This window comes from Mauremys reevesii, linkage group 8, assembly GCF_016161935.1.
Source record: "Mauremys reevesii isolate NIE-2019 linkage group 8, ASM1616193v1, whole genome shotgun sequence".
Lineage (NCBI taxonomy): Eukaryota > Metazoa > Chordata > Testudines > Geoemydidae > Mauremys > Mauremys reevesii.
The window spans coordinates 35,832,065-35,952,120 of NC_052630.1; the positions used below are offsets into that span (position 1 = coordinate 35,832,065).

The 120,056-nt window shown below is 47.5% G+C and overlaps 2 protein-coding genes across 5 annotated transcripts; both read right to left on the reverse strand.

The window, feature by feature from the left end:
• Window positions 1-6,257: 6,257 nt before the first annotated feature.
• Window positions 6,258-76,368, reverse strand: PFDN1 (prefoldin subunit 1). 4 transcript variants are annotated; one of them, XM_039486775.1, is made up of 5 exons: window positions 76,324-76,368; window positions 75,558-75,652; window positions 70,222-70,266; window positions 35,118-35,202; window positions 6,258-6,549 (listed from the first exon to the last, which is right to left on the reverse strand). In XM_039486775.1, exons 1-5 carry the CDS (start codon window positions 76,351-76,353, stop codon window positions 6,466-6,468), a joined length of 339 nt encoding a protein of 112 aa, XP_039342709.1. In that variant the 5' UTR covers window positions 76,354-76,368; the 3' UTR covers window positions 6,258-6,465. The 4 variants fall into 4 exon arrangements, with proteins under 4 accessions (XP_039342709.1, XP_039342707.1, XP_039342706.1 ...); XM_039486773.1 differs by lacking the exon at window positions 76,324-76,368 and adding an exon at window positions 76,279-76,308; XM_039486772.1 differs by lacking the exon at window positions 76,324-76,368 and adding an exon at window positions 76,272-76,308 and having other exon boundaries at window positions 70,100-70,266.
• A 9,608-nt stretch (window positions 76,369-85,976) lies between these two features.
• Window positions 85,977-100,670, reverse strand: HBEGF (heparin binding EGF like growth factor). The gene is made up of 6 exons (XM_039486776.1): window positions 100,360-100,670; window positions 99,717-99,890; window positions 94,039-94,216; window positions 88,762-88,917; window positions 88,048-88,142; window positions 85,977-87,230 (listed from the first exon to the last, which is right to left on the reverse strand). Exons 1-5 carry the CDS (start codon window positions 100,400-100,402, stop codon window positions 88,070-88,072), a joined length of 624 nt encoding a protein of 207 aa, XP_039342710.1. The 5' UTR covers window positions 100,403-100,670; the 3' UTR covers window positions 85,977-87,230; window positions 88,048-88,069.
• Between the last annotated feature and the right edge of the window lie 19,386 nt (window positions 100,671-120,056).

Here is a 120,056-nt window from a genome sequence, read left to right on the forward strand (position 1 = left end):
GGCAGCCAACCTTGTAAGCTGATCACCCCTGGGCTTTGCAAGGGACTGAATAGTTTCAGAGCAGCCCTGAGGCTGGAGGGGGAGATCCCAAAACATGCATCAGAAAAGCTACGGCAGCAGGGAATGCTGGGGGCCCAGCCAGAGCACCCACCGAATGGAGCTCATGCACAGCCTGCCCAGGGCATGTCAGGGAGCCCCTGGCTCCTGGCACAATGCTCAGAGAGAAGCCACATGGTGCTGCCAGTAGCACGAAGCCCCAGGGAGCTGCAGCTTCTATTTAGCAGGGAACACGCTGGAGCCAGGCAAATATGACAAAACAGCATCCCACCAAGTCCGGCCTCATTTCCGAATGACTCTGCCCCAGGCCCATTCCTGCCCTGGGAGGGAGCGAGTTTCACTGCACAGAAAGTAAATGTCAGAGTCCACCCCCAGCCGCTCAGCCCAGCAGTGGCCTGAGACAATCCCATGTGACTTCTCAGCCCGTCCCAGGCCCATGTGGGGGGACGGGGGTGTAATGGCCCCGTAGTGGAAAATGCTCTAGAAGATTCCTGTTGAGTGAATGTGAGGGAAGCCCGCTTGCCCAATGACCTTGACACCAGGAGAAGAGACAATGTACGTGTTCACAGTGAATTCAACCAGCGCCTGCCTTACCCTCCCTGCCCTGCCCTAAAGCTCGGCGCGTGGCGATGGCCATTCAGGAGGCAGCCAGCGCGCTCCTTCATTAAAATAAGCACCTTGCTCACCTGGCCCGCCTCTGTGCCCTGCCAGTCTCCTGCACAGCTAATGTGCATTCGATCCCCAGCGCAGGGACAGCAGAGTCTCTAGTCTCACGCTACGAAGAGCTCCAGGCTTTTCATAATCTTGGCAGGAAGCCAGGGGGTGTCTCAACAGACGGGACAGAATTCAGTAAACAGCCAAGGGGCTATTGAGGCCCTAGGAGCTGCCCTTTGTGACAGTCACAGCTGCCATGGCACCTGGGGCGGGCAGCACAGGGTGGCACTGGAGAGAGGTAGACGCTCCCTGATTTGCTGCAGTGTAACGCCAGGGACTTCCATGGAGTCATAGCTGATTGATAGTGGCAGTGCCCAGGAGGGGGCCTCTGACAAGGCCTTGTTAAGCTTGCAGAGCTAAGCACTGACATAACGGCAGAGGAATTTCCCACTCTCCCTACCCCTGGCTTTAGCTTGGCCTCCTGGAGTTCATTTCTTGCCCTCCGCCCCCGCCTTCCCCAGCCCTCCTGGCTCCAGTCCAGCACCGTTCCTCATGCTGGTTTATGTGCATCTCTTGCTGCTTTTTGCAGCACTCAGCAACACCCGATCTTGTCCCGAGATGAAGAAATAAGGGACGCTCCAAATATGAGGGACTATTGGCAACCGTACGGCCACCTCACCCTGCCCACCAGCCTTAACTCTGAGCCACAGCCTCAGTGGGGTGTAGGCAGGGACCACCTCCATGGGCCAATCATGCTTGGCTGCTCTGCTGAGCTGGCCAATAGGGGCCCAGAAAGGGCCAACGGGTTGGTGCTTGTGTTCACATGGGCATTCCCACTGCAGCTGAGCACCTGGCCGTGGGTGCTGCACTGAGACAAGTTACAGCCTTGGCCCACAGCCCAAGTACCAGAGCCCACCCCTAGCTGAAACGCTCACTCTCAGATGCTGAGCTAGCCCCATGCTGCCCAGCCTGGCAGGGAACAAGGGGTTCCTGGCTAACGTTCAAAGCTGCCGTGGCGAGTCCACTCGGCTCTGGCAGACAGAAAGGGCCCAGCACCTGGCCCCGGCGCCCCTACCAAGCAATTGTTCCACTTCCCCGGGGGGCTGGACAGCCTGAAACGACTCAGAGCCAACGCCTGAGGCCATTGAGTGTGACCAACGCTGCACTGCAAAGCCAAGGAGCAGAGGGGCTCAGTGTCCCTCGTGCCCAACAGGATGGCTGTGTGTCTGCCCCGGCACCACGCTGGCTGCCCAGGGGCTCCAGGGAGCGCCAGCCACGTCCAGCAGCTGGGGTAGAAACACCTGACTGCCCCGAGGTCGGACGAAGGACCCACAGCCGGCACTGGGAACCCTGCTTTTTTACTGCTGGGAAGTGCAGCCTGCCTCATACTGTGGGCCTAGGCTTAGAGGTGGCAGCCGCTGGGCTCTCAGGAAGCAGGGCCAGGCCAGAACAAGCTGCAGATTTCGGCCCTAGCGCTGGCATTTGCCTGCAGGTCGTCGGGGACACAGTTCACAGCTCTCCTAGCGCTGGGCAGAGCAGACGGCCCCTGCTCCCACTGGGCTCAGGCACAGAGTGCAGCGACACTCTCCTTCTCCCAGGGCCCGGGCCCGAGGAGCCGAGCAGGGAGCCCCAGAGCTCTCCCTGCACCCAGGCAGAAGCCACATGATCCATAGGGACCTGGGAGGAGGAGGACTGCATTTTCCCCAACACCCCACCCCAGAGAGGAGGGCAGGAGAGGCCTCAGTCCCATTCGCCAGAGATAAGCATCTACACCACAAAAATCACCCCAACTGGTGCCATCCACCCTCCTCACTGGCAGCCCCAGCAGAGGCCACAGCAACTAATGCTCCTCCCAGAGCCGGTGGAGGCCCCACCCCAATGCCTGGCAGCAGGGGGAGCTGCCTGGCCCCTGCCCGGGCAGACCTTGCTCTGGGTCAGACCAACAGTGTTTTAGGAAAGAGCCAACCAAGGGGGTATGGAAGAGAGGAGCCACTCCAGCCTCATCTCAGAGTTGAGTGCTGAGCTCTGACACCTGCCAATCGATCCTCACAGCCTGTTGCCCAGTTCAGCCTGTCGTCCAGCCGCTGGCTTCCTGCTTCCCGGCCTGCACCCCAGCACTCGGGAGCCTCGCTGAAGGCGGGATGGCGCTGTGCTATGGGGAAGCAGTGCCGGAGACTGGGTCCCCCCAACGCAGAATCCTGGCAAGGTTACTGACTGATTCCCCATTCCCCCGGCCCACTTCTCTGAGGGGGGTGGGAGCATTTGGGGCTGCAGCGCAGGGAAGCTGGGTTTGCTGGCTCACCTCCCAGCTGGGCCTGCACTGCAGGGTCAGGTAAATCCTGAGATGGGGCTTGCACACAGCCCTCTCTGCCCCAGTGCTGAGGGCATCACCCCAGACTTTAACCCTGGGCTCCATTCCCCTCAAATATCCTCCTTCGGAATGAGCTGCTTGCTCTGTGCTAACCTCCCTGCCGGTTCCAGGCCCAAGGGGGAGCATGGGAACCAGCAGCAGGATGCGGCCAGAGGAGCCCTTCCTGGCAGCGAAGACTCTCAGTGGCCACCTTGTAACCCTGGTAGCTGCTCCAGGCCCTGGGGAGAGTCAGTTCCTGGCATGGGACACAGTGAGTGGATCGTTATTTATTACTGAGCTGGCAGAGGCTCTGCCACGTACTGCCCCAGCGGGAGCAGCTACTGCTGAGCACAGCCGGCAACTCAGACGGGAGTTTCAGGAGTGGCAGGTGGCTTTGGGTGCCCAGTTTGAGACCCAGTGCTGAGCACCAACAACTGCTGTTGGAGTCAATGGGAGCGGTAGGTGCCCTGCATAAAGCCTGTAGCCACGGCTCAGCTACCCAGCAATGGGGTGTGCCAGGGTCCAGCAGAGGGCAGCACTACACACACTAAGCCTGGCAAACTCTCAGCCTTTTCCTGCTTATTCACATGCCTGCAGAAGTAAATGAACGGCAAACAGATCTGTCACCCAAAACACAGGCTGGAATTTTTGGCGTAACTGTCAAACCCCCCACGCCACCCCCAAGGCACAGGCCCTGTTCTGCTCCACCCTGGCTTTGGGCTGTGGCTTAGTCCCTCAGAGATGGGGTTTATCGCATGAAGGAAACTCCCTGTATGTCACTAGCTACTGGTGCTGAGAAGTCCCCACTCCAGCTTTCTTTGGCCAGCAACGCGGTGGGGAAGTTTTACCTGGCTCCCCCCACTGTACTACCCAAGCACCTCACAATCGTAAGGTATTTATCCTCACAGCGCCCAGGGAGGTGGGGCAGGGCTGGCACACAAGACACTACCAGACTAAGTACCCCAAGGGGTAACAGTGAGTCCAGGAGAGCATGGGATTGAACCCTTCTCTCCCAAGTGTCAGGCTAGTGCGCTACCCACTGGGCCATCCGCCCCTGCCGGTTCCAAGGGAACCTTTTTGGAGGGTTGGCACAAAGTGATTGACAGCCCTGGGTAACAAAAGCCTCCTGATCCTCCAAACTGGTAAAGGTTTGGCAGCAGCAATGCCAGCTTCTGCCTCACACAAGCATGTGTGCCTCCCTCTGGTTCTCAAGTGACCGACCATCTCTACGTACCTGCAGTTCAGTCTCCTTAGTGCTTCAGCCTCGAAGGTGCCAGCTACAGCCAGCCGTGACGATGGATCTAACAGCGCTCACTGGGCATTGAACTAATTTCATTTCCCTGCCATTGCAGGGCCTCCAGCCCTGGTGTGCCTTGGTCCCGCCTATTCTCTGCCTGTGGCACTAATAGCTAGTTCCCTAGGGGCTGTGATACTTTGGACTCATTGCAGTGGCTGAGTTTAGTGTGCGGGTGCTGGGGGTGGCCTGGGGTACACAGGGGGTCAGATGAGACCATCTGAGGTCCCTATGGCCTTGGACTCTATGACTATCACTAACTCGGCTTGACTTGTCACAGGCCAACGGTTCAGTCATTGCAAGATAAGCGATTAAAATAAGTCTGGCCTCCTCCTAGCCCTGGGATTATGGCCACGCTGGGGCCACTGTACTGGACAGAGGGTGATGCTGCTGGAGAGCAACAGGGGAGCACTCAGAGGACGGCATCCTTGTGTCTCTTCAGTTTGCCAGTTTCACAGGGCTGCTACGATCCAGGCCTTGGGGACACAATTAACCCTTTGTTGTGGTTCTTCATAGAGAGCTACTAGAGGGGATATCCTCACACAGGCCATTCATGGAAGGATGGCACCAGCATGTTTAGTGAATTAACCCTCTCTGCGCACCCGGGATGTAGGCCTTAGCGTCACATTAGTGAGGGGAAAGCTGAGACACTGACAGCTCAGGTGTCTTATCGAAGGCTACCCAGGAGTCAGTAACAGAGCAGTGGCATTTAAAGACATGGAAATATTGCCCTGAAATAAATTAGTGCCAATAACAAACCTGTACCTTGTATTTTGTTTTTTGCAGAATGGGGAGCATTCATTACACACGTTATCCACAAGGGGGCACCAGCACAACACAGTAACTCTTAGTGATTATGAGAACTCAGAGAGCTCAGTTGTTTCAGAGCAGTAGCTAACCAGGTGCTTTCTAGTGGTAAAGTTTAGTCTTGCAGGTGAATACTGGCCCATTGACAATGTCCCGCCCTGGCATGCCTTGCTGTGCCGGCTGCCACAGCCCTGGCATCTAGATTTGTTTGTAAGCTCTTTGGGGAGAGGACCATCTTTTACTCCATTGCTAAAGCGAAATGGGGCCCTGATTGGGGCTCCTAGACACGGCTGGAATCCAAACAACCACCCCAGCAAAGATTCTTACTGACATCCCAGGCAGTGACCATTTTCCTAACAGCTACATACACAACAGAAACAGGCAAGTGACTTTACAAGCAGTGAGGTTTAGAGAGAGATTAAAGTTCAATCCATGCTCCCAACTCCTTTCCCCCTCCTCCAGTTCAGGAACGGAAAAGCCATGCTGCATGCGTCTGTGTATTTTCCTGCACATACTCTGCCCTCGAGCCAGCCACTTTTTTGCTGCCGTTTGCTTCTGCTTTAGTTTTGCCAAAGGAAACTCCAAGAGCTCTTTCAAAGCAGCATTAAAAAGAAAAACAGAAAGTCCTTTGTTGCCCTGCTGCTCCTTAGGAGACAGTGTGATGCTTTTACCACAGCAACCAGCAACCCACCAGCTTTTGAGAGAAGACATGCCTTCCCCTTGAGCACTCTGACTGCGTGCCAGGTCCTTCTGATGGCAGTCGCCCTGTTCATGGGAGTAAGCAGTAGGCTTGGGAGTAACCATTTGCTACACTGGGCCTTAAATCAGGTCTATGGCCAGATTTTCCAGTGAGCTCAGCATGCTGGGTGCACACTGGTGGTGCTGAACTCTCGAACATCCAGCCCGAAGTATCATAACAGGAACTGCTGGGTGCTTTGGGAAATCTGGGCCTGATAGGGTTCTGGACTATTCAAATCTGGCCCACTCTGAGCAAAAGTACGATATCTGAAGCAGCATAGGGTTTCCTCCACTGAAAAGCCACTGGTATAAAATCCAAGCTAGTCTGCTAGACACAGGAGCTGGTTAACACAGCAGTCTTTTCAAGAAGAGTTTATTACAACATCCAAATACAGAAAGGGTGAGACACAACATCCAACACATTCAAACACAACTCCTCCCACCAGCAGGTGGCAGCAAACAGAGCGGAAGGTCATCACGTCTAGAAAACATCCTGGTTCTAGCTAGTCGGTGTGGGCACCAGTGAAATGGAGCGACTCGGCTGAGGCATATGGGAGCCACGCCCCTACTGTGCTCTTCGGGCCATCAACATTTCTCGGATGTTATCTTCAGCGTCCTTTACACTTCGCTCCAGGTACGACTTCCTCTGCTGCAAGGTACAAAACCAGAACAGACTCAGTCATATCACCCCCACCCGATGCTCTGTTTCAGAGCAGTAGCTGAATCTGTGCTTTCCTATGGTAAGTTATAGTGCTAGGAGTGAACCCTACAGAATGGAATCAACATTCATATCACCATAGACAACGCGTGTGGGGGTGGGAGTCATTTGGGCTCCATGCAAATCACGAGTGATTTTTAGTGAATAAAGGTCCCAGCATACACTGGTTCATACACTGGGGCTGTTGAGGGTTATTTTTGAATAGTTTTAATCTTTATTAGATATATTTTTGGCACTGTCATATTTACATGGAAAATGTATATTTCATTCCTTTACAGACATCATAGTCACAATGTCATTACATCCGTAACAAAGCATTGAGAAGAGATTGACAAGCTAACTGCAATGAAGTTAAACAGATACATAAACTTAACATCCTGAGCATGAAACAAAGGAAAATAACAAGGAAAAGAAATACCACCTCTGTATCAGGTTATAAAGTACCTCTGTATTTATGTACTCACATCTAAAGAATCAACTGACAAAAAACCCACAAGGCCCATAAAATAATCTATTCACACTCAGGTAATACTGGAACATCTATAAAATCCTCTTTTGGCCCCGTCAAATTTTCACAAATTGGATCACCTTTTATCCCCTTTCTTTGAGATGCATGTTCTAAAACTCCCTAGCAATCAGAAAAGAGACTTCTTAAAAAAATCCTCTTGAATTAGGCTAAACTTGGCAGGGAAATGTATCCCAGAAAAAGGAATTCAGCCAGTAGCATTTTTTCCTCCTCGTCTGGGTAACCCTAGAGGACTGGAATCACTTCTTTTGACTATTCTCTCTGAGTTTCCAACCAGAAGACACCACTGGCACATCTCCAGCGGACTCCAGAGCCACAGAAAGCATTCTTGTCAGAGTGGACCAAGATCTAAGTACTAGAGGCAGAACTCCAGATCCAAATTCTCTTCATTAACCGGTACAAGGACACTTCAGGGAGGCTCCCAAGGACCTTGACTTCCAGAGGAATGAACTATGATCTCTGAGGACACTGGTCAGTATAATAACACTTTGGTAATTGTAAATTCTGTTTTAAAACCCAACAGTGACAGGCGTCAATAGCTGTCTTGGTCTCTGTTCAGAGCTGCCTGCCAGGCTCTACCCATTCAGAATTAGGGGTCCACCCTAGATGACAGGCAAAAAAAAGTGGTCTGTGAGCACCTTCAGTTCACTATATTGCCTCCGAAACAGATTGTAAGCTCTGCAGGGCAGAGGCTGCACCTACCTTTGTGTCTGTACAGAACCTAGCACACCAGGGCCCTGATCCTGATTATGGCCCCTCAGGACTACATTAAGAACATCTATATTGCAGGGGCAGCCCATGGACAGAGCTGACTGATAAGCCAGAGATTCCTCCATAATGGTCTGCGGAGCTCCAAGTCTAGTCGGTTTCCAAGGAAGACCTCAATACCAGCACTTCGGTGCTGTATGCATTTGCATTTATTATTACATGTAAATTCTAACAGCCAGGCCTCACCTCAGGAGTCTTTACTCAGTCAAGGAGCCCGATGCAGCCACCTGAGTAAGGGCTTGCAGGGTCAGCTCCACTAAATACAAGTGAAAGGCCCAGTTCTATAAGATGCCAAATCCCACTTCAGCCAATGGGAGTTGGAGCTCAGCACCTCATAGAATCAAGCCCAAGGGACAACCCACAGCGTTGCAAAGTTTGGGGCTCCTGGCTAAAAGGAAAACCAAACCCCACTAAGCAGCAGGTCAATGGAGTGTATGCCTACGCTGCAATGTAAACCTGTGCTTGAGCTGGGGCTCATGCCTAGCCCCCCTTGCGTCTACACTGCAACTGCACCACCCCAGGGTTCCAGGGCTGGAGAGTCTGAGCTCAAGTTAAGCTGTGAGCTGTGGTCCAAGCCCCATTGCTCTGTGGAGAAGTCAAGCAGGACAGCGTCTAAGGTCCTAGTAGTCAGCCAACAGTATCCCACAGTTCCATGAGACAACTTCCTCAGTCCTCTCTAGCCCATCAATCTGAAATCCACTCTCTTGAAAATGAAAACCACTCCCCTATTGCAAACAGCAGCAGCTCATGTCAGTATTAACCCAGTCTCTTCTGATCACCAATCTGCAAGCCCACTAGCAGAGAGCCTCCTGGGTTTGCAACGGAAAGCAAACCCATCAAACCTTTTGCAAAGCGAGCGGCTTCCTGCTAACGTGCAGGCAGGCAGTAAAGTTATCCCACAGTGCACCACAGTCCTAGGGCTAGAGAAGTCATATTCGGGGGGCGAGGGGGAGCACGCCACTAGGGACTCTGGGATAAGGTTATTCTGACACGGCTCTGCACAGTGCAGTGTGGACACCACAGCCGTAGGTTCAAGCACAGATTAGAAAAGTCTTAGCACAGAGTTAAAATACAATATAGGAGACTCAAGTCCAGGGTTCCCTAACACAGGTCAGCTGACTCAAGTCCCACTCACCCTGGGCTTACACTGCAATGGAGACATACCCTAAGTGCTTTCTGGAACAGGTTTCGAAGTGAACTCCCCCCAGAGGAAACACAGAGGGCTCACACACACAAAGGCTGGGACAAGCCGACAAAAGGCAGGAAATTCCAGGTTAAAGCTCCAGACCAGACAGTCTCCTGTCAGACTTTGCCAAGACACGGGGGGACTGGGTGCTCTAGTGCAGCCGGGAAAGTCATTAGAACGTGGTACTGTGATACAATCCTGCCAACACCACCTTGTGTCTGCACTCTTCCAGCCAGACTCCATCTAAGGCATGTTCGACTGAAACGCCTACCACTAACTACAGCTGGAGTTTGGGTTTAACTAAACTGTTCAGTACAGTTACAAGTCTGCAAACTACTCAGGACAGTTGGCAGTAGTCAGACGATCTGGATGGAGAACAAGTGCCCAGTCCTCTCTCCCAAGTCAATCCCAGCAATGACATCAGAAGTGTCTGGCTTTCTCTCTGCCCACAGCAGCAGCTTTTCAGTTTAATGAGGGAACCCAATAAATAGCTATACTAATACTTCACACTTGTGTAGCACTGAGGTCTGTAGAGCACAGCACGCCATTCTCATAACCCTTGGAGGTATTTGTATGAATGTGGAAACTGAAGCAGAAGGGTTACGTGATCAGCCCATGGTCACAGAAGCAGTGTGTGTAAGAGCTGTGATTAGAACTCTGGCATCTCCTGCAGTCACGCTGCCAAACAGAGGTGGATGTGGCTGGCTTTAACTCTAACACTATCCACCCCTAGGAAGTTACTTGCTAATCAAATGTTTTGTTAGCTGGTAGCTTATGAAATCCCCGACTGTTTGTCCTCAAGGCAAATTTCATATGACAAAATTTCGTTTTAAAAACCTGCCCTCGACAGATGCAAAGCGAGGAAACAGAGGGGTTGTATCATATCTATTGCTGTCATGAAAGAACTGATTTAATTACGATGACACATAACTGATCGTTACCACCATCAGTCTGTCTTTATACACTCAGTGGGATTCCAAACTTCCATTGGAAGGAAACCTAGCTAAAAAACCTTTAGGCCTTGCTTCCGATGAGTAAAAGTACTAGGCACACTAATCCTGCCTGACCCATCACTGAAGCATTCATACTCTGGGTGTTGATGGTAAGACACATTTCTTCAAATAACCCTCTAAACTCCCCAGTCAGGGCCTCTTCTCCACTGGCGGAGTGTGGTCTCCTGCTGGCGTATGGCAGAGCACTGGAGGTGGAGCTGAATGCCAAACAGCCACCCCTTGCTCAGATCAAATCAACTTTAAGGTCCTGGGAGCTCAGGATTCAGGCAAGAGCTGCTTTGGGAGGGCTGAACGCCCTTTAGCTGTGTTCCCACCGCATTAGGTGGGTCACAGGATCCAGCTTAGAGGGTCTGCCACCCATCCCTACTCAGTCCCAAAGTGCCTTTGTTTCTCCCCAACACAAGGATGTCCTAGCACGGGTCAGTCTTCTGCACGAGGTCTGTGCTCTCACAGAGAGGGCGACACTGGGCACCCAATGGGCTCCAAGAAGCCTTCAAGTTGGCAATGCCAGCAGTGGAGCAGCAGAGGCAGCCTAGGACTCAGCAAAGAAGGCCAGGTGAAGGCCTCTGCTGCAGGTAAAGGGAGAGGGACAAGGCTGGGGAAAAGAGGGAGCCAAATATGTCCCGAAACAGCTCTACAATGTGCTATCACCAGCAGAGGAAGAAGTGAAGCACTAAAAGCTCAACCCAGAGAAGGTAACCTCACAGATACCACCACTGGTGGGCAGCCCGAAGAGCCAGGGCTACAGCTGGCTCGTTACATTCTGACCAAGGGCCAAGCTCTAGGGACGGGTGTGAAATAGACTATTGCTACATTTTCATTGCAAAGGGAAATCGAGGTGTCCTTTCCCCTCAGAACTGCAGGCTGGTTTCTGTTTAGGTAATCCAGGAGCAGTATCAGGAACTTCTGTGTAAACCCCTCCTCATCCCCCAATTACTGGGGCCTAGACGGGAACTCGATGTGACTCTCTGGTCTTGTCTTCGCTGGGGTCAGCAGCAGAGTGTTACACGAGCTGATCTGAAAAACAGTTTGACTGGTCAGATCAGTTTTAAAAACCCACCTGGTGAGTTTTGAATACAGTTTTAAGTCATGTTTAAGGCCTACTCTGCTGACATGGCCACATCTGATTGGACCTAATTGGTAGCAATAAGTGAATCATTAACTGTTAGCGTTATCAGAAATTCTACCGACCTCTTGCGACAACACATCCATTATTACATGCTCCAGTCATATTTCATTTGCATGCTGATGTGCTTTTCATTGCCCTTGTTAACTGAGCACCAACTGATTTTTCTGTAGGTTGTACCAGAATGTGGTTGCAAGGGTTTAAAATTCATAGTCCGGTTCTGCACTTGAGTTTCCTGCTACCTGCTGCCACCAGTTAAAGTGACATATTCCATTTGTAAATGTTTTTCTTCGCTGCTCTTTAAAAGGCCAGCAAAGTTAACGAAAACCTCTAATATGGGGAGTTCCAGCAGTATTCCACCTCACGTGCACACACACACACACAGTCTATTTATGCATTTGTATTCATAAGAAAATCAGACAGACTCTTTGCCAAAGTCTCCTCCCCAACTGAGCATTTACTTTAGTTCCATAATGTTTTTAACCTCAACACAGCTCCCTGGCGCCAATCCTGGCACTGACAGTACGCTGGCACACCAGCATGCTCCCACGGAGCCTCACTGACTTCAGAGCAATCTGGGGAAGCGCAGTAGGGCACTTATGTGATACCAATTGTAGGACGAGGGCCTACACTTGGTAACCAAGTTCTCAGTACTGGAAATACAGCTGCTGTGTTCTGTCTCAGAGATGGCTGCACAACATGGCTCAGTCATATTACCTAGCACAGCAGCAAAGGGAAAATACCCTATCCAACTGAAACTGCCAGTGGCTTTAGCATCAGCAGAAGAGAATTTCCCAAAGTGGAAGGACAGTAAAATTGTCCCTTTTCTAAAGAGCCAAGAGGTCATGGGCTGGGATTCTACAGAAGGCTGAAGGGGGTGGAGCCCCATTCCTGCTGAATTTCCATGGTCTAACTCCCTTAAACCCTTTTGAAAATCACAACCCTGATTAGCACAACTGATCAAGGCCTCAGTTTTACATCGCATGCAGAAGACAATGCATTACCAGCATCAGTTGCATCAGAATGCAGGTACAAACAGTTATGGGCATGTCTGCACTACACTGGCACAGTTTCAGCTACGCCACCATAGCACCATAGCGTAGATGCTTCCTGCATCAATGGAAGGGGTTTTTCCATCCATCCACCTCCCCGACCAGCAGTAGCTAGGTCGACAGTAGAATTATCCTGTGTACCTAGCTGCCTCCATACTGAGGGCGAGTTCGGCTTTACTAGGTTGATCTAAATGTTAAGTGTAGAGCAGGGCTCAGTTGCTGCTGTGGCAAGCAGGAGCGGGGAGAATAAGGGATTAAGTAGCATGAAAAGGTTGTGTTGCCAGCTGATGTCTATGTCTGGAACAGAGAGATGGTCCCTTTCGGAAAGGCTCTCCCCTGCCCCAGTCAGTGAGTGCAAATGACTTCTCATTTAGTGTACTATGTATAGATTTATCAGTCGGGACTCTGCTACCAACATAGATCTTTGTAGTTTTACTGACGCTTATTCAGCACAGGCTACTGCAGGTAGTTTCTTAACTGCTCACTGCCAAACTGCAACACTCAGCAATACCAGTAAATAAGCTTAAATTGTTTGTCACATAAGTGAATCATCCAGCACTCAAAATTACCAGGGATACCAGTGCATCTCAGTTACCAGCGCTTACTGGGCTGAGTTTGCAAGGAAATGGTTTTCAGCAGTTTCAGAAATGAGTTTGGTTTTTATGGCACTGATATTTACAGGACTTCCAAATATGGAGAAGTGACCTGATGTTACACTCCTCCGGCATGTGGTGTAGTCTGTTAATTATTGTCCAGCTGAGGAGCTGGAAGCAGAAGGCTGCCTTGAAGGCAGCTGAATACACATGTGAATAATTTAATGAGATCTGTAGTTCTAAGTCTTTGGGCAAAGGGCACATTTAATGTTTGATTTAAACAAAAAAAACCAAAAAACAAAAAAACCCAACTTGCTGATTCAGAGAGCAGGGCCAGAAGAGATGCCTATGAGGAGCCAATCTGAATGTGGCATTTTCAAGTATTGCTCACTATGCCACTCACACAGATTTTATCTAATCTGCTCCAGGTTTACAGACCAGGAACTTTGATCACCACCCTAGTCATCTACTCTCTTGTTCAACTGCTCCCACTTCATCAATCCATTTCCCCTACACTAGCATTTGGTGGGAATCTTCCACCATGGCACTATCACCAGTGCTATTTAGAGCAGGTCTAGACCAAATGGTGGTAGAAACATCTTGTCTATACTAGAGCTCTCATCATGGCTACCACCAGTGGGAAATTCCCCAAGATGCCAATGTTTATTATTTTACCTTCAGAGATTGAATAACTACAGCACCTTCCTCCATTTATAGTGCTACCTGGAAGGTATTTATGGACTGATCATGTCCACCCATTTGCACACACTCATTTCCCTACTACATACTGTTACAGATTGGGTTAAAACCTCTTACACTGATTAATTAGCAGACATCTTTCTTTCGGTTTAAATGTAAGAAACAACTGCAGTCTCCCAGACAAACCAAGTTCGCTCAGGAATTCTAACTACCCAGAAGAAGAGGTTTTCATTGGGTATTGTCTTGGGGGAAGGGACAGACACAGCACAACAAGGAGGGAGACATGACAGAGATACCGACAGAGCAGGAAAGAAAGCCACATGGACACCACCTGGAAGCAAGGTGTGTAGCCCTGGAAGCAGCCTAGTGAGAAGTTTTGGGGTCAGAGTACTGGCTGAAAGAGTTTGGGGCTGGAAGCAAGGAAGCTGTCGCCTGTTTGGGAGTCCTCCTGTGTTTGGAGAAGCAGGACTTTGTACATTCCTTGTAAATTAACAAGACTGCATCAAAGAAAATACCTGACTCCAATGTCAATTTCTCCTCCCCACAGTAACAGTAGGGAAATAAGGGAGTCTGCCACAGGGCCCTGAACTTTGACTTGCTGCCCTTTAGTTGACATTTTGCCCTATAGTTGCTCCTCCAGTGCCATACCCTTCAGTCCTTGTTCTAAGTGACCTGTCTTTGCCTTTTCCTCCTAATTCTTCTACTGCCGGTCATAACCTGGGTGGGATTTCACTAGGGCTCTGTCGAGTAGAACTGGTACCTCCCACGTGATCAGAGATGCAGCCAAAAATAGTACTGGCAGTTTACGCATCCTTGTCATACAGAGAGTTCACATTAACTTCTCTGGCATCAAGATCTGGCTTCCCTTCTAAAGTAGACAGGCCACAAATTGAATGCACATTGGACACTGAGCAGCCATCAGATGGTAAAAGCCACAATTTACCTAGGCCACATTTAAACCAGTGATTTAGTGGAAGAAGAGGAATTAGTCAGTCTTCCTCCATGCCTTTCCCTGATAGGAGGGGGTAACAGTCCTGAGCTTCAGTTATTGGGAACATGAACTTGACTCTTCCTCCTTGTTTTGAGGTTATGCAAGTCAGGCTGTGTCCCACGAACGCTAACTCTCTCCTGGTACTTACTATTACAGTTCATTTAAGAGGCTGCTTTGGTGCTCTGGTTTGTGTCTTGTCAACAGTACAATAAGAAGGATGTTTTAAATACCATCACCCCCTAACCTCATGTGTCTACTCCTCAGAGGTGACCTTGTGTTTCAAACCCCTATTCGGGTAGCATGCTGCCACCTTGTTTTCTGAGCTAAGCAATCCTATTTGGTTCATCATCAGCTGCGGAACTGTATTCTATTTAATACAGAAGTTGCTACAGCTGATACTCCCTCAAGAGGGCAAGAGCTGTGATTAGCACAGACTCTCTCTTTGGCAATCCAGGAATGAGTTTCCTGTGTGGTTCAGGTAAATTGGAGTTCAGTGCACTGGATACTCCTACCTTAAGTTTTTATGACACCATCTCCTAATAAGAATCATTGAACTGGTGCCATTCTGAAACAGATATGCAGCATGACACATCAAAGCCATACATTCCTAATAGGTTAAAGAGGTAGCATGCAAGCATTCCACACAGAGGGAAAAAAACTATGACTCAGAGCCCTCACTGACTAGTTTTAGAAGACTAAAGCAATATATTTCCTACAGCCTTGTGGCTTAGATACTGGCCCTACATTGAGAGAAACTAGGATGGTTTTTGGTTGGATTTTGCATAACTATGGAGAATCCCAATTTCTGTTCTCAGGAGAGGATGTGCTACTGACATGTCTGCTGGGCACCCAGCGATTGTGGCACTATTCTTCTTACATTAAAAAGCCAGTATTACACTCTGCTCTCCATGATGAATCATGCTGTGAAAGGCAGAACTCTACATTATGCATTTGATTTAAAGATAGTCTTTTATCAAATAATTGTTTATAATTTATTTTTCACCATTTTTGATGTTTCCATTGTGCTTCTCTCTCTGTTTGGACAATGGAAACCCAGAGTAGCCAGCTTCAACCTCTGGTTCTCATGCCTTAGCACAATATTTCAATCTGTGGGCCGCAAATACTGAAAGGGAACGTTTAAATCCAAACAAAAAGCTCTTCATGGAAATTTAAAAGTCAGTCATGGAAACTTTCTGCCTAATGTTAGGCTTTGTAAACCCTTGTCCATACAAACCCTAAATGATGGGTCTGAAGCAAGCTGGCAGCTTCCTTTCCTGAGGATGCTCTTCCCCCAATGCCTTTTCCCAAGCATTATATCACATTCAGGAGTGTCAGCCTGCCGGTTGCCAGTATTTTATTCTCACAATCAGAAGCCTTTCCTTGAGGAAGTCTCTGAAGTCTTTGGACATGACACAATGCCTCAAATAGCACCCCTGATGTAACTCATCTTGTGACATGGTCTCTATAAACTTTTTGGCCAAGAGTTTCTGTCTCTCTAAAGTTAACGTGTCATTTTTTACATTCCTCGGGGTCTGTGTGGGAACACTCTTTGGGAAAGTGATCAGATCCCGAGATATAGTTGGGTATACACACTCATCTGGAGAAACATTTTCCCCAACCCTACAGGGCTTCAGCCAACTTCAGGATGGTTGAAATTGTCCACAAAGCGCAGGCTGGAGGGAAGGAGATTTTGCTGTCTTCAAAAAGATCAGTAACAAAGTCTAAAATTTTTGTCTACCCATGGTCTTTGAAAAGGACATAAGAATGGCCCTACTAGGTCAGACCAAAGGTCCATCTAGCCCAGTATCCTATCTTCTGACAGTGGCCAGTGCCAGGTGCCCCAGAGGGAATGAACAGAACAGGTAATCATCAAGTGACCCATCCCATCACTCATTCCCCTTCTGGCAAATAGAGGCTAGAGACGCCATTCCTGCCCATTCTGACTGATAGCCATTGATGGACCTATCCTCCATGTATTTATCTAGTTCTTTTTTTAACCCTGTTATGGTCTTGGCCTTCACAACACTCTCTGTCAAGGAGTTCCACAGGTTGACTGTGCGTTGTGTGAAGAAATACTTCCTGTTATTTATTTGTTTTAAACCTGCTGCCTATTAATTTTATTTGGTGACCCCTAGTTCTTGTGTTATGGGAAGTAGTAAACACTTCCTTATCGATTTTCTCTACACCAGTCATGATTTTATAGACCTCAATCATATCTCCCCTTAGCCATTTCTTTTCCAGGTTTGAAGTGCTCTGTCATTTTGTCACTTATTTGGCCAGAGTGAAATCTAATTACCCAAACAGATTAGCCCATCTAATGCTAGATTGGGCATTTGCTGCTACAGGTATGTCTTGGGGAAATTCAGAACATAGCAATCAGTGGACTTTTTTCTGAACAGCTGCATGGGCATACACCAGTTCCCGCAGTTTAATGAGCCCTGGGCCATCTCATGTTGACTAGAACCTCAGGGATACTCTAAGATTTATACCTTAGTGCAACTGATGAACAGTCTGACTTGTTCACAATGAGTCTTCCCAAGCAGGAGATTAATTTCAGGAAATTCCGCTAGAGTCTGCTTAAGGCAGAACACCAAACAGGAGAATCCAACTGGATCTGCCCACTTTGCAGGAAAGTATCAGACACCGTCCATGGCTAGACAGTGGCAACACACAATACCAGTACCATAAGAGGAATTACTATGAAACATAAATCATGCCTGTCGATGGGCACTGCCCCTATATTTGGAAACCTACTGCACACATCATTTCATCTGAACTACAAAATTTAATTAGAGGTGTTTGAGGGTGTAGATGAAGCCTTCCTCAGCTGTATGACAACTATTCCACTGAACTTCTGCACCAAAACCTGACATGAATGACAACCTGAGAAAACTGACCTGTGCAGTGTCAATGTGTGGCTGCAGAAATGTACTCACTCTGGACTCAGCAGATCGATTACTGGCTAAACTAAACCTCTTAGCAAAACTCAACCTGTAGGCTGGGATTTTCAAAAGCCCTCAACATTGACCTAGATCTGCTCCTGTTAACTACTGAGCAGAGAGTTAGGTCAAATGCTGAGTGCTTCTGAAATTCTCACCTTGTCATCTGAATTTTTGCTTGAATATTTTCTATGCAAAAGTCCTTTACAAAACAGAGTCCTGAAAAATGTAGTAAGTTCCTCAGTTCCACACTTTGGATCCTAATATATTATTACTGTTAAAGCCAGTAATGCAATCAAAACACTTCCTGTCAGAAAGACCTTTTTAGAGAAAAGTTTTTTTGCAAAGATTTGTATTGTACTTTTTCTGCTTTTCAGCTCTGCCTTCACATTCAGTGTCAAATGAAACCTTTTTTTAATAATTATTTTCTAAGATTTCAAAGCCCAAATGTTTTTAAAAAATCAGAGGCCAATAAGAAATATCCATTCTTCCTAATTCAGACCCAGCTGAACTTCTGTTTGCCTTACAGATATATAAAGAGAAGTGGCCAGACAGTCACACTGTTACTTAGGGCTGATCTACCATAAAATGTTACTTCGGCATAACTACGTCTCTAAGGGGTGTGACAAATCCATACCACCGAAAGATGTAGCTATGCTGACCTGACCCCTGGTACAGACTGTGGTAGGTCGATGGCCAGACTTCTTCCACTTAGTTACCACATCTTGGGGAAGTGGATTAACTACAGTGACAGAAGAACCCTTCTTCTCACTGCAGTGAGTGTCTACAGTGAAGCACTACAGCAGCACTACTGTAGCATTTTAAGTGTAGACTAACAATTCATTCATAACTTCAGGCATAGTAAAGAGTGAGAGAGGGAAGGCATGTGCCAAGAGGCAGTTATGGCAACACCCTCAAATTCCTGAAAACTGAGGTGTGGTTTAACAATGCTGACTCAAAGCTTGGTCAGTTCTGGGCACAGGTAAGTGTTCTAAGACAATATAAACAATTATTTCCTGTTCCCACCTGGGGCGTGGGTGGTGGTAGAGGAAACAGATTAGCCCTGCAATAAACTGCATAGAGTAAGGGGCAATGAGGAGCGGCTGGATGGGCCACAGTGACTAAGAGGTGAGTGCAGAGATATTAGTCCCATGAGTAAGGATTACCTATGTGAGTAATGCTATGCCAGCGAGAGCCCTGAGGAAGTTCTAGCCATTCCCTTGGATAGCGTTTCACTATAAATTCCAAGCTCTCCTTTTAATGTGTTAATACTCTGTTTCCAAATTACAAGAATGATTTTGTAACTCAATTTATTCATAAAAACAGGTCCAGTCCTATCAGAGGAAATGGTAGTTGCTCCTCAGGTACTACCATTTCCTCTAAGGAGATCCTGCGAAGCTAACAATCATATTTAAAAAAAAAGTGACCAACATTTTCAAACCTGGGTACCTAAAGTTAGGCTCCTAACTCCATACATAGATATCCAATTAGAAGCAGACTTTTTTGTTTCTAGCCTATTTCACATTCTAGTTCTTCGCTAGAACTGAAGGCTGGTAGGTGATAGCTTTTAAAAGCTTTTTCCAATGCAATTTTTAAAGAATGATAGAAACATTTCAATTATAAAGTATATTTTTCACAAAAATCTAAATTCTGGGACAAATTTGACCAGAGACCATCCCTTCAATAAGCTATCAGAATATTTTTAAATTAATTTATTGACACGGATGTCAACCATTTTCCTAGTTTCAAATCTACTACATGTTTATACACCTAAAAAAATAACAACAGGAAAAACATCAAAGGTCCTAAAAACAAAACACAACAGTGAAATACGAAATGAGGTGGAATTTCAAACTTCTGACTGCATGAAATTTTAGCCTCTGCTGGCCAACCTATATGTTTATTTTGTACCATTTACAGCTCAACTGAAGGCCGGCTGAATTAGTAATATGATAATAATCAAGTAGCTATCTGCACAACTTGCAGGCCTTACAAAAATCACTATTATGAAGGTTTATTCCAAATTAAAGGCCTAACCCTGCAAAGACATACACACAAGTCATTGTATACGTATTGGTTGTCCCATTGAATTCACAATGGCCAAAAACATTTAAAATGTATAAAATAGCTGAAATTTTAAATCTAGATCTCATGACCTCCCAGGGCTAAGCCAGTGCCAGATCCTGTTAGAAAGCTAGAAATCTCCTCTTTTTAATGATCTAATTCTCCTTTTTCTATTCCCTAGGTTTAAGGTCTAATACCTTGCAGCCTGTTACTTGCATACGACTTACTATAAGCCATACTTTGCTGGCAATTTTAAAAGCCTAGACACACTTTTCACCTGTGATCTGTGTTGCAGGCCAGAAGTGATCTAATGCATCAGCCCCATCACAGCAGGGCATAGAAACTGACCTCCTGGCTGCATCATAATTACTGTAGAGCAGCTGACTCCCTTTCAATTGCAAGGCTGTGATCATACAGTAAAACTGCTCATCATTACATGGATCACAGGTAAAGCCACCTCTACCTCGCTTGTCGTGCTTCTGCTGTTACCTGGACAGAGTCAAAAACTGGAGTACATACGCAGTAAAGAAATTAGTGCAGTATACCTCTACCCTGATATAACGTGACCCGATATAACACAAATTCGGATATAACGCGGTAAAGCAGCGCTCTGGGGGGGCGGGGGGGGGCTGCACGCTCCGGCGGATCAAAGCAAGTTCGACATAACGCGGTTTCACCTATAATGCGGTAAGATATTTTGGCTCCCAAGGACTGTGTTATATCGGGGTAGAGGTGTATTAACTTTGTCCCGTCTCTCACAGCACTAACTGACATTAATCCAAATTTGTAAAGCAGCAACCAAATGACAGAAATGCTCTGTAAAAAGGATGATTTTGTTCTCTCTTTGTTCTTTTGATCATTCTAGTTTCAGGGTACTCCATATCCTCCAGCTGGCTACAAAAAGGTTTTTTTAACCAAAAAAGCAGCGAGGAGCAGCGGGTGTGGGGTTGTTGTGGCTATGGTTTTTTGTTCTGCTTGGAGGTTTTTTTTGAGATGGTCTGAGTATTTTTCATTTTTAAATGGAAGACTAGAATGTGGATGCCCTCTCCCCACTTTAAAGATCCTAATCTATGTGCTAGACTAAACTTCAGCTACTTTCTTCCTGAAAACCAGCAACTATATACAGGGTAGATTCACGCCAGCAGCTCTCCCTACATGTCCAATGGGCTGCCCTTCCATAGGAGATCCTGCAGCGATGGAGGCTTAGCAGGTGGCACCAGGGAGTAGTGGGTGAACAGCTGCAGGTTGTTACCACTGGGGAAAAGCTTCTTTATATAACTGCACCCATCCCCAAAGGAAGCAGAGAAATGAGAGAACAGGTTGTAGGACTTTCACTCCCCATATGCACAGAACTGCGAATAAAGTAGGGCTGTTGATTAATCGCAGTTAACTCATGCGATTAACACAAAAAAATTAATTGTGATTAATCACACTGTTAAACAATAGAATGAATACCAATTGAAATTTATTAAATATTTTGGATTTTTTCTACATTTTCAAATATACGGATTTCAATTACAACACAGAATGAAGTGTACAGTGCTCACTTATTTTTTATTACAAATATTTGCACTGTAAAAATGATAAAAGAAACAGTGTTTTTCAATTCCTCATACAAGTACTGTAGTGCAATCGCTATCCTGAAAGTGCAACTTACAAATGCAGTTTTTTTGTTATGTAACTACACTGGAAAACATAGAATATCAGGGTTGGAAGGGACCTCAGGAGGTCATCTAGTCCAACCCCCTGCTCAAAGCAGGACCAATTCCCAACTAAATCATCCCATCCAGGGCTTTGTCAAGCCTGACCTTAAAAACATCTAAGGAAGGAGATTCCACCACCTCCCTAGGTAACCCATTCCAGTGTTTCACCACCCTCCTAGTGAAAAAGGTTTTCCTAAGACCCAACCTAAACCTCCCCCACTACAACTAGAGACCATTACTCCTTGTTCTGTCATCTGCTACCACTGAGAACAGTCTAGATCCATCCTCTTTGGAACTCCCTTTCAGGTAGTTGAAAGCAGCTATCAAATCCCCCCTCATTCTTCTCTTCTGCAGACTAAACAATCTCATTTCCCTCAGCCTCTCCTCATAAGTCGTGTGTTCCAGCCCCCTAATCATTTTTGTTGCCCTCCACTGGATTCTTTCCAATTTTTCCACATCCTTCTTGTAGTGTGGGGCTCAAAACTGGACACAGTACTCCAGATGAGGCCTCATCAATGTCAAATAGAGAGGGGAATGATCTCGTCCCTCGATATGCTGGCAGTACCCCTACTTATACAGCCCAAAATGCCATTAGCTTTCTTGGCAACAAGGGCACACTGTTGACTCATATCCAGCTTCTTGTCCACTGTAACCCCTAGATCCTTTCTGCAGAACTGGTGCCTAGCCATTCAGTCCCTAGTCTGTAGCACTGCAGGGGATTCTTCCGTCCTAAGTGCAGGACTCTGCACTTGTCCTTGTTGAACCTCATCAGGTTTCTTTTGGCCCAATCCTCTAATTTGTCTAGGTCCCTCTGTATCCTATCCCTACCCTCCAGTGTATCTACCACTCCTCCCAGTTTAGTGTCATCTGCAAACTTGCTGAGAGTGCAGTCCACACCATCCTCCAGATCGTTAATGAAGATATTGAACAAATCCGGCCCCAGAACCGACCCTGGGGGCACTCCGCTTGATACCGGCTGCCAACTAGACATGGACATTGTAAAACTTTAGCGCCTACAACTCCACTCAGTCCTACTTCTTGTTCAGCCAATCACTAAGAGAAACAAGTTTGTTTACATTTACAGGAGATAATGCTGCCTGCTTCTTCATTACAACGTCAACTAAAAGTGAGAACAGGTGTTGACATGGCATTGCTATAGCCAGCATTGCAAGATATTTACATGCCAGATGCGCTAAAGATTGATATGCCTCTTCATGCTTCGACCATCGTTCCAGAGGACATGCTTCCATGCTGATGACACTCGTTAAAAAAATAATGCGTTAATTAAATTTGTGACTGAACTCCTCGGGGGAGAACTGTATGTCTCCTGCTCTGTTCTACCTGCATTCTGCCATATATTTCATGTTATAGCAGGCTCGGATAATGACCCAGCATGTTGTTCCTTTTAAGAACACTTTCACTGCAAATTTGACAAAATGCAAAGAAGATACCAATGTGAGATTTCTAAAGATAGCTATAGCACTCGACCCAAGATTTTAAGAATGTGAAATGCCTTCCAAAATCTGAGGGATGAGATGGGAAGCATGCTTTCAGAAGTCTTAAAAGAGCAACACTCTGATGTGGAAACTACAGAACCCAAACACCAAAAAAGAAAATCAACATGCTGGTGGCATCTGACTCAGATGATGAAAATGAACATGCATCAGTCCACACAGCTTTGGATTGTTATCGAGAAGAACCCGTTATCAGCATGAACGCATGTCCTCTGGAATGGTGGTTGAAGCATCAAGGAACATATGGATCTTTAGCGCATGGGGCATGTAGGTATCTTGTGACGTCGGCTACAACAGTGCCATGCAAATGCCTGTTCTCACTTTCAGGTGACATCATAAACAAGAAGCAGGCAGCATTATCTGCTACAGGAATGTAAACAAACTTGTTTGTCTGAGCGATTGAACAAGAAGTAGGACTGATTGGACTTGAAGGCTCTAAAGTTTTACATTATTTTGTTTTTGAATACAGCACTCCACCTAATTTTTTTGTACCTAATCCTACATTTGTAAGTTTAACTTTCATGATAAAGAGATTGCATTACAGTACTTGTATTAGGTGAACTGAAAAAAACTATTTCTATTGGTTTTTACAGTGCAAATATTTGTAATAAAAAATAAATATAAAGTGAGCACTGTACACTTTGTATTCTGTGTTGTAACTGAAATTATATTTGAATATATAGAAAACATCGAAAAATATTTCAATAAATGGTATTCTATTATTGTTTAACATGGCAATAAATATTTTTTTATCACTTGACAGCCCTAGAATAAAGCAATGAAAGGGAAAGGAGCCAGTGTGGTGCAATCCTCTTCCCATCCATGCAGCAGATGACTGATGGGTTTTGGCTCTTCCCTCCAGTAGCTGTCATGCACAATATGAACAGATGTAGGGAGTAAACCCTAAAAGGGGTGAGCAGAGATTAGATAAAAAGACAGGGAGATCATATCTGTGCATTCGGCAATCTTTCTGTTGATGCCCAGCAGTGCCTCAGATGTACTTCAAGACACTTTCCTATGGAAGAATTTTAAAAGGTCTCATGGGTGGACAGAATTCTGTTACCAATTTTTCTAATAAACTTCAAAGTGGAGCCTCCACAGGATAGAAGCCTGCATCCATGTTAGTAACAGCAACTGAGAGTTAGCAACGTGTGTTGATGTAAAGAGCTCAGAGCAAGCCCCATTGCCAAACACATACCCTGTTGGCTGGATGAACTCTGTGCCGAGAGCACTGGAACTGCCATCACAGGCATATGGAACAAGTTACACAGAGCTTTCACCATCTCCAACTTCCTGAACCCTCCAGGCGTTTGATCATTCAGATACAATGCAGATAACTCCAAATATCACACAAGGCCATTAAAGCCAAAGTAACACAGCCTTGACTGCCAAGCCTAGTACTGCTAGGAGAGAATACCTCCCCTAAGGGCCAAACAAGTCCAGGCTTCATCAAGCCATGGAGAGGCTCAGCTGAGAATCTTAACAACTTGGGGGGCCAGAATTCTGTCCTGGAGCCTTCCACACCGCCATCATAAATAGCAGACTTTGGGAAAGTCTAGAAACAATACAAGATTCTCCCAAAGAGTTCAAACAGCCAAATCTTGTATGCAGCAATGCCATAAACCGGTACAGCCAGTGATGAGCTGCCAAAATATTAACAACAGGTTCCCTCCTCCTCACCTCATGAGGGGGTCGTGCCCCATTCAACCCCCCATGTTCCTTGACACCCCCTCCCGGGACCCCTGACCCATCCCCCCCCTTCCCTGTCCTCTGACTGCCCCTTGCCGCCCCATCCAACCCCTCCTCTCATTCTTGATGGCCCCCCAGGACCCCTGCCCCATCCAACCACCCCTTCTCTCTGTCCCTGACTGCCCCCACCACCTCATCCAACCCCTGCTCCTTCCTGACTGCCCCCCGGGACCCTTGCCCCCATTCAATCCCTCTGTTCCCTGCCCTCTGACCACCCTGACCCCTACCCACCCCCCCACAACCCACCAAACACCCCCTCACTGTCCCCTTACCACACTGCCTGGGGCCGGGACCCGGTCCGCTCCGCCGGCATCGGGGGCCAGAGCCGCGGGGCCCGACTCCCCGGGCCAGAGCCGCTCGGCCAGGACCAGCCCGAGCCGGGGGCGCTCGGCCGGGGCCAGGGGGAGCCGCTCAAGTGGAGCCAGACTGGGCCGCGTGCGCCATCCCTCCCGCCCGGCTTACCTGCCTGCTCCTTGTTTCAGGCTTCCCACGAACATTTGATTCGCGGGAAGCAGGGGAGGGGGAGGAGAAGGAGAGCGGAGCGTTCGGGGGAGAGGGGGAGGTGAGCTGGGGCCGGGTGGACAGCTGCCCGAGCCTTTGTTAAATTTAAAAGCTTTTTAGAACCGGTTGTCCTGGAACAACCAGTTCTAAAAAGGCTTCTAAATTTAACAACCGGTTCATGCGAACCGGTTGAAGCTCACCGCTAGGTACAGCCCTGTCTACATGATGGACATATTACAAACTGATGGCAGCACTAGTTCTGCTCCATTAGCATTAACAACCCTGGAGGCCATGGTGCTCAAAATACCAGCAGCTCCACTACACCAGGGCTCCCAATGTTGCTCAAACTATAACTGAACTGGTGTTAGTAATGGTGGGAAACATTTGCAAGATGTCCATAGTGCAGCTGGGGCCATAAGGTCAAGATGACAGAGCTTAAGCAGACCAGCACTTACGGGCACACTTGGAGCAGTTCTTAAAAATGACAGTTTGCTTCTATGCTAAAAGAGAAAAACCACACAACCAAAATAAGATCCATCTAGATTAAAAGAGGATTCCCCTGACAGAAGAATAAACAGGGGCACTCATTCTCTCCCATTTATTTAAAAAGCCCACACACTCCAGACCACTGGCCTGCTCCATGAATCCACACTGGGATAAGCAGCTTGTCAGTGGTAATTCATGGGATTAAGTGTGGTCCAGCTCAGTAATAACATAACACTTACCTTCTGGTGGCTGTTTAGTGGCCTGTGAAATGAACCAAGGGTTCACACTAGTTTCTAGGCTTTTGACATAATTAAACTACACTCACATTGGCACCCATGTTGACAGTCTCAGTATAAAATCAAGGGACTGCCTAAAGCATGGAGACTGGGCTCCCTTCTCACTTCTGGAGGTGGTCCCTCAAGAGCAAAGTGGAGGTATATTGCCTTTCCTTTTATTCTACCATAAAGGAGCCTTGCAAAGTTCAACTCGCCCTCTTACTCAAGGAGACTAATGGTATTTGATGGACAGGTAAAATATTAGTTTCTACATCATCATGGTAAAGGGTGGGTGAACAGATCTTGAGCATGGGGTGGGACAATTTTACATGGCTTCTCAGAAGCCACATGGCCAAGCTATTGAATTAGAATGCAACCACTTATTTTCCAGTGGTTTTCCAGGATCATAGTTTTTGCTGTAGACAGACACTGAAGATTTAGCCCTACAGGAGCAGTCGGCTTTCATCCTCTTGTACATGTGCATGAAGTATTAATGTTTGGGAAATGTGAGACACACAACAATTTTCTTGTCAGCACTTTAAAAAAAGAAATCCCATTCAACAAGAATGGAAGCTGGTTGCTTTTGCCCTTTCTATGAAGGAACTAAATTCAACAAGTGGCACACAGTGAAGAAAGCTGCCACAGAGCAGCCTCCCCCGTATTTGTTATTTTTAGCAATTTAGTCTGACAACGCCTGACAACTAAACATGCCGAGAATAGCAGGAGGGAGGGGGATTATCAGATACTACCAGTGAAAAAACACAGCAATAATCACTTCCTCCACGCTGAAGGAAGAATTATTTTCCATGTCTTTATAACATCACAGAGTTTGGTCTTTTTAAAATGCCACATTTAAAAACAGAATCCATCTAGCCCTACAATGGAAATGGATAACATTTCCTGAACAAAGCATTGTTCCACCCCAGCATATCATGTTTCCTTAAAAACAAGGGAAGAAAAACATTACTAGGTTTTTCTCCTAATACTGCACAAACATTGCTGAGCTAAAAAGGGCCTGTGCTCATCCTTTTAGAATGCTTTCAAAATAGATTTCACATACACAACTAATATAGTTAAACATAACAAGAGAATTGATATTATCAAGGCTGGAAAAATCCAATTGCTGCTAGTGAGTTGGAAGCTCCTCTTGTAAGTATGTGAGCACAGGGGATTAATCTTTGCAGAATTTAAGAGGCTGCGTTCTTTTGATTTTTTCATTGCCTTATGGTCCCAACCTTGCAAGCACGTACACACAAGAAGTCCCATTGACTTCAGTGGGACTATGCACAAGTGTAAAGTTAAGCACCTTAAGTGTTTGCAGGATTGGCCCCTGCAATGGCAAAGATCATTTTCAAATGTCCATTGAATGTAAAGTGCCATTTTTGGGTTTGCACACAGAGGTCTAATTCCTCCGCCACTGCTCACAGCTTTGCCATGCAATAGAGACACCTGAAATTCAATGGTTAAAAAGAATCACAGCAATTTCATGGTACTGCTACGCAGAAAGCTAGGAGCAACATCAGGCGCAGGCACTGGAACTATTCACAGGGAAGCAGGACCTACCATAACAAGGAGAGAAAAGTAGAATAGCAGAGACCTTTCTTCCTCTCCCTCAATCCTCCCAGCAGTAGGGAGGCTTTAGAGACGGGAGGAAAGGCAAAAAATCTCTTCTTCCTTTCCTGCAGGTCAAGGAGTGACCTTCAAGTTTAATCAGATATATCTACTACCCAGGGGCAAATGGGTAGTAGATATGCGTCTAGAAACCACAGTTCAAGAAGAGAACCCTGGTAGAAATCCCAGCACCTTTGCTCACACCAATTCTTGTTGTTTGTATCTAACCCTGACTAATGGGTGTTTGTGAATCTTTTTGAGCTCTAGGTATTATTCCACCATTTTTCAGCACCTTAAGACCTGCATAATTTTTCTTTATACAAGTGAATTTCAAGAGGCTGCCTGCAGTGCCCCTAAAGGTGGCTTCCAATGCAGCTAAGTCTCAAAGCCATTTGCATGGCCAGCCTTGTTATTAATTCCATTTAGACTGAAGTTGGTATAAAAGGAGATAGTTTTATTTTTGATTCAAAGACTGGCCAAAAACCCTTCAAAGTAACCTGCAATTTATTATTTTTTAACTGGGTTTGTATCCATTGCTAATAAAAGCAAAAACAGGGCAAACAAGCCCTGAAAGAGAAAGTTAAGTTTTATATTGCAGGCTCAGTGTACAGTAGTTCACTATAGCAGTGCTGTAAATGTAAAAACATGCAGCTCAAGCCTCTGAAGAACACCGAGAGAGTGATTCTCAGAAGTACTCGGCACCCAGCAGCTCCCATTGAGACACCTATGGCCAGATTTTCAAAAGAACTCAGTAACCAATGAGCTCCCAGTGTACTGAAGACCTGGCCCGGCTTCCCAGGACTGAACACTTAGAAAAATTCTGCCCTGTGTCAGCAGCATACATCTCATGCAGGCCTGATAATAGCTCGGCAATACTAATGTCTCACACTACAAACTCCCAACAATGCACTGGATCAGCCCCCTTGAAGGTGGGATTTCCCAAAGCACTTACAGGAACTAGGCACCCAACTCCCAGACTGTCAATGGTAGTTGGGCACGTGCTTTCAAAAAGCACACTCAAAATGGGCACTATTTTTAGCATGCTACCAAAAAGAGAAACACTTCCAGGATTTTATAATTAATTATTAAGTGAAGCTAGGAGCACTGCCTAGTACTAAGGTATAGCCCAACACTCAGTCTTCACAAGACCCTGTTTTCAGTTGCTTAAAAAACGTTGCAAACTTTGGACTGAAATTTTCCATGCCACGGCCCAGGCTTACTTTTTTTTTTTTTTTTTTTGTGTGTGTGTTAAACCAAACTAATTCAGCTATTTCCAATGTTGTTGGAAATGGGTTGAGCTGGGTATCATTCCAAGCCCTTTCTCCCACAAACACAATCAAACATGGCAAACCTAGAACAATGATGTAACTATATATTTGAGAAAAAGTGTTAAAGTATAATTTTTTTAAATGATTTTAAATACGTGGCCCTCACAAAGTTAAATTGTGGACCTCAAATGTGGGAGGGCATAGGCAGTTGAGTGCGAAGACAGCGTCTTCACTGAAGCACTGGAGCTGTGCCACTGTAGTTAGGATGGGAAGGCAGTAAAGAAAGCAGCAGACATGGTGGAAGGTAAATCCAACCTTCAAAACCTATCCACATTTAATAATCTGAAGGTGGGGATTTTTAATCTCATCATGTTTCTCTCAGTCTGATATTTTCTTTAGGATGACCTAGTGGAATCACTAAGATCACGTAAGTTTCACATTCTTTCCTCCCTACCATCACTGGTTGGTTTCAGGACCAGAGAAATTCTCTCCCAGCTACTCCTGTGATAAGTGATGTAACTTGGATTCAGGTGTTCCCCTGGAAATCCTCAGCTCACAGGAAGCATCAATGTAAGACTTCAACCTTTCTCATAAGGAATCCCATGGCTCTCCTGGAACAGCCAGCTTGAAAAGTAGTTAATAGTGGATATAAATCTTCATTTTAAACAAATTGTAGAAGCTTTAGGGAACCTGGCCCCCATATCAATGGTTAAAAAGGAGAGTGCAATCCAACTGGCAGCCACTTTCCCTCTCCCACCAGTTACTGAGATCAGTCACTGCTTTTGTTATAGTCAATTCAGTGCCAATAACGGTTGGCCAAAGGCAGCTGTAAGCTTCAAAGGAGAGAAAACAACGATGAAGTGGACAGCTTTGAAGCTCTGCCTAAGAAGTAGAAGGTTATAATTTACAGGGAACTCCACCCATTCTGCTTAACCCAGCAATCAAAGTTCAGAAGGTTAAGAACCATTTCCCACCAGGAACAGGAACAGATGGAGACATGTAGCTAAAGGTTATAGTTGCTGAAAACTGACCACAGTCTGGCAAGACTAGCAGCCTGGGAGCCCAACACTCCGTAAACTAAAGCCTATCAACCAGATTCCATTTGGCTTTAACACTGGGGCTGCATCTAATCAGGATGTTTACAGCTGCCTTTTCAGTCCCAGTACAGCTCCACCTGTGCGATCAATGGTGAAATGTTTAGTGTGTGGTAAAAATGCCTGTGTCCTGTCTCCACTAGAGCTTACTCATCTTAAAGCACTACTATTACTAATGATGTTAGTCTGAGAGCATGTGTAAATTTGTGGACAAGATAATGAGAAAGTTAAAGGAGGTGTCATTTGATTCATAGAAATGTACAGAATCATAATTTCAATGCGCCCCCCTCTGCAGCGTGGCGGGAGGACTCGCTGCCCCCAGATCCCCACTCCAGGTTCTACAGTTGGCAGAAATTTTCATAATACATCACTGGAAATGGGTTGAGTTGGGTAACATTCCAAAGCCCTTTCTCCCACAACCCTAAAACAATGATGTAGATATATATTTGAGAAAGTGTTATGGTTTTAAAAAATGATTTTTGAACACAGGCATGTCAAACACGCAGCCCTCGCAAAGTTAAACTGTGGCCCTCAACTGACAGCACTGTCTTATCAGTTCATGCCAAGAACATATCTGATTAATTTATTTTAATGTTACAAATTACTGGATGTGACGAACTGGGACTGTTCTTAATGTGGTCTTTGAATGCTGAGTGGGGAGTGTTGGCCTGGGAGGATGGTCTGCACTGGGGGATGGGAGACTGGCCTTGAGGGAGGATACCTGAGCATGTAATGTGAGAACCCAGGAAGGGGTTAGAGGCCAGGTGACACCTTTGCCCAGGAGCCTGAACAAAGGCGGGGAGAGGAGACACTGGGGGATGAGAGAGTTTCAGGAGCTGGCTGGGGAATGGAGGGGAGCCCAGACAGGGCTCTGACCCCCCAATGGGGTTGTGGTGCCCCTGAGGCCTCAAGATGGACCTAACTGGGGGGGATCCTGTTGTCTGTGCCTGCAAGACCTGTCTTGGACTGTGTTCCTGTCATCTAAATAAACCTGCTTTACTGGCTGGCTGAGAGTCATGGTGAATCGCAGGAAGCCGGGGGTGTAGGGCCTTGTGTCCCCCCACACTCCGTGACAACGTAATGGAAGGAGTGCTTCAAATTGATTTGTCATCATCGGCAAAAAAGAAAAGGTTCAGTAGTACTGATTATTAGTTTGGTTTATTATGACAAAAGAGTTGTAATGAGGCACTGGTTAAGACATCAGCATGCAGCCAGAAATTACTGGAATCCATCCACAAACAGTAGGTAATGATGTTATATCATGTATGTTAATTACAATCCCAAAGTAATTTATTACAAAATCCTTCTTTTTACTTTGGTTTTGATCATATTTAGAAGTCTATGGGGAGATGAAGAATACCAACCAGTAGCTGAATCTTTAGAGAATACCCCTGCAGAGTACCTGGTTAAATAGTGGCAACTTGCATGCTATAAGAAGCACAGCCAAAAAACGAATTTGGCAAGGTTGGAGGGGAAGTACATGGAGCATTTAAAAAAAGTCAAAGATTTTGGGACAGGTGCCAACTGTGGGTGAGACTTGCCCTATACTAGTTCCCATGGCATGAATTTAGAGAAGAACACCTGCTTCTTCTGCGGTAAGCTGGAAGCCTGAAGGCATCCATTATGTAGAGTTTCAACACAAGAAAAAATGTATGAAGCAGTCACTCTTAGTAAGAATGCTGCTCTTTCCTTGACAACCCCAGAACTCTAGCAAATTTCAAATGAAACATTAAATGTGCTTAGAATGATTTTCCCAGAAGTAACCAAGCACCATTTAAACTCATTAGGTGCTGTTAAATACCAAGAAAGAACTATTTTAAAGCTACAGGTGAGCTTACTCGCACTGGCTACCCATTCGTGCATCAGAACTCATTAATATGAGGGGGTTGGACTAGATGACCTCCTGAGGTCCCTTCCAACCCTGAGATTCTATGATTCTATATTATGATAAAAGCAGTCTTCAGTGATGAGATAGCTAAAGATGTCACTCAAATGAATACACTGGGTCATGATTTGTATGAGGCCTTCAAAACCCAAAGAATTATCCAAGGCTCTGTCAATCTTTGGGATCCCATTAAGAAAAACAGACTAATGGTGTGCTTGAATACAAAGAGGAAAGTCAGAGTGAAGGTGGCAGAGACGATTACAAAGCTAACTGCAGACAGGTTGTTGCTCATCTACTGGTCAAGTCCAGACCTCAGCATCATGATGATCTACATGAGACTTTGGGTCTACATGAGTTCTCCACGATCAATGTTCGCATATGATGGAACAACCCATATATGCCAGGCAAAAAACAAACTAATGTACATCTTCCATGGTCTTCCTAAGCCAGCACCTACTGACAACATGACCAGTACCTTATGCCAGCAGAGGCCTTTCAGGATACCAATCATAGATGGTATGGCTAAGGTACAAGCTGTGGACAAAGTAGAAACTATTAACACCTGCCAAGATTTGGCTGAACACTTCATCATTAGGATACAGAGAAAATACTGGATCTATGACGGAATCCATCTCATGCTTGACAAGTATTATGGGGGAATCAATTAAAAATATTACCAGAAAGAAGAGACTCCATTGTACTGCACTTGTGAAATATAAAATCACTGACTCCATGAACATCCCCAATGCTACAGTGAAGAAGTTACTGTCTCATATTCACATGAAGGATGAGTTAACCGCATACCTTGCAGGAAAAACACTCCAGCATGTGAAGAATTACTCGAAGAATTTCATTGGTGTATGACATAATGAAGCTGCTGCCTCACAGTGGTCAGTGGAGTTTCTTCATAGTTCCCAGGAGGAAGCTGACTCTAAAATTATCTTGCATGCCATCAACGTCACAGAGAGAGGTGCTACCAAATTCCAGATTTTTGCACAAGATATGGCTGTTCTAGTGCTCTCTGTGAGACGCTACCCAAGACTTCTACCAGATGTTGGTTTTGTGCCTGCTGCTGGGGTACAGAATCACTGTAATACCTCAGAGATGTGTTCCTATCACTTGGACCATTAAAAACCACACAAAGCCAGCTGGAAAGACCAAATTATATTACTGGAAGACATTTGATTCAGCCTCCAAAGAGCATGAACTTGCCCTGAAGGTGCTCAGAACAGCTGAGACAGTCACTGAGGAAGTCGTAAATGCACTGGAGATGCTCCTATGCCCAGTTTACCATTTGAAGATCAACATTACAACACTTGCAGAGGTATGCAGGTGCGTGTTTTCCAAGATGCAAATGGAGAAAAATTTCCACCATCAAGGGATGCATTTTTACCTGCTATCAAGAGGAAAAATTTTCAAGCAATGGAATGGCTTCAGGTTCAGAAAGTGTATTCAAAACAACCCTTTAATAACTGTTGAGGCAGCATGGGGACTTGTGAACATCACTGACATTGGGTTTCATCAGTGACTGTCCCAGCCATGAGGTCAACCCAAGCACCTCAGCTCCGAAATAACAGCTGTAATTTGCAAGTGCATCTTTCACATTATTCATGGAGAGAGAATTTTCTATAAATACAGCATTAATGTTTTTCTCCAGAGCATAGGACAGCACTATCCAGCTAGACTGCCCTGGACTTCACAACCAAATAGGCACAGTCCCAGATTGATCAGACCTGACAACGCACACTTGCTAATGTCCAAAATGTAGTTAAAATGTGATCTTGCCTCATCTCATTAGCACAGCTGCCCCCCTAGACATATCTGTTCTCTCCTTTCCAATGAAAGCTGAGACAGTTAAAAACAGATTTTCAAAGGTTAGGATATCTCCCTCACTGTGGATCCTATTTTTATTAGGATACTACTATAACAAAAACATATCCCCACATTAAAGAGTTTTTCATGGTGCCGTTATGGTTGCAGACACACTCCAACTACAGATATGTGCATTACTTTTCAAAAATATTATAGTTAAAACACCACAAATGTGAATGGTAGATACCAAGGAAACGCAAGCTTAAGGTTGTCCTATTCAAACAACACCCAAAACTACTTTAAATCTGCCCCATCCTATCATCTGTTCTTTGAATAAAAAGACTTTTCACCACATTAAATCCACAGTCTTTAAAATGAAAAACACCTAAAAATGGCACACTCTTATCTGCTCCCTATATCTATTCAGAATCATATCGAAGTACTTTATTGAACAAAATACAAGAACCTGATTTTCAAAAGTAATGAACACAAACCACATTCGTTGTGTTTAATGGGAGTTGGGGTTGCTCAACATCTCTGAAAATCAGGCCATGCATTTAAGACTTTTTTTTTTTTAACACCTTTTAGTGCTATGTAAGGCAGACTAGAATCTAACACATGCATCATATCTATCTCCCACTTTATCAGCAGAACTGTTAACTAAGTTCTGCCTGCAGATTATTTACTGATAGAGATGCAAAAGACAGAAGCCATCTTGTCTTTCTTACTGTAGGTTGTCCTTTCAGAGCAAACAGAAGAAAAGCACCTTTCTATTTACCAACTGAGCAGATTTGCTCTGGAGTAACTGAGTAAATGTAGAACTCCACAGTGCCACTTTTCAGAGTAAAACTGCACTTTAAGCACTTCACATCAGTATTCTTTGTGCACGCGCGCGCGCACACACACAAACTTACTTGCCTGCTCTGCCTTCCCTATTGTTAATTCCATCTTCAAAGCTCACATTATCATATCAGACTGTTTGGTCAACTCATCATTTGCTTCCCCCAAATATATTCCTAGAGAGTATTTTTGTTGTGGGGTTTTTTTTGTTTGTTTGTTTGTTTTTAAGTTCTTTGCTCAAGATACTAAGGGGCAGGGTTTCATATTATTCACGTATTAGGGACATTTTAAAAAAAGACATAATGATAGCACTTTTGGAGCATTTCTATTTGTGTCCCTCTGAAGAATTAAATGTAATGAGCAGAGCAAGTGAACCTGGCTTGTATCCCCTGGACATTGGTCAAGATTAAATGGATCCAAAGCCCCATTTCAGCAGTTTGGGCTTGCAAAAGGGCATTAACAGAAATTACTGTGCATTTCCTATATATTTCTGTATCTCTCAAATACTCAAATTAGGTAATATATCCAAATCACATTAATTACTTCTAGACTAGATAGGTATTTTCCTATCAGGGGGGTCGGCAGGATATGCACTGCTAATATTACTACCATGTCAGTGCTGCATTCTACCCAAGAGATAGCAATGTTTCAGCAGTGGATAGGAATTCTAGTGTTTTAAGATACTTTAAGATGAAAAGCGCTATATAAATATACTATATATGTAAGGGATGCAACAAAGACTAGCATGTTGATTTTTTTTTAAGGTCCTACTTTCAATATCACCTTCATTCACCTAAAACTTACCTCAAGTTCTTTAATTTTCTCTTCTGCTATTTTCTGTTTTTCTAAGAGTTGGTTGTGAATTACTCCCTTGGACTGAAGGATAAACCTACAAGTGACAAAGAAAAGAGAAGTCAGGCACATTTACTATGGTTGCAGAGAGCTAAACTACATCAACCAAATGTTACTCACTCTCATCCTGTGCTCTGTAAGAAGAGACTGCAGAGAGATTCATTTATAGCACAATAAAAGATAATGGAATTGATCAGTCAATTGGCTGAAAAAAACTCAGCTGCATAATGGAGGTGATCATCTAGTGAAAGTCGCCCAGACTTCACTCAATTCAAGACAAACTAAACACTTAAAATGGAGTAAAGGTGGACGCCAATCTTTTCTGCCCCACGCATGTTACCAGCCTTCTGGATGGTCTTAACATTTAGAGAAGACACTGTACTTGCACAGCTTGCAGATGAAATACTGAAGATTTGAACCACGGAACATGTTACATAACTGTTCATGCATATTAACGGCTTATACTTTGGCACCGCGCTAACCTTTAGGTTTCCATGCAAGTCCTATAATTTCATTATCTCAGTTTAAGAGTTTGGATACAGAGATACACTAGATCTGTATTTCATGGCACATGGAATCTTTGCGAGTAAAGAGAAAAGACTATCTTCAGTAGGCTATGTATCTAATCAAGAATCATTAAAGGATGACTTCTTTCATGGATTGTTTATGTCTAGAGTCTGACTGACCTCTATGGTTAAGATTAGATCTGGCAAAAACTCAGAATTTCCATTTTGTGTGAAATTCTGCCATTTCAAAAAAGTTTTCATTCCGATACAGAACAAAAACTTGAAATTTCAGTTTCCCACAGAAAAGAAATTCTGAAATTTTCCATTAAAAAAAACCAAACACATTTCAGTTCCATTTTTCTAAATGAAATGGAGCACCTGGCTGCCCCCACCTCCCAGGCTGCCTTCCATTCCTGGGGATGCCCTGGGATTCAGGTGAGCTCCCCACCACAGATCAGGGATCCTAAAACCCTGAGAGCCACGGCTCCAGCCACAGCCTGATCTCAGGGCAGTCCACATGGCAAGGTTGCCCATGAGCCATAGACCCTGGAAGCCCTGAAGTCCCTGGCCTCATGACAGTTGTCATAGAGGGGCTGCCCCGGAGCCAGAGGAACCCTGCCTGTGCTTTGTCAGAAGTTCACTGAACCCAAGACATTTCTGAAAAATATTTCAGGTTCAATGAATTGGCATATTCCAATTAACCTTGTCCCCGACCAGCTCTAGTTAATATTAATTAATATTTTGCATAGTCACAGAAGACATGAACCTGCGTAATGGCTGGGATAAGGCAAACCCTGGTTGTTCTCACTGTGGAGACAGATTTATGCTTGTTTGGGTGCCCTTAACTGTGCTTTAACAGTTTCCATTGTTTAAGGTTTGTTTATTTGTTTAAAGCGAACTTTGAATTCAAAGGCTTTCTAAAGTTCCATTTTGTTGCATTCATATTTTTTTAAACTGAAGCTGCAGTCACGAGTGTCTATTTCTTCCTTTTTTCCATTTGCAATCAAATTATGAAAATAAGTTTCTTATGAATTACAGATGAAAGTAACAGCAAGCTTGTACAGCCATCATAAGAAAGCTGCCCCCAAACTGCTCAGAGCAGTGTTTGAGTAATCACATGGCTCAAGGCTACTCTCAGAATATGACAGACAGCTTGCAAAGAGGTAAAGGCTAACTGAGTTCAAGTAAATTTTAGGAACCTTACATAGCTTTCTTCATCCCCTCCTCTCACACACAAGGAATGCACAAGCAACGGATTAGCCTCATCCCTACTTAGAAAGTCACCCAGAAGGATTAAAAGGAGCCTGCATAGCTCATACCATTGTGTTCAAGGTCTCTCACAGGGCTAACTAGTGTCTGGGACCGTGTCTTCATGCCAGGTGACAAGAGATCATGTTGAACAGCTAAAAGGAATAGCTTTAGACTGGGCAGTGCCAGACTACATGCCTCTTCTGCACAAAAGTTTGAATTCAATGTGTGGCATAATCTCCCATGACAAATGGATATTATTAACACCTTTATTTAGGGCCTGGAAGATGAACAGAACTGAAACAAACAGAAATGAGGATCCTCCTGCACAGCTTGAAAAAACTTACCCAACACTAGCTGCCTGAGGATTAAGCCTGGGTGAACAATACCTGGTGCCATCACAGCCCTTCAATTTATAGCAACAGAAGAGTTGGGTATTGCATTTAATTTTAACAATCATGCTCTCCTTAATGTGTTTTCAATCACACTTTACAGTGCTTTCCTTGATTTTGTTACACCTTTTTCCTTCCTGGCTTCACTCCACTTTCTCCCTTTTATAATTCACTTGGTAGCTCTGCTTATGTAGTTTTCAACATCTCTCCTCACTTTGTCCCTTTTCTCTCCACTCATTTTGTGCGATGCTTCCCCCTGGTATCATCTTCGCTCCCCCAAAATTCCTCTTTTTACTATCATATTTCTCTTTTTATCTAATGCATCCCCTCAATTTCTCCCTTGCTTCACCTACCAGCCTCAACCCCTCCACCACCTTGTTCAGACACTGGTAACATTTTCAGGCCCTAACACTCAATAGCCAAGTGACTAAACTAAAAGGAGGGTTCTGTCTCTCTAGGTTCAGTGTCCCTTTGAGAAGCCACAGCCACCTGTGCACCCTCAGGGAAAGGGAAGGTCACTGCATTTGCATCAGGTGCAGTCCTGGATCTTAAGAAGGGACTCCATTTCTCACAGCCTCCAGCTATCAGGTTTTGATCAATCTGAAGCTCTCACACACATCTTTTGGACAGCTGGAAGAGTGAGGGAGCATTCCCCCTGCTTCTTTCCTATACTAAGCTCTTTGAGGCAGGGATTCTTTTTGTTCTGTGTTAGTACAGCACCTAACACAGCAAGATCTTTGTCCATGCAGCTCCTAGGCACTACTGCAATACATATCAATCATTCCTCTCTCACACCCAAGATAATCGTGGCTACTGTTAGAATGATGGTGGTGGTGTGTTAGGGGGGAGAGGTGGCTCCACTTCCCTAATTTTTTTTTGGAGGGGGGGGATGACACGGGGACAGACCATAACTGTGAACAGCTCCAGTAACTGCTCATTTGCTGTACATAGCTTTCCAAAGTTGGAGTAGTTCAAGATGACCATCTTCTCTGTTTCACTGCTGCCCACTGTGTTCTAAATATGGAACAGTGAAAACTGACAAGATTCTAGTCAATTTTCACTGCGCTGCAACTTGGGAAACTCTGAAGTTGTCCCTGCAGACTTAGGAAAACTACACAGCGTTAGTTTACACTTGGTTCACTCTGGAAGATCTTTGCAACTCTAAGGACTAGAGGATTTTTGTTTGTTTTTAAACGAAAGCTTAGATTCTGCAGCTGTCAACACCATTCAACGGAGAAAATAACCTCCCTGGTACCTTTCCTCAAACAAAAGCTTAAGAATGTACATTGATTACTAGTATTTCATTGATAGCAGCCAAAGACCAAAATTTTCAAACTGAAATCTTAAAGCTAGAAAGTCACATCCACAGGTATCTACCTAAGTGTCCTGACTTTCAGAGGTACCAAACCCTCAAGCAACTGGGTTACTGATGATGTAGGTGCCTAACTTGGGGCATTCAACTTCAAAAATGTTGGCCAAAGTTTTCACCCAATTGAGGAAAAATGTACCATTGATCAGAGCCACCAGAGAAAACAGGGAGGCCTACTCCATGAAGCTATAGAAGGAGCATTAGAGTAATTTGGCAATTAGTAAATTAGTAATTTTGGCTCAGATTTTGAAATTTCAATTAATCCAGCTAAACGCTTATCTAGAATGTTCATTGTTGAGTAGGAGAGAAATCAGGCACTAATGTTTTTGTGCAGTACCTACAGTAGCAGGTTACACTGAATTGTATTGCTGAGATAATATAGGTATTACATTTCTTGACATTCTAAGCAATGTCAAAGAAACCTAGAAAGTACGGACAGATGCTTTCTTTAGTGTGTATATACAAGAAATATTCTAAACATGTTTATTCAGTGCAGAGTATATGAAGAAACTGGTGATAGCTGGTGACACTGCAGGGACTAGAATATTTAGAGTGTTTCATTTTCACCTAGCATACAATATAATGCTTTAGGGTGTTTAAAAAGCCTGGGGCAGATTCTCAGCTGATGTAATTTAAATTAATGGACCTATGACAGTATATAAATGACAGAAAAACAAAGCCAGCAGAGCTCAGTTGCCTCCTTCGGAAGTGTGAAGTTGAACTTGTGAGATTAACCTGACTGATATGAGCTAGATAGGGTAAGACGGCACTGAGCAAAATTCCACCACACCCACCTCTAGTTTCCTCAAGTGAAGTTCCGCCACTCAAGAGTTATTAATTTTAATTGTGATGACTGGTTTGTGCCAATATGTGCATGTTGTTGAACAAGACAAACACCCTGGCAACCCCTGCTCCAGGAAGCTTTTTACTGAGACATGGATCCGTTAGGAACTGGGATGAGGCCAAAGTCACTTCACGTGCTTCTTTCTTCAGAAGCAAAGCTTTCTGCTCCTGATTACTCATAGAGCCTTCAGAGCAAAAACCAATACACTCTGCAGCCAAACAGCATGAAACAACCACCCAGAAAGAGTTGCGAATTTCCCCTTTTCAGCTTAATTAGCTGTTAACTTTAAAGCCTAATGACTTTCACAACTACTCCTCATACAGGAAATATCCATCTCTCATGTAGTAGGATAGAGTCATCAAGTACTGATGTTCCATTCATTTGAAAGGACAGTCCATTAAAAATAAGGTTGTAAGTTTTTCATAGAAAAACAGCTAAATGTTCTTTTGATGATTTGCATACATAAGACTTCCCAAGGTCCTTAAAAATGGGTAAAAATGAGAAGTAAGGAGTCAGCTAGAATATATTAGGCTCTTCTGGTGCCATGTGAGAGATTCTGTGGATTGTTCAACACAAGCAGCTCTTTATTACGGTGAGTATTTCTGAGAGAGCATGTGGGAGAGAGAGAATGAGTCTGAGACTCCTCATGACTGCTGACTCTAAAGGCATAAAATGTATTGGAGGAGCAAAAAAGTAACAGTATTATCAAGCACAATCAGAAAGAAAAAACACCCCAAAAAATCTTTCAAAAATTCCCCCACTGATTTATATTTTCCTCCCAATAACCCTCTGCTAATCCCAAAGCAAGATTTTTGTTTCTTTAAAACAGGGTGGAGGCTATACATTCCCCTTAGGAACCCAGCTGTTTGTTTCCTTCAGAGAGTTTCCCCCATTTCCAGATGTGAGATTTCTAGCATGTCTTTCCATTATTTAAATCTGTACAGATCATTTTATGCCCCTACCACTCCAACATGGTCTTCAGGATCCAGCTACTCATCAGTAATGCTATAAACTCTGCAGGCCCCTTTGTGTCACGCTCACATACTGGCAAACATACCCACATACTGATGTTCACACTGAATATTTAATTCCATAACCCACAGTTTGTTTGTGACAGGATCTACTATTTGACTTACCAAACAGTATTATATTTTAAAATATTTAAACTGTTGCTGGATGAGTTTATGGGGACACTTGTTCACAAATCAATGCAGAGTGTACATTTTATGGCACACAAGTTATGCTGGACTGTGGTGACACCTGTAAGTTTGCCTAACACTTTCCATTAGGAGACCCTGATTTCAGTTGTTTATAATTTTGCCAATCTTTAACCATTCAGGCTGAAATTTTTCATGCCTGAGGCAGAATTTTACATTCAGTAGAAACGATTCAAGCTATTTCTGGGAATGAGATAAGGGAGGAATTAAGTAGTTTTGCCAATGTTAAAAGTATTTTCTACCAGCTCTGGCGTGCCTCCCAGGTTTGGAGTAGGAACATGAAAATTGGCAGATGGATTATCCTGGTGTCAGAGAGATGCCTTTTGCTGTCCAAATGAGAACCCATGCATATTTGGCCAAATTATAAACCTCTAAAAATTACCATTTGTACATGTCCAGTAGAACTTCTTAGAGGTTTGTGGCTACAATCTCTGAACATTCTATCCACACTGAGCATAACTCCAGCCCTGCATAACTTCCTACATCCCAACCACACGGCGCATGCTCCTGGGCTAGGGACAGTACTGCAGCTGCCACCCCTTTGGCCTAGGAGAATGCAGACGTTAAAGTAAGCAGAGGTGAGGGGGGCATACAGATCTGCTTCCTGGTTTGGGAAAGCTCCTCTTTCTGCTTCAATTTGCTTTAATCACAGGGGCACTGGGCACCAGGAGGAGACAAATCCTAGTTTCACTCTTCCACTGACTGTAAAGTGTTAATAATTCTTTACACTTCACAGCCCTTATTGTTGAGCAAAGCCTCATACCGCTAACTTAAGAGGTGACCAGATTTCACTGTCCCATTTTACATATGAGGTAATGGCACAAAGTCACCTCTGCCAGAACTATGAATACAACCAAGAGGCTGCTCTAATTTACTGCACCCTTACCTGCCTGCCTATGAGCCTCTCCCAAGCCCCCAATTGCTGTAGAGTTCCACAAATCAGCCACTTCCTTTTCTTTCCCTTGCATGTCCCTACATCAGCGGCTATGAGAGGTACAAAATGGGGCTGATTACACTGGAGCACGGTAAAGGGGCCATAGCAAGGACTAGACTATAGCCCCAGGTCTCTAGTATGGTAGACCTAAGTCTCATGCACTTGGGCTCACTGCCCTTCAGAATCAATGTGCCAAATTTGTATTTGGCTGTGCTGTCTAACCACTAGGTCACACGCTACCTTCCAGAGACAGGGACAGAACACAAGATTCTCTACATTCCTTTGCTGTCTAGCAAAGTTTTGTAAGTCACTGGCAAAGTGTATGTCACATGCCTGTAGTGGGTGGTCTACAGACAGGATAATAGCCTAATGCGTCTACTAGTTACTCATTAAACTGAAGTAGCAAAGGTCTGTGTTATGGATCTAAGGTCTTGGATTCCAGCCAGACCAATGATTCATGCAGGAAGTCAATATGGTTCCATAAAATGGGAGTTTGGGTTATTCAATTCACTTTAAAAAAAATATCTAAAAAGTCACAAGTAAAAAACGTTAAAAGAATGTTAAGACTGCAAAAGAAAAGTTGGGAAATGTCAGAATTAACAACTTTAATTCAGTTCTCTTGTGCTCTTAATGTTCTTTTAACACAGCTTTCTGCATATAATATATATAAATATATAATGCAGTAAATATCACGGTATGCCATGTAAATATATGTAATGTTCTGGCTAAAATGCTTTGCCTCACACATGTAATGCTGTAGGCCAAGGCTTTTTTCAATCAGACCAAGCAATGCGAAAAGTTAGGCTAAGCCCAGTCATGCCCTCGTCTATTTAAAGATGCGTTTTAATGCTGAACTCGTGCTGCCATTCAAGCTTTCAGAGTAACCCAGTATGGGATTAGTGCATTTTAAGTACTGTTCAAAGCCAATGGAAAAGAGGCTTCCAAAGGAGCTGATCTTGTTCCCAAACAATCCATCTTGACTGGAACAGAAGTTGGCTGCTCAAGTTCACAACCACTCAGGACAGATCCCTCTCCCTTCTCTACATATGTCCATTTAAATTCTAATAATAATTTGCCTGTGTACTTCATAACATAGATACTAGTTATACACTCAGCAAGCTTCAGTTTTAATTACTTTATCTAACTGAGAAACATCTACTAGCCATAAATTCCAGTACAAGATTAAAAATAATATAGTACTGTAATTCATCAGTGTACATGTTTTAAACACTATTTTATACACACTCCCTCTTCATATCTAGATCTTTCATATTTTGTCAGTCTGTTTTTTAACATCTCATTAAGCAGCTTATGTTCTTTGGCTGATGTATTTGAGTCAACTCATCTCAAGCAGATTAGATGGCAATTTGTTCCTGTTTGCTGCTATGAGATAACAGGCAGCTAAAAATCAGAAAATTCTCAATACAGCTAGACTCGACTCCATTTGTCTCCAATTAGCAAGTATTTTGGAGAAAAAATTCATATAGTACATAAATCTCCCATTACAGGCTAACATACTAAAGCCAAAAAAGTTTCTTAGCAAATCTCTGCATTTGTAGAGGCAAATCAAATTTTTAATTTTACTACTGTATCTATATACAGGTAATTAGATTCTTATATGCATCAGGTTTAATGAGCCATTTGGCAGTTTTAACTTAAGAAGTGTAGGTGCAATAATGTACACATTGTACAGTAATATCTGTGCCCCTGATGTTGGATGGAAAAAAAGGATTAACTATACTGCAAGTGTTCCAGTTTTAGTCTTATAGGGACAACAATGATATTGCATAGATTAACATTTGTAAGTTATATACCTATTGACCTTAAAGGACTGAAAGTGAGGAACAGAAAATGATGAACTACTTACATTTTCAAAACTGTATGTGGTATGTCAGGAACAAGCACACCTGCCCTATCAGATGAGGAAATGTTATTTGTCTTACACCTGTACCATGTTTACTTTAGCTTTCACTTTATTTTGGATCTATCAACAGCTCCAGCATATTACATTACTTCATACAGAAATAGTATCACAGCTTCTAAACAGCAGTTTCTGCATTGCTAGACACTTAACTAGATGGTAGATTTATACCATTGTTCATACTTAGTTTCTTTAAAAAAGCAAGTAGTGGTTCACCTCTAAATTGGTGATAAACATAGTATGACCAAAAATAATGCTACAGTAGTGAGGGTCAGCTTTTTAAAGGGCACCATTCTTTTCAAAGGCTAAAGATTTACTGAAATTCCGACTAATGTGTGTCTTCCTGTGATGGGGTATGCCAACCCCACACTGAACAGGCCAGGGTTAACGAACTGCTGTGGGCCCACTCAGCCAAATCCCACTACACCTGCACTCACTGCCAGTACCAAAGGGTCAGTTAAAACGAGAGAAAGAGAGTACAGTTACTGGCTAACCAGCAAGGAAAGCAGACCTTGCATGTCCTTCACGCCTGGAGGAAAGGACCAGCCCTGCACTCCTGCAGGGACAGTGAACTGTCAGAGCCCTCAGGAGAATGGGAGGCCTGGCACAGGACTAGTGAGTTTGTTTTGCGCTATTCTTCTGTTTTTGATTATAAAAGGCTATTCTCCCAGGCTGGGCTACCTGGCAGATACCTAAGACTGTTACAGGGACTGCTGCCCAGAAGAAGTATGGGGAAACTGCTTCAACAATCTCTTTCACCCTGTAGTTTTTCTTGAATCCTCAAGCGCATGGTCACATTTCCTTTTTGTAGTAAGTTATTTGAGCAAACATTCACAAGCAACATCCAAAGATAAATCTGTGTCAGAAGAGGAATAAGAATTTCAAATATGATTGGCTATATTTCCGTTTTTAACAAATCAGAGTCGGGAATCACCCCACCCTAAGCAGTCCCCTAATCATTCTCTTATCTAATTTCCTGTTTAACAAACAATATGAACAATAAACAATTTTTAGCTAGTTAAGCAGAGAAAACGCAACAGACTGTAGTGTCTAACAATATGCCAGCGACATACTTCAGGTAGGTTTATGCAATATGGTTTGGTACAAATTTTCAAAACTGTATGCTACAGAGGCTGGAAAGATGCCCTCTTCTCCATCACCACAGGATAGATTTGACAATATAAAAAAGGAATTCACAGTGAACAGTCAGACAGTCAGCGCTGCACCTGATTTGGACAGTGGGGGCTGAGATTACTAGCTTTTCCCACCATCATTTTTAAGGTGCTGCTGTCATGTATCCTTTCTAATAACAGTAGGATCCATTTCATAAAAGTTTGCACAATTTTCCACAAACAGAAGTAAAACAACATCAATTAGTATAGCAGAAGAGCCTCTTGAAATTAAAAGGCTAACAGCCGGGAGAAAGAAAGATAGCAAAGACTAAGATGAATGCCCCCTCATCAGCACATAAAGAGTTTTCTCTTGAACACTGTTTCCCATGAAATAATATATAATAAATACTCATGTGATGGAAAGAGAGAATGAATTTGAGAGAATAAACTATTTCCATTCTAATGCCACATGTCCCCCTCTCCATTTAGGAAGTCCAACACCTACCCAGGCCTTCAAAAAAAACATAATGTACCTCTTTTGAAAGGTGAGCCTGTTCCTTATGCCTATAAAAACAAGTTGATGTTTCATTTGTTGTGCATCTTCTGCAGAACTACACAGAGTTGAAACTGAAAATGTGAGGCATAAGGACAACTATGCAAAAGACCACAAGTGAATAAAACCCCCGGCTTTTTATTTGCAGATTTTGGAATGCCCCTATGTTGCATAGGTTTTGCTCTTATGTACCATAGAAATTGCTTTCATGATACGAACAGAAAATCAATGTCAAGTAAAGCATGGGAGGAAGTAGTACTGCACAACTTATCACACATGTAGAGGTAAATATAATTAAATGTTCTTTTGACTCTAGAATGCTAACCAACATAACTGATACATAAGATGTGTTTAATTAAAAACTATAGAGCACTAAAACAATCACAGTCTAGGTACCTAGTAACTAAAAACCAAACCTTCTAGGGCGAGAATTTGTTCATGAACATCTAAAAAACAAGACTAAACACTTCCTCCATAGTCAACAATCAAGCTATATCCCAGGGAATAATCATGCAGGTGAAAACTGAGGAAGAAGAAACTGATTCACAAACAAGGATACAGAGTAAAGAAATAGCTATTTATGACAAGGTGACATTCCCTGGGCAGCTGGCAAATCTGCATCCCCCAGGAACTCTGCGATGCTCAGAAAAAAAGCCTTTGGAGCTTTGGCATTCTGTCTAGTACATGTGTGTGTTCCAACAGAAGTGATATTTTCAGCTCAGAACTAAAAATCCAGTCAGGAAGAGACATGCACATTGATACTGTTGCATGTTCTCCATGTTGCCAAATGGCCAAAAATGGACAATGATGTCCAGTCACTTGACAGATCTATTTCTGGACACACCTGAATCTTTGATTGTGTTTAATTCCTTTAATGGAGAGTTCAGCTTTGTGACCAGGAAAAGAATCAACTCGAGAACAGTTTGTATAAAAAACATTGGTGAAGTGCTCTTTATTCTAGAAAATGTGAAGGCTTCCCTGGTCTTCAGGCCTTTTGTGCAAAAGACAAGGGTGGGAAATCTATTCAGCTGGATAAATGTTTTTAGTTATGGAATATTAAAGTGATGGTTTAGATGCTTCCAAGACTAAGGAGCTAAGCAAAAACATTCCCCATGCTCTTGTTTTAAATACCCTGAGAAACCTTCTATGACATACCACAGCAAAGACAGTAAAAGACCTGAAACAGGAACACTGCAAAGTCAGAAGTTTAGAAGAGAAGCTCACCCAGCACTTCGTGTTTAACCACATATCTTAAAGATCTCTCTGTGCACAACTGCTACAGCTCACATCAGATGAGCTACATTTGATGACAGCCTGCAGATGATGAGCATAACTGGGGACTAGCTATAAGATGAGGGATCCAATACTATGGAACTTGCTTCCTGAAGTAGTCTACCACTGGATTGCTAACCTTCAAAGTATAAGACAAGACATCTTTTACGTTCAAGCATTTACATGATAATACACTGTCACTGGACTACAGATGATCAGGCTGTTTACTGAACACAGCTTATGCCACAATGGTAGAGTCATAGTGTGTCAATAAATTACCTTGGAGAGCTACACATGTGGTGTAAAAAGCATATCAGTTAGCTTGACTCAACTTCTCTCACTGCAAGCATAGATGAGAGAACCTGGAAGACAAGCTTATTTTTGATAGGACTGGTAGAAATGCCTATTATTAAGATTACCTGACACTTGGAAGGACCAATATGTGGACATAAAGAATCACATTACAGCCAGCCTCAACGTGTACTCTAAAATTTACCTATGTATATTTTGTGCATGAAATCCACACATTGCAGTTCCATACAGGTATTTGGGCATGCAAGCATTGGCCTGCTAAAAAAACGGTTACTTACCTTTGTAACTGTTGTTCTTCGAGATGTGTTGCTCATATCCATTCCAATTAGGTGTGCGCGCGCCGCGTGCACGTTCGTCGGAAGACTTTTACCCTAGCAACCCCAGTGGGTCGGCTGAGCACCCCCTGGAGTGGCGCCATAATGGCACCGGATATATACCTCAGCCGACCCACCTGACCCTCAGTTCCTTCTTGCCAGCTACTCCGACAGTGGGGAAGGAGGGTGGGTGTGGAATGGATATGAGCAACACATCTCGAAGAACAACAGTTACAAAGGTAAGTAACTTTTTTCTTCGGTCCGATTGAAAGTGAGATCCAAGCCTAGGTGGGTGGGAGTGAGATGATGGGATGGCGGTGTGGAGTGAGATGATGCGGAGGTGAGGACCACACCGAGCCAAGGCCGCGGTATCTCTCGACTGTCGATGAGAGAGTCAGTCGCTGGTATTTCCTGGGCATGACCAGGTCCAGATATTTGGGAGGATGCCCAGCTCTGGGTGAGGGGGAGGTGGATGCCTGGAGGCCTGGGCAAGGGACATTGGCTGTGCAGGGGACAGCATGAGGAGATTGAGAGGAGAGGAGGAGGAATGAGTGAGTGAGGGTCCGCTCGAGAGAAGAAGACATGTCAGCCGGCGCACAGAACAGAACGGCGGGATCAGTGGGACGGCCTTGTCCGATCAACATAGAAAGCCAATGCCCTTGAAATGTCAAGGAATGAAAGCCGTCAGTGGAAGGAAAAGGCGAAGGAAAAAGGGAAGAAGGGAAGGAAGCTGGTTGGAAGGAACTGGGTGAACGATCGGAGAAATGGGACGGAATAGCCCTTGTAACTTGTAAAGCGAAAAAACGGGCTGTGCCACCACCGGTCCACCAGCGAGTGGCATGAGCGGCCACCTGTGATAGCCACTAGAAAACAAAGCTCTTTGAAACACACAGTAGTGAAGAACAGGTGGCCAAAGTGGTGGGTGACATGATGACATGGTGGAGGACAGAGGTGGGAAGGGGGAGGTCGGGTGTGGGAATCGGGGCTGGAGGAGAGAGAGATGATCAAGGCGAGCGAGCAGTCAGCGGGTAAGAGAACAACCATACACCTCCCACCGGGAGGAAGACCGGGAGAAGGGTATAGATGTGCACCTTGATGGAGAGGAGTGTGTTGCTGTTTGCTGTTTTTGCGAGAAGGACCATTGAGGCGGAGCGAGAGCTGCTGAAAGGAATAGCTAGCGTTGCTTAGCAGCAAGGCCGCAGCTCCACTTAGGCACGTGGGTAGGCGAGCCCGGCGGAGGCTGCTCAATAAAACGTGCTGCAACGGAGCAGAGCAGGCACTGCAGCGATCTAGCAGGTGAGGAGCCTGATCGTGAGCCAGAGGAGGCCCGCGGAGCGGAGGCCAGAGTGGGAGATCCGGGTTGGCCGGATCCGTGAGGCCCAAGATGGCCAGACCGAGACAGGGAGCAGTGTGGTGAGGAGGTGGGCTTGCGGGTGCTGCTGAGACGTGCCGGCGGCGCAAAGTTGGGCGGGCTGCTGGCGGCGCGGCGCTCAGCAGGGAAAGGAGGTGCGGCGAGGGGGGGAGGAAAGGAAGAGGAAGGAGAGGAGAGTCGAGTCCGAGAGAAACGAAGTCGCGAGAGGAAGAGCCGGTGCCCCGGGCATTTGGAGCAAAACAAACAGGGGGGTGGTTCGATTGGGATGCAAACAAAAAAACATGAATGGCTGGGGAATTGGAAAATGCAACTCATGTGGCAGAGAAAGGACTCACAGAAGTGGCAGAGCGATGGTGTTCTTGGGAGGGCGGGAAGCGACGACGCCATGGGATGGCTGGGCGAACGCAGCCACTAGATGGATCGAGCATCGCCTGCAGCACAGGGGCGGGCGCACAGCAGAGGCAGAGATATAGTACCTTGCTTGTTGTGTGTGTTGTAAGTATAGAGTGAGTGTGTGGTGCGACACAACGTGGAGACACGGGGCGTGCAGGCGCGCCCTGGCAGCGCACTGCAGGCGCCTTTCCTTGCTGCACTGTCCATATTCAATTCCTGCACGCACCGACGGCGCTAGGGCCGAAGGCGAAGAGCGTGGATGGGGGCTCATCCAAGGTGGAGGGCCTGGATTGTCAGGAAAGGGAAGGGTGGAGCCTGGAATGGTACCCCGGGTCAGCCGGAAGAGGGGTCAGCCACCAATCCAGGGATGAATGGTGACCGCTGATGGGGAGAGTAGGGTATCCAGAGGGTCCCAAAGGGGCGGTATCTGAGTGAGCCACAGGGAAGCGGGGCCTGGGCGGAGTGGCAAACGGAGGACCGACGCGCCATGACCGAAGTCAGAGAGACAAGAGAGGGAGAGAGAGCCGAGGTCATAGCGAGGGGGCTGGGAGAAGGGGATTGGCCTGGTGGAGAGGGGCTGGAAGGGTAGGCTGGAGTCCAGAGAGTCAGCCAGTGGCGTACAACCTCCAAACTCCTCTGAGTTGGTACTAAGGTGACTGGACTTGCCAGGAGAAGGAGTGAGGCGCGTGTCGATCTCTTGCGACATGATGATGATGCATGGACCCCCTGATGTGATTCCCCCCAGTAGTCCAGGTAAGAGAAAAAAAAGAGAGAGATGCGGGACGCGGGCGGCAGCGACAACAGCCATGCACGCGCACTTCACACCTTGGGGTGGAGGCCGAAGGGAGGGGGACAACTGGAAGAACAGGTGGTGAGTCGTGAAGAGAGGGGAGCGGTCTGGTGCGGTGGAAGATGGAAGATATGAAAAATAGTCCTTCTCATATCGAGGGCAGCATACCAGTCTCCCGGATCCAAAGTAGGGATAATCGTCCCCAGGGATACCATGCGGAACTTCAACTTTAGCATATATGTGTTGAGGTCTCGCAGGTCGAGGATGGGTCGGAGCCCCCCTTTGGACTTGGGGATCAAAAAATAACGGGAATAAAACCCCTTGCCCCTCTCCGGAACGTTCTCGACCACTCCGATGGCTAGGAGCGAATGCACCTCTTGTAAGAGGAGTTGCTCGTGAGAGGGGTCCCTGAAGAGGGGGTGGGAAGGAGGGGGTGAAACAAACTGCAGTTGGTAACCGTGTTCCACGGTGCGTAGGACCCAGGCATCGGTGGTCAGCCGGGACCACGCCGGGAGGAAATAGGAAAGGCGGTTGGAAAAAGGCAGGGAGGGAGCTGAAGAGAGCTCTGGTATGCCGTCCCCGGGCGCATCTTCAAAAGGATGGCTTAGGCCCTGGCAGTTTAGAGGGGGTTCTGCCCTGGGACGATTGGTTGCCAGGCTGCCGCCTACATCCACCGCAACCTCGTCGCCGACCAGAGTCCTGCCTGTAGCGAGGCATATAGTAGGGCCGGTTAAACTGGGGGCGGAACGGACACCTCTGGGTAGCAGGGGTATGCATCCCCAGAGTACGGATGATGACCCTGTTGTCTTTTAGGTTTTGGAGTCGGGAGTCCGTCTTTTCGGAGAAGAGGTCCTTGGAATCAAAGGGAAGGTCCTGAATGGTGTACTGCACTTCAGGTGGGAGCGTTGAACTCTGCAGCCAAGATATCCGGCGCATGGTAACGCCCGAGGCTATAGTACGCGCCCCCAAGTCAGCTGCGTCCAAGGAGGCTTGCAATGAGGTGCGCGCAACCTTTTTACCCTCCTCTACGAACGCCGCAAACTCCTGACGGGAATCTTGAGGTAGGAGCTCTTTGTACTTTTCCACCTCAGCCCAAGTGTCATGTGCGTAGCGGCTTAGCAAGGCCTGTTGGTTAGCCACTCGGATCTGCAAGGCACCAGCGGAGTAGACCTTGCGGCCAAGCAAGTCCATTCGTCTAGCGTCCTTTGATTTAGGAGCGGGGCCTTGCTGGCCGTGACGCTCCTTATCGTTCACCGACTGCACCACCAACGACGATGGGGTCGGATGCACATACAAATATTCATATCCCTTGGAAGGGACCATGTACTTGCGCTCCACGCCCCTCGCTGTGGGCGCAGTAGAGGACGGAGTCTGCCATAGGGTATCCGCAGTGGCTTGGATAGTCTTAATGAAGGGCAAGGCTATGCGGGTAGGGGCATCCGCCGATAAGATGGTTACTATCGGATCGTCCACTTCCGATACCTCCTCCGCCTGTAAGTCCATTCGCAGAGCTACCCTGCGAAGGAGCTCTTGGTGTGCCCGCAAATCAATAGGTGGGGGACCTGCGGACGACGACCCCGCCACCGCCTCGTCCGGAGAAGAGGAGGAGGAAGAAATCCCGGGCAGGATGGTGTCCCGGTCCGCGTCTGGGGCCTGGGAAGGCTCCTGCTCTAGGGGTTCTTGGGCTGGCTGATTGCCTTGCTCCGCACACGATGGCATCTCCGTGTCATCCGGTGGACGGGTTATTGTGGCCTCCGGGCCGCGTGCCTCATTTGTCACGGTGCACACGGTAGGCAGAGGAGCGCCTTGGGCTTGGTGGTAGGCCCAAGGGGTCCAGTAACCCCAGTGATGAGGGTCCTGGTCCGCTTGATGGGACTGGTGAAAAATGCCCGCCGGGACCTGAGGGTCATACTCGTCAACTTAATAACTCTCAGCGTGCGAAGAGGCCGAGGCGTGTCGAGAGGGCCAGGGTGGAGCAGATAACTCTTGCGCCAAAGTGCCCACGGATCGCATTTCCCGCCTCTGCGGCGACCGGTGCCGGGAGGCATCCCGATAGCGAGAGCGGGAGCGAGAATGGGACCTCCGACTGGCGCAGTGCCGGGAGGTCGACCGGGATCTCCATGTTCGGTGCCGGGAGCGACTCCGCGAGTAGCGGCGGCCATAGCGGTACCGAGATCCTGAACGGTGCCGGGAATGACAAGTCGGAGAGCGGGAGAATGACCAGTGCCGCGAGTCTGACCGGTGCCGCGTAGTTGAGCGGTGCCGGGACTGCGAGCGGCGTTGCGATCGGCGCCCAGATCGAGATCGGCGTCGAGAGCGTGATCGGTGGCGAGAGCGGGAACGGGATCGGTGCCGGTCAGAGTCGGTGCCGGCTGGCGGCTTAAGCATTGATGGTTTGCCCATGGAACGGGGCGCCCGCACCGGCGGCGCCGGGGGCGGTGGCACAGCCGGGTCTGTCAATGCGATGAGGTCCCGCGCTGCCTCGAAGGTCTCCGGAGTCGACGGCTGTGGCATCTCTACCGCGGCCGGAGCCGGGGAGGTCACAGGTGCCGGGCTCCACGGCCTCTGAGGGGCCGGAGTCGCCGGTGCTGGCAGAAGCGTCTGCGGCAGAGGAACCGGTGCCGCGGCAGGTTTCGGTGCCGGGCGGTCCGGACGGGGCGCACTCTGGTGCTTCGGAGCAGGCGGTGCCGAAGAGGCAGCGGCCTTTCCCTTCTTCGCCTTTGGCGAGAGCGAGCGTCTTTGGGACGGCTTCGGTGCCGATGGCGCTTTCGGTGGTACAGCAGAGTGGCCCGGCGCCGTGGCGGCGCTGCGAGAGTCTAGAGGGACAGCGGGCAGTGCCGCGGCCGGAGGGTTTAAGGCTGCTTCCATTAGGAACTGTTTAAGCCTAATGTCTCTTTCCCTCTTTGTGCGAGGCTTGAAAGCCTTGCAAATTGGGCACTTAGTAGATAAGTGCGACTCTCCTAAGCACTTCAAACAGGAGCTATGAGGATCTCCTGTCGGCATAGGCCTGCAGCAGGCCGAGCACGGCTTGAAACCCGGGGAGCCGGGCATACGCTCTGGTCCCGGGCGCAGGTGGGGCTAATCCCCGAACCCGCTAACTATCTAACACTAAACTGATTTAAACTATCAAAACAAGAAAACCTAAGCTAAGATATGAACTATGTACAAATTTTACAGAGAAGAACTATGAGGAAGCTAGGGAAGCGGAGGACAGGCAAGCTGCACTCCACTGTTCCAACGACCGACACGGGCGGTAAGAAGGAACTGAGGGTCGGGTGGGTCGGCTGAGGTATATATGCGGTGCCGTTACGGCGCCACTCCAGGGGGCGCTCAGCCGGCCCACTGGGGTTGCTAGGGTAAAAGTCTTCCGACGAACGTGCACACGGCGCGCGCACCTAACTGGAATGGATATGAGCAATCACTCGAAGAACCCAGGGTTGTGAGTTCAATCCTTGAGGGGGCCACTTAGGGATTTGGGGATTGGTCCTGCTTTGAGAAAGGGTTTGAACTAGATGATCTCTTGAGGTCCCTTCCAACCCTAATAATCTATGATTTTACTTACTTATAACTTTGCCAAACTAACCTTTTGGGCTGAAAATTTCCATGCCACATGTCTGCCTCAGGCTGATTTTTTTTTTTTTTTAAACTTTCAGTCAAAATGGTAGAGCCCTTTCTGAGAACAAGGATAGAAGAAAATACTCTGTTTTCCCCATGTTAACAAATGCTGGTGATCTTTTATTTAATGTTCTAGTACCACCACGTTTTGGATCTGGGACTCAATTTGGTAGAGGGTCTATGCCCATCAAAATCTGCCTAAATTTTGCAAAGTTATACACCTTCGAAAAATCTCCGTTTCCACATACTCAAGAGAGGCTTGCTAGAGCTGAACAACTAAGACCCTGAAAAGGGGTTGGCTCCTAATGCCGACCACACTGTGCATACACCATCCCCACAGAGTGACTGAGCATACCCCAGGCCACGGCCACATGAGTTTAGAGATGCTCTCTCTGTAATGGCTGCTCCAGGCTGAGGTAGGCAGGCCACTCATCTGGTATTAAACAGGACAGTCAGACTTTTCTAGGGTTTGTCCCCCATTCAGTACTCTGACAAAACCAAACATGGTTTTGTCTGGTATCAGGTGGGGGACGCCCTTTTGAAGAGCATGTCACTTTGCCCCCACCAGCATGACCTCTCACACAAGGTCCTGGAGGTGGAGTGGCACACTCTTAAAGTGACACCCCCTCATCTGGTGTGACCTTGCATGCACCGTGCATGTGAGGTCAGACTGGGGGGGCTCTTAAAAATAGCACCTCCCCATGCATCAGGACTTCACCCACACCATGCATCCAAGGTCATGCCAACAGGAGCAGGTCCATGCTATTTCCAGAAGTACTGGAATGTCCGGTATTCTGGGAAGAGGTGAGTGGCCACCCTAAACCGGGATCAGGCCAGGCACTGGGAATGAGAGCAGGGAGCCTGTCTCCAGTGCTCTCACTGATCACCCTGCTGGCATCCAGGCAGTGCAAAGGAGGAAGCAGCCTCATTCAAATACAGAAGGGCAAAAAATGGACTGGGGAAAGGGAAAGGAGGAGACTGGGACAAGTAGTCTGGTGAGACTGGGTTGTGAGGGCAAGAGAAGCTGGGAACTGGAGTGGGGATGGGATGCTGGGACTGGTGAGGCAAGGAGACTGGGCCAAGAAGCCTGAGGAGTGCAGACTGGGACTGCGTAGGCAAGGAGAATGAGAATGGGGTAGGGAAAGTTTGTGGAAATGGGGCAGGAGGGGCTCAAGCCTGGGGGAAAGGACAGAAGAATCTGTACACAATTGAGCCCACGCCCCTCCAGAGGCTGGAAAGGATTCCTCAGCCTCACCATTCTTCTGCTGTCAGTAAATATCCATGGACCTTACATCCTCCTGTGGTGCTGGACCACACAGAGGATGAATACTGCTATCAGTTTATAGCGGGGCTGGGGCTGGGGCAAGAAGCCTGGACTGATTGGGGAAAGTAGGCTCAGCTGTGGCCATGCCCCAGTCAAGCCCAGCTGGCCCCTATAAGGGGCCGTGAGCCAGAAGCCCAGTAATTCTCCCTCTGCTTGTAGAGGGAGAAGGGCCTGGCTGCAGGGACCTAAGCAAGACACCTAGATTGGGAGCAGGGCTGGGGAAGGGCCAGAGGAGCTGGGAGCTCCAGCCTGGAAAGCCCCAGGCTGTAGGCCTGACTATAGGCCTAATAGGTGCAAGATTGCAACGGGGCAGCCGGTGGGGAGGTAGAGGCAGCAGGTCTGAACCCCTTTTCCTGTGATGAGCAGCTTATACTGCAGTCTGCCCCAGTGAACAGGGGCTAGATGGAGACTGGGCAGTAGCCAAGACTGAGGCAAAGTGGGGATAGTGGGTAGGGGTTCCCCTGGGAGGGGGAGACCTAGAACTGTAGGGGTACTGCCAGGGGGCAACACCCAGTTAAAGGGGAACCAGGGTTCTGGGAGGGACACGGGCGCCAGCAGTGGTGGCGAGGCACTGGCCTGAAGAGGGCGCTCCAAAGGTTGGATGCTAATTCCCGAGGACAACCAGCAGGAGGCACTGCTGGGTGAGTCTGCGCACGCTTACACAGTTACACTATTAGTTCAAGGGGCAGAGGGCTGTACAGTAAATATAAATATTCCAACCCTCCCGATCAGCCGCAGAGGTGTTAATATGCTGCCACACAACAGAATTGTTTTTCAGTTTGCTTTTTTAAAATCCTAGTAAATTACACACACACAAACCTATGTTAAAACTGCAAAGTCAAGCACTCAGAAGTTAGGACAGGCCAGAATTAAAGTTGCCGTTGCAAACTTTATTTGGCCCCTCTGTGTGAATGCTTTCCGATACAATCTTTAATTACAGGATCACACACTTTTTTCAACAGAACCCAGGCCTTGTTCAGTGCACAGGATGGATGGTGCTCACTAAATGAAGAGTTATTCAACAGTTTGTTTTCTCCTCATTGTTTAATGTGTGGCCCTAGGCTTTATTTACAGTATACTGTTCAGACCCTGCTCTGAAGACAGAATTATGAATTTCCTCAGGCATTTCTGTGGCGCTCATCACTATGATACCCATCTGCTCCAGAAACATGAATTTATCGTCATAAAATCCCTGTGAGATGAAGGGGTGGTATTATCCCCATTTTACAAAGAGGAAGCTCAGGCACATCAAGATTCTGGTAAAAAGTATCAACTAATTTTGGGTGCCCAACCTGATTTTTAAGTGCTTAGAATTATATAGCACACACTTCAAGCCACAGCCCCCACTATGCAGTTGTGAGCACTCAGCACTTCTACAAATCAAACCCCAGGGTCTCAAGTTGGGCACCCAGAAATTGAGGAACACGCAGTTAGTGACCACCTGTGAAAAGTTTGGTTTAAGCGACTTGTCTATCATTATACAGGAACTTTGTGGCAGAGGAAGGAATGGACTCTACTTCCTCAGGAGGGCATTCAACTGTCTTAACCATGAGACCCTCCTTTCTGTTCCTGCAGTCCGCTGACTCAAACACAATACACCTTCCAACTTCTGCAAAAAATGAAGCAGAGGTCTTACTCACTACAGTCTGCCTTACCACACAACCCTGATACATCCCCAGAGCAGGTCTGCCCTTTGCATGGATTGCACCAGAGTGTTATGGGAAAAATAGGATGTAATCATGTTATTAAAGACTGTATCATGCCAACTGTGCACAAGGGGTTCCAAATTAAGGTTACCCAGGCAACCTTAATGCTGATATTTCCCAGCTTTTTGGTGCCTGACTTTACAACCTTCACATTCTTTGAATGCAAGGGATTTTTTGTGTCGTGTTCATAAACTCCTGACACCTCCTGCATCCAGAGTATGAAAAACCTACTTACCAATAGCAAGCAGAAGTAGCTTGCCCTGGCAAGCACAAGAACCTTCAGCATAATTTTTTGCTGAAATTAAGCTTTTTTTATATAGTGTGTGTGTGTGTGCGCACGCACACACACACACACACACACACTACACAGACACTTTGGCATTAAATGGCAAGATGCCATGAGGCTGGGATATTTTCTAAGCAGCAGAAACTTACAGTATACAGCATTCATCACCTCCTTCTATATGGCACTGACTTTCCTTGTGTGACATAAAAATAGCTATATTAGAAGTAAATCTAGCACTACTAAGCTCCCTATGCTGAAGAGAGGTGGGGTTGCATGCTACACATAAATTGCAATGAAGAAAAGTGAGGTTTGTGAATGACAAATTGATTTTCACATTATGATGATGCAGAGAAGGCACCTCAGAGAGACAATGTGCTCATGTTCAAAGCAGGGAAGAGTAAAGACCTCAATACTCATTCATGCAGTGCTGGTGAAGAAGTGAAAGATTAAATTACTTGCCTCTGGGGCAGCATGTATTTCACACAGGTATAGCCATATGTAAATGGTTTTTAAAAGTTGTGGTTGCAGAGTGAACTGACACAGGGCTACCCTCCTAACTACAGTTCTCTTCCAATGCCCCTACTGCTGCTCATAGCTTATCCAAGCAGAAGAGTTAAATTAATAAGATTCAGATCAGTTCAGAAATCTGTGGGCAGCAGTGTTATTGATAAAAATCATGTCCATTACACCCTGCATCTTGGGAAAGCTACCAGCAATAGAAGCAGTAGGCACTGAAGTAGTTCCAAAAAGCTGAGGGAGTAGAGACGAGTAACAGACACAAAAACCTCCATGACAGCAGCCAGGAGACTCAGCGGCAAAGGGCAGGGCGGGGGGTGCTGCACTCTTCCAGCAGTGAAATGGGAGAATTTCAAAAGCAGCAGGTCCTACTGATCAGAGGCTTGATACTAAGGTGCTTGTCCTGGTTTACTCTTGTAAACATCCCAACACTTGCCCCCTTCCCAGCATGTGGCATTCAGTGCTGAACTTCTCACCAGAGTACTGCCCCAGAGCTTGATGATAGATACTCCACTCACATTTACTACATTGACCTATATGTAGTAGGAGAATGGTAAATTGACCCCTGCATGTCCCTGAGCAATTTGTGAAATGTGAATATACAGGTCAGCGAGAAGAGCCAGATTTTGCTACTGTCTGTGTTGGCAAAAAATATGATTGTTGCTGCATGCAAGAGTATTTCTGTATGAGAGAGCAACATATGATAGTGAGGAGACAGAGACTTGTCTTCGCAGTTGCTGAAAATAGGGATCCTGCTAATTTATGACTTTTGACTCTTACCAAGAACAGCACTGAAAGTAGCAACATGGTCAAACCTCCAGTGAAATGGATTAGATTATCTTGGTCTTTTGCACCTCTTGATTCTAACATCAGTTTTCATTTGTGTGGTTAAAAAAACAAACCACCCACACTTCAAAAATCATGATCAAAATCAGATTATTATTAGTTTCCATGCAGACAGAACATTTCTTGGGCACAATCTTGACAATGAAGTTGTACAAGGTTATTAAATTTGTTTCATTTTTATAATCAGACTGTTCCTTGGGGCATACAACTTCTAAAAAAGTGTAAGAGGAATAAAACTGGAGACAAACTAAATAACTAAATATCAATACATAATAAAAAAAATCAGTTTTGGCATCCCACAGCAACAAGAACTGCAGTGAACCCTATAGCGTGTCTGGTGTAAATAAATGTTTTCCCTTACAACTCTGACTGGATCTATTAATTATCTGAATGTTAGAAGTATGTAAAGGGAAAGGTCTCAAATATTCAGACAGCGAATTCTGCAGTTTAAACTTTCATCCTAGTTCTCAAAGCAATAGGATGATGTCAGTTCACAAATAGCTTAAGCAGCAAAACTAGAAGTTGGTGGTAGTTGTATCAGGCTACATAACAAGCCTTTCAAAAGAATATGAAGTAACAGAACTAAAATGTGGTTGGCAAGATGCCACGAGGCTGAGATATCTTCTGAGCAACGGAAACTTACAGTATACAGCAATTCATCACCTCCTACTATGTGGCACTGCCTTTCCTTGTATTAAATCAAAAATAGCTATAGTAGAAGTAAATCTAGCACTACTAAGCTCCCTATGTTGAAGAGAGGTGGGGTTGCACGCTACACACAAATTGCAACGAAGAAACCCGGGTTTGGGAATGACAAACTGGCTTTCACATTACGATGATACAGAGAAGGAAAGACAATGTGCTCAAGTTCAGAGCAGAGGAGAGTAAAGACCATAGTACTTATTCATGTAGTGCTCGTGAAGAAGTGAAAGATTAAATCGATTGCCTTCTGGGGTACCATGCATTTCACACAGGTATAACTAAGATCTTCCACGGTGGTGCCATCTAGAGTAATATGTTTTTTAAATCTCTAAGTTACAAACGTACACTGTGCAAACATTGAAAGATTTTTCTAGACAATGTCAAAATACTGTTTTGGGACTGAGCTAGGTTTTTAATTTAATAAAGCTAAGCATAGGAACAGAAACATCAGCCTACTTCCAATAATTTGGCCATTCACACAATTAGTCACGGGTGCACTGATGACACTGAAGTCCAAAACTGACTCTGAACCTTCCCCTCCCCCACCCTTTCTGGGGGATGAGAGTAAAGGACACCCAGGACCTTGACTTAGAGATTGTCCATACCTCTTTGATAAAAAATTATTATTAAAGTGACCTACCACCCACCTTAAGACATGCAATATTCTAACTAGTGCTGAAGAAATCATAATGTGAAACTACAGAGCTCCCAATGTCTAAACTCCTTCACTAGCTTGCTTAGAAAAGGAATCTAGCAAAAAAAAAACACCTCTAATGCTACCTGACATTTCCTAGATTACAAAGCCAGAAGTGACTATTGTGATAATCTCTCCAGCATAACACCTCTAATGCTACCTGACATTTCCTAGATTACAAAGCCAGAAGTGACTATTGTGATAATCTCTCCAGCATAACATAGGCTATTGGATTTCCCTGAATTAATTCCTGTTGCAATTAAAACACACATTTTAGAAAGACATCCAATCTTTATGTAAAAATTCCTGTGATGGAGAATCCACTACAAACCTAGTACAGTGTTCAGTGTTTAATGACCCTAACTGTTAAAAATTTGCAACTTATTCCTAGACTAAACTTATCTAGCTTCAATTTCCAATTCCCAGTATCCTGCATCCCTTCCAGACAGGCTTCAGGCCAGAGACATCACTTGTTACTCTGGCATGTAACTTCATCTGTCCGTAAACAAGGAAAGTACACCCATAACCCTCCTGCTGAACCTCTCTGTAGCACTCCCTATAGATGTTCACCAGACATTGGTGGCTAACCTCCAAGAAGACGCAGAGGTGAAATGTAATGCCCTGAAATGGCTCTATCCAAACCCAGACAATTATAATGGGCAACTGTTTCTCAACTTCCAAAACCTTCACCAGTGTGTTCATGCAAGATTCAATCATCTTCATGTTATTCCACATCTACATGAGCTTGGTGAGACAATACAGGCTGAACTGCCAACAGCATAAAGATAATACCCAGCTCTATGTCTAATATAACTTTTACATCTAACAAACAGCACCATCTAGGCAACTAGAAAGCAGCACCTGAGCAAACAATGTTTGGCTAAAGCTGAAAGCAAGCTAGGCTCCAGTGATACTAGTAGGAAGAAGGAACCACTCAGAAAAATCTGCCCCCTCTGTAATATCCTCACCTACGGAGGATATTTGTCCTCACGCTGAGGCCTTGGCTTCACTTGCGCGTTATAGTGCAATAAAGCCGCCAAGAGCACTCTATCTCACTCCCCGTCCACACTGGCAAGCCACGTAGAGCGCTCTGACTCCACGGCTGGAGCGCTCCTGATACTTCACCTCCCTGAGAGGAATAACATTTGTTGCGGTCTTGCTGGAGTGCCGCGGCGTCAGTGTGGACGCCTAATGCACTCTGATTGGCTCTGATTGGCCTCCAAAAGTGTCCTACAATGCCTGTTCTAGCCACTCTGGTCATCACTTTTGACCCGCCCTTTAAATTCCAAGGGAATTTTGAAAATCCCCTTCCTGTTTGCTCAGCCAGGCATGGAGTGCTCTCAGCGCATCTTTCCAGGTGGCCATTCCTCCACACACCGGGCGATCCCCAGTATGGAGCAATGGCAGGGTGCTGGATCTCATCAGTGTTTGGGGGGAGGAAGCTGTGCAGTCCCAGCTGCGCTCTAGCCGTAGAAATTACGATACCTTCAGGCACATATCGAGGGCCATGACCGGGATGTGGTGCAATGTTGGGTTAAAGTAAAGGAGCTGCGGAATGCCTACCACAAAGCCCGCGAGGCTCCAGTGCTGCCCCCGCAACCAGCAAATTCTACAAAGAGCTGGACGCGATACTTGGGGGTGATCCCACCTCCACTGCAACGACCACCATGGACACTTCTGAGCCCAGCACAGTGGAGGGGGGGGAAGCGCGAGTGATGGTGCTGAGGCTGGGGGAGAAATTCTGGAATCCCTAGATGCATGCAGCCAGGAGCTCTTCTCGAGCCAGGAGGAAGGCAGCCAGTCAAAGCATCCAGTGCTTGGGGAAGGACAAACAACAGAGGAGGTTCCTGGTAAGTGACTGTCTTTTCGGGAAGGAAGTTTTTAGGTATGGGCTCTTTGGGTGAGGAATGGGGACCATTGCTGCACACAGGCAAGCTGTGTATGGGCCAGGGCGGAAGCCGCATTGTAGGAGAAGACCCTCCCTTGCTTCCCTGGTCTCCCTCAGCAGTGAGATATCTTCCAGGACGAACTCCTGTGGAGAATCATAGAATATCAGGGTTGGAAGGGACCTCAGGAGGTCTAATCCAACCCCCTGCTCAAAGCAGGACCAATTCCCAACTAAATCCTCCCAGACAGGGCTTTGTCAAGCCTGACCTTAAAAACCTCTAAGGAAGGAGATTCCACCACCTCCCTAGGTAACCCATTCCAGTGCTTCACCACCCTCCTAGTGAGAAAGTTTTTCCTAATATCCAACCTAAACCTCCCCCACTGCAACTTGAGACCATTACTCCTTGTTCTGTTGGACAGTGTTCAGTGTAAGTGCCCCCTGTAGCTGTTGGCTCTTCCCAAGACACAGAAACCCAGAGGACAGTACAGCCGTGAAACAATCAGTCCCATGGACCCTGTACTTACCATTTCTGGGGCTCCCATGGGTTGTGCGCGCTCGCTTTGGGACAGGCAAAGTATGGTTTTTGTGATTGCGCTCCTTAAGTGCAGGGGAATCATTGCTCTGTCTGGTGCGTACAATGCTGCCTCTGTTAAGTGTTGCATTTTGCCTGTATAGGTGCAACCTTGAGATCTCAGCTGTCATTCTTATCACTGGCCGACAGACTGAGAAGACTCAGGACAAGGCCGCGTAAAAGCAAAGAAGTCATGCAGCAGTTTGTAAACAAGAATCGAAAGGCACAGAAGTGGAGGGAGAGCAAAAGGAGGACCCACCAGGAAAACGCGACACACTGGCCACAAAGCACGGACCGGCTGATTAGCATAATGGAGCACCAAGCAGACTCTATCCAGGTGCTCGTCGCCACGCAGGCAGAACACTACCGCGCTCACTCCCGCCCTGCAGCTCGTCCCAAAACACTTCCCCTTGTGCCCCCATGTACCCTCCAACCCACTTTCCCCAACATCCGGGTTCTTACCATCTCCAGCTGCCTCCTACACCCGTAGCTTCACCACCCACCCACGAAAACTACGACCCTTATCCACTGCACTCAACCCCCCTCAACATGCCGTATAGCTATCCTGAATGCAGCACTCAGTGCACAGCACTCCAGACAGGATTCGAGAATATAAAATCAGGACATACTCAAGCCTATGAGTGAACCGTTCCCCACCCCACCCTCTTACCCTTTTGAGGTTTCTGTGTTACTTTGTTTTTTTTCAATAAATGAATTTTCTTTTCAATAAACAGAGTTTTTTACTTTGAAAACATACTTTATTAGTGCATAAAGCAAAATATACCTTAGCCCAGGAAAGCAACAAGCACTGCAAGTCAGTGTACCAAACACAGCCACTGCACTTAACTCCTGTGCAGAGCACCAGACATTACTGGTGGCTTTCAGCCTCAAATTGCTCCCTCAAGGCATCCCTAATCCTTGCAGCCCCACACTGGGCCCCTCTAATAGCCCTGCTCTCTGGTTGTGCAAATTCAGCCTCCAGGTGTTGAACCTCTGAGGCCCATGCCTGAGTGACACTTTCACTCTTCCCTTCACAAATATTATGAAGGGTACAGCACACAGATATAACCGCGGGGATGCTGTCTTCAGCCAAGTCCAGCTTCCTATAAAGAGTGCACCAGCGGCCCTTCAAACGGCCAAAAGCACACTCCACAGTCATTCGGCACCAGCTCAGTCTGTAGTTGAACCATTCCTGGCTGCTGTCCAGGCTCCCTGTTTAGGGTTTCATGAGCCACAGCATTAAAGGGTAAGCGGGGTCTCCAAGGATCACAATGAGCATTTCGACTTCCCCAACGGTGATCCTCTGGTCTGGGGGAAAAGTCCTGGCCTGCAGCTTCTTGAACAGGCCAGTGTTCCGAAAGATGTGTGCGTCATGCATCCTTCCGGGCCAGTCTGCGTTAATGTCAATTAAATGACCACGGTGATCCACAAGCGCCTGGAGAACCATGGAGAAATATCCCTTTCGGTTAATGTACTCAGAGGCTAGGTGGGCTGGTGCCAGAATAGGAATATGCGTCCCATCTATCTCCCCTCTGCAGTTAGGGAAACTCATTTGTTCAAAGCCATCCACAATGTCATGCATGTTACCCAGAGTCACGGTTCTTCTAAGCAGGATGCAATTAATGGCCCTGCAAACTTGCATCAACACAAATCCAAGCGTCAACTTTCCCATTCCAAACTGGTTAGCGACCAATCGGTAGCTGTGTGGAGCTGCCAGCTTCCAGACTGCAATAGCCACCCACTTTTCCACCAGCAGGTCAGTTCTCAATCTCATGTCCTTGCGCCGCGCGGGGGGGGTGGGGGGGAGGAGCTCAGCACACAGTCCCATGAAAGTGGCTTTTCTCATCCGAAAGTTCCGCAGCCACTGCTCGTCATCCCAGACCATGTGATCCCACCACTCAGTGCTTGTTTCCCAAGCCCAAAAGTGGCGTTCCACAGTGGAGAGCATGTCCATGAATGAGACAAGCAATTTCGTGTTGTATGCGTTACACGACTTGATGATATCGTCGGACTCCTCACTGTCACTTTGGATCTTAAGCAGTAATTCCACTGCCAAACGAGACATGCTGGCAAGACTCGTCAGCATGTTCCACAGCAGTTCGGGCTCCATTCCCACAGACCGAAAGGGAAGACAAAGCGCACTCTGCACAGAAACCATTGAAAGATGGCTCCAAATGTGGATGGAAACACAGGGATTGCTGGGATGCAAAGCAATGCATCACGGGGCATTGGGACAGGATCCAGAATGCCCCACACCCCACGCCCCCTTCCCACAGGCCACAGCGCCAGAATGGGAAGAGGTGCTCTGTGGGATAGCTGCCCATAATGCACCACTCCAAAAGCCGCTTCAAGTGCCGCAAATGTGGCCACACCAGTGCGCTTGCAGCTGTCAGTGTGGACAGACTGAAGCGATTTCCCTGGTGCACTCTCCGAAGGCTGGTTTAACCCAATGCGCTCTACATCTGCAAGTATAGCCATGGCCTGAGACAGTTAAGTTAGTGCACAGCCTGGAGTCTGTTTGTATCCCTCGATCCTATTGGATGCCAAACCAAATATACTTCCTAATGCAACTAGCCAGAAGATCGTGCTCCTTTCTATCAGACACAGACCCGGCCACAGCATGAGCCTCACGACCTCCACGCTTGATTACTGCAATTCATATCTAGGAATGAAGCAGACCAAAGCTCCAACTAGTACAGAACACAGTAGCAGTGCTAAGCTCATCTGGTTAGCAGCACAGGTCACAGTGAACAACATCCCTTGACTGATAGGCAGCAGCAGGAAGCCACAAATCGTCATGAGGCCTCGCTCCCTCTTAACATCCAATAATTAAACAAATGGAACAAATACAACTATTTACAGTAGAAGCAGGTGCCAAGCAGAATAAAACCTCAGGTCTTGATCCCAACTCACAAGAACAGAGATTCGGTCCAGAACTGGAGGCGTTCCTCACATGCGTAACACAAGATTTTTGTGGGGGGAGGGAGAGGTTAAATCCCACTATAGCAGTCTCAGATTTTACCATTTCAGAACAGATTTTTTTTTTTTTTAAATAATAGCTCCTCCTGGCAAAAGTAATAAGGAAAATAAAGACATCCACCCTAAGGAGTCTGAGCATTAGAACTGCCTGGGTGTTTGGTGATAATGTTATCTAGCCTAGAGCTATTGGAAAAGACAACCAGATTACCACTTTGCAAACCACTTCTGCTGAAGTCTTCCTCCTTGTAGTGCATGAGTGTAAAGATACCCACGGTCAAGTAATCTGTAAGAACTGAACCAGGATGTCTGTATGTAAAAGCATGAGTCTCTACTGCTTGAGCTAAAGGAGCAGGCCCCACTATCTCTGAGACAGCAGATGACAAACATCCATACAACGTACAGCAGCTAGAGGAGACAACAAACCACTAGCATGAGGGTTACTAAAGTGTTAGCAGGTTATAAGAGGATGCTAGTGGTTCCTAGTGGAATGAGCTATAAATTATCATCCAACCCAAACTAAAATTACCTTCCATTTTAAAAGCCACTACAATATAGTGTCAAAACTCCTATAACTAATGCAGCATAAGAGAGGTTGAGATCCTATTTAAGAATGAAGACAGGATCACACTAGAGCAGAGGTGGGCAAACTATGTGGCCCGCGGTACACTCCTGCCTGGTCCCTGAGCTCCTGCCCCAGGAGGCTCACCCCCGACCCCTCCACGCTGTTCCCTCTCTCCCACAGCCTCAGCTCGCCACGCTGCCGGCACAATGCTCTGGGCAGCGGGGCTGCAAGCTCCTGGGTCAGCACAGCTGCAGAGCCCAGCCTGAGCTGGTGCTCTGTGCTGTGCAGTGGCATGGCTGGCTCCAGCCGGCACCTGTCCTGGTGCTCTGGGAAGTGCGGCTGTAGCCCCCCCAGCCACCAGTGCTCCAGGCTGCAGGGTAAGGGGGCGGGGAATGGGGGGGGGGAATAGAGGGCAGGGGAGTTTGGGGTGGTGGTCAGGGCAGTCAGAGGGCGGGGAACAGGGGGGTTGAATGGCGGCAGGGGTCCGGGGGGGGGCAGTCAGGAAGGAGAGGGGGTTTGGATGGAGCGGCAGGGGGCAATCAGGGGCAGAGGTTCCAGGGGCGGTCAGGGGACAGGGAGAAGGGGTGACTGGATGGGGCAGGGGTCCCAGAGGGGCAGTCTGGAATGAGAGGAGGGGTTGGATGGGTGATGGGGAGCAGTCAGGGTGGGGGTTCCGGGGGTGGTCAGGGGACAGGGAATGGGGAGGTTGGATGGGGCAGGGGTCCTGGGGAGGATAGGAGGTGGGAAGCAGGGGGAGGATAGGGGGTGGGGGCCAGGCCACGCGTGGCTGTTTGGGGAGGCACAGCCTCCCCTAACCAGCCCTCCATACAATTTCCAAAACCCAATGCGGCCCTCAGGCCAAAAAGTTTGCCCACCCCTGCACTAGAGCAAAAACCAACTACCAGACTTCTGATTTAAAGGGACTCCCCATCATTCCTAAAAAAAAAATTGTCACTCTGAAAAATGTTTGCCTATTATTGTTACAAGTAAATCTAAGTGTGTTATAAGAGATTAGAAATAAAATTTCTCTTTCCATTGTCTTTTCTTTGTGCATTTGACAGTGCTTGTCTATGGACAGTCTGTGTTGCTATTTCCCCTGTCGCCCCCTTATTTGCATGGGTTTTTCACACAACAGCAAAGGAAAAAATATTGTGAAGATATAGAAAATGCAACTGTGAAACCATAAAAACTAAGTGGGACTCAGGGCCCGGTGCAATACCTGCAACTATTTAACTCCCTCCTCCCCCACCCCACCCTTTTTTTTTTTTTTAATATGGTTAGATTTCAAGTTGATGATACCCCTTCTCATAAAACTAGGTGAGAAGGAAAGAATCATCCTCAGGACCACTCTCTCCCTTCACAGCAGGGAGGAAGTGCAGAACAAAGTTGCTAGTTCCTCTACGATAAAACTCTAGTATAGGATATTCCCAGGCGAACAACACAGTTCACATTATACTGCCCTTTAAAACAACAACAGACATATAATTTACAAAATGCTGCAGGATCAAAATTCTGATAAAACACAACCTTAGCTGTGCTCCTTATCTTCACTCACCTCTACACAGGCCCTGGAGACCACCAGCTACCACAAGTCTATCCTCAATTCCAACAGCAGGCTCTTTAGTTATGAGGCTATAACCCATGCCAACCTTTCCAGCCCACACCGGGAACATGAAGTCTCCATCACACATCAACAAGTGACCAATGTGGACTAACGGAAGATCTTTGTGTTGTTGGGGTGTAATCCCCATATTGGAAAGGGATCCAAACTTTTTCAGCATGAAAAGCAAATTTCAGAGATAGCAGGTAGTTGGCCATCAGCAACATAGCAGAACAGGTGATATTGGTTCAACTAAATTCCCTGAGGATACATGAAACTGAACTCAGGGAATTAAGGGTAGGTGGAAGCCATTTAGATTGTAAACTCTTCAGGGAAGGAACTGTCTCTTATTCTATGTTTATACAGTGGCTTATACAGGGGCACCGATCTTGGTTAGGGTATCTAGACGCTACCATAATACAGATGATGATAATATAAATAAGATGGCACATGCATATTCTATGGTACAAACAGGCAGTCCAGCAAGGGCCAAACAGCCCTCTCTTGGTCAGAGGTAGAGAAGCAGAAGTAAAGCTCATAGAAAGATGGTTACTCTAGTGCCTGCTTCCCACAGAGTAACTGAGGGTGCGCAGAGAGAAAGGGGTCTCTAGACTACAAGTGGAAGATGGGCAGAGAAAGGAGGCAGAGGAATTGATATGGATACTGGGACCTTAACTGCTATTTACATTTTTGTTTTTTTTCCCTTTAGACAAACACTTCAGGTATTGTTTTAAAAGGCAATACATTCTCCATCTTATCTTTGTTTTAGAATTACTTTAGGAGTTTTTTCAAAATGGAAAAAGCACCTTGTGCTCTTAAGTAAAAAATCGCTTAAAGAAATTTGCTGGGGACTTTTTGAAGGTGCTTTTTACTCTTAGTTTGTCTCTGCTGTGCCTACTTTTCTCACTGCCCTGAAGAAGAAACCCTTCTCTTGCTTAAACGCTCAGGGTCTAACTGATCATCATATGTGATGTCAGGAACTCGGCAGTGAACTAGGGGGTGGGGGTTGCCTTCCCCTGCAGCAGGGAGTGTGGGTCACATGCCAAGATTATCTGGGTATATCTTACTTAATTCCTTGGCATTCCTTGGCACTCTGACATTGCTGCATCTTGGTCCTGCCTATTCTCTGCCTGTGGCCTATTAGTCTTCTGTGGCTGTAATATTTTGGTCTAATTCTGATTGTTGGGTTTAGTTTTTGGGTGTTGGGTGTGTTGCTGGCCTGTGATATGCAGGAGGTCAGACAAGATGATCTGGTAGTTTGTTCTGGCCTTAAACTCTACGGCTTTGATCTGCCAACAGGCTGTATCATTCACTTCTCTGCCTCACTGCAGGAGACTGAAATCAATTTCCTTTGAAGGTGCCAGTCAATAATACCCTCATGTAACACCTCAAAATTAAATTCAGCTGCATGAACAAAATAATTATTGGTCGTTTACAGAAAACAAATGAGACAGTATGTACAGTATACTGGACCCCTGGAAATGAGATATAGAACATCCCTTCAAGTGGGCCCAGACAATTTGTCAGTACTACCTAATACACTACATGAAAGAAAAACCTTAGTACGCCCAAACCTTTGTCTGTCTTTTCCTTTCAGAGCATTAAGCACAACACTTATCCAGTAAGAATGCACTATTAGCTTAAAGACTAGTTCATGTAGCCTTTTACAAGAGGGTAGCATAATTACAATAGGAAGGTATCATTAGCGTGCCATCAAAATACATATTAGGTTCAGTTTAAGCCAGCGTTTATCAGCCTGGGCTCTGCTGATCAACTCAACTCCTCTCCCTGACTCCCAGCACCTCCTGCATGCCAGGGAACAACTGTTCCGCTGTGTGCGGAAGGCGCTGGGAGGGAGTGGGTTCAGGGCAGGGGCAGAAAGAGACAGGGAAGAGGAGGGGCAGGGGGGAGCAGGGGCAGGAAGAGATGGGATGGGGGTGGGGTCTGGAGCAAAGCAGAGGACTTGGGGATCTGCAGCAAAATTTTAAATCAAAATGGGGGTCCTCAGGTTGCTAAAAAGTTTGAGAACCACTGGTTTAAGCTGTTTCTTTTGAAGACAGTCTAACGCACAAAGGTTACATTTTCCTCCTTTCCTATTATTGTTTTAGAATTAACATATGCCAATGTGCACCTGGACAAACAACTTTCTGGCATTCATTTCACTTCATTTGGTTCTCTAAAGATTCTAGGGAACATCTTTCACAGAACTTAATTAATATGCTAATGAACAGATCACCATTTCAGTTCCATTGGACAACCATAGCCCCTGAATTAGTGCAATAAATTAGGAGACGTACAATTTTTAGAGTCAAATACATATTTCATCAGGCAGTTAAAGTTGGACAGGTTTATTATAACTTCTCACAAATCTACATTTTGTCATCAGCATTCATGAGGAATACAAGCTCTGCTGGTGGAGTCTATAAACTTTCATGAAACCCCGAATGTGATTGTAATCCACATGAGCAAAGCCAAACAAAAATATGTAAACACTCATTGAAATAAATTATTATGCCAGAAGACTGGTGGGTAGCAAACCTTGTAACTAGAAGGTTGATCCTGGGAATTACTGTGCAGTAAGTCCCTCTTACTGAAGAGCCATTGAAATGATAATTAAAAATAGGATTATAAAACACCTAAACACAATATGATACGAAAAAGCCAGAATGTTTTTCATACAAATAAGTGACAATAAGAGAGCATCTGTCCTCTGCTGGAGACCCTGTGCTGCTCCAACTGCTTATAGGAGATACAAAAGTCCTGCAGACGGCCAAGGTAGAATTTCCCCTGTGCAGAGCCAACACAGCTCTAACTGCCATCGTTGGACACTACACTCACACCTACACACAGAATTAAGGAAGGGGAAATTAAACTTTATGGCCCTGAAAGAAGATATGTTTTGAAGGAGGAGAGTAGAGGAATGGCAGATCAGAGGTATGCAAAAGGCAGCTAATATTTACAAACCTGATACTTAATCATTGACTACAGAAAAATGTTTCTAAAAGTAGTATAATTTATATGCAATTACAGCAAGTTTTATTGGCAATTTGGAAGAATGTGGCCATAATCTCTTCCATCGGTAAAAAAGTTACTCACATTCTCCCTACACCTTCATACATGCGTGTCTCATCCACCAAAGTCATAATCTCCGTATCAGTGAGGTGTGCATGCTTTTTCGTCCTGTTTAGTTGTTCAATTTGTATATCTGCCAGCTTCACCTTTTGCTGTGTGTCGATAACCTTGGCCTGCAGTTCAGTAAAAGCCTAACAAAAAAAGTAAGCAAGTTACAGTTATTAAATTTTGACCTTGAATGTCATAACTTTTGCACAGGAAATTTAAGTTTTACTGGTCCAGGAGCATCAAATAGCACTTTTGGACATGGTGCAGCTGTTTTCATTTTGGACTCAGAAAACTCAGCAACAGCTAACTTATGTGCAGGACTTTATAGGCAAACTGCCTCTTTCAGCTATAATGACACCAGGGATTCCAAACACAGACATGCTTCTGGACAGAGACTGCCAGCTCCAGGATCTGCCCTCCTATGTGGCGCACATATATGTTTTTAAGTTGTCTAGCAAGACTCATTCTTAGTGATTTGCCTCCCTTCTGGGGCACTGGACTGCTCCTCTTCACTGGAGATGCCTGGCCTGACTCACTTCTATCTGCTCTCCAAGCTTTCCCCTGGCCACCTACCAGTGCCCACTCCCTTCCCTGACAGCTCTGGTTCCTTCCAGGTCAGGGCTGGGGAAGCTCGCCCTGCCCTGCCCAGCACCAGTGGGAGGGAGGGGCACAGCTCTACTCTCTGCTGGGGAGGGGATCAGCCGTGCGGCCGGACAGTGAGGGAGCTTTGCAGGGAGTGAGGTCGAGTGTCTGTCTCGGGGCTCCTGTGTGTGTGTGTGTGTGTGTGTGTGTGTCTGTCTGTCGGGGGAGGGGAGTCTCTCAGATGCCCACACTCCCACCCCTCCCCCGGCTCCGTGCTCTCCGCTGCGCGGCAGGTCTCACACGCGGGGCCCGGCTCCTGCCAGCCCCGGGACACCCAGCAGGGCTGCAACACAGCCGAGCCCGCGCGGCCTCTGAACCCGGGGAGCAGGACCCTGTTGCGGCCTCCCTCCTGCAGCCACCCAGGCTACAGGGAAGGAGGCTCCCCGCACCCGCGCACGCGACGCTACGAAGCGGGCCCGGCCGGTACCTTCTTCAGCTCCAGGTCCACGGGCGCCGCCATTTTGCCGACCTCTGCGCGTGCGCATTCAAGGCTGCGGGTCCTAATCCAGTGCGCGTGCGCAGTGGGCCTCTGCGCCCCCCATCACACACTGAACCGCAACCCGCGGGGACTCCAAGACAGTCCTGGAGGGTTACCGGGAAGCCCGCGTCCCTCTTGGAGTACTGACAACCAGAATTGCAGTGCAGCAGGGGACCACCCAGATCCACCACCTGCAGCCATCTGAGCTACAGGAGAATCACCCGTAGCTGTCTGCAGTATGGGGCCTCTGACACATAGTTGAGCAGTTCTTCTAACTCTAGCCCATAGAAAGTGGTGCCCGTATATGCTAGCCAGGCTATTGCAGAATTGTATTTGTGGTAGATCCAAGCTTTGCTCACTGAGATGAATGGCTGAAATTGCAAATTACCAACTGTGCAGACTATCAAGAGACCAAATAAAACATAAAGGATATCTCATCACATTATGTGTATGTTCATGTAGCCTGTAGTTGTAGGTCAACCAACCAGGGACCAGAAACAATATCATGTGACTGTACACATAGTTATTAATAAACATTATTACACAACAGGTGTGTTTTGCATTTCACCACCTAATAGGAAGATAAGGTCCTTGCCTGAGGAGCTGAGCATTCAAGGGATTACTCCTGTGAAAGTCAACAGGAGTGTTGCCACTGACATCGGTGGGTAGGATCTGGCTTAAATAAACTGGAAAACTTCCCAAGGAATGACAAGAGGGGTGAAACAAAGAGAAGCTGCTCATGAGAGAGCCTTATTGACAAGGAATTCAGATCAGTTCACTAGTGCCTGTTGTGTGTTAATTCTCATTGGAGGTTATAATGCAGTTTTATTTGTCCATAATCTGAGCTACAAGTGAGGGAGCATACAGTACTAGAGCATACATAGCGATCAGATGCAACCTGAGCGGTAGAACTTAATTTGAACGGTTTGTGACACTACTTCCAGTATTCAGAGTAGCAGCCGTGTTAGTCTGTATCCGCAAAAAGAACAGGAGTACTTGTGGCACCTTAGAGACTAACAAATTTATTTGAGCATAAGCTTTCGTGGGCTACAGCCCACTTCATCAGATGCACAGAATGGAACATATAGTTAGGAGATAGATATACACATACAGAGAACATGAAAAGGTGGGAGTTGCCCTACCAACTGTAAGAGGCTAATTAAGAGAAAAAACTTTTGTAGTGATAATCAAGATAACCCATTACAGACAGTTTGACAAGAGGTGTGAGGATACTTAACATGGGGAAATAGATTCAATGTGTGTAATGGCTCAGCCATTCCCAGTCTCTATTCAAGCCTAAATTGATGGTATCTAATTTGCATCTTAATTCAAATTCAGCAGTTTCTCCTTGGAGTCTGGTTTTGAAGCTTTTCTGTTGCAAAATTGCTACATTTAAGTTGTTACTGAGTGACCAGAGAGGTTGAAGTGTCCTCCTACTAGTTTTTGAATGTTATGATTCCTGATGTCAGTTTTGTGTCCATTTATTCTTTTGTGTACATTGGCCAAACCAGAGACTGTCTGGTTTGGCCAATGTACATGACAAAGGGGCATTGCTGGCACATGATGGCATATATCACAGTAGTTACCGGTACTTAATGTTGGTGCAGTGCTTTCAGGAGTCTGATTTGTCTTGCATATCCCCAAGTTTCCCCTCACTGAAAAGCTATTTCCTTACAAAATCAGACATAAGAATACAAAAGCGTCACAGCTCACTGTTACTGAAAAATAGCTTACTTTCTCATTTTTACCATATAATTATAATCAATTGGAATATAAATATTGTACTTACATTTCACTGTATAGTATATAGAACAGTATAAACAAGTAATTGTATGAAATTTTAGTTTGTACTGACTTTGTAGTGCTTTTTATGTAGCCTGTTGTAAAACTAGGCAGACATCTAGATGAGCTGATGTACTCCTTGGAAGACCTCTGTGTATTCCCAGGGGTACACGTACCCCTGGTTGAGAACCACTGATGTAAAGCATCATGTGCTAAAATCCTGTGACTTCCATTGATTTTAATGGAAGCATTGGTCAATGCCTGATCCATCTAGGTTCTTATACCCCAAGCAAGAGAAGATATAAACCTCCCATAATGCACTTGGTAATTTGTGCAATACTACGCCACTCAGAGAAATTTATTCCTGACCAGGCAGTGATTAGCTTACATCCTGAAACATGAGGATTCACAGCTCCTCTAATTTACTGTAATTGCAAGTGTCATTCATAGAAATGGCTGTTCTTTTTACAAAGTGTCTCCCAGCCTTTTTGGAAACTTACCTAACTACATGCACCAGTTTAATGGGACATCATATTAAAGTGTATTTGCCTTCTTTGTCCATTTAAAATTTGCTGCTTTCCAATTTTGTTGAAAGGATCTCTGCCTTGCTGTTGCAGGCAACTAGCAACTGTTTCTTAATTTAAAGAAATAGGGAGGTCTTAATCCAGTTCCCTGTGGACAGGTGTCCACATCACAGAAACCACTGCTACGGTAGGGACAAATTGCCATTCCTAGTGGTAGACTCAGCTGAGAGCCAAGAATTGAAAGAGTCACAGGTATACTACCTAAAGGAGTCCTTCCAGGTCAGGGTCAAGGCTCCTGGCATGACAGGACTGGAGAGCTTGCCCGCTGCTGCCCACACTATTCAGGTCCTATGCAGAGTTCTCAGCCCAGCACCTTTCACCAGCAGTATAGCTGCATACAAGTGGGATTTAAAAAAACTGAAAAGCCTCCCAATGAAGTACAACCTCAGAACTAGTCACTGAACACTCCCCTCCCTTCTATCAATGAACTACAGAATTGCTCATTGCTGGGCCAAAGCACATCTTGTCCAGCAGGGCTACTGCAATGTGTGTGGTGATTACTGGAGAACAATGGAATACTTTTTTATAAGGGTTGCTCCTTGCCTTCTCAGGGGGGTTGACATACTGAGCTGAAGAATCAAATGTGGGGCGGACTCTTGATCAATCAGTTTGAATTCCTTGAAGGTGGTGTGCAATGCAAAGAGCCCTGCAAAATAGCTCCTCTGTGCTGAGGACCGGAGCTGTGAGACTACCTCTAGAAAAATATTTAGAGCAAGGAAGTGAGTTATTACTGACAAACCCCAATGAGGCTGCTTCTAGCCAGAATGCTGGCACTGGATTTGCTTTGCTTTGCTTTTTAAGCAAACCATCCGTTCACATGCCTTAGGGGGAGCATTTGCTATTGATTCAGATGATCTAAAGCTGTGTAACAGACACGGCACAGTATGACATGTGAATGTGGGCTATTTGTCTCATTACTCACCAGGGAGAGTGAGGGCAACCAGCCAGTCCCAGAGAGAAGATCCCTATGGCCAGAAGAATATGTGCAACTAAGGCAACAGGTCAAAAAGTAATAACTGTAGCTAAAAACAGAGGCAGACTGATGATGATTATTAATAATACCTTGCAGTTATACAGGGCCTCTCATCCAGACAGATACTGAAGTGCTTTACAAATGACCCCTGCTGGTGGCTGGCTGAAGCCCTGAAGCATGAGCTTTTAGGAACATAAGACATAAACCAGAAGTGAGCCCCAGGGCTTCTGAGCCCTGCCCCCTACCATCACAAGTAACCCCATCATACAATCTCACACAAAAAGTTATCCAGCTCTCTCTTGGATATGGATATAGTTCAGCCCTGTTGTAACATACATAAGGAAGAATACCACATCCTATAACCCTGAAAGATACAGTGGCCTACAACATGGTTATGATTTTTTCTTTCTATCCACACAGTAAAGGATAAATCATAACAAGGTTGGGCCATTAGCATGTTACAACAGCCTGGTTTATACCTGGTTATTTTTGCTGTGTAGATATGGCCTAAAGTATGAATTCCATAGATCTTCTGTCCACACTACAGCTTGGGCGGGAATCTATCACCCTTTCACTACTGTCGGTGCAGCTCCACAAGAGATAGCAATGACAAGAGCCCTAGTATGGACATGGTGCAGATGCATTTACCACTGCATCAGCTACACTTGCTCAGAGCTAAATGCCAGCAGCTAGTCTCCACCAGCTCTCCCACCATTGCTATAGCACCAATACAGACCCCCAGTGCTGGCAACAGAGGGAGATTTTTGAAAACAGCTCGAGATAGATACAGCTTTTATTTTCCAGAAGGCCTTTTATACATCAAAGACCTACACACCTGTAGATGCCGAGAAGGTACTGTGCTGGTGGTGAAATAGCCAACAGGGGAAGGATTTAATACCATGGGCCAAAGAGGATGATGGTTACAGAGGTAATAGGAAGGAAGTGGCACATAGAGCACCTCAGGCATTGGTGTACCTTGTCCTGTTTATCCAAATGATGAATGATCTGGAGAGGGATGCAGATGACACAAGTGGGGAGATGAGCAAATGTGAAAGAAGCTCCAATGAGGCCTGGAAAAGGTGAGAGAATGAATCACCAAATAACATGCATTGCCATGTATCAAACAGTGTAAGCAAGTACGTGCATTCCCTGTAAACTGCAGTGATCCATAAGCTGTCCACCCGCAACTGCCAAACCCACCTATTACCTCCCCAATAACTGCCCCAACTTTTCTAGGTGCCTATCCCTGGTTCTCCATGCTCCGTCAACATTAGCTGCCTGTCCCTCTGCTACACTGCACAGATCCTGTTGTCTCCAGCACACACTGCTTCCTGAGGAGGAAAGGAAAACTTGAGCTGAATAGCAGGAAAAAAATTCTTGGCAGCAAATTCTATAATATTGTGGCATAATCTCTCAAGGGAAGCAATAGAAACCCCATTGTTTGAGTCATGAGCAATTTATAACTGAACTGGACTGGACAAAAGACTGAAGAATGCACAGTAGGGAACAATTCTGAACTAGCCCCAGGGCATGGACTAGGTGACCTATCGGTCTTTTTCCATCCCTTATGGCTATGATCTATGAAAAGCTCTGTGTGGCAAACATGACTGAGGAGAGCACCAGCACCCTAGCTGGGCTGGCAGACTAAGCTCTACAGCTGGCACGCTCAGCAATAGAAATGCAAGTCACAGGTTACAGCTTCAAAGTCCATTTCCAGATGAGATGACTGGTGAAGGTTTACTTCTCTCATAAGGTCAGTTCCTGGTCCCATTCTTGAAAGCAAAGGGCAGAACTCCAACTGACTTCAATGGGAGCAGGATTTAGCCCTTAATGCTAATGACCATCCATTTGATGTGTTACAGCAATTAGAAGGCAAACAGAACATGGGAATGTATCAATAAGAGGAACTGAGTCTCACTCCCACCAGCTGTCCCCTTCTACCTTAGAATTGCTCTCTAGGCTGGGTTTCTAGGAGGCTAATGAGCTTCAGCTGCTAATTAACCCTTGTTTCCCCAGCCTGGGACCCTGTTGCTTTCTATTCCCATGCCACGCCACACTGTCTAGACCTCTGTGGTGTGATAGACTCTACTACAGAGCAATTCATAGCTCTCAGAGCTATTATTTCAGGCTGTCTGCAGACTCAGGCAAACATCTCTGTATCAATTACACTGTGTTCACAATTTGAAGATTTTGTTTGCAACCAAAAGGGCTAGGGCACCAGTTCTCAAATAGTATGTCGGGACCCCAAAGTGGGTCATAGCTGCCTTTGAATGGGGTCCACAGGGCTGGCTAAGACTTGCTGGCACCTGAGCCCCACTGCCCAGGGCCAAAGCCAAAGCCTAAGGGCTTCAGCCCTGGGCGGCAGGGCTCAGGTTTCAGACCCCCTGCCTGGGGCTGTAGCCCTTGAGCTTCAGCTTTGGCCCCCCTGCCTGGAGTGGTGGGGCTCAGGTTTTGGCTCCCTCTCCCAGGGCAGTGGGGCTCAGGCTTCGGTCCCCCCTCCGGGGGTCATGAAGTAATTTTTGTTATCAGAAGAGGGTCACATTGCAATGAAGCTTGAGAACCCCTGGGCTAGAGACTTAATTTTTACCAATGAAGGCTGAGATTCTGGAGCACAAGACAGCAGACACCAAAACCTCTCCAGACCGTCTCCTGGTCATTCTTGGCCTCTGCACCATGGCTTTGCATTGCCATGGCACATCAATGCTGTATTCTGCAGCCAGCTGGCAGTTCTACTGTAGCTTGAGAAATATTCTTAAACAAGGGGTTGTGTGAATGGATTTCTGTGTAACAGCTTTGATTGTTATTCATTTGACTATTAAATCAAAACCCTCGCAGGAGTTTTTTCCCCCAGTCATAGCAGGCTGCAAGATCCAATACCTACTGCCACAAAACTAGGTGGCCTTATGGGCGAATGTCAGCTGTGTGTGCCATACTCCCTTCTGCTGCAGAGAGAACGAGGACAGCACTGGAGGGGTGTGGGCCTGGGTTCTAGTCCCTTTCCTTGTGGCTACTACGGCCTTTTGGCTGTTAGCAGGGAGGTGAAGGAGGACATAGGAGGAGGGGACAGAGCATTCAAAGAAAGCCCAGATAGAGGGAGGGGAGCAGAGACTGGTAGACAGCTCTTTTTACAGTCAGCTTTGCGGCTGATCACGTATCACGTCGAAGGGCTGATGTGAGCGCCAGCCTAAGGGGTCTGGCCTTGTTGGGTTGGTGAGGAATAGAGCTGGTGGAAAATGTTCCAAGATAATGCTGATTTGATTAATTCTAAACATTTGCAGGAATGTATAAATTTTGTTGACATTTTCAATGGGAAAGTATCAAAATGTTTCATTTCAAATGTATATTATATTATATTTTATATTATCAAAATGAAATATGTCAGAATATTTTGTTTTGCAAATAGTGCCAAGAGTTTGACTTTTCATCCCAATTTGGGACAAAAACAAATTTCAAAATCTCAGAAAATCACAGGACATCCATTCTTTAGTGAGAAGCAAGACCACCAGGGAAGCCCCAACTTTTGACCCAGCTAGCAAACTCATGGAGAAAAGGAACATGCCCACTGTAAATGGCTAGAACTGCCCCACTGCAAGCAGGGGGAGGCAGGCATGGAGCACAAAATGGCATCTGAAGGCAGCAAAACTGGACCCAGAAATCAGGATTTCTGTGGCCAGAGGGTCCCAGAGTGGATTTCTGGGGCAGCTGCCACAAATGCAAACTCTGCAGCCAGCAATCGCAGAATTCAAAGGACCCTGATCAGACAGGTTAATTTTAATGCTCCTCCTGGAACCACTGAAATGTCCTTGTGTTGTATTAGTGAGGCTCGGGGAGACAGGGGAGGGACTTCAGTTGCAGAGCTGCTGCTGCTGGTACTTTGTGGCTGTGAAATGAACAGTGGAGCTGCATTATGAGGGGGTTCAGAGCTGCCTAGACATGACCCAGCCTGGTGTGGGACCGCAGTACACTGAGAACAGGAACCCAGGGTGGGGGTGTCATTTTTTGGAGCATTGCCCTTTCACGAGACTCTGGCTGGTGACCAGCAAACCGGATCAGTTACCTGCAGGTGAAACTGAGGCCCAGAGAGGTGAAGGGAATTGTCCAAGGTCACACACAGAGTCAGTGTCCAGGCCATTAATAAAACTCAGGCTTCCTGACTCCCAGACTCCTGCTCTAAGCTCTGCTTCCCACCTGGCTTTTCAATTTGCCGGTTTCAGCAGGAAATGTTGTGGCCGGTGACACATAGGGATTTTTGCTGTATTTCTGGCCCAGGCTGCATTGGGGAGGTGCAGGGCTCTGCAGCGTGGAGGTGGGGGGAGATTGGAGTCTGCATTCCTGAAGGCCTCGGTCTGCATAGTTTCACAAAGCATATACACTTGGCAGGCTCCCCTTGTATTCAGCTTCTGTGTTGGCAGCTGGGGAGTGGGTGGGCGTCGTGCAGACTGGAAAGGCTGATGAAGTGGAGGGTTTGAACCCAGGTGAGTCAGGAGCAGCCAGGCCAAGGCAATCAGGACCCACTGGGCAAGGCTGGCACCCGCATTGGCTCCTGTGGCCCAAGAGCTGTTTACTGCCTGGGTTTCTGCTGCTCTGGCTCAAGGTGAACAATGGCACCTGTAGCTGTTTCCCCACCCCCACCCCCTGGTGACCATGCAGGCAGCTGTTGGGGTGACTCCATGCGCCTCGGACGCCTGGACATTCCAGAGTGGGGCTGGCTGCCACACAACATGGTCTGTGAGAGGCCAGCCGAAGGCTCAGTCGCCATGGAAACCAGACTTCCCATGGAAAGGTCACATATTTGGTGCAGCTGTAATCCGGACCCCTCCAGAAATGGAACATTTTCCCCATTTTGATGCTGCTGGCCCGTTTCCCAAGGACACACGGAGAAAATCTATAATGAGGGTGGCTGCTGGGAGCCCGCCCTGCCCCCTCTGGTGTCATGGGCACGGCCACAGCTCCCTGGGCTGAGCTCCCTCTCAGAGACAATGCTGGCATAGAGAAGGCAGCCGAGATCGGGCTGTGGAGGCATCGAAATGTGCTAGCTGTCCTCTTCCTCGCCCTTGCAGCAGCGGTACTCCAGCACCCTCGAGACGGGGCACAGCAGCGCTCTCTGACGGCTTTGCTATCAAACACGTAGCGAAGTCGGGCTGGCGTCAACATTATAAAGGGTTTGATCATCGACTTCCTGCAGAACTCCTGCCTTCCCCAGTTATAATACAGCCATGGCACAGTGACACTAACAGAGAGTAGGAGTCTTAGAGCAGCCTAAGGGAGTCAGGGGAATTTCAATGGGATCTGGGCACCTAACTCCCTAAGGGCATGTCTCCACTGCATCTGGGTGCCCAGAGCCATGATCTCATGCTAGTGCTCTAAAAGGAGCTGTGTAGATGGTGCTTTGACGTTGTGGCGCAGGCTCTCATGGCCCCTCAGGATTCAGAGCCCAAGCCCCAGATCGAGGTGCAGCATCTCTGCTGCTATTTTTAAAGCACTAGCATGATCCCCACTATCATGAGTCTGTGGGCCTGGGCTGAGCAGCTCACTCCCAGATGCCGTGTAGAGCCCTTAGGCTCCTTTGAAACATCCCACCCAAAACTGCTGCTGCCCCCTCGCCAGCACAGAGTGCCCCTCCCCTCCGCCCCCAAGACACACAGATCATGTGTCTGTGTCTAAGCTGTGCCTCATGCGCTAAGAGAATTAGGAGGAAGGCACTAGAGCACAGAGGACAGTCCAGCCTCTTACACGTGAGACATTGCTGCTCGATTGTGCACGCAAAACAGCACCCAATTTTCTGGGAAAATGACTGCTTGCCCATCACCCTCACCCAGGCCTGCCTCTATGTTTGCACATTGGACTGTTTTGTGCTATATGACAGCATCACCTCTGACTGAAGTCAGGGTACAGGCCTGCTGGTGCCCCACTCAGCTTCCTTAAAACACCATACAGATTTATCTGAATGAAGGGCGCTGGTCAGCTAACAATGCATCTTCCATGCACTGTGATTTTGTATGAGGCAAACCCCGCACATGCCTCCAGTGGGCCCGATTCTGAAGTCCTCTATTCCAGTGCTGAGAGCAAGAATCGAGAGGAGTGGGCACAAAGATGGCTTTAAGCCAAGGAGCTTGGCATAGAGTCCTTATACCATCTCTGTGCTGGGCGGGGAGCACATCACACAAAAGCAACGGAGAATCAAACTCAAGTCTAAGAATACAGAGTGTTTGGCCATTGTAAGTACCATGAACAGCCCCCAAAACTGGTGAAATGGTTTGCTGTTAGCATAGCTTGGAGGAGACCAGCTCAAGGGATGGTATTATGGTCAACGGTTCTCAATTCCTGGGCAGTGTCCCAGCATAGATCATGTGTGAGCCATTTTCGCCCTTCTGAGTGCATTTCGTGCCCTCCTCACCAAGATGGACAGTTCTTCTGCTCCCACTTCATGAGGCTCCACCCCTTCTTGGAGTCAGTGGGAATTGACAGGAAAGTCACACTTTTCACTTCTTGTCCCAGTTGGTAAATGGGATTGATCGTGATTAATCTAAACACTGACACCTGTCACTAGTGGTAGGCACAAAGCTTTACTGTGTCATAAATATATCACTCTGAGTACCACAACATGTACTGTCTAGTGCTTTGAGTCAGTGGAAAGTCAATTAGTTGCTTTCTTCTTGCAGCCACTAAGCATTTTCCTTCCTACCAGCCAACTGCATATGCAGAAGGAGGAGGCACTTTCAGAGCAGAAACTAAACCATCCAGCTTCTGACAGATGGCAATTTCCTGCAATATCTTGGACAAACTTTACTGAATTAAGATTACGTATTTTAGGAATTAAAATGTATTAAAAATGAAAAATGTTTATGTATTACTGGGGGATTGTTTGGAACTTCTTGAGGAGGAAGACAGGATTAATGGCATGTCTGGGAGAGGCTGTGCTCTGCAAACAACTATGGATTTGTCTATACTTAAAATGTTGCAGTGACACAGCTGCAGCGCTTCAGTATAGACACTACCTATGCCAACGGGAGAGATTCTCCCATCCGTCTAGATAATCCATCTCCCCAACAGGTGGTAGCTAGGTCAATGGAAGAATTCTTCCTACCACTGTCTACACTGAGGGTGAGGTCATCTTAACTATGTTCCTCAGGGGTGAGGATTATCTCAGGGGTGACTCAGCGACAAAGCTGAGTCAAAGTAACTTTTTAGTGTAGACCAGGCCTATGTTGAACAACGTAGCAGATGCAACTGCTCATTTGGGCCAGTACATGTGACAGGAGACTTCAACTATCTGACCTACGGCCATAGCCTTTGAAGCTTCTTCTGCTGATGACCCATTACATGAGGACAGTTCAAAGCCCTCCAAACTGTAGAAAGGATGGACTACACTTTTCATGGGGGTTCTTGTTTTGGGCAAAAGGGAGTTATGAGCTTGAAACCCCAAGAACACCCTGAGCATGGTTTGAATGACTGCTCACCTGCCAGAGCCCATGTTGGAATTGGGAGATCTCAGGCAAACTTGTCACGTGTGTGTAGATTCTTTTATTATTTTAAATATGTTTTTTCTGTATTGGTTTTACCTTAAAAACAAAATATGGGTGCTTAGGAAGAACTGTGTGGTAACATATATTTGGGGCAATTACACTGTATACCATGTCTGAGAAGAAACACAAAGCAGGCCTGCTTCAGCCGATTGTCTTTTGTTGGGAATAACATAGTGAAGGCAAGGAACTGTTCATCCTGGAAATACCCAGTCAGGAGGGTGAGAGACGGGGGTCTCCACCCAAGAGAGGTGACCGGTGGGGAGCCAGGAGCCTAGAGTGGGGGGGAAATACAGGTGCAGTTGCCCTGCACTGCTCTCCTCAGAAATTAACAGAACCACCAGCCAGTTGTGGACAGCAGCTAATCAACTCAGGTGCTGAGGAAATGGTGACTGTGCCCCTGTTAACCATCTGCATCCTATGCCCACAAACACCCTTCCATTAGCTGCTGAACCTCTGAAGGGCTCCCCCCACCACATAATGCCTCTATTTTCCATGTTAAATAACCATTTGGGGTGTCCTGTGGCCAGGCCCAGGACTATGGCTGCCTGAAGCAGAATTCTGTGTGCAGCTCTTAGGCTCATGACTCTCCACCCCACCCAAATCCTCCCTCCAAGTCCACTCATGGTAAAGAAGGAAGAGAGAATGCACAGACACGATTCAGCAGTTCCCCATTGTTCTCAAACCCTCAGTGACTAATTTTGGTGATAGATGCTGTCTTGACAGCTTTGGGGAGTGGAGCTATGCCCCAGACAGGTACATTATGGGCCGGGCAAACTTTCCACCTTCTGCTCCACTGCAGACACAGTCCAACTCTCACTATAGAACTGACAGAGCGGTACATTCATTCCCAAGCCCCAGTCACTTCCCTGCTCAGACTGGCAGTAGCACAGGGAGTTTCTGTGACCACCACCTTCACTTTGCATGGGCTCCAGTCAACAATTGCTTCTGGCTGCCATTAACCTGATCTGGGTTTGTCCTTTGTAGAGAAAGGCTCCATAGCCTGTTATTAATCCTTGGAGCCATTCATTATTATTTCCCACCCATAGCAAACATTAACATTCCAGCTGTCTGCAGAAAGACATCCTTTTGGCTACCCCAGTGGCTTCCCAGCCTGCAAAACATGCTGTTCTTGGGGATGCAAAAGTATGAAGGAAGAAAAGTGAAAAGGAGGTGGCTAAACTTGGTCAGACGGGAAATCCTAGGGATGACCCTCAGGTATGGTGCTCTGAGTCACTGCAGTGGATGTTAGCAAAGAGTTGGCTAACACAGTGGAAAGGATGAGAGGCAGGAGTGGAGTGTTGTAGGGATCATTACTTCAGTAATACAGGAATGTCAGCCAGAACAAGGGATGACAATGAGAATGAAAGAACTGGAGAGCAGCCGTCAAACTCCAGGCATTACACAAAGTGGAACCTAATGTTCTTTCTTCAAGGAGATATTTGGAGTCCTAGGGAAGGCAGTGGGAGAACGTGTAACTGGCAGGCTTCCAACAAAATTGAACAAGTTACTTCTTATATGCTATTCTTCTCTTTCAGTCAAAGTGAGACCTCTCTGCTGGCTTCATTTTCAGATGTAGGGTACGAAGCTTGGGTGCTACATGGGGGTACTCAAATCACTGCATAAGCACTTGAATGTGTTACTCATCTAAGGAAGGAATAAACATTATATTGGTCCAAAGTCTGGGACTTCACAACCAGCACCAAAATGCCCTGTTAAACTAAGGAATGTCATTAGTATCTAAGATCTGGATTTCACATGAAACGTCATTAGAAAGGCATGCCCAGAAAATTTGAGATTCATGGCTTTCCAATGGTATAGGGCTTTTATTTCTACACCTGGCAATACAACTTAACATTATGTCACCTTTTACTACCATTTTATTCCTTTCCCTCCACTTTGCTTGTGACATGATTTTAGTGGATCTTGAGAACCACTAGAGATTGCAATTATTGCTTCATACCCTGCCAAGTTTATAAATGGCATAAACATGTTAGCATTTCATGAGAGATCAGCTGCAAGGATCTCGTCTTAAAGGAAGCAGAAAAGAAAAAGCTAGCTGGCAATCAGCACAATGTGATTTTAAGGACTGATACCTCATGCTCTGCCAGAGCTAGACTTTGGCCTGATCAGTGCAAATGCTTTAAAGGACTAGTAAATCTTAGAATCATAAAACTGGAAGGGACCTCAAGAGGTCATCTCATCCAGTTCCCTGCACACATGGCAGTGCTAAGGATTATCTAGACGATCCCTGACATGCGTTTGTCTAACCTGCTCTTAAAAATCTCCAATGACAGAGATTCTACAACCTCTAAAGGCAATTTGTTTCAGTGATTAACCATCTTGACAGTTAGGAAGTTTTTCCTAATGTCCAATCTAAACTGCCCTGGCTGCAATTTAAGCCCATTGCTTCTTGTCCTATCCCCAGAGGTTAAGAACAATTTTTCTTCCTCCTTCTTGTAACAACCTTTTAAGTACTTGAAAACTGTTATGTCCCCGCTCAGTCTTCTTGTCTCTAGACTAAACAAACCCAATTTTTCAATCTTCCCTCATAGGTCATGTTTTCCAGACCTTTAATCATTTTTGTTGTTCTTCTCTGGACTTTCTCCACATCTTTCCTGAAATGTGGTGCCCAGAACTGGACACAATACTCCAATTGGGGCCTAATCAGCAGGGAGTAGAGTGGAAGAATTACTTCTCCTGACTTGCTTACAACACTCCTGCTAATACATCCCAGAATATTTGCTTTTTTTGCAACAGTGTTACACTGTTGACTCATATTAAGCTTGTGATCCACTAAGACTCCTAGATCCCTTTCTGCAGTACTCTTTCCTAGTCAGTAATTTCCCACTTTGCGTGTGTGCCATTCATTGTTCCTTCTTAAGCGGAGTACTTTGCATTTGTCCTTATTGAATTTCATCCTATTTACTTCAGACCATTTCTCCAGTTTGTCCATATCATTTTTAATTTTAATCCTATCCTCCAAAGCACTTGCAACTCCTCCCAGCTTGGTATCGTCTATAATCTTTAAATTTATTCTCTATGCGATTATCTAATCATTGATGAAGATATCAAACAGAACTGGACCCAGAACTGATCTCTGCAGTACCCTTGATATGCCCTTCCAGCTTGACTGTGAACCACTGATAACTACTCTCTGGAAACAGTTTTCCATCCAGTTATGCACCCACTTTATAGTAGCTCCATCCATGTTGGATTTCCCTAGTTTGTTTATGAGGTCATGTGAGACAGTATCAAAAGCCTTACTAAAGTCAAGAAGTGGGTATTCACCCACGAAAGCTCATGCTGCAAAACTTCTGTTAGTCTATAAGGTGCCACAGGATTCTTTGCTGCTTCTAAAGTCAAGATATATCACATTTACCTCTTCCCTCAATCCACAAGGCTTGTTATCCTGTCAAAGAAAGCTATTAAATTGGTTTGACATGATTTGTTCTTGACAAATCCATGCTGATTGTTACTTATCACATTATCATCATCTAAGTGTTTGCAAATTGATTGCTTAATTATTTGCTCCATTATCTTTCCAGGTACTGAAGTTAAGCTGACTGGTCTATAATTCCCCCGGTTGTCTTTTATAGACTGGCACTATATTTTCCAGGACTAGAAAACAGAAAGACAAATATTGCTTAGTGCCAAGATGAGCCCTCAAAAGTGGAAATGCGTGTGTGGATTTAGGCACTCCAGTCTGAAAATGAGCCTTTGTGTAGTGCAGCCACACAGGCTAGAGAAAAGCTGATTTCCCGTGGAAAAACAGCCAACTCTCTCTGCTTTGACACTCCCTGCTATTGTCCATACATCACCTTGCTTTCAGGAGTCTTTCCAGCATAGGGCTCAATGAACAGGAGACAAGTGAGTTTGGGTTATTTTTATTTTGATTGTAACATCTGAACCTGTTTTGGAAGCACAGGATGTAACAATATGAGGTCGCTCACTGCAGCCTCTGAAATCTGACACACATAAGAACTCAAACTTGTTCTAATGCGGGGACTTCAGGAATCTCCATGAGGGAAGAGAGCCCATAAGACTTCCTTGGGGTCCTGGCAACCACGTAGAGCCTATCTTGAGATAATTCCCCCTATGTTTGTCTCCTGCACCTTTGGTGTTTGGCCTAGGCTTTGGATTTTGAATCAATCCACCCCTTTTTTCAATTGCAGAGGCTGGTTTTGAATAACAGAAATGTTTGGACAGTATAGGTCAGATTCAGTGGAGCTGCACTCACTTACAACAGGTCTGAGTTTGCCCCCATACATGTGATTCCCCTCGCCTGCTGTTTCTCAGCAAGAAGGGAGAAGGGGACATGCAGAAGTATTGAAATCTGGTTTCTGGCTCATGCTGTCCGTATTTTTCCCCTTATAGTGCCACATGAAATATTCATGGACAATAGTTAGTAAGGACACACCGTTCCAAATCTGTCATATTAAAATTATCTGACTCCTTTTCCAGTCATCATTAAATAATATCTAAGCATTTGTAACAAAGTGTTAATTATTAGACCATTATGTTACACATTAAAAAGTGAGGGCCAATCCTGCCGTCTGAACTCACGGTAAAGATCCCATTGATTTCCAGACTACAGGATCAGACCCTAAATAAATACTATGTACAGTATATCTAAAATAAATATATAATTTAACATGAAAAATATCTTGTTAAATAGTTTCCCTCCCCAGCCCCCATCTAATAAAGCCGCAAAGTCAGTCTCCGCGGAGTTGAAGTCTTTCACAGTTAGTTCCTCAGCGTGCGTTTGAAGGATCCAAATTCAGGTTTGGTTTTAGTTACTCTTCAGTCTCTAGCAAAGCACTAAAGCGAAGGTCCAGCTTTCCATCCTCAGCAGGAGCCCTTCAGCTGAGACTCCTCAAGGAATTCCACTGCTTATTGGAAACCATCCAGCAGGAAGTCGCCATTCCTGCCACCTTCTTTCATTCCAGCAGATCAGGCTGGCTCATTGAGATGTGTGTTTCAGTGAAGTCATTCCCTGACACAACCCCCAAAAACAGATACTCCCCTTCCACTCCTGTTGGTGTTTCAAGAGGTCCAATAAACAGAGTCTTAAGTTGCTATGACTGGCTTCTTGGTGGAGGTAGAATCGCTTCACTGCTGAATCCTGAAACACAACACAAGGCTGGGTCATTTAACATCACGGCTTGTGCCCTGTGCAAGGCGACGTGCTTTGCGGTGGGTGCAGATCCTCAAAGAGCACCCCACACTGACACATTGATTCAGGAAAACACTTAAGCTCATACATGAAACTTAGGAACATGCCTAGGTCAAAGGAACTCAAGCACATGCGTGAATGCTTTCCTGAATCCAGAGTCAGTGTCCCATGCATCTGGATGTGGAGTACTCTGAGCTCCAACTGACTTCAATGCAGCCTCTCAGACCTTACAGGATTTGGGATGCAGGTAGGTATTAATAATATGGCTCATCTTCACAGGTACTGATCACCCACAGCTCCCACTGATTCCGTGTGAGTTGTGCCATCAGACCGAACAACCTATATTTACCTTTTTGATAAATTCTCCCCTAGAACGACACCCACTAATTAGTAATCCCTTCCACATATTAATTCACCTACCCGGGAGACAAGACATTTTCCTAATTTAAAAACCTGGAAGCATGTGAGATATCAGCATTTGGACCAGTGGAGGGGGCATTTCCACTTCCCAGTGCCTGCCCACCACTGAAGTGCAGCTGCCTCTGGGGTGAAACAGCCTCTGATTGCCAGTGCAACACTGGAAGACTACCACTACACCAGTGGCTGAGGAAGAGAGTATGGAAGAATGATGCAGCAATAAGGTAAGGACACGTGGGAGGAAAAAGGAAGGGCTAGCTGCACCTGTCGCTGCCCAGCAGGGCCGTGTGCAGTCTTGCAGATGGAAGCTGCCCCTGCCATGCCACAATGCCCATGCTGGAGGGTTTACCTTGCAGGCCACCGCGATGCCATCAGTGGTTTCCGGTGATGCCCAACTTAATTTTCTCTTCGTTTTCTACATCATAAACTCCTCTTTTGTGACACCTGCAAACACAAGCAGACAGACATTCACCAGCGTGCCGCTGCTGCTCTGGTCAGGGTAATGAACCCACCCGCCACAACAGGAGCCACCTGGGGCCATCACTGTTCTCATCTTGGCCATATGATGAAGTGCCACACCTTCCATCTCAGTCCCTCCCTTGGGGCGACATGCAGGAGGCTGGATAGCTCTGATATCTGGAGAAAGAAAGCAACTGCTTCCCATCGGCCCGTCTCCCCCAGCTGGTTTGACACTGCTGGATCTTCCCAGGGCAGAGCTGGGAACAAACCCAGCCCATGGTGAGCATAAAAAAAAAAAAAAAAAAAAGAAACCACCCAAGTCAAGAAGGACAGAGAACTGGACAGCAAGGTGGTCCAAGGTTATAAATGTCATCGGCCACTGAGCTAGGGAGACCCCTGCTCCCATACACAGAGGGCTTGAGCCCCAGGGAATACCAGCAGTGGTGTCAGCGGGGGCAGTTCACCCAGGTTGGGGTCAGGGCTCTGGGTTTAAGAGCAGAAGGGTGTATCCCATGCAGTGCGACCACAGGGAGCTCCCTCCCTCCCACCCCCGAGTTGCAGGGTAGGTCTTGTGACCGGCGCGTGGCAGCCCACTCCCTATTACCTGAGCATCAGCAATGCAGCGATGATGATGAGACACAGAGAGGAGAGCACCACCGCTACGACGGCCAACGCTGTGGTATGGTCATAACTGGTGGAGGGGTTTTCCACAGGGAGAGTGAGGCCGTGGCACCGCTCGCCATGGTACCCTGGCTGGCATCTAGTTTGGGGGAGGAGGAAAGAGTTAAAAAGACAGTAGCAACGGGGCACTCTAGGAGCAAAGTTTTGCCCTGGGTATTAATCATCATCGGAACTGTTCTCCAGGCCCTTCCACCCAAGTGTCACGGAACATCTCCATCCCTCTCCTAGCTCTCAGGACACAGCACGGCCTCCTCCTTGCCAGTGAGACTCGGCACAAGGCCCCGAACCTTTGCTCAGTGCTTCGATCCTTCAGGCCTGGCATCACCATTGCTGGCCTTAGCTGCACCCTCTCCAGGGCAGTCATCTCCTCCCAGGGACAGGGACAGTGTTCCTGACAGGTCCCAGTATCACCTATTGCTCTCTACTGTCCTTCCCACATCCAGTACAGCCCAGCACCCTGCCCAACCATTTGGCATTGCTGTTGGGCACTGGGCTGGCATTTCCCACAGTGAACCAGAGTGGGTACTGGCCCAAGCATCAGGACAGGGTTTCCTAGGCTGCCTGGATCCCCAGCAGGATGGATTCAAGCCTTCATCATAAATATACTGGGCTCCATTCAGCTGGTCACATGGGGGTCTTCCCCATAAGACTTTTGAATCTAAGGGTCTGTGGAGACATTAGCAATCACACAACATTTTCAGGGACCTTGGTCCAAAGTGCCCTGCTGGCGTGCAGCGTGCTGTGCTCCGTTTAACTACCTCGCTCCTCCCCAGAGCTGGCCACATTTTATGGGTGAGTAGAACACTGGAATCATTCAGTGCTATGTAAAATAAAAAAAGTGTCAGAATAGCTGCCCCGTGCATGATGGGCTCCCAGCTCCATCCAGTTCTGTTTGTCTGCCCTGAACCATACTAGGTCACCTAAACCCTCCAGATCCTGTCACATGCTTTCCAGCGCTCAGAAGCAGGTAAGAGGGGGTGAGATTAGTGGGGAAGCAGGCTGAAGGGGTGGGACCAGGGGCATCACTCCACCCTGGACCAGAGTGTTGCCATTGGGGCACGCTTGAGTCATCCCAGCTCCCGTTAGATATAGGCTGAGAGGAGGCCGTTAAAATATGAGCTCAACTAAGTATTGTCCACTGCACAGAGATCCTTGAATTCTATTAGCACGTCAGGGACTCAGAGCTCAGCACTGGGACAAACCTCTTCAGCTCCCATTTTCAGAGCCTGAAAGTCCCATTTAAGAAAGCCAAGGACAGGTCTGACCTCACACTTGGTAATGGAGATGAAAGAGGTTTGAATGCCTCCTCTGGGGATATTTCCCACAGACGCACTTCTCAAACGGGAGCAAACCAACACTCATGACCCATGAGCCACCAACCTCTCCTCTGGCCAGGTAATTATTCATGTAACAGAAATAAAATCTGCATCAGAGCCAGGAGGCTAATTACCCAAACACCCCTTGCAGTGAGTCAAAGGAGAATCACGTAAACAGCCTAATATACACCACCACCCCCAAGGCCCAGTCAGAGAGGGATGAGCTTCTTGCCAAACATGTGGACACATGCCAGACATCAAGATCAAGTGTCCCATGTTTAGATCGAGTGCCATTAAATCCAGCACATGCCATGTGTCAATGTCATTGTCAGCCTCCAATACTCACATTACACAAAAAGCAAAGAACCACAGGAGCTGAAGAGCCAGAAGGTCTCCAGCAAACCCTGAGCCCCCTCCAGAACAAAGTGCTGCCAGTGCCCTCAGCTAACACCATAGTGTGCTACAGCAACCACAGCAGGCAAAGGTTGCAATGAAACTCAAAGCAGCAGCCCTGGATCCGCCAAGATGCTGGCTGAGCAGAGCAAGGCTGGAATGCTCACAACCCCTCAGCTTTCTCAGAGGGTGGCTACTGGATACCAGCCACTGCGGCTGAGAACCTCAGACTCCTTTAGATCTTGTTAAAGGCAAGAGCAGTGGTTAGTGAGCCACCTTGGAGCATCTGCTCTCATCAGGGATGGGGGAACTGAGGCAGAAGAGTGCTGCTAGGGAAACTAGCTCGTGGGAATGTGGCCTTCTGAACAGTGGAGTCTGCCTCCTGCTGAGGTCTGGATGGGAGAGCCTTAATCCAGCCCTGGCCCTTGCCCTCCGGACACCTCCTTCCATTGCTGCCCTAAGGCCTTGTCCCTGCAGGAAGCACTGGTTAAGGAAGAATGTCCCCAGCAAGATCCATCAGGAGTTCAGTCGGGTGCCTGACTGTCCGGAGGGTCTGTCCCCCCAAGCACCTGCTGCTCTCCTGAAAGAGGTGTCATCAACCTTTGCAGCAGCCCAGATAGTGAGCTGCTTAGGACCCTGACAGCAGAGACTGCTCTGTGCTGGCCGCTGTTGCGAGCATCATGTTTCAGGAGCCAGCTGCTCGGGCAGCATTAGGAATTCCCTCAGCCGCAGCTTCAGGGCAGAGAACACTCAGAGGCTCCCAGGGCAGCCCTCACTGATCTCCGCAACACCACGCTGCCCCACATTTCCAATGCCAGAAGGTTGCACACGACGCAAGCCAGGGCTCTGCGATCTTCAGCAAGTTCTGTGGACAGGAAGCGGTAGCTCAGGGGATGGGTTACAGAGCACCACCAGATCAGTGTTCTGTGGAGTCTGACAAGAAATGAGCTGCGAGGTTCAGGCCAGGGTCCACATTGCAACAAACTCTCGCCAGCTTTGGCTTCCCCCACCTGTGCAGTGGGCATGAGTGATTGATACTTCCCTACCTCCTGAGGGTGATAGCAGAGGGAGTCCTTTCATGTCTGAAAGAGCTTTCCAGTTCCTCAGAGGAAGGCACCCAGGAGAGGCAGAGAATGATTGATTAACAGCAGTGGTTCAGCCCAGGGAAGCATCTCCAACATGGGGATAAACAGAGGAATGGCTCATAATAGAGCAGCTTCAACATGTTCCTGGCAGGCTGCCATGCACTGTGCCCTCAAAGGTGTTGTCTCCAACCCTAGCTGCTTGGAGCTGGGACAGAGAGTCTCTAAACACCAAATACTCCTTCTGCTTGCACTACTGCACTGGTGCAACAGACAGGGCTGTCACATTTGAAGAGGTGGATGAAGAGATTTACTTTCCCTTTCCAGCCCCCAAGCCCCAAACTGCTGCAGAAGAAGCGCAGAGCCGTGCACTAGATGGTCTAGGACAAGGAAGCCTTCAAGGGAGCTCCTCAGAAAGAGACCTCTGTGCTGGAGAAGACCATCTACCTCATCTTCATGGTGAGACAATGCCAGACAAGCAGAAGTGCCCGTAAACTCTAATGCAGAGGGAGAACTTGCTTGCAGCACTCACAACAAATACATCAGCTTAACCAAGAGAATCAGAGATGAAAGAACCCAGTCACGTCTAACCCCATCTCCCGCTGGCCACTCTAAAAACCTTCCCTACAGTGTGTTCTCCAGGGCTTTCGTTTTCAGCTTCCACAGTTTCCCTTTGAGAAACTATTCCATGGCCTAGCGCAGGAGTGGGCAAACTATGGCCCACGGGCCTCATCTGGCCCACCAGCTGATTTAATCCAGCCCTCGAGCTCCCGCTGGGGAGCAGGGTCTGAGGCTTGCCTCGCTCACATGCTCCAGCCAGGCAGTGGGGTTGGGGGCCGCTCTGTGCGCACGTTCCGCAGCTCCAGGAAGCAGCCGCATGTCCCCTCTCCGGCTCCTACGCGTAGGGGCAGCCAGAGGGCTCCCCACACTGCCCCCGCCCCAAGTGCCACCCCTGCAGCTCCCACTGGCCAGGAACTGTGGCCAATGGGAGCTGCAGAGGCAGCGCCTGTGGACAGAGCAGCACTCAAAGCCGCCTGGCTGCAGGTCCACATAAGAGCCAGAGGAGAGACATGCCACTGCTTCCGGAAGCTGCCTGAGGTAAGCGCTGCCTGGAGCCTGCACCCGATCCCCCTCCTGTGCCCCAACCCCCTACCCCAGCCCTTATCCCCCTCCAGCCCTCCGAACCCCTCAGTCCCAGCCCAGAGCACCCTCCTGCACCCTGAACTCCTAATTTCTGGCCCCACCCCAGAGCCCTCAACCCCTCCTGCACCCCAACCCCAATTTTGTGAGCATTCATGGCCCACCATACAATTTCCATACTCAGATGTGGCCCTCAGGTCAAAAAGTTTGCCCGCCCCTGGCCTAGCGGCTCTCGCTGCTAGACTGTGACAGTCGCCAGTGTGTATGCCTGATGCTGAACGAAAGCATTTTTCGGTCTTGTCCTCTGAAGACATTATTCAAGAATAGGTTCTTGGTGTGGAAAGAATACTCCATCACTCTGCCAGTGTCAGAGTCTCCCAGGGCCAAGTGGATCCTTCCAGGTTCCCCGTTCTCTGCGACTCTTCCTCTACCCCTCCCCAGCCATCACCAGAGCTGCTATCTGCACAACACACCATGGGACACATTAATTAGACCGGCCCATGAAGATAGGAACAGCCATGTTCAGGAGCTGGCACCGAATTCAGGTGCCTCTGTTGCTGGGTGCCCAGCTTGAGACATCTATGGTTAGATTTTCAGGAGAGCTCAGCCCCCTGTTCCCAGGGCCTGATCTTCAGAGGTGCAGAACATCCCAGCTCCTACTGACCTCAGCTGGAGTTGGGGGGATCCAGCACTCCTGAAACACAGGCTACAGGCACCAGAGTCTGGGTTCCTAAAGTGAGTGCCCACTTCTGAAGGTGTGACTGGAAAGGGCTACCAAGTGCCCTGCAATAGACAAGCATGCCACAAAGGGAAGTTGTGTCATATTGACTTCCTGAAGGCTAAACTCCATGCTCACTCAGGGCCCACAGAGATTCACGTGGCATCCCTGGATTCAGACCACTGGGGAATTTAATGGAAGGCTGATGTGTGTGATAGAGGGACACACATCTGGACCTGAGCCTTTAACAAGACCCAACGGAGTACAGGGTTGATCACAGGGTGCCAAAGCGATGCAAAAACCCAAGCAGCATGTGAAAACAGAACAGTATCCTCACAGAGTGAAAGTATGTGGAGCCCTGCAAATCCGCGGATGTATTGTTCACCATGCTTGCAGATCACGGATCGGATGTGGATCCAAATTTTGTATCTGCACAGGGCTCTACGAGTATGCACTAAAAATATCTCTTACACTCTTCCTGTGTGTGGTTTAGAGAATTCAAGGAACAATGACTAAGGTTTCCCTACGTCAGAGATACGCCAATAACTTACATGCAGGATGGAGCTTTCAGTTCACTGATGTATTTGCATTCTCCATGAATACAGAAGTCCTTGTACTTTCGCAGACATGGGTCTCTCTTCTTCCCCTTGCCTTTGCCCTTCCTCCTTTTCTTCCCTTTCCCTTCTTTTTTTGGAGTAACCAAACCTTCTGGCTTGGACAAGAAGGCAACTGGAAGACAATTTTAAAAGACGAACACAAGTCAACTCAACTGTATCCAGCACAGCATTTTGTCAGGCATCTGCCTCACTGACAGACTATCTGCCCCCAGCCAGAGGTTTCACCATTTTTGCAGATTTCAACAAATATCAGAGCATTTCTGGTTCATAAAGATGCTAAAGGAAAGAAGGGAACAAGTCAGTGCAGATTCAGAGAGAAAAACAGGACAGTACATACCTCACGTGTTACTATTATATACGCTGGTTTCCACTGACCACGGAAGATTAGGAATTGAGTCTTTATCTACCCTTTATTTCTCTGAACAGTCTGGTCTTTTGTAAGAGGCTATTCATGGTCCTAATCAGGTTGATTTTCCTGTGGTTACAATGATGGCTTGCACATAGGACACATGCAGTATTAAAGGGCACTGGCAGGTCAGTTCAGGCCCCAAATTTAGGTTTTCTGAAAACAAGCTGATGTAAACAGACACAGTCCCATGAAATCTATCATTTTTGAATTTCAGTGGAAACAATTTTTAAAGTCAAACAATGCCTCCCCCAGATGTGCTTGCAAATTACTCTGATGACAGCCAAAGTGCCAGGTGTTGAGCACCATAAATTCAGAGGGGCTTCAGTGGGAGCATACAGCACTATAGCACGCCTCATTGGCTCAGGAACAAGAGGATGGGAACCTTGGGAAACCTGAAGAACTCTTACACTCTATGGTGGTGTCAGTGACACAGCTAAGGAATCATCACCTTGGGCCACTAGCACTCTGCATCCAAACATCAAACTGCAACATGATATCAACTTTCAAGCCTTGAAAGCCGACATGTCATAAGCTACTGTGTGTCCATCCATGCTCCCCCCCCACACACACACACGCCAGGCCTGGAGGAAATGGTATTCCTCACTGAAACAGGGACAGCCCCCAGACAACACCTGACATGTGGCAACCATGAGTCAACAGTGTGATGCAGTTGCAAAAAAGACTAACATCATTTTGGAGTGTATTAATAGGCATGTCGTATGTAAGAAAAGGGAGGGAACTGTCCCACTCTACTCAGCACTGGTGAGGCCTCAGCTGGAGTACTGTATCCAGTTCGGGGCACCACACTTTAGGAGAGATGAGGACAAACTGGAGAGAGTGCAGAGGACAGTAACAAAAATGAGACAAGGTTTAGAAAACCTGATCTGTGAGGAAAGGTTAAAGAAACTGTGCATGTTTAGTGTTGAGAAAAGAAGATTAAGGGGGGCCCTGATTACAATCTTCAGATATGTTCAGGGCAGCTCTAAAGAAGACTGGGATCAATTGTTCTCCACATTCACTGAAGATAGGATAAGTAGTAATGGGCTTAATCTGCAGCAAGGGAGATTCAGGTTAGATATTAGGAAAAGTTTTCTAATTCTAAGGATGGTGAAGCTCTGGAGCAGGTTACCAAGGGACGTTGTGGAATCCCCATTGCTGGAGGTTTTTAAGAACAGACTGGGCAAACGCTGGTCAGGATGGTCTAGGTTTCCTTGGTCCTGACTCAGCGCAAGGGCTGGGCTAGATGACCTCTCTAGGTCCCTACCAGCCCCACATTTCTATGATTAAGTGCTAGGTTCCAATACCCTCCTCACTTGGAGTAAGGCCTGAATCCTACAGCACCCCTTGGTGGGCAGCAGAATCTGGCCTCCAAGTACCACACAGTGTGAGGGGCCTGGCAGTACCGGCAGGTTCAGACTCCACCAGGGCCAGAGAAATAGAAGAAGGAGCCACCCGGGATATTGCAGGAGCTTTGCAAGTTCTCAATTCACAAAGAACCACAGAGACAACAAACCACACAGGAACTGCGTGTGTCCGATGGAAGCCCCGTTGGCTTATCTCCCTGCCGCAGGCACTGTGACCCGCAGGGCAGAGGGTTGCTATCGCAGGGAAAGGGGAAGGACGCTCAGAACCGCACTTCTCCCTGCTTGCCTCCCAGGCCCTTGTGCCTCTATCCCAGAGGTGGGCAAACTACGGCCTGCGGGACGGTCCTGCCTGGCCCCCGAGCTCCTGGCCAGGGAGCCTAGCCCTGGGCCCCTTCCCTGCTGTTCCCCCTGCCCTGCAGCCACAAGGCTGGGGGGTTGGATAAGGGGCAGGGAGTCCTGGGGGGCAGTCAGGGGACAGGGAGCAGGGGCAGTTGGATGGGGTGGAGGTTCTGGGTGGTAGTGGTCAGGGGATGGGGAACAGGGGGTGGTTGGATAGGGCAGAGGTTCGGGGGAGGGCAGGGAACGGGGGAATTAGATAGCGGGTGGGGTTCCAGGGGGTGGTTAGGGGCAGGGGTCCCAGGAGGGGACGGTCAGGGGATAAGGAGCGGGGGGTTGGATGGATGTGGGGTTCTGAGGGGGGCAGTCTGGGGGCAAGAAGTTGGAGGGGTTGGATGGGGGTGGGGGCCAGGCTGTTTGGGGAGATACAGCCTTCCCTAACCGGCCCTCCATACAGTTTTGCACCCCAATGTGGCCCTCGGGCCAAAACGTTTGCCCACCCCTGCTCTATCCCCTTGTCAGCAGATCAGAGATCAAGGGAACTCTGCAGGTGCAGGACAGAGCCATTTGAAGGAAGCCATCTCACAGGCCTGTCATTCCACTCTGGCCAGCAGGGGTCAGCGGCTGGCTCACAGGCACAAGAAGTAGGAAGGGTGCGGGGTAAGACAAGAGCAGGAAATGATGGCACAGACCTCTGCATGCAGAGAGCATGTTCCAGACTGATCAGGGCCTCAGGATAACTCAGGGACATCTCCTTTCCACTGGGCACGGCTGACACAACAGCTAGAGGCATCAGGAGTGATGGGGTTTGAGGGAGGGGCTCCCAGGCCAAAGAAGAACTGATGACCCCTTTGTGTCTCAACCCATCCACGCTGGCCACCCTTCATCAAATATTTTCACAATCCACTTACTTTGCTATAAAGCAAGGGTAGCAATGATCAACCTACGTGATTCATCTGTGTGTGTACTTCCAGAGGCTGACAGAGAACACTGACCGCAGAGGGCAAGGGTGTGAGGGGGAGCCAGATCTTCTCTGCTTTAGACTTTAATAAAATTTCACCCTTGCAATCACTCTGACTGCTCTCCATGACCCTCCCGCACAGGGGTGCAAACCCTCCCCCCCTCCGACTGAGAAGCACTTCCCTAGAGAGCGTGGAGGAGGCAAGAACAGGTGACTACCACTCCCCAAAGTACTAGGATCACATCCAAGCATCCCACTTAGGGTGACCAGCCAGCAAGTGTGAAAAATCGGGACAGGAGGTGGGGGGTAAAAGGAGTATATATAAGAAAAAGACCCAAAAATAGGACTGTCCCTATAAATCTGGGCATCTGGTCACTCTAATCCCACTCCCAACTGATCCTCTTCTCAAACCTGACACATCAGAGGCTGTCAGCTAACCCATACTAGAGCGAGACACCTCTTGCCCTTCCAAACGCTCACTTCTGGCATTCGGAAAGAAGAAATGCACCCATCCCAAGAAGAACAGAAAGATGTGGAGAAATGGAGAGGAGAGGGCGACCCAAGGAGCATGGGTGTAAGGTGGGGAGAACTGTGACAGCTAGTGGTGGGAAGAGACAGGAAAGGAGAAGAGTGAGGAAAGGTTTGTGGTGAGGATAGACAAGGAGAGAGGATGAATCTCCCCAGACTCCACCCCTGTGGTGCAACATCAGCTTTGCAAAACCAGGCTGATCTGGGCACACAGTCAGAGATGGAGAGGAACCATGACAAGCCTAGAGAGGGAACAAAAATGAGGAAAAGCCAGAGTGTAATAGGCAGATGGTGTGCGTGCACGCAATCTGAGTGACGTCAGTGGAGTTACACTGGTAACGCCAGGTCTGAATTTGTCCCTGTGTCAAATCCTGGTCACAACCAAGCTAACGCCCGCACTCCTGCTGTATTCAATGGGACCAGCACTTCGCCCAAAGAATGTTAGAGAAACCAGACATAAATGGACAGACACAGCAGGGTGAAGGTGGACTCAGATGCCCCCAGCTCAGTGACTAACCCCTGGCTGGTATGAGGAGTAGCAGTGTGTGGGCGGTGGGATGTGACTCACGGGTGGTGACCACTCCAGATAGGGATGGCATGCCATCTCAACTGGATGGATCCACACAGGGGAGCATCACAGATGATGTAATACAGAGAGCTCAACCTTTCTGTAGGCTTTTGGGGACCATCCTATAGAAGCGAATAGGGAATCCCATATCTTTTATAGATTTCTACATAGAGGTGCAAAACACCTATGGAACGATCTCCTTCTCTATTGAATGACATGGGGTTTTAAAGCCATTTCCACAGAGCCCTCTCAGTACCCTCACTAATCTAGACTGAACGTTTTCCTAAAAGATCTGCTCTAGGCATTATTTTGGGGCAGTTCTCTGGGCTGTGGCTGATCGTAATGGTCCCTTCTGGCCTAGGAATCTATGAATCTATTCCGTTCTATAGGACTTTCCCACGAGAGAGGGCATTACTTCAACAACTGAACAGTTACAGGACCCCTCTCCTGCTTTGGAGAGGGTTGTGCATTAAACATGCCATGAATGACAAAGAACTGCATGCTGGACCTGGGAAGAGTCCCCAGGGACTGGGTGTAACAGGGATGCAGCACTGGGGCTTTGGGTGTTACAGGGAATGCAGCACTGGGTCTCAGCAGGGGCACTGGGGACTCCAGGGTAACAGAGAAGGCAAAGAGCACAGACAAGGAACTACTAAAAACAACTGTACCGACACAAAGCAAATAAGGCAGGAATTTCCGTGGGAACATTCTGGCCTGGCTTCCCCTCCCTTGTTGGATTCCTGCTATCAGGGCTCTGCACACATCAATCAACAACAGACCTGCCCCCTCAGCTCTGGGGCTTACCCCACTCCTGGCCTCTCCCAGGGACACTCCTTGCCTTTCAGCGCCCAAGGGAAACTAACCTGAGTCAACCCCGCTCTAGTTAGAAAAGTTTCTCCCTATTCACCCGGCCTAGCCAATCACACCATGCTCCTCCTCACCCCACAAGCAGCCCCAGGAATAACCTCTCAAGCCAGGCCAGCATGTAAGCACCCCCTTAACGCCATGCCAGCTCAGCAAAGCAGGTGGTTAGGCTTCCAGGGAGCATGCTTAAAGCTATGGGCCATGCTTAAAGTTAAGCACCTGCTTATGTATATTACTGCATCTGACTCACTCGCCTCCTTCCCCCTCTCCACCATGGTGTCACATAGAAGATGCACCCTGTGACACTCCTGAGTGGGGAAAGGATCCCCTGGCACCGGGTCACTTCTTCCCTTACCCAGGAGATCCCAGCGCTGCCAGAGTTAAATCGATTTCCCTTCAGCAGCCCGCTGCGTTGTTCCTGAGCTGGGCTCGAACCTCTCACCCTGGATCCGAGGACCCAGCCTCTGGGCAGCCCCGGATCGGGACCCTCAGGCTCCCCCCACCCCCAGCTCCCCACCTCCGCAGGGGAGGCCACCTGGCGCTGCCCGTCCCCCGCGTCCGGCGAGCCCCGCACACACGCACCTCTCGGAAGCTCCAGGAAATAATCCCCCGACGAGACCCCGCCGCCGTCCGGGTCGCGCTCCTCCTCCAGCCCGCTCCGGAGCAGCCGCGCGATGGACCGGCCGCCGCTCGCCTCGTGGAAGGCCGGGCCCCGCAGCACTTCCAGCCCGGCTCCGGGCGCCGCCACGGAACATCCTGCGGGAGAGAGAGCGGCGTTCCTGAGAGTACAGCGCCGGGCACCGCACCGCACTTGCCGGGCGCTCTCCATACGGCAGCCCCGGGGCCGGGTACCGTATTTACAGTCACCGGGCCGGGCCGGGCCGCGCCGCCCCGGATGAATGAAGCTCCGCGCCCCGGCAGGGGGGCTAGGAACGGCTCCCGGAGGCACAGCGGGGCCCGGCTGGCCGGGACGAAGCGCTAGGGAGGGGGCTCCCCCGCCAGAAGGAGCCCGGCCCCGGCCCGTTGTGCAAGCGCGGCCTCCAGCCCCTGGAAGCTGGGCGCGTGGGCAGAGGGGTCCGGGCTGCCCGGCGGGCTCGGCCGCGGCGCGCTCTGCTGCGGTGCCAGCGCACGGGCCATTCGGGGGCGGGGCAAGGAACAAACTTTGCCCGCTGCCGCCGCCGCTGCAGCTCCCCTGCGGGACGGCGCAGCTCGCCCCGCTCCTCACCTGCAGCCAGAAGGACGCTGACAGCCACGAGCAGCCGCTTCATGTCGCTCCCTGCCTGGCGCGTGGCTCCCGAACTGGCCGCTTCCACCCGCTGGCCGTGCCCGCAGCGCTCTGGGCTCGGCTCTGCGATCGCCCCGCTACCTCCCACGGCACCCGCCGAGCTGTGCCGCCTCGCGTTAGACGCCGCCGGGCTCCCTCGGTCCTGCCAGGCGGCTTGCTCTGCCCGACCTCCACGGCGCACACGTGCCCAGCTCTCAGCAGGAGCCCTCTCTCTCTCTCCCGCACCAGGCTGTGCCAGCACCAGGGGTAGAGGCTGGAGGGTGGGGCCATGCTGGTGTGTACGCTACGCCCTCTGAGGGCGGGGGCTGGCGTGAGTACTCTGGGGGCTGAGTGGGAGGGGGATTCCCTCGGTCAAGCTGGTGCTTGGTGACTCAGGTCCCCTTACTTTGGGGTGAGACAGCCAGGTTTCTTAGAGGTGGGGGCAATCTGCAAGTCAACTGTAAAAATATAACTTGGCAGGCCAAAAAAGAATTTGAAGAGCAACTAGTAAAACATTCAAAAACTCACTGCAAAAAACTTTTTAAGTGCCTCAGAAGCAGGAAGCCTGCCAAACAACCAGAGGGGCCACTGGAGATCAGGTTGCTAAAGGAACACTCAAGAAAATGTCATTGCAGAGAAACGAAACTAATTATTTTGCATGGGTCTTCACTGCAGAGGATGTGAGGGAGATTCTCACACCTGAGACATTCTTTTTTGGTGACAAATCTGAGGAACTGTCCCAGATTGAGGTGTCAGTAGAGGAGGTTATGGAACAAATTAATAGAATCATAGAATCTCAGGGTTGGAAGGAACCTCAGGAGGTCATCTAGTCCAACCCCCTGCTCAAAGCAGGATCAAACCCAACTAAATCATCCCAGCCAGGGCTTTGTCAAGCCTGACCTTAAAAACCTCTAAGGAAGGAGATTCCACCACCTCCCTAGGTAACCCATTCCAGTGCTTCACCACCCTACTAGTGAAAAAGTTTTTCCTGATGTCCAACCTAAACCTCCCCCTCTGCAACTTGAGACCATTACTCCTTGTTCTGTCATCTTCTACCACTGAGAACAGTCTAGATCCATCCTCTTTGGAACCACCTTTCAGGTAGTTGAAAGCAGCTATCAAATCCCCCCTCATTCTTCTCTTCTGCAGACTAAACAATCCCAGTTCCCTCAGCCTCTCCTCATAAGTCATGTGCTCCAGCCCCCTAATCATTTTTGTTGCCCTCCGCTGGACTCTCTCCAATTTATCCACATCCTTCTTGTAGTGTGGGGCCCAAAACTGGACACAGTACTCCAAATGAGGCCTCACCAGTGCTGAATAGAGGGGAATTGATGAATAGTGATTGGTCACCAGGACCAGCTGGTATTCTGAAAGAACTCAAATATAAAATTGCTGAAATACTAACTGTGGTAATGTACCAGATGACTGGAGGATAGCTAATGTGACACCAAATTTAAAACAAGGCACCAGAAGCGATCATAGCTATTACAGGCTGGTAAGCCTAACTTCAGTACCAGGCAAATTGATTGAAACTATAGTAAAGAACAGAATTATCAGACACATAGATGAACACTCTACATTGGGGAAGAGTCAACTCAGTTTTTGTAAAGGGAAATCATGCCTCACCAAGCTATTAGAATTTTTTGAGTGGCCCAACAAAAATGTGGACAAGGATTAGCCAATGGATATAGTGTACTTGGACTTTCAGAAAGCCTTTACAAGGATCCCCATCATAGGCTCTTTAGCAAAGTAAGCATTCATGAGATAAGAGGGAAGGTCTTCTCATGGATCAGTAACTGGTTAAAAGTCAGGAAACAAAGGCTTGGAATAAATGGTCAGTTTTCATAATGGGAGAGAGGTAAATAGTGGTGTCCACCAGTGATCTATACAGGGGCCGGTGCTGTTCAACATATTCGTACATGATTTTGAAAAAAGGGTAAACAATGAGGTGGCAAAATTTGCAGATGATACAAAATTATGGAAGATAGTTAGGTCCAAAGCAGACTGCAAGGAGCTACAAAGGGAATTTCACAAAACTGGGAGACAGGGCAACAAAATGACAGATGAAATAGTGTTGATAAATGCAAAGTAATACACATTGGGAAACATAATTCCAACTATACATACAAAATGATTGGATCTAAATTAGCTGTTACCACTCAAGAAAGAGATCTTGGAGTCATTGTGACTAGTTCTCTGAAACCATCCACTCAATGTGCAGTGACAGTCTAAAAAGCTAACAGAATGTTAGGAACCATTAGGAAAGGGATAGATAATAAGACATAAAAAATCATAACATCACTATATAAATCCATAGTACACCCACACCTTGAATATTGCATGCAGTTCTGGTTGCTCCATTTCAAAAAAGATATATTGGAATTAGAAAAGATACAGAGAAGGGCAACAAAAGTGATTGGAGTATGAAACAGCTTCCATATGAGGAGAGATTAAAAAGACTGGCACTATTCAGCCTAGAAAAGAGATGACTAAAGGGGGGTATGATAGAGGTCTATAAAATCATGAATGGTTGGAGAAAGTGAATAAGGAAGTGTCATTTACTCCTTCACATAACACAAGAACCAGGTGGCACCCAATGAAATTAATAGGTGGCAGGTTTAAAACAAACATAAGGAAATACTTCTTCACACAACACACAGTCAATCTGTGGAACTTATTGCCAGGGGATGTTGTGAAGGCCAAAAGTAAAACTGGGTTCAGAAAAGAATTGGGTAAGTTCATGGGGAATACGTCTACCAGTGGCTATTAGCCAAGATGGTCACGGATGCAACCCCATGCTCTGGGTGTCACTAAACCTCTGACTGTTGGGACTGGGCAACAGGGGATGGATCACTCAATGATTGTTTGTTCTCTTCATTCCCTCTGGGGCACCTGGCATTGACCACTGTCAGAAGACGGGACACTGGGCTAGATGGACCTTTGGTCTGACCCAGTATGGCCATTCTTATGTGTGCTGATGGCAGCCACTCCTTCCACCTTTCCTTCCCAGTGTGGGGTACCCAGCTGCTCCCTCTTCCCCTTGGGGTTTGTACTTCCTGTAAGAAGCAAGGCCTCTCCTGCTGTTGTCTTCTCAGGGACTGGGGGAGGTTACAAAAGATCTCAGGGTCCACCCTGCTGGGTGCTTTTCTCCACATTCCTTGCCTGCTCTTTGGAGCTGGTGCTGTACCAGAGATCCATGCTTCACTAGGCTGAGTGAGCCCAGCTCCAATCAATGCCAGTCCTATGGGTTTGGCTAGGATAGCATTTGCATGCTGGGGGTTGGAGGATGAGAGAAGGACAGTGCCACTGGATCTGAGCTCTGACTCAGGGCCGAGTCTCCCAGACAGTTACTAGAGGTAGCCAGATTGTTATCTGAGACAAACCAAGAGGTGCTAAATCTAGGGTGTCCTCTAAGAAGAGGTTTAGAGCCAGCCAGAGAGGGGAATGCCCATAGCACCATGTGCTGATCTGGTGATCACAAAAATTACTACCCTACTCTGGCCCTTAGCATCTAGGTGCTCAGATGCCCAGGTAATGGGCATAGTATAAGTACATAGACAGATGCCTTCGCTCCTTTCAGGAGAGTAGTGGCATTAACTCCGCCAGGCTGGCCAAATTCTAGCTCAGTTATTGAGACATTCTGCCGACCTAAAATTCTCCCTGCAGTTTCAGTTAATGCTGAGCATGACGATCCACTGCCCTGGGCTAGGTGCAGTCATTACATTGGTGCAAAGAGCTACCAAATCAGAACGGATTTTGTACCCTCTTTGCACTCACTTTCCACCAATGCAAATGACTCCACAAGGAGCAGGGCATGTAGCTCAGTGTTCTTCATTTCCTGTTGTGTATTATTTCTGTGTGCTGTTAGACAGCTGCAGAGCTCTACCCAAGAGGGGGCTGCATTTCAGTGGTGGGGAAAGTAAATTAATGCATTAATTAAATCAATCCCTTAGCTTTCTCAAAAGACTGTTATGAGGCTTAAATTGTTAGTACCAGTAAAGTGCTCTAAGATCTTTGCATGAAAAGATGCTAGCAAAGTACAAAATATTGTTAATGGTGATTCACAGTCGTTTTGTTGATAATCATAATACTTCCTCCAACAGAGCAGCAGGATGTCAAACTCTGCATATGCACAGACTCTATGGGTAGCTGCTTCAACAACGGGACCTGGGTGCCATTGTAGACAGCTCAATGAGACCTCTCTGTTCACAGGGCAGTTGCAGTCCAAAAAACAAACAAGACATTAGGTTGCAGAAAGAATAGGATGGAGAACGATGGAAAATAGTATGTCTTGATGTAAATCAATTGTGCAGCCTCATCTAGATACTAGTTCTGATCACCCCAGCTCAAAAAGATGGTGCAGAATTAGAGAGGTTCAGAAAATAGCAATGAATATGATTAGGGGCCTGGAAAAACTCTCCTATGAGGAGTTTGAAAAGATTGGGATTGTTACCTTAGAGGGGATTCAAATAAAAGAGGTTGTGATAAAAGTATATAAAATACTGAATGGTCTAGAAAAGGTAGATGAGGAGCTTTTGTTCCGCCATCTCAAAGAGACATTCAAAGAAGTTACAAGGTGGCGAATTCAAAGCTGATAAAAGGAGACGGACTCTCACTCCGTGCATAATCAGAACACAGAACTCAAAGCCAGAAGGTGATGTTGAGGCCAAGAACCTAGCAAGATTGAAAGAGGGATTGGATGTGTCTATGGTTAACAAGACTACCCAGAGTTACACCAGTGAATGCTAAGAGAAGAGCAGTGCATGGAGGATAAAACCTTGTGCTTCAGGCAATCGCTGACTGTGAAACCTAATCTGGGGGTCAGATCATTGCACATCTGCTAGGTGCTTTCACCTTTTGCGGAGGCATCTCATGCCAGCCATTGCCAGAGACAGGGTACAGACTAGCTGGACCATGGATCTGATCCAGTCTGGTTGTTCCTATCTTTCCCTGAACATTTTGACATATGTGTTTGTCTTTCCATTTTAAATGTAATATTCATAGACTCAGAGAGGCAGATTTTTTACCAAGCCTCTCAAGAGGCACAGCCAGAAAGCATGGCCTGGGTGCAGGGCAAAGCTGGTTTTATACCACCTGTGCACTGCCCAGAATCGGAGCTGCTGTGGAGGCCCAACTAGCCCCAGGGGTTGCTCTAATTTAGGGCAGCCTATCAGGAACTGGCTTCAGAATCCCCAAAGCACTGAATGCTACAGGTAGGTCCCCTCTCACCTTCAGCCGCACCCCCTACACTGGGGCCTGCAAGGAGGCAGAGCATAGGACTCCATATCTTGGTTCTGTGCTGCTCCTGCAGCAGACAGTTCTGCCCTGGGTCCTGGGTCTCCCCCTGCCTTAGAGTTTCTCTGCAGTTTATATGAAGTACACAGTTGGCACTTTGCTCATGTAAAGTCACCGAGTCACTTGTTACGCTGCTTGAAAACAAGGGACAGGACTCCAACGAGCATTTGTTTCTGAGGTCCCATGTCCATGATGCTAAGGGGTACGTCTTCCCCAGAGCCATTTGGTCTGACCTGAGGAGTAGGATTGCTGCATCTAAAGCCTCACTCTGTGGCACCAACTCAGCACATCAGGACATCGGGATGTTTGTATCAGTCCTGAAAATATTTCAGGTCCTAAAAATTGGGGCAAGTAGCAAGTCTAGGAGTGAGAGAAGCAACTGGCACCATATGGAGAAATGGTGGCCATTCTTCTTGCCAAGAGATCAAACACCTGTACCCAGCTCAATGCCTAGATGAAGAACCCCTTACACAGGGCTAGCCACGTCGTCGCCAACGCCTCATGTTCATCAGCCTGAGTCCAGCTGGCTCCTTCCATTCCTAGGCACCCCCTTTTCGTTGGTTCCACTCTGCCACACACATATGTTCAGGTTCGTTATGTTTCTGTGGATGACCCCTAGCTCTGTCTGCCCCTGTCATGAATGCTGGTACCTTGGCTCAACCTGTATTTGGCCTAGATCCCATCCTAGGTGATTAGTTATGAAACCCTGCTGAGGCTAAGCATTGGGAAAGCAGAGCTGCTTTGCATTGTTCTGAGTCATCACCTGGCCCCCTCGGATTGTTCCTCCTGCTGAGTGGAATTCCCAGGCCCCAAAATCTAGCTGTCAGTTTCAGTGCAGAGAGGTCCATTAACAGTGTGATTACAAACCCTGTGGTTGCTGTTGTTGTCTCTAAGGAACACGGCCGGATCTGGCAACTCCCGTTCACACCCAGTTTCTTGCCCAGGCATGACCGTTGTAATTATTTGTTTGTTGAGGGCTGTTCCTTCCGGCTCCTCCAACCCTCATCAGTGCTTACAGACTTTGGCAGCCAGGAGCTATTGCACAGACAAAACGATTTTATCGTAACACTCCAATTCCCACAGCTCCGCACTGGCTTCCAGTTCAACAGGGGTTGCCCAGAAGAGGCTGCACTGTTTATTTCCCATGTTATGTAACTGCTTCCGCAGAGGATCTTTTCCCCAGTGGTTTGCTGCCGCATTCCACTGACATCCCAGAGACGTGTGTGACATATTTGACAGGTGGGGCTGTGCGGGAGGTGGTTTTGGGCTGCCTTACCTGGCACATGACATAGCGAGAGTGAGAGTTAAGGCACGTAGGAAGCTGGCCATTTGATTGGCTAGGAATGTTTTGCCTGCTCTGCTCCCCAGAACCTATGAAAATCCTGGTCTCTGTGTGAGAACTATTGGCTCCGCTCCTCACACATGTTTAGGAACCAGTTTGCTATGGTCACTGAGTAAAGAAAGCATTGTATTCTGGGGCATGGGATCTCTGGGGGTCACACACCAGGCAGGTCAAGGATAAAATAATTGAGATAGTGCCATATTCTGCTTCTTTCTAAAGTATAAGGAAGTCCAGTAAGGTTTAAAGTTGGTGGTTCTTTTTTCTTTTTTTTTAATCTTAGAAATATCAGGAATGGTAAGTCTTGTCTTCTCTGGTGTTGGTGCTGGGCTCATTAGTGGGCTCAAAGGTGGACTGTGAGATTTGAGAGGCTGAATCTTTAACAAAGACATCTTCCCTCCCAAGTGTTCCACGGGTGTTTGAGTTAACAGAACCAAACAGCAAACCGAGAATTTTAAAGCCAGAACAGAAATCATGTCCCCACTCTAGTAATCAGCTTTTGCCTCCCAGCTCCCTCTGCTGTCCCAGCTCAACTCAGTGTTGGTCTCTGCTGGAGGCAGCCACCTGGAGTTATTTCCAGTCATGCCCCGAAGCTCTCATTGGCTGTTTTTTCCCACTTCCCCACCTCCTGGGAAAGAACAGCCAATTGGAGGCACTCCGGGCAGCAGAGTGCTCTCTGCCCCTCCCCTCAGGAGCTGAGAGAAATGTTTGGGTAGGGGATCGGTGAGAGGGAGGGGCTGCCACCATTTTCACAGTGGGGAAGGATGGAGCAGCTCAGGGTGGCTCGTGCCGCGAAGCCCATCAGTTCTCCCTGTAGCCCAGAGGCAGAACTGAGGCGCTGTGTTTCCTGGGCAGGCAGTCTCTGGGCACGAGTGCCCAGGGAAGAGAGCTCCTGTCCCAGCTGCTGCCAGGATTTTGCCTCTGGTGTCCAGTACTGCCCCAGGGTGGCAGCGTGGAGCGCCTTCGTCAGTGGCAGCGTCCTCACCTGTTCAAAAGCAGCGGGGTCAGTCAGCCCTGGGTGCCTCCTCTCACTAGGCAGCTGTGGCCACCTGCCAAAGGTGCCGTGTAGCCCGGAGGGTCCCCCTCCAGTGCTCGGGGCCGGAGCAGGTCTGATGCTCCCTGGAAGCCTGGCGCTGTTGCCAGGGTAATGAGCCCTGGGAACTGTGGTTCCTCTTAGGCTGCAGCCTCTTTCTGCTGCTCTTTCACCCACCTCATGAGCCCATTCATTTCCCCTTGGTGTGTGTATGGGGGTGGAGGAATATTGGGGGAGTCTGGCACTGGGGGATGGGGAGAATAGGGGCTCACGCAGCCCCTGGCAGGAGGGAGATGGGGGAAGGCCCAGATATAATGGAGAGCAGACAAAGCCTTTGCCATGGGGTGGGGTGGGGTGACATGGGATGCCAGAATGGGTGGAGGGGGTAATGGGGGTGGGGAGATTGGATTACCTGGTACGGGGGGAAGGAAGGAATGAGGGAGGGAGGAATAGGGACACACAGCCCTGGCATGGGGGAGAAGGGGGGGATCCTGATATGGGAGAAGGGGAAATGGGGCACATACAGACCCTCTGGCCGGAGATATTGGGTGGACTTGCAGAGAGGCTCTGCATTAGAAGGGGATGGAGGGTGGTGCACAGGGAGCTTGTGGGGGGACAGAGGGATGCATGAAGCCCCTGGGGTGTGCAATGACCTTGGCCTGTACAAGCTACCAAGTGTGCGACTCTCTCATGCAGATGGGCTTCACCAGCCCTTCCAGCTCCCGAGGCCTCATCAGAGCAGGCGCCTCCCAAGCTGGCTCTGAAGCAAACCCCATGCAGTGCAAAAGTCACCCCCTTCCTGGGCTTTGGCTTTCTTAGCACAGACCTTAACAATCCATGATAGCTGCTCCAGCTCTAGCTTCCTGGCTCAGGACTTCTCATCCCCCAACACTAGATCCTCTCCTTCACAGCCACTCCCCCCTCCTTGATATCTGGGTGGGGAAATGGGCTGGCTGTCAATCCTTAACCCTTTCCCAGCAGGATCTGTTACAGAAGTGCTGTATCAAAGAGCCATTTCTGTACACAGATGTATATGGAAAGAGCAGGTTCAATAAAGGTGTACTGCTCTGCAGATGGCTTCCTGAGGCTGGCTCAGAACAGGATCCACACCTGCTAACAGAGTGATAAAAATGAGTTCCCTGAATCCCTATGACAATTACTGTGCTTTTGCAGATACATTTTTTCTGTATTTTGAACTGTGTTTCCCTTGGGTTACTTTGTGAAATATCCTACACAAACAACTGGTGAAACTGACTAACTAAGGGATCCTGCAAGGAAACCTGTGAAACTGACCATACACAATGTGCTGTCACATGCACAAAGTAAATTGTAAAGACAGCAAGTTAAAGATCCAGCCAGTCTGGCAGCTGGCCTCCCTTGATCTCTGCCTCCTTGTGTGTAGGTGTTACAATGCCATCATTAATTCCCTGATGCCATATTACTTCCACACAGGCGTCCTGCCTCATTCAGTGCACAGAGTGGACTGAGCACAGTGAACGAAGCAGCTGTTTAATATTTATACTTATCCTCACACATACTTTTACGAGTCATTTAGAATGAGACAGGGCTCCTTCAGGGAGAGATTTGTCCCATTCAACCCTCTCTCCCCCCAATCATATTCTGCATGCACCTACGCATTAAAAATGAAATTCCATTCAGTTTTCTTATGCAACGCTGTGCAGGGCTGAAAGAATGAATACTGACTGAGAAATTCCACTTAACTCACAGCACATACCCATACATGGGCAGTGCCAATAGCCCACTAGAAGAACACTCCTTAGTAAAGCCGTTTTATCAGAGAGCGAACACAAGCATGGAGTATGGCTGTGGTTTGCAAAGCCATCTAGGAGATTTGGATGCCCAGTTCCCCATAGTTGAGGCAGCAGAAAGTAAATGCAAACTCCCCTTTTCAGTCACCTGCCACTGGTGAAGCACTAGGAGGAGCTGGACAGGGAGGTCCAGGGAATGCGCTGATTGAAGGGAAAGAAGGATGAAGTGTAAAACAGGAGAGCAATATGTGAACATAACTGGATGGGTTTATAGTGTAAAATCTCCCCAAACTTGTCTGAGGAGCAGATACACGAGGAAAGGCCAAGTGACAGCCAGGCCAGAGATCAAATCCCATAATGTATTGCACACCTAGAGGAAGGTTCCCTCCAATTCCTAGTAGTCTGGGGTGTAGGGGGCTGTGTGGATCAGAATCCCCAGTAAGTGCTATTTAATAATTGATCAACCCTAGTGATGGACCCAGGGGAGGTCGTGGGCAGGCCAGAGGCTGCTGGGGGGAGGAGGGCTGTTAGGGAGGAGGGGAGATGTCCCATGATAGGTCCCCTCTCTTACTGAGCAATCCTCAGACTGAAAAGGTCTGAGCCATTGCAATGCAAAGCACCTGTTCCTTTGGGACATACTCATAAAAGGAGTTCCTTTGGGTGCAGTGTTGTGTAGAGGCTCCCTCCTGTGGCAAGATGGAGAATTACAGTCTGGCTACAGCTCTGTCACTGACACCGGCAGATAAAGTCCAGCACAGCCCCGTCACTTGCCAGTCCTGCTGCTTCGTGGCTTGAGCCAGCTTCAGATCACCTGCGTCACCTTCCTTATGTGCACTCTCCCCACCACTGTTACCTATCTCTGCGGTGCTGGGAGCAGAGGAGAGGTGGCGTTTGGACCATTTATCTAACCCAGCTGCCGAGTCAAATCCCTGGAAAGGCCCAGCAAGCAAAGCGGCTCGGTAAAAGCAGGACTAGGAACAACAGCTAAGCGCCGCTGGGACACAAACCTGCAGCGTGATATGCTGGGGGAAGCCACAAAGCACCAGCAAGGCCTGGGACTGCAGAGCCAGAACCACCCTGTCCCAGTGCAGGGCAGGGCCGGGCACTGGAGAGCCCAGTGGTGGGATACCGACAGCAGTTGTGGGCATCGCAGCACCACAAAGGGACAGACAAACTGGCAGCACTTAAGAGACAAGCCCCAAAACAGCACAGAGCCCTGGTCCATGCTTGGGACTCACAGACGCTCCCATGATACTGGTAACAAACCAGAATAAAGGAGAATATGGACACAAAGAACCGTGAGTGTGGGGGTAGGAGAACGTGTGCCAGCTCCTCGCAGAGCGCAGGTCCTAGGGAGAGGCACTGCCCAGGGTAGGCCAAGGGGCTCTAGGTAGAGGTGTGAGAGGAGACAGCATGGTCTAGCCGAGCAGGGCCTGGTGTGGGATTCAGGAGACCAGGCTTCTAATCCTGGCCGTACCTGTGATGTGCTGTGTGACCTTGTGCTAGTCACTGGCCCTTTGACCTTCCCACCTTTGACCGTTTTCAGCATAAGCCAGGGACTGTCTCTCACTGCAGATTTGTGCAGTGCCTGACACAATGGGGCCCTGATCTCAACCACGGTCTCTACGTGCTACTGTCACACAACTAAGGAGAAGAGTAGGAGTAATGGATGAGCCAAAGAAATGGGGGGAATGGGAGATAGTGATGGGTTGTGCATGGCCTCACCCTCAGGGGTATAGTTACAGAGGCAATAGGATCTGGTCATGGGCTAATGGGGCAGCTGAGGGGCTTTGCACCAATGCAATGAAATTAAGAAAAGGGAAGCATAGGCTGAATAACAGGAAAATCTTCCTGACGGTGAGATTAGACGACGGATAAGGCTAGGTTTTTGTCATGGGTATTTTTAGTAAAAGTCGGGGACAGGTCACAGGCAATAAACAAAAATTCACGGAAACCTGTGACCCGTCCCTGACTTTCGCTAAAACTGTCCCTGACAAAAGTGGTAGGTTGGTTCAGCACCCAGTGCTGCTGGGGCTCCCGGGTCCCCCACCAGCACCGCTGCGTTGCGTGGGAGCTCTGGGATCCCCCTGCCCATGGAGCGGGGCTGCTATGGGGTCCCCTCCGGGGCATCTGGGAGCTGCAGGGTCCCTCAGCCACTGGCCATGGTTGGGCAGCTGCAGGATCCCCCAGGGAGTCCCCGCTGCCTGCCAACTGGGCAACTGCAGGGGGGTCCCCCTTGCCTGCCACGGCTGGGCAGCTGTAAGATCTGCCGGCTGGCCGCCATGGCTGGGCAGCTGCTTAGAGTCCCCCACCCCCTGCAGCGGCTGGGCAGCTATGGGGTGTCTCCCACCCCCTGGCAGCTGGGCAGCTGCAGGCTTTGCCAGCTGCCCAGACAGCAGGCAGCAGGGACTCCTTGCAACTGCCCAGCCACAGCGGGCGGCAGGGACTCTCCGCAGCTGCAGGGTCCACCGGCTCCCTTCCAGGGCTGGGCAGCTGCAGGGTCCCCCCCATGAGGGTGGGGGCTGGGAGCTGCGGGGGCAGGGCTGGCTGAGAGCTCCAGCCCTGGGGCAGAAAATGTCACGGAGGTCAATAGAAGTCACGGATTCCATGACTTCCGTGACCTCCATGACGTAGCCTTAACTATGGACCGTTCCCTCATTGGAGCCACTGGAAGCCCTGCTCCAGGAGTCATTTACCAGTAGGGATGTGTCTTCACTGGGAAGGGGCGGAGAGTAAAATTCCAGCTTGGGCTGACATACAACAGCTAGCTCTGATTTTAAAAACAACTGCATCGCTGCGGCAGCACAAGCAGCAGGATGGGTCAGCTGCCGAGGTCATTCCTAGGGTCTCAGATGGGATTGCACTGAGGGAGTATATCTACACTGGAATGTAAGCCTAGGGGCACTGGGATGTGAATCAGCCCACCCTGGGTTAGAGAATCCAAAGCTTACACTGATTGTCAACCCTAGGTTAAACATTTTCTAACCTGGGCTCTGGCATCCGCACATTATATGTCTACACTCCAGTGCTTTTACTCAGGCACAAGCCTAACCCTCCTTCCATCTACACACAAATCACACTTAACCCAAGTCTCAGACCCAGGGTCCCAGCACCCCACAGAGGTGGAGGGGTCGGAGGCTGAGTCAAGCCGGGACTCTATTGCTTTGGCAGACTGGATCTGACTGATGCTGCTTATGACACTTGATTTAGCAGCAGATGTCCCCTATGTAAACTGACATTTCTGGAGCAGGGCCACAAGCACAGACTGCTGGGATCACATTCTCTTGCAGACCTGGGATAACCACAGTAGATCCAGTAATTCTCATGAAGAAAGCTACATTTCTGGGGCTTTGTGAGCTGCTTGCCCAGCCCCTCCAGTACAAAGACACACATGAGGGCAGCCATACTGGCCGAGAAGCAGGTTGCTAGAACAGTCTGGAAGTTGGCCACACACTGTTACAGGTCTGTTGCTAGTCAGTCTGGTGTTGGAAAGTTGACTCTAGATAAAGTGGTGGCAGAGGTTTTGGAGGCAGTCAGGGTGTGGTTGACCCCAAGGTGGTGGGCGTCAGACATATTCCTGAAGTAATTGCTGGCTTCACATAAGAACATAAGAACGGCCATACTGGATCAGACCAATGGTACATCTAGCTCAGCATCCTCTCTTCTGAGTGGCCAGTGCTGGATGCTTCAGAGGGAATGAACAGAAGAGAACAGTGATCCATCCCCTGTCATCTACTCCTAGCATCTGGCTGCCAGAGGCTAAGGGACCCCCCAGAGCATGGGGTTACATCCCCGACAATCTTAGCTAATAGCATTGATGGATTTTATCCTCCATGAATGTATCTAATCCTTTTTTTAACCCAGTTTTATATTTGGCCTTCACAACATCCTCTGGTATCAGCAGCAAAGAATCCTGTGGCACCTTATAGACTAACAGATGTTTTACAGACTCTGGTATCAGTTATTCTTATTCATTTTCTCCACACCATCCTGATTTTATAGACCTCTATCATATCCCCCCTTAGTCGTCTCTTTTCCAAGCTGAAAAGTCCAGTCTTATTCATCTGTCCTGGTATGGAAGTTGTTCCATCCCCTTAGTCATTTTTGTTGCCCATTTCTGTACCTTTTCCATTTTTAATATATCTTTTTTGAGATGGGGCAACCAGATCTTCATATGGTATTCAAGGTTTAGCTGTACTATGGATTTATATAGTAGCATTATGACATTTTCTGTCTTATTATCTATCCCTTTCCTAATGGTTCCTAACATGGATAGCTTTTTTGATGCTGCTGCACAATGAGCAGATGTTTTCAGAGAACTATCCACGGTGACTCCAAGATCTCTCTATTGAGTGGTAACTATGAAGTTAGATCCCATTGCTTCATATGTATATTTGAGATTATGTTTTCCAATGTTCATTGATTTTTATTTATCAACACTGAATTTCATCTGCCATTGTGTTGCTCTGTCACCCAGTTTTGCGAGACTCCCTTTGCAACTCCTCGCAGTCTGCTTTGGACCTAACTATCCTCTGTAATTTTATATTGTCTGCAAATTTTGCCACTGCACTGTTTACCCCTTTTTCCAGACTATTTATGAATGTGTTGAATAGCACCAATCCCAGCACAGATCATTGGTGGACACCACTATTTATCTCTCTCCATTGTGAAAACTGATAATTTATTCCTACCCTTTTTTCCTGTCTTTTAACCAGTAACTGATCCATGAGAGAACCTTTCCTCTTATCCCATGACAGCTTACTTTGCTTAAGAGCCTATAGTGAGGGACCTTGTCAGAGACTTTCTGAAAGTCCAAGTACTCTACTATATCAGCTGGCTCTCCCTTGTCCACATGTTTGTTGACCACCTCAAAGAATTCTAATAACTTGGTGAGGCATGATTTACTTTTATAAAAGTTGTGTTGACTCTTTCCCTACAAATTGTGTTCATCTATGTGTCTGATAATTCTGTTCTTTACTAATGTTCCAACCAATTTGTCTGGTACTGAAGTTAGGCTTATTGGCCTGTAATTGCCAGGATTGCCTCTGAAGCCTTTTTTAAAAATTGGTGTCACGTTAGCTATTCTCCAGTCATCTGGTACAGAAGCTGATCTGAGTGATAGGTTACATACCACAGTTAATTGTTCTGCAGTTTCATATCTGAGTTCCTTCAGAACTCGTCAGTGAATACTATCTGCTCCTGGTGACTTATTGCTGTTTCATTGTTTAATTTATCAATTTGTTTTTTGAGAGAATGACGTTTCCAAACTGTACCGGGACTCCTGTGCCCATAGTTTGTCCTCTTCAAGGAGCTTGAGTCCATAAACCACACAAGGCACTAGTCCATTGCTATGCAGGACCACATGTACCACAGAGGGTGATTTATGAATGTCAACATGGGCTGCAATGTGAAAGTTCATGATGCCGGGGTTTTCCACTGGTCAGGAGTCTACATTCGTGGGCAGGCTGGACCCTAGTCCCACCAAATGACATTGTCCTAAATGGAGTTACGATTCCCACTGTAATTCTGGGAACCCCGCATGCTCCCTTTTGCCTTGGCTTGTGAAACCATACCCTGATCTTAGAGGCCCTGGCAAAAGACGGTGTCGTTACACTCTCAGCAGGTGTGGAAGGGTTGCTGAATGTGCTTTTGGCAGATTGAAATCCCATTGGCGATGTTTACAGACACATTTGGATGCCAGTGTCATCCCAATACTGTCCGCATCACAGTGGCTTGCTGTGCTCTTCACAATCTTTGTGAAACCAGGGCTGAGCAATTTCCCCCAGAATGGGCCTATGACAGCAAGGGGCAACTGAGTCAGAACACTCAGCCAGAAAATGCTCCTACCACAGCTGGACCCAGGGAACAGAAGTCAGGGATGCTCTGTGCTCCCACACTATGGACTTGCCTGGTCCAGTGGAAGAGGGAGAATAGTACCTTTATGGATGTGCTTGGGGAGTGGGGGGAGGGGAAGGCTGATTGCTTGTGGGGGCATTCAGGGCTTGGGGATTGCCATGCAATATACTATGAATGACCTGACCGGTTATCAAGTGGGGCACAGGGTTGGTTGATTTGCAGTATGGATTGATGCAAGGCAGTGATGGAAGTGATTGCTATTGATGACCACACCGAGGAATAGTGTTTCCATACTAATTCCCAGTTGTCCCTGTCACCTTTCTTATTTGAAATACACAGTATGTGATGTCATGCAGTGACAGCAATAAACTTTCCTGACATATTAAAAAGCTTTATTTATAAACATGTATTAGAAAAGTACACCATTAAACCACTGCCCGCCATCTGGCCGCCATTACCACTGCACAACAGCTGGAACAACAGTAACTCAACAACAACAAAAGAAAAAGGAAGAAGTACATGAACACGTGCAAGCAGCGAGACCATCTGTCTGGCCCCACTGTTCTCCTTTCCCTTCCTTCCATGTTTGTGGCACCCTTGGTGCCAGGAGAGGGGGTCAATAGGGAGGACTGTGTGGGCCACAGTTGCCCTGCCCAGCCACAGAGGTGTCCAAGCTTTTCCCAGATGGCAGCTCAGACATACTACAGCCATGGTATGGGCGCAGCAGGAGCTGATACTCTCACGGCCAGTAGTGACAGCAGCCACTCAAACTCCCTTAGCTACCATTCCTGTTCCAAGAACTGTGAAGCAAACACCTGCTCCCACATATCCTCAAGCTATGCAGCCAGCCTGAGCCTTTCCTCTTACCTGGGATGTCCCAGGTCTTGTATCCAGGCCTGGGAGTCCCCAGATAGCTGCCACATCCTGGCTTCCACCAATGTTTGCTGAAACCTTGTGGGCTGAGAAGCTAGAAGGAGCATAGCCTCAGCCAAGGCCCCGCCCACAGGATCCCTGATAGGAGGATCACCCAGCTCCATCTATTGGTCCAATGACGCTATTTAAGCCAGAAGGAGGGCAAAGTTGTTTAAGCAACAAGGGGATTTCCAGTTGTGGCTGTATTGGACCCTGCTCGTGCCTACCTCCTGCACCCGACCCAGTTCCTGCTCCACTCCTGGCTCCTACCTATGCACCTGCTCCATGATTCATCCTTGCCTCTCCTCCAGTTCCTGCCCTTATTCCTCGCCTCCAATCACCAGTGACCAGTCCTGGCTCCGACCCCAGCCTCTGACTTGACTCAGTCTCTGGCTTGATCCTTGGCTCCGGCATTTGCTATCTGACCTTGGCTCTGACCCTCTGTCTGATTCGATTCCTGGCTCTCACTCTGACTTGACCCCTGGCTCTGGTAATCAGCAGCTGACTCTGATGCTGGCCCTCAGCTTCGTTCTCCGACCTGGATGCCAGCTCCAACCACTAGACCTGACTCCTTCTCTGACTACTAGGCTGGACTGCCTACATCTCCATCCACAATGTTGCCTCTCAGCATGCCTTTCCTCTAGCCATAAGTCCCTCTGTCTTTGGCACTGGACCTGCTTGTTGGCCTGTCCAGAACTTCAACCATAAGTTCACCATGGAAACATTTCCTCTTGGAATGGTCCCTGAAGGTCAGTTGGTCCAGGCTTCTGCTGCCATGTGAGCGAGCTGTGGAGACGCGGCAGCCTGTCAAGGTTGAGGGGCGTGGAACAGAACAAGATACAGAGGGTTATTATCTCCAATAGTTCAGTGCAGGAGCATAGAAAAAAATCCATGTGGAATTTCAAGGGCACAAAATGATACATTTCCAAACTGAACATCAGTATCTTGTGAGAGGGATGCTCAGAGCATGGAAGCTCCCTGGACATAGCTGGATTCATCACAGCGAAAGAAGTGCAGAGACAATGATACGTTACAAAAATCAAAGCTGCTCTTTATTTTCCCCCTAAAAATTGCAGAACCACTTGGGGTTGGGGGGAGGGTGCCATCAGTACCTGTGCTACAAAAGCACTGTCTGTCATTTCAGGCCTTCAACATTTTGGAGGCCATAACAATTCTAGTGGTGCCCAATTGGCAAAGGGAGATGTTATTCCAAGAGGCAGGTGGGAAACCCATAGGGTGTGCAACCGAAGTATTCAAACATGTGGTGACTGAACAGCACATCTATGAGTGGAGGGGGCTGTTCAGCTACTGAGTTGGCCATGGAAAATACACCCTTCCCTGAAATGTGACTACCTCTCTGGAATTCCTGCTACAGGAGAAGTTTGCAGCTACCAGCACCTGGGATCAGGTGAGAATTCATAAGGGAATCATCAGGCTGCTGTGTTAACTTCCACGGGGCTTAGCCTGTTACGGCTGCATGTGAACACACAGGACTAGAACAGGGGGTTGGACTAGATGACCTCCTGAGGTGCCTTCCAACCCTGAGATTCTATGATTCTATGACTTCCCAGCCATCCTACCCCACCCCACCAGGCACATAGCTGGACAAAATTTCAAACGCCAGTTGTGTGTTGTAACCCATGGACTGTGTGGACTACACGTGACTGAAATGGACTAGATTTGTAAATGGAGCACATTTCCATTGCTGTTCTCTGTTTCCAGGTGGCTCATGACCCCATGAGTGGTTACCCAGCAGCGTACTGACAGGCATGGCAATGGAAGGTGGTTATTTTTAGGAAACAGGAATGTCTGTAGAAATCTGCACCTTTCTGGTAAAATATGTCATTTCAAGACTTTTTTACTGTTTACATTTCCTGGTCACCATTTTGAATTCCACATGGTGGGGGCGGAGGGACACCAAGACGCTGGCCTGGCGCACAATCTGCCAGTAGCAGATACGTGGTGCTAGCTGGGTCTTGCAATACATTTTGCATTGGCTCCCAGAGTGGAAATCCCTCCCATTCCTGTAGTAATAAACACTAACATAGAGCCAGAAACTTACCAGGCTCTGGGGCGGCTTCTATCTGCTGCTGGTTCCATGGCTGGCTGTTCCTCGAGGTGGGTTTAGGGGTAGGGTGTCCCTTAAACAGCTCCTCCGAGTATGGCCCCAGGATGTTCTGCTGCAGCAAAGTCTCCTCTGGAACCGGTTTCAGGAACAATCACTTTGCCTGCCTCTCTCTGCACCTGCTGTTGGCTTGCATCAGTCTCATGCTGGATTCTGGGGCTAGCAGGGCACTATCCAGGCTGGCCAGGTCATCATGCACCACTGCTGGCTCTGGGCTGGGCACAGTGCCCAGCACCCTCAGAAAACAGGCATGATGTTGGTGAGTTGCTCGAGGTGTGGTTCTGGTCCCTGGTTTGCCAGTATTTGCTCTGGAGATACTTAATCTGCTCCCTGCACTGGTCACCCAATCCAGTAAATCTCCAGCACTGCCAGCTTCTCTGCTATTGGCTGGTATGCGTGGTCATTCCTAGTGCTCTTACTAAAGTCCATTGTGCTGCTGGCCTTGCACCAGAGATCCAGCAAAATCTGGCTGTGCTTCCATGACCACAAAGCAGGGCCCTCTGCAAAGGGCTTCTTCTGCTCCATGTCTTCACAGCAAGCACAGAAGGTTCTCGAAGGCGTGTTCGCAGCTCAGAGGTCAGAAACCAATGGAAGGGTTAAGTTCCGACCCGCCGAGCTACAACACGAGGAATTGTGTCTGTTTCCCTGGAGTTGACTGGTGCCTCTGGGGATAGACAGGACAAAGGAAGCCGACCCATGGGAGCGGGGATGCTTTTGGTGGACATGGGAGGCTGCGTCTACATTGTAAAGCAATAGGGCTTGAGCCCTGGGGCCCAGCTTGACTCGAGCTCAAAGCCTCCTTCCCTGCAAGGTCCTAGGCCCCTAGGTCCGAGCCTGAGGCCTGGTCTACACTAAGGGTGGGGGGTCGAACTAAGGTACGCAAATTCAGCTACGCGAATAGCGTAGCTGAACTCGAACTACCTTAGTTCGAAGTACTCACCCGTCCAGATGCCACGGGATCGAAGTCCGCAGCTCCCCCGTCGACTCTGCCACCACCGTTCGCGGTGGTGGAGTTCCGGAGTCGACGGGCGCATGTTCGGAGTTCGATATATCGCATCTAGATTAGACGCGATATATCGAACTCCGAGAAGTCGAACGCTAGCCGCCGACCCAGACGGTAAGTATAGACGTACCCTGAGTGACTTGTGTGTAGATAGAAGGGGGCTGAGCCTGGGCTTACATTGCAGTGTAGACGTACCCAAGTGGTAGCACCTCCTGCTGCTTTTGCGGGCACGGCTACACTCTTTTTTGGCATGCTCCCTCACTCAGAGCTAGTGCAGCATGTCTGCCCAATTTGGACACTACACCTGAGTACAGGTGCAGTGGTAC

Excerpts from the sequence above, each read along its gene's own strand:
- PFDN1 (XM_039486772.1), bottom strand. The coding sequence starts at position 76,293 with ATGGACTTTGAAGCTGTAACCT. Across the intron at positions 70,267-75,557 it reads ATTTGGATAAACAGGACAAG|GCTTTTACTGAACTGCAGGC; the intron begins GTACACCAATGC and ends TTTTTTTGTTAG. Across the intron at positions 35,203-70,099 it reads TATGAAGGTGTAGGGAGAAT|GTTTATCCTTCAGTCCAAGG; the intron begins GTGAGTAACTTT and ends TGTCACTTGTAG.
- HBEGF (XM_039486776.1), bottom strand. The coding sequence starts at position 100,402 with ATGAAGCGGCTGCTCGTGGCTGTCAGCGTCCTTCTGGCTGCAG. Across the intron at positions 94,217-99,716 it reads TTTCCTGGAGCTTCCGAGAG|TTGCCTTCTTGTCCAAGCCA; the intron begins GTGCGTGTGTGC and ends ATTGTCTTCCAG. Across the intron at positions 88,918-94,038 it reads CTGAAAGCTCCATCCTGCAT|ATGCCAGCCAGGGTACCATG; the intron begins GTAAGTTATTGG and ends CCCCCAAACTAG.